The 115,920-nt window shown below is 32.9% G+C and overlaps 1 protein-coding gene across 1 annotated transcript; it reads right to left on the bottom strand.

Moving 5' to 3' along the window:
• Nucleotides 1-2,704: 2,704 nt before the first annotated feature.
• LOC143067200 (dynein axonemal heavy chain 2-like) lies at nt 2,705-103,733 on the bottom strand. Its single transcript, XM_076240295.1, has 80 exons — nt 103,622-103,733; nt 102,158-102,377; nt 96,389-96,486; nt 94,886-95,234; nt 93,895-94,059; nt 92,123-92,361; nt 91,164-91,355; nt 90,450-90,587; nt 86,024-86,131; nt 84,459-84,664; nt 83,954-84,083; nt 82,981-83,163; nt 82,211-82,345; nt 76,321-76,400; nt 75,822-75,968; nt 74,542-74,833; nt 73,999-74,103; nt 73,116-73,286; nt 72,538-72,666; nt 71,815-72,026; nt 68,682-68,882; nt 68,089-68,245; nt 67,433-67,522; nt 66,900-67,148; nt 65,913-66,074; nt 65,466-65,588; nt 65,173-65,310; nt 64,648-64,730; nt 62,488-62,668; nt 62,038-62,176; nt 61,089-61,309; nt 60,165-60,257; nt 59,321-59,551; nt 58,526-58,714; nt 55,228-55,524; nt 54,630-54,810; nt 53,625-53,905; nt 53,163-53,288; nt 52,278-52,496; nt 51,091-51,208; nt 49,695-49,975; nt 48,964-49,373; nt 48,569-48,767; nt 47,923-48,147; nt 46,406-46,510; nt 45,670-45,858; nt 45,121-45,206; nt 44,441-44,571; nt 43,536-43,685; nt 42,749-42,916; nt 42,125-42,285; nt 41,390-41,529; nt 40,432-40,564; nt 39,091-39,236; nt 38,060-38,270; nt 37,118-37,234; nt 35,024-35,165; nt 33,948-34,237; nt 32,093-32,257; nt 31,748-31,873; nt 31,235-31,450; nt 30,676-30,826; nt 24,097-24,246; nt 23,815-23,947; nt 23,404-23,548; nt 21,823-22,022; nt 18,563-18,689; nt 17,702-17,888; nt 16,958-17,163; nt 14,437-14,562; nt 14,039-14,236; nt 10,387-10,578; nt 9,954-10,138; nt 9,420-9,645; nt 7,896-8,012; nt 6,684-6,833; nt 6,206-6,382; nt 5,686-5,760; nt 4,772-4,922; nt 2,705-4,489 (listed from the first exon to the last, which is right to left on the bottom strand). Exons 2-80 carry the CDS (start codon nt 102,345-102,347, stop codon nt 4,335-4,337), a joined length of 13,590 nt encoding a protein of 4,529 aa, XP_076096410.1. The 5' UTR covers nt 102,348-102,377; nt 103,622-103,733; the 3' UTR covers nt 2,705-4,334.
• Nucleotides 103,734-115,920: the final 12,187 nt, after the last annotated feature.

Here is a 115,920-nt window from a genome sequence, read left to right as displayed (position 1 = left end):
TACAGCTACTAAAGCAGTGTAACAGCCATGCTTGAACATCTAGGTTGGCCTACCTTACAACAAAGAAGAAATCTGGCATCAGTCACCATGCTTTACAAAATCCAACACCAATTAGTATCCATCTCAAAGATATAATATTTAGTACCATCAAAAGAACATAAATTTGAATAGCCATTCTCTCCCACAAATTACCATTTATATTCATTATTTCCTGGAACAATAAGGTTGTGGAATTCTTTACCATCAAAAGGTAGCCTGTAACACTTACAAGCTTTTAAGTCTGATGCAAAACAACATAATATATTGCTTGATAATAATCATGTTTTATCTATATACAAAATTAAAAAAAACTAGAGGCTCTAAAGAGTCTGTGTCGCTCACCTTGGTCTATGTGAATATTAAACAAAGGAAGCAGATGGATTCATGACAAAATTGTGTTTTGGTGATGGTGATGTGTTTTTAACTCCTTAGGGGTCAATTGACCATTTCCGTCATGTTGACTTATTTGTAAATCTTACTTTGCTTAACATTATTGATGTTTACAGTTTATCTATAATAATATTCAAGATAATAACCAAAAACAGCAAAATTTCCTTAAAATTACCAATTCAGGGGCAGCAACCCAACAACAGGTTGTCAGATTCATCTGAATATTTCAGGGCAGATAGATCTTGACCTGATAAACAATTTTACCCAATGTCAGATTTGCTCTAAATGCTTTGGTTTTTGAGTAATAAGCCAAAAACTGCATTTTACCCCGATGTTCTATTTTTAGCCATGGCGGCCATCTTGGTTGGTTGGCCAGGTCACCGGACACAATTTTTAACTAGATACCCCAATGATGATTGTGGTCAAGTTTGGTTTAATTTGGCCCAGCAGTTTCAGAGAAGATTTTTGTAAAAGATGACTAAGATTTACGAAAAATGGTTAAAAATTGACTATAAAGGGCAATAACGCCTAAAGGGGTCAACAGACCATTTTGGTCCTGTTGACTTATTTGTAGATCTTACTTTACTGAACATTTTTGCTGTTTACAGTTTATCTCTATCTATGATAATATTCAAGATAATAACCAAAAACAGTAAAATTTCCTTAAAATTACCAATTCAGGGGCAGCAACCTATCAACTGGTTGTCCGATTCATCTCAAAATTTCAGGGCAGATAGATCTTGACCTGATTAACAATTTTACCCCATGTCAGATTTGCTCTAAATGCTTTGGTTTTTGAGTGATAAGCCAAAAACTGCATTTTACCCCAATGTTCTATTTTTAGCCATGGCGGCCATCTTGGTTGGTTGGCCAGGTCACCGTACACAATTTTTTAACTAGATACCCCAATGATGATTGTGGTCAAGTTTGGTTTAATTTGGCCCAGCAGTTTCAGAGAAGATTTTTGTAAAAGATGACTAAGATTTACGAAAAATGGTTAAAAATTGACTATAAAGGGCAATAACGCCTAAAGGGGTCAACAGACCATTTTGGTCCTGTTGACTTATTTGTAGATCTTACTTTACTGAACATTTTTGCTGTTTACAGTTTATCTCTATCTATGATAATATTCAAGATAATAACCAAAAACAGTAAAATTTCCTTAAAATTACCAATTCAGGGGCAGCAACCTATCAACTGGTTGTCCGATTCATCTCAAAATTTCAGGGCAGATAGATCTTGACCTGATTAACAATTTTACCCCATGTCAGATTTGCTCTAAATGCTTTGGTTTTTGAGTGATAAGCCAAAAACTGCATTTTACCCCAATGTTCTATTTTTAGCCATGGCGGCCATCTTGGTTGGTTGGCCAGGTCACCGTACACAATTTTTTAACTAGATACCCCAATGATGATTGTGGTCAAGTTTGGTTTAATTTGGCCCAGTAGTTTCAGAGGAGAAGATTTTTGTAAAAGATGACTAAGATTTACGAAAAATGGTTAAAAATTGACTATAAAGGGCAATAACTCCTAAAGGGGTCAACATTATTTGTAGATCTTACTTTACTGAACATTTTTTATGTTTACAGTTTATCTCTATCTATGATAATATTCAAGATAATAACCAAAAACAGCAAAATTTCCTTAAAATTACCAATTCAGGGGCGGCCATCTTGGTTGGTTGGCTGGGTCACCGGACACAATTTTTAAACTAGATACCCAAATAATGATTGTGGCCAAGTTTGGTAAAAATTGGCCCAGTAGTTTCAGAGGAGAAGATTTTTGTAAAAGCTAACGACGGACGCCAAGTGATGAGAAAAGCTCACTTGGCCCTTTGGGCCAGGTGAGCTAAAAACGTTTCAGAAATTATTGTAAATATGTTCAGATTTTAAATTTTGTCCCTAGTAAGTGCCTTCTGTAATCTTCAACATATTGAAGTTAAGAAGTATTATGTAGATGTAGATGTACTGCAAGATAGTTAATAACCCAAATTCAACTTATAAATAAACTATGTCTTTCCTCATAAGAATATCAATTAGAACACCTCCAGTAGATTTAGTATCAGATGTCATAAGGAGTCGCAGAGAAGCAAGACCTTTTGCAATGCCAAACTATGGTATTGACATGATATCAAACCAAAAGCATTCAAAATACATATAAAATGTTTACCGTGCTGTCACCAGATAAGTAATACATTTGTACTTAAGTCACACTGTAGTTTTCAAGATAAATTAGACAAAAAGGGACATCCATGAGGAACTTGAAAACATAAATAGTTATATTTAAACAATCTTTAATGTGTTTTAATAATTAGGAATGCAAACACATACATAATATTCTCTCACAGAGTACAATCAATAAACATTTGAAAAATACAAAAACAATTAAGTAAAATTCGAATAATATATATATCATCACATTATTTGCTATATAAATACTTTAAAAGGCTAACACAGAATTTTTGTAAGTATTTTGTTAATTACTTAACCTAATTCAACACTGGCTTAGATTTAATACACCTTATTGCTATTTGTCCGCCATTACTGGATATCACACAGGTTCCCGTAAAATTTTGACTTCACAATACAAAATATCTAACGCCACAATGGAAAAGTGATTGTTGTATGCGTCAAAAGTTCAAGCGGCAGGGTCAGCCGGGATTAACGATAAGGTGTATTAGCTCATTGCTGTTAACATTTGCAGGACTACTTGATATAGCCTTACACATAAAAATAGTGCATGCATATTTTTTTTATAAGAACATTATAATATAGTTTGGGGACTTACAATTTGATCTAAGAGAATCTAACCCGATTGTGTGTCCTCAATTTCAGGATTTTATTATTGCGAAGTAAATAAAACCTTTCCCCAGAATCAGTTGTTATTTTTTACCTGTTCATTTACATTTTGCCAATTTTTGATTATTGCAAAGGAAACAAAACCATTCCCCAAAGAATCACTTGTTGTTTACCTGGCACTTTTCGCAAAGTGAAATGTCCCATTAAATAATACAATAGCTTTTTTTATCTCTATGGAGTTCACTTAATGAAAAATCAATGTTCCCATTCACAGAGAACAAATTGTATTTATTCAATGCAACAGTTCACTTTGCAAAAGTTTAAATGACCAGGTAACCATCAACTTGGAAACTTTTTATTTCCTTTGCAATAATAATAAATTTTTTGAAAAAAAACCATCAATCTGGTAAATTTCTTGATTTACCCAAAAAAAGAAATTGGTTATCGTAATAATGATAAATTTTACAAAAATGACAACTTATATACAACATATTATTTTGGTAAAACACAAGTACTAGCTTTTTACAGAAGAAATATATAACTTATCTTTTATATCAAATTAATCATGCTTTTCTAGAGATTAATTCCTCTATTTTCAAGTTTAACAATTTTTTACATATCATCCTAAATACCTTGATTATTTAGTTTTACAGAAAATCTAAAATTAGTACTTAAATTTCAAACTGGATTGCAAATAAATTCTGATTCTTGTATATGAGGTAAACATTAATCAGATGCAACTGCAAACTATTATTTACAAGCTATAACCAATAATAAAAGAAATCCGACATTATGATATGATCTTTAATCATAGACAAGTGCCAATGAAATATGTCTATTTAGACCTAAATTACCAAGAATTGGACACTTTTAAAATGAAAACAATCCTTTTATTATCAGACCAATATGAAAGTGCAGAGAAAAACATACAATAAGTTCAGTCATTAAAAACAATATTTTGGTTAATTCCAATATATTATGTAACTATAAGTACTTTACATAGAAAGCAGTCAAGTTATATCAGTCGTTTGATTTTTGATTTTTTACATAGTCCACTGTAGATGGCTCTAATAAATTAGTTTATTATCAATTTCTATCTATGGTCTGTTTAATAGTCTAAACTCATTAATAAAGCTGTTCCTCTTTTTACCCAATGATCAGGTGATTTTTCTCCTGCTTTCATATCCACCCCTACAATGAAGGACGACCTCTCTCCACTCCCTGCTCTGTTGGGATAGTAATAACATGGACAAGTGTATATTCCTGTAATAGATAAAGTTCAAGATTTACTTTGACTCAGTGTTCATGACACTCCTCCTTTAATGATGATCTGTCTACAATCTTTGCATAATTATTAAATATAAGTTTACAAGTACTTTTAAATAAACTGATCTATGAAGGCATTATTTTTAGATTTCAAACTCATCCATTCATAATATGAATTTACCATGTAGCCCAACACTTACAACAAATAAAAACAACAGATACCATGTAACAAAATCTAACAACAATTTGAAGAATTATAACAGCTAGTTGTGTGAATACCTTTTGCTGACTTTTTCTTGTTTTCAACTGGTTTGAAATGAATGGTTGGTACAGGACATACTAGCTCCATTGGCTTGGCTTCTACCAAACAAGAATTCTTCATGTCCCAACCTGCTCCTTGTAGGAATAAACCCTTCACATAGACACCATCCTACAATACACACAAAACAGTAAACATAAAACAGACTTTTAGGTAAGGTAATTAAATGAGCTCAAATCATATGACTGTTTAAGAAACCACAGTGATTCTTTAGTCATATCTGTATGCTTTTTTGTCTTAAGTTGAGTCCATATAGCTTCATGTTATATCGTCATTTTTAATTTTGAGGTATGTTGCAGATCAACACCAGATTAAAATAAAATCTTAAAATAAAACATATGTAACCATAATATAACTCAACATAAAAAGGAATTACAACTTTAAAATTTTCTCTAACTGGTAAATTTCGAAAATTGCCAACTTAATTGGTTCAAAAGCGCTTATAAATATGCATTTGGGAAACATTAAATTATAAGTCAACAGCTCTATTTCTTTTCAAAACTTGATTGAACTCTTGTATTACATAACAAAACATATCAAATTTTGAACTCTTGTATTACATAACAAAACATATCAAATTTTGCAAAGTTAATCGAGCTCAATAACATTACCAAAGCATGAATATGACAGTTGTTTTCAATTAGTTGAATGTGTATGAGCTTTCTGATTTGTATTTTCCTTTGAGATCAGTATTTTTGTCATTTTACTTTTTACATGGATCTTGTGTTGTCAATTTTGTACTTTTTCTACACGAGTTAGTTTTTATTTTGCATTTTATAATAAAAATGTAAAAAGAATATGTTTCATCTTTATCATTTCTTAACTCACACAAACTATGATGATGTCTTCAATATTCTAATACATTATACCTTACCTTTGGTGGTCCTATAATGTTTTCATCACTGACAGTCATAATACTGAACTCCCAAGACAAAGTATCAATAGACACCTATATTATAGATAATAAACTAAAATAAAATCATGGACAGCTATACTTCTAAATTCTCACACCTAACAAAGGTGCAAATGATTAAAAATAATTAATTCAACTGCAATAATGATAAAACATTAAGACAAGAAACAGGGATTGAAAATCTCCTTCTTACAATTTTTTTTAATCTATCTTCAAAGTTCTTATACAAGGAGGGAAAGCAATAAAAGCACAAGAGAGCTATAAAGACAATTGCCATAGAGTCAATGTTTTTTTGTGACTTCAATGAATAATAAAATTGCTACACTGTATATAATATAAATATATTGGTGATTGGTGCAGCATATACTCTTACATTATTTTGTTTGGCTGATACTTGTACTACTGCAGTCAAGAAACCAGAAGGCAAAGTAAAGCCTGGTAACCAGTATATTATTGATTGTTGTAGCATAAATACACTTACATTGTTTTGTCTAGCTGATGTCTGTAGTACAGCAGTCAGGAAACCAGTAGGCAAAGTAAAGCCTGGTATCCAGTATATAAATGGGGGATTTGCTCTCTTGGACCATTTTGAAAGCTGTTCTACCCTGACCACAAGGTCTCTGGTCCATGAAGCTAATGGTTTAAGTGATGGGTAAGCCTATAAAAATAATCTCTAAATTTGAATATTCAATAATACATTTTACTTGCTTATAAATATAAATATAAGAAGATGGTGTATGATTGCCTATGAAACAACTCTCCAGCAGGCAAAATTTCACAAAAGTTAGCAACTATATATTAATGTACAGTCTTCAACAATGATACCTCATTAATCAACAAATAATAATATAATTATTAATATACAGTATCACAATCGTAATAAATAATTTATGTGAAATGATTTAGTTGCAAAATGTACGCTTTTGTTGATTTTTAAAGTAAAACAAAACCAAACAAACCTTTAGCCAAGTGGGTGGAACTCTACCATCAAATATACACTGGAATGTATTCTCTAATTCCATTGTCATCACAACTAAGCCTTTAATACCTTGCTCTAAATTTGTCAGAGCTGTTCTGATTATTCCCATTAAAGTATTGTATCTCTCAATCTGGAAAAAAATAAGTTGGGTGTGATCACTAACTTACTGTCACTAATTAAACATTTTTTTTACATCTACCGGTATCTTAAGCATCAGGAAGCATTTAAAAATAGAAAACCAGGTATTTAAGCTACAATTATCCCCATACAAAGATGTGTTTATATTCTTACTTTTGGCATACTTATTATTCTTTATACAGCATTCTTAACAGTAAACTTAACTCAATCATATCATGTTTTAAAATTCCAAAATCTCTCATGCTGACGACCCATGTTCTCTTGTTATCAGATATTAATAAAATATTTTTTCTAATTTTTGTGCTTTTTCACATTTCTTGAGTGGTGCAAGAAACATATTTCTCATCACTAAGGAAAAATCTGTTCTCAGCAAATAATTGGTCGAAATTTAATTATGACGTTAATTTTTTTTCTATTTCTCCTGAATTTCCTATTGCGACATCCTGAAAAAAGGTGACCATGTCTGATGACGTCATATATAAAGAACATAACTTTCTGCAAAGGGAAGGATAAAAGGGAAACAGATTACACCACTATCAATCGTAAACAGATTACACCACTATAAATCGTAAACAGATTACACCACTTTAAATCGTAAACAGATTACACCACTTTAAATCGTAAACAGATTACACCACTAAAAATCGAGTATTACAATATTTCTCCACTCTCAAAAGTTAAATTTTAATTAAATAAAAAGCTTGGAAGGCCTTGCACTTTAAATATTTAAATTTTATTGTCTCAAGTGAAGAAATATCGTAATACACTTGTTGCAGTGATAGAATCTAAATTTCTTAACTTTGATATAGTAATGATGTGGAAGAAAGTTAAATGTTCAAATTTAAAGAGGCAGGCTATATAACATAACATGACATTATCATTCAAATTACCGGGGATCATGCTTCATTACTATATAAAGTTTGACAGTAAAGGTGAAGAACTTCCAATAAATACCAGGATGAAGAACTTCCAATAAGTACCAGGATGAAGAACAGCAATAAAAGTCCCTTTGATGTACAGTAATATTAATAATACAGTCAGACGTTACTCTTACTTCCTGCAATAATACAATGTTGATTGGTCTGTGATCCATCTCAAGAATCTTAACTGTTCCTTCATAGTCCAAATCATCTGGGATCTGTTTATAGATATTGGCAGCTAGGTTCAACACCTAAAATGTAAAGAATATAGTCTATATCATCTGGGATCTGTTTATAGATATTGGCAGCTAGGTTCAACACCTAAAATGTAAAGAATATAGTCTATATCATCTGGGATCTGTTTATAGATATTGGCAGCTAGGTTCAACACCTAAAATGTAAAGAATATAGTCTATATCATACAGGATCTATTTATTTGGGTCCTACTAAAATGCGCCCGGGAGCGCCCGGGTGAAGAAAAAGCGCCCGGGGAAAAGAAAAAGCGCCCGGAGAAGAAAATATAGCGCCCGTGGAACAGAAAAAGCGCAAGAGGGTAAAAAGCAGAAGTTTGGTTTAAATTTAAGTCTAAGCATTAAAACCCTGATAACCATAGCCATTGAAACAGTTTTAGTTTTATAAAAAGATATAATAAATCTATCTCAGCATCTGTATAAAAAAGTGTTCACCATGCCGTTGCGAAAATATTAGACCTCAGGTACCGATTATTTTTAGTAACAAAATATACATTTTGATCGAGGACAATGTCTTTCATCATTCTTCTATATACTGTACTCTTATTTATATCTATTTACTTACTTTAATATACAATTTTGAAATCTAAAATGTAACTGAAGTACAACAACACTTTAGATGTAGCATCGTACATATCCCCATTTATATTAAGGACAAAACAAGCAATGATTAGTTATTTTTTAAGGAAAAAAATATTGTTATAAAATATTATTATTTTCTTCTCCCGGGCGCTAATTTTCTTCTCCGGGCGCTTTTTCTTTTCCCCGGGCGCTTTTTCTTTTCCCGGGCGCTCCCGGGCGCTTTTTAGTAGGACCGATTTATTTATATACAGACTAAATATATTTCCCAAATCAGAAGCCTGAAGTACAGAGATTGTTGTATGATGTCTGTCCTATTTGTTTTTCATAAATTGTTTTGTTATAAAAAACAAATCATTTGTATTGTATCACATTTTTCATGTCTTGCCTTTAATAGCCAACTTTACTTTTTTCTCATTGTTAAAGGCCATACAGTGGCCTATAATTGCTTAATATCACTTATTTTCAACTCTGATGGATAGTTGTCTAATTGGCATTTATATCATATCTCCTCATTTTATACATCATATACATATATGTGCTTATATCTACATCATTTGGTCTGTACTGGATAGTTGTACCACTGCCAATCATACAACATCTTTTTATTTTCATAAGTAATGTTCTTCTGTATTATTGTTTCCATCCTAACACCTATACAAACCTAATACCTTATTCCCCCCTGTTTTCTTCACCTCTTATGAGTTGGATTTATACTAAGTCATGTCACCTAAACAAACCCTGTTACTTATCCAACCAAACCCTGTTTTTCTCCACTTCATATGTGGACACAGTGGCTGAAAACCCAACTATGCCCTGATCATATACCTTGTCCTCTCTGCTTTCTCCACTCCCTACAAGGGACACCGTGGGCTGTAGACTCAGCAATGTATCAAACATCATCTTAGTTTCCTGTATCTGTGACTGTATGTCAGCATTAGAATGTTGTCCAAAGGCCTCAGGATGATCCACATTAGGTAACATACTGACATACTCTCTGTACACAGCTAACGGACCATCTTTAGGTATGTAATAAGTTGGCAAAGATGACAGTCTAAAATAAAATACATTTTATTATGTTTTATTCATGTAATATTAATGAGGTGAAGGACAACAACAAAATAGATTCCCTCTGAATTATTAAATAATAATGTTAATAACCAGTTCCATCCTTTCTAAATTATGCTTTATTTATCACCTATATGATCTATTCACTTTTTAGAAATATAAAGTTTGGTCAGGTAAGGATTTGAAATCCTTGATAGTTCTGCTATTGTTAGCTTCCTCTTGAAAATGGTAGTTGATATATGTGTCATAAGTGTCATTGTATAATTAACATTCATGGCCGTACAAAACACTTACTGGTAAAATATTGTACTAATGACTCCATCTTGAAAATAATCATTTATATATGTCATCAACAGGCGACGATCCCAATCATCAGTCACATGACCTCCATACACTATACCAGCCACTAAAAATTTCATTGCCTCCCAAGGTGTTTCCTCATAATGATCTAGATATATACACATTAAGTTTTCTGATACCTGAGGTAAATAAAAGAGAAATTACAATGGAGATAAAAAAAAAGTATAGACAAATCAAGTTCCTTGCTTCTTATGTGAAGTAAATCCACAGTTTACAATGTATGACAATTTGTCCAAAGTGATTGTCTAAATGTGAAAAAAAACCTTCTTTTTAGTTAACTGACGTGTTCTGGTATGACGTGTTCTGGTATTTTTGGTTCTGAACTGTGATTTTAAGTTTCATGTGTATAGATGCTTCATTTTCTTACCTCAAAATCAGAATCATTGAACTCGTAGAGAATATTCCATCCCAGTGTGAGGAACTTCTTTCTCTCTAACAGTAAGGAATGGAAGTAACAGAGAGAAAACAGTAACTTTTTATACTTGTCTTGTTTTGGACATCTCTGGAACTGGGAGTCAGAAATGTTAGTGTACAATCTCTTCAAATTGGCTTTCAGGCCCTAAAAATAGGATATAAAAAAAAGATATGAATGATAGGAAATAACACATCAATAATACTTGTTTACAATTTATTCATATAGTATTAGTTATACTAGAACACACCCGCGAAATCGCGGTGAAATAGAGCGTATGTAAACTGTAAAAAAAATATACTGACTGGAGAATTTCAGGAGAGATATCAAAAGTCAAAGGTACTTAGGGACTGGGCACATTTTTTGCCCTCCCCCTATTTTCCAAATACTGATTTTTATACCTTCTGTTTTTCTGTAATCTATGAACATGCATATATACTTTAATTACTATACAGAGAATTTCAGGAGAGGTATCAAAAGTCAAAGGTACTTAGGGACAGGGCATTTTTTTGCTATTGAAAAAATTTTGTTGATTATATGGGGAATCACTGAAGCATGAGAGGAACGCCCACCCCCTTTTTAGGTCAGTCAGTGCCCCCCTCCCTTATGAAAAGTTCTGGATCCGCCACTGTAAACTAATTGATAGTAAATAGCAAATATTATTCATTTTCGTTTTCCTCCCAAAATAACCTAAACTGAAACACGTTAAGCCAGGATGATACATGCTAGAACTCAAAAGGACAGCAGAAAGCAAATTTATATACTTTATTCATAGTCTTTGTATGTTCAAAGTACAGAAAAACACAAACCGGAAGTCTAATCTGACTTAAAGTTTTGTCCAATGACGGGAAAATATCCGGACGCATTCTTTTTTGTTTTTATCACAAAATAACCCCAACTGAATGATCATAAGAATGGATGACAAATGCGACTATACATGTTACCTATAGGACACAGAGGCATGATGATTAATTTATTGTGGAAGGAGGAGAAGCGACACCCAAAATGAGGTCTTCTCGTTTAATAGTATAGATGATTATTTTGTAGTATTTCTCACTTTTATTGGATTGTACTCTTTACACGGTAAACAGAGCTTATTCGCATAATAGATATCTCTAAATATATTTTTATTGCACGATTGATTACTCTTAAGAAACTTTCATTGCATAACTTATCATTCTGAAGAAATTTTTTTTGCATAATTAATCATTATGAAGAAACTTTCATTGCATAATTAATCATTCTGAAGAAACTTTTATTGCATAATTAATCATTATGAAGAAACTCTTATTGCATAACTAATCATTCTGAAGAAACTTTTATTGCATAATTAATCATTTTCAAGACACTTTCATTTGCATAATTAATCATTCTGAAGAAACTTTCATTGCATAATTAATCATTATGAAGAAATTTTCATTGCATAATCAATCATTTTCAAGACACTTTCATTGCATAATTAATCATTCTGAAGAAACTTTCATTGCATAATTAATCATTATGAAGAAACTTTTATTGCATAACTAATGATTCTGAAGAAATTTTTATTGCATAATTAATCATTTTCAAGACACTTTCATTGCATAATTAATCATTCTGAAGAAACTTTCATTGCATAATTAATCATTATGAACATACTTTCATTGCATAACTAATCATTCTGAAGAAACTTTTATTGCATAACTAATTATTCTGAAGAAACTTTTATTGCATAATTAATCATTTTCAAGACACTTTCATTGCATAATTAATCATTCTGAAGAAACTTTCATTGCATAACTAATCATTCTGAAGAAACTTTTATTGCATAACTAATCATTTTGAAGAAACTTGTATTGCATAACTAATCATTCTGAAGAAACTTTTATTGCATAATTAATCATTTTCAAGACACTTTCATTGCATAATTAATCATTCTGAAGAAACTTTCATTGCATAATTAATCATTATGAACATACTTTCATTGCATAACTAATCATTCTGAAGAAACTTTTATTGCATAACTAATTATTCTGAAGAAACTTTTATTGCATAATTAATCATTTTCAAGACACTTTCATTGCATAATTAATCATTCTGAAGAAACTTTCATTGCTTTATTGATTACTCTGGGGTTACTTTAATTGCATGATTGATTACTCTGGAGTTACTTTAATTGCATAATTGATTACACTGGAGTTGCTTTAATTGCCTAATTAATTACTCTGGAGTTACTTCGCTTGCATAATTGATTTCTTTGAAGTTACTATAAGTTCATAATTAATTGATTACTCTGGTGATGTTTTAATTGCATAATTGATTACTCTGGAGTTATTTTAATTGCATAATTGATTACCCTGGAGATACTTTAAATGCATAATTGATTACTCTGGAGTTACTTTAAATGCATAATTGATTACCCTGGAGATATTTTAAATGCATAATTGATTACTCTGGAGTTACTTTCATTGTTTTGGTTTAAAGTCGAAGGTTTCGTCATTGTATTTGAATGTTTTTACATATTTGAATTTATTTGATACTTACATTATAAGTATTTTATGTTATGGTTGTGAAATATGGGGCTTCCATAAAGCTCCAAATATTGAAAAAATACAACTTGATTTTTGCAAAAACATATTAGGTGTCAAACAGTGTACAACAAATGTTGTGGTTTATTTTGAATTGGGTAGATATCCTTTGATATATTTTAGAATGTACAAAATAGTGAAGTACTTGTTAAAATTGTTATCCACAAGCAACTGTATTCTTAAAAACTGTTACAGGGAACAACTGTATAATTTCTGTAATATTAGAAGCAGTTGGATTTATCAACTACAACAATTATTATTTAACTTAGGTTTAAATGAGATCTGGTATAACCAGGACAATTTGATTATTGATACAAATTTATTATTATTTGTAAAAACAAGGATATATGATCAAGCAAAACAGACTTTGAATGATTAAATGAATGTTTCATCTAAGTGTTATTTATATAAATATATTGTCAATAATGTATGTTTACAGAATTATCTAACTAATCATATGAATTTTAGAGTGTATTTAACTCGCCTTAGATTGTCTTCTCATAATTTGTTTGTTGAAGTAGGTATTTATCATGGAGTAAATAGGTTAGATAGAAAGTGTACTCTTTGTACTTTGAATATCACTGAAGATGAATTCCATCTTATTTGACAATGTGAATGCTATAGAGACTTAAGGAGACAGTTTATTAAACCTTATCATTATAGACGTCCATCGTCTTTAAAATTAGTGCAATTTCTCAGCACTGAAAATGTAAAAGATTTGCGTAATTTGTGTAAATTCTTGTTTAATGCACTTAATCATAGGACCGAACTGTTATTGGTCAATACTTGATATTTATTTGCTTCTCTGATGTATTATGTCATGTTGTGTTATAAAAATGTATTTGTATTTATTGCACTGATAAGCATAATGTGCTAAAAGTAATAAAGAATTGTAATGCATACTTGAAAACTCTGGAGTTATCTTAATTGCAAAATTGATTACTCTGGAAAACTTTTCTTGATTGATTTATTAGTGTGGAGAAACTTGATCATGATCACTTATTGCATGATCAGGATATGGACTACACCTAACTACTTACCTTAGGTGGTTCTGTTGTCATTTTAAGGCCCGTCTGTAGGATAGTTATAGGGAAATCTGGATGTGGACTACTACTTAGCCACAGTCTGAATTCTGGATGTGGCTCCGGTTTCTGGGTCTGGAATTGTTCTATAATCTTATGGAGATGTGGCATCCAGCTGAGTGAGAGGTGGCAGTTAGCTAAAAATACCCAGTTACCCTAAAAATAAAAAAAAAATGACAGATCTGTTACAAACTTTAAAATATTGCTGAAACCTGTATGTTCTGTTTGAGTGACAGCATCATTATAATTTCCCAAAAAAAAGCATTGTAGGAAAAAAATAGAAGTCCTGTAACTATTAAAACATCTACTGTATTCTTATTTCTAGGAGCATGAATGTTTTACACTATATTACATACCTCTCTTATTCCCTCCTTGATGAGTCTGGTTGCTATTGGAGCTTGACCTTGTCCTAAAGACAGAGCATTGAAGTTGTTGGCCAAACCTTTAGATTCAGCAAGCTGTAGAAGGTGATTTGTTGGGTCCTGTAATAAAGGAAGTAACTAATTTGATGTTTATCTTATAAACCATGAAATAAAAAGAGGCAAGATCTTTTTGTTTTACAATTTGGTAAATTAATTCTATAACAAAGGATACATGACAATAATTTTCTTTGTTCAGTCTTTTCTAATTCTATTTTTTTCAATTACTAAAGTAACATACATATAAAAAGAGTACAATGGCAGTGTAAAATGTTAGTATTAAAGTCGTTCTAACTCCTTAAATAATGTGAATTCATTTATTTTTGTTGATATCAATTTTGGTAAATTGTCAGAGATAAAATGATTTTTTTCATGGGTTTGCAGAGACCCTTATGCAAACAAGCCTATAAAAAAAATTGTACTCTGTTGAACACTTAAAAATTTCTGGTTTACCAATACTAAAAAAATCTAGGAAATCAATATCCCATGAGTCATACTAAATTATTATGAACTCACAGTACTATTTTTCCCAATACAGTCAAACCTGAGTAAACCGGACCCTGAATAAACCAGTTTACTGTCCATTCCGCCCAAAAATTAAAGTCCCATTTTTTTCCCTTCAAAGTCTTTGTTAAAATACCCTTTGTAAATCGGACCCTGTATATTCCGAATTCTGGTCTAATGATGCAGTCCCAATACCCTTAATTACATCAATTATTACCTGTCAAAACCAGTTTGTCTAATTAATTTAAAATGATAACAGTATTGATCGATATGCAATTAAACATATTTGTTTATACAAGCTGACTTTTTAAGGATAACCAATTATCCAGGTGTTAAACTGTGAACTTACACATGGTACAGAAGTGTCAGCTGTATTATTGAAACACTATAAAAGTGTTAACAAGTGAAACTGCGAGCTACTGCTCACTGATGATACCCCCGCCGCAAGTGGATAATATTAATAGTGTAAAAATATGCAAGTGTTCGGTAAACAGGAAGTTGTCGAGTGATGAATCTGAAAACACATCACACGGTATAGCTGACTTATAAAAATCCTGAAACCAAATTTCAGAAATCCTTGTATTGTAGTTCCTGAGAAAAATGTGACGAAAATTTTTAACTTGGTTATCATGTGTAAAATCATACAAGTGTTCGGTAAACAGGAAGTAGTCGAGTGATGAATCTGAAAACGCATCACACGGTATAGCTGACTTATATAAATCCTGAAACCAAATTTCAGAAATCCTTGTATTGTAGTTCCTGAGAAAAATGTGACGAAAATTTTCAACTTGGCTATCATGTGTAAAATCATACAAGTGTTCGGTAAACAGGAAGTTGTCGAGTGATGAATCTGAAAACGCATCAAACGGTATAGCTGACTTATATAAATCCTGAAACCAAATTTCAGAAATCCTTGTATTGTAGTTCCTGAGAAAAATGTGACGAAAATTTTCAACTTGGCTATCATGTGTAAAATCAGACAAGTGTTCGGTAAACAGGAAGTTGTCAAGTGATGAATCTGAAAACCCATCACACGGTATGGCTGACATATATAAATGTTGATACCAAATTACAGAAAGGGTGGATGTGTAGTTCCTGAGAAAAATGTGACGAAAGTTTCATGGGACGGACTGACTGACGGACGGACGGACTGACAGACAGAGGTAAAACAGTATACCCCCCCTTTTTTAAAGCGGGGGTATAATAATTAAACTGAAAGACACACCAACTATATTTCGTTTGATAATATTCTGGGTTTTTAATCGACTGTAGCAACGTCGGAAACGAACGATGGAAGAAAAAAGAAACTCTTGTGTCACAATTCAAACAACGCAAGGATTCTGATGCAAATGAATACAATGAGCACAAAGTGAAAGTGAAACTGACAAGTCGGAGACTGATGCTACCGAGGTCTATTTGACATACGATAATATGTAAAAAAAGGTTACAATATTATTTTTTCGAATCGAGGAACAACCAGTTCCTTAAATTTCTATAGCCAATGAATAAGAAGATTCAAAACAACGATCGTGCGAAGTTATTACAGTACGTTATTACGCTTTGTATTATCAGTTTATAATTTACATACATAATTTTACAATTAGACAGAACTTTTACCTGCAATATATCGGACGTCACAAGTCATTAACTTACGGTCCAATACGGAAACCTGAATAAAACGACCTACTGTCCAAACCAGCCCTTTTTCATAGTCCCGTAGCCGGCCGGTTTATACAGGTTTATTTACTGTACCAATCATTATAGAAATATAAAAAGATAATCATTTATCTCAAAGAACAAAATCATATTGAATCAGACTGACAATGATTGAACCAACGAGAATATAAAACCTTCTACCTTTTTAATTTTAAATGCATAAAAATAAGTGAAAATTTGTTCATCAATTGTACTTGAGAAAGTCAAGATATGTAGTAGGATACATGCTATAACTTACCGCCCCATTAGACAGAATAAATATCAGCGGTGTTTTACAATTACAATCATCGATAACTTGTGACATATCTAGGGCTGGTGGCTCTGTAAACTTTACACCCAGATGATTCAAAATAAAAGTTGTACAACAGAATGACACCCGGTCTGGTCTCAAGGATCGAACAAATAACATTTTCTGTAATTCATTACATGCATTCTCCCATTCTCCTGTAATATAGACATCATCAGTGAGTAAAACACAATTTGAGATTTAATCTTAAGGATCATACAAATAAATTCTCTTTTAATTCAATTCAGTTTTTGTATAAAACATATCTCAAATACCTTTTTTTCATTCTACCTTTTATCTAAGAGTGAAGAATGTATATCAATGAGACTTCAACACAATGACACTTATATCTATGTAAAGATTTCTCTAATTCTTTGGCAATTTAGTGCTTTCTGGATCAATTGTTTCCAAATTTTAATCAATGTGCAGCTGCTGATGATCTCAGTTGGTTAAGCAGAAAAGACATAGTCTTTGTCAGCTCTCAAGATGAATTGAAATGTGCTATCCAGTATTAAAGAAAATTACATCATTGCAGAATAGATTAATCTTTAGAAATTGTTTGTTCACTTTGTTTCTTACTAGGGTGCAAGATCGTTACGATCGTTTATATATGTATGGATGGATCTGTCATAGAGTTGTCACTTGTTTAGACGTACTTATATATATATATATATATATATATAAATATAAACTTACCAGGTAGGGGTGTTTTTTCTGGTTCAGCAGAAGAGTACCATGTGTGCCAATCTTTTGGATATTGTTCAAAGGATGTAATTATTCCGTGGAAGTTGGTTAGTTTGTCTAACTCTGTAATGTTATCCCAAGCTGTGTCTGATAACCAGTTAGAGCAAGGATTATCTATTTGACTGTCCCTATCCATAACCTGAAATATACAGAAGATAATGTCCTGAGACAGTCACAAACAATAATCTGAATTACACTACAAATAATGTCTTGAGACAGACCCTAGCAATTACGTGAAATATACAGCAAATAAAGTCTGGGGACATTCCCTAACAATAACCTGAAGTATACAGCAAATAATTTCCTAAGACAGTCCCTAACAGACCAGAATTATATATCAAATAATGTTCTAAGACAGTCCCTAACAGACCAGAATTATATATCAAATAATGTTCTAAGACAGTCCCTAACAGACCAGAATTATATATCAAATAATGTTCTAAGACAGTCCCTAACAGACCAGAATTATATATCAAATAATGTTCTAAGACAGTCCCTAACAGACCAGAATTATATATCAAATAATGTCAAGCTTAGCAAACTTAATACATACAATTCAACCATATAAGAATCTCCATACATAAACTACCCTCAATATAAGATAATTAATTGATATTTATACCCCCCCCTGGATCCGCCAATGTGATCCCTATGCTAAAGTCCACCAAGTAAGAAAATGGAATCCTATACATCTAATGCCAAAGTGAAAGACAATGAAATTGATTCACAAACTTACAATGCCACCATATTTGAAAATGAATCCCTATACTTCCAATGCCACTGTGCAAGATAATTATTGAACCCCATACTTACAATGCCACCATGAAGGAAGAAACTGTACTCATCCATGTTGATTTTATTAACTGCTTCTAAAATCTTCACACACATTTGAAATGACATTAGCAGTTTGTGTCTCTCAAACAAGCCTCTACAAGCATATCTGAAAATAAAACAATTAACTAAGAATAATGGGAGATGTACCTCCATGAGACAGCAACCCAAGGACAAAAATAACCATGAGATATTTAGACTATCAATTACAATCTAAGCAGTGTTTAGTTAAAGTGTGTAATCAGGTTTTGTTCTCTTTTTTTTTTTTATAAATATTATCTCAATTATCAACCTAGTGAAATAAAGGCAAATTAATAAATATTATTATATATATGGAGTTTATTGCATTGTTTTACTATTGTCCACAGAAGAGGATTAAGCATCTTCATTCTAATTAAGGTAAGAAACAAGAATGTGTCCATAGTACACGGATGCCCCACTCGCATTATCATTTTCTATGTTCAGTAGACCGTGAAATTGGGTTCAAAACTCTAATTTGGAATTAAAATTAGAAAGATCATATCATAGGGAACATGTGTACTAAGTTTCAAGTTGATTAGACTTCAACTTCTTCAAAAACTACCTTGACCAAAAACTTTAACCTGAAGCGCACGGACGCACAGACGCACAGACGCACAGACGCACAGACGCACAGACGGACGGAGGCACAGACCAGAAAACATAATGCCCCTCTACTATCGTAGGTGGGGCATAAAAAGTGGTTTCCTCTAAAAAAATTCAGTATAAAAGACTACAAATTCATAATCATCATACCTGTCAACTGACCCGTATTCTGCGGGTGTGACCCGAGATTTTTCACAATTCTGAGGGATCACCCGGAATACCCGCCGGGTCATTGAAATAACCTGGGAATTCCGAAAATGACCCGATTTCACCCTTATTTCTTAGCCTTGAGATTGATTTCATAAGTAATATTCCCTCGAGAATACTGTGGATTCACTTTTATTCGTGGTATACCAATTTTCGTGTGTTTCGAGGGTCACAGCGAACAACGAATTTAAGAATTCAACGAAGAATAATCCCGATAAAAATGTTTGGAGTCGGATGTTTATTTCCAGTTATGTTATGGTGTCAGACCACCAATTAAAAGTCCCTATATGTTCAACCAAATTTTGCAATTTTCATAGCTTTCTAAATTTTTTATCTTAAGTTTAACCTCTTACAAACCAGGTATGTCCTGAATCGTACAGATATCACCTTTCTTCATGCCAATTTTCAGCATACCTTTAAAGCCATATAAGAAAGAAGAGACCTTCCGAATGGATGTACCACTAAAAATAACCCCTGATTTTCTTGAAATCTTAAATTAGTATACTATGGAGCGCATTAATCCTCAATTTTTAATGTCAACTCATAGACAAGTAAATTTGGGCTCAAAATAGTCTTAATATATTTCTCTTTCACAAAAAGTTTCATTTCTGCAAATTTGTTGGGTAGTTTAAGTAAACAATGACATCAAATGCACTATTTTTTGTCCCAGTAGGCCTACTTTCACATACGTTCTAAATTTGAGGGAGTAATTGGTCGTGTGACACCTTATGCAGTTCTAGTATAGTGTTGACTAGCAATAAACATTGTAACATAACACATGTTTTTTATCAAAAGAAGATACAAGTATTTTGATTAAATCAATAATTAATATATCGAATATCAGTGATAATTTACTTTTTAAAATTGATTAAAACTGTTCATGGAAAATAACTGCAAGTTGGTAATTACTGTGTCATAGTTTGGTTTACTAGTGATTGACAATCAATAGGATTAAGTACAGGGATATTGCCCGTAGGTAATATTGTTCATGACAGGAACATTTATTTTCACACCTTTAACTTATATGACTGTTTATTGTATCGTGATTAGGAAAATGAGCTTTCAATCATAAAGTTTTGATTGCCTTATAGAATTCCGGCAAGCATTTATAAATTGTAAAACAACAAATAATTAGTTGTCTTTGTCCATTATTGTAATAGAAGTTTTGAATGAACACTTTAACCTAAAATGACCAAGCCAGGATTTTGACAATTCAAAACTTTTTCAATGAATTCCTTCTTTTTTTGTTTGTTTTATTATTGATCAAACCAAGGAGGTTAAATGATCTACTAAATCAAAAAGAAATCCACGAATTACGTATCTCAATTTTTTTTTGTAATCAGCGATCCACGAAAATTGATACCCACGAAAATAAATGAATTCACAGTACTCCTTTGAAATACCGGCAAATTCGTAATTCTTCCATGAACAGGAAGTTCATCTAGCTATGTAAACTGTCAAATTAAGTGACCCATTAAGTGAATGGCTTCACTTGACAGCTTTGGTGTCAAACACACTGTTAATTAACACCAATTACCTTAGCTTTAGGTCGTAAATAAATTGCACCATAATTGGTTTACAAACTGAACTAGAGTTACTTCCCCTTATTTGTCAAAATTATTCCTTATATTTACGTTTTATGGGTGAAAAAGATTAAATCATAAAAATATAAAATTCAAATACATATTGAAAAATAACTTTTCATTATTTTTATACCTTTATACAATTTTATAAAAAAAGTTGAAAATTATTTTTTACATTTATACTTCCTTTAACTGTATTACTATATTTTACCATAGTCTAATTTCCTTGATAATGAAGAATAGTATAGTTGAAGGCTACATAGTCAAAAGTCTCGAACATTTATAAAGATAAAAAAAAAAGTCTCGAACATTTAAGAATTACATTAAATTCTAGTGTTTTGAGATTGTAGTATTTTCTTTCTAAAAGTAAAGCACATAAGACTGAGTTACACAAAATTATAAAAATCTTTAAAAGTGCAATGAAATAATATTTAATAAGATTTAAAATGACTTAACAAAGTGAACATGCATTGATGTTTTGGTATCTTTGATATACATTATAAGAAAATGTACCATAAATACTGAAATTCAGCTCGAAAAAGTTTGTACTCGTTATGACCTGAGATTTGATTCTTCAATGAAGGTCATGACCTGCATTTTCATCGTCACAGGTTGACGAGTATGAATCATACAGTTTCGATACGACAATTAGTTACATTGCAAAATGTCAATTCCTGTAAACAAAGCTGCAAATTCAATCATCTTCTATCTAAAATAAGTATATAGACCAAATAGAGTTATCATATGTATATGAAATTATTCATTTTATGTATATTTAGACAAATTTTTCATATTTGAAGGTTTGTGACATATGCAACAAGAACTTACTTGTAAACAGCATAAGTGTGGTATTCATTTAAATTAACAATTCTTTCATCCAGCTTTTGACTTTTCTGACTTCTGTCTATTGACTGTAGAAATAATTCTATGTAGGAGTCCAGAGAAAACTGGTACATAGGATCAATCATTCCCATGTCATTCAAGACAAAGAACAAAATGGCAGCTCTCTGGGCACATGATCTGTAGCCCTACAAATATATAAAGAATGTATTGCATTGGTCCAAATCAAACTGGTACATTGGATCAATCGAGGCCATGTCTTTAAATAAAATCGCTGCTCTCTGGGCACACGATCTATAGCACTACAAATACGTAAAGAATTTATTGTATTAGTCCAAATAAAACTGGTACATTGGGTCAATTATTCCCTTGTCATTCAAGACAAAAAACAAAATGGCAGCTCTCTCGGCACATGATCTGTAGCCCTACAAATATATAAAGAATGTATTGCATTGGTCCAAATCAAACTGGTACATTGGATCAATCGAGGCCATGTCTTTAAATAAAATCGCTGCTCTCTGGGCACACGATCTATAGCACTACAAATACGTAAAGAATTTATTGTATTAGTCCAAATAAAACTGGTACATTGGGTCAATTATTCCCTTGTCATTCAAGACAAAAAACAAAATGGCAGCTCTCTCGGCACATGATCTATATCCCTACAAATATGTCAAGAATTAATTGTATTGTTACAGAGAAAACTGGTAAATGTCATTCAAGACAAAGAACAAAATAGCAGCTCTCTGGGCACATGATCTATAGCCCTACAAATATACAAAGAATTACATGTATTGGTCCAAATTAAACAGGTTAATTTGATCAATTGATTCCATACCGTTCAAGAAAAAAAAATAATGACAACTTTCTGGGCACATGATATGTAGCCCTACAAATATATAATGAATTTATTAAACTTTTGTAGGGAACATGAAAATAGGCAGTTGAACACATATTGAATAAAAAAAAATTGACTTCAAACAATATACCCAGATGACTTTTAAAATGTTTATATCATTGAAAAAGCTACAAATTATCTCCCTTTGGTGAAAAAATGCCATTTAAAAAAAAATGAAAATGAAATAACTTTTTTAACTCATTGGTGACCTATATTTTTTATTATTTTTTTCAAATGAATTGTACTTAAACTAAACTATTGTAAAATTTAAGCGATTTCTGTAATTTAGTTCTTTTTTTATTTTGATTTAACCTTTTTTTCTCCTATTAGTTCAACAGAAAAAAAATGCCTTAACAAAAATGCATGCTTCTTTCAAAGGCAAATTGTGAGCTTAAATGAACGGTGACCCCATATTTGTATTTAATTTTTCCATTAAGTATAGGATAAAGTTTATTTATAGAAAAAAATAGTGAAAACCTATATCTAAAAAAAAAAATATTTAGACCCGCGAGCCCCCTTAAAGTTTTTTCTATTTCAAGCCACTGGATTGATCATTAACTAATAGAAAAGATTTAAGTAGATATTGGTCTGTTAAAAGATAAATATTTGTGTTGATGTCCTAAGACACTTCCTATTAAGTTATTTTGCATCTCTTATAGACATATACTAACCTCTCGAGCAGCATCAATTTTATGTTCTGTTTGTTCAGATATCTGGAGTTTCTCTGACACTTCCTGTGAAGTCATTTTAGATGTCTGTAATGTGTTAACTAACTGTTCATCGTCTAATAAAGACCCCTTCGTCTCATTTAAAAGTCTGAAATATATTGTAAATATGAAGTAGTTAATTTAGACATCATTATATATCTATGTCTAAATAATGACAAATATCACACTAAAATCTGCACTATTGCAAGTGTTAGGCAAAACATTAATACAGAATCTCATTTCACAAAATTACTAATCTAAGGTTAAGGTCAATGTCATGTGTCATATCAACAAGTCCACCTTTAAGCTGGTAAATTTTCTGTAAATGATAAAGTAAAAACAGAAGAAACAAGTTGCATTAAGATGAAAACAAACCTGAGAATTTCATCTTCACATTCTTCTAACTTTTTCTTTCCACTGGCAATACTCTTCACCAGCTGGTCTTTAGTTTCCTCTAGTTCTGCTTTCTCTTTTTTAACCACAATACCGAGGAACTGAGCTTGTAGTCCTTTAATGAGAAATAATAAACGAAGTCTATAAAACAGAAATGAATCAATCATAAAGGACAACTGGCCTTATCTGGCATTTTATCATTCAAATTTTAAATCACTTCTAAAGTTTTACAGTGGAAGTACCAAGTTTTATTGTTATATTTACCTTGCTCTTTAACAGCAAAGTTGACAATGGTAGTTTTGGTAGATATATCTGGCATATAGTGGGGGTTACCAAGTTTTGTTGTGATGTAGAATCTGAAATCAGAGTTGTACTCTATCTCTTTATCACCAACTTTAATACAAGTGACACCACCTGAAACAAATTAAATACAAACCATTTTATTTTATCATAAAAATCTACACTGAATGACCAATAAATATATATCCTTTTATTAAATCTTTATTTTTTTATAATAAAGTAAATTACTTTTTTCAATTAATAGAACATAATTTGATATAGTTGAAACTCGGTTGGGTTGAAAACTAGGATGAATCGAAATAGTTTCTCAGTCCAGGTAAAATTCCTGTTTCATCATTACATAATTACCTCTGATGAGTCAAACTCGGCTGATTCGTAAAATTAAATTTTTAGAATTAAAATTTAGTTTTGTAAATTAAATACTCACCTTCATAAATTTAGATATCAGTCCACTCGCTGCATTATTCAACCGGAAACCAGCCAGAAAAAGAAACCATGACCCCGTGACAACCTCTCCCACCTGACACCTGTGTGTCCTAAACCTTCATCATTTATTCCTTAAAATGCTAGGCACTAAAAGGGGGATGAAGGGGAGGAGGGAGGGACCTCTGATTTATGAAGGTGAGTATTTAATTTACAAAACTAAATTTTAATTCTAAAAATTTAATTTTTATTACATTAAATACCTCACCTTCATAAATTTAGATAACAGAATTTAAGGTAGATCATAAGTAAATCTTTTTTGAGACAGAATTTTCTTATACTTAGCCAGAATGAAGATTTTAATATGCTCTTTTCAAAAATATGATAAAAAGTAGGGGTCACCGTGCTATTTTTCAAGCTATGAGTCGTTGAAAATTGCCTAAATTTGGTTAGATTGTTCATGGAAAAACACAATTGTGTGCATAAAAAATAATCTATGAGATAGAATTTTGAAATAAATTGTGAAAAGATAGGTTTTGTCATATGTTTTAAGAAAATAAAAAGAAAAAATGGTGTCACCGAACTTGTTTTCTTGCTACAAGTTAAAAGAAAAAAATTCCCTATCTGTCCAGTATAAATTTTTTACTAAAAGAGTTATCTTCCCTGAAATGGCTCATTTGAAAAAAATGATTCAAAAAGCAAAACAAAAAATGATATTTGGTTAATTATTTTGAATTATACAATAAATTGCCAAGTTTTCTTTATATTTATTAAACAGTCTTACCATCAAATTGCAAATCTGTCCAAATTTGCAGATTTAGGCAAATAACTAGACCGATTTTTTACTGTGATTGTTCAATCCAAGATGGCGGTATACCATGAATCTACCTTAACGAAGGGCTGAATCCCCATCACTAGGAGGAGGAAAAACAACCTGTTGAGCAGCAACCAAAGGCCCTAAAGAATAGAGGTTGTCACAATGAAGAGGCATGGACCGTAAATAATGGTTATAAAAGGCACTATCAGACCTCCAAAAACCAGCTGACATGATTTCCGACATAGAGGAGGAATTAAAAATGTTCCAAGAAGAGGCTAAGGCTCTTACTTCATGTGCTTTAACTTGATGTTTAACTAAAACTTCAGAAGAAGCAGATTTATAGGCCAAAATGACAGTATTGCAAATCCAAGTAGAAATGGTTTTGGCAGAAATGTCAGAAATTCCTTTTTTAATAGGAATAAACAACCTAGAAGAACCAGCAGATCTTAATTTCGCTGAAGAAGCTAGGTAAACAAGCAAGGCTCTCACTGGACACAAAACCTGATTATCCGATGTGGGAGGTAAAGCAGGAATAGTAATAATACCAGAACCTTTATCAGGTAACTGGTTCTTTGCTAAAAAAGATGGATCAGTGAGAAGAGTAACTGAAGACTTATCAGATGCAAAGCGGAGACAAGACTCAGAAATTGACAGAGCATGAATCTCGCTCCTTCTGCGACCAGTAGCCAAAGCTATCAGAAAACAACATTTATAAGATAAAAATTTGAAGGAGGCTGAATGTAAAGGTTCAAAAGGTGAAAACTGAAGAACCTTCAAAACTAAACCTAAGTCCCAAGAAGGAACCAAACGCCTTTGACGAGGTCTATTAAGGCAAAAGTTTTTTTTATCAATAATGACAAAAACTCATTATCCCCAAAATCAGAGCCTCCTGAAAGTGATATTGTTCTGGCTATGGCAGATCTATATCCCTTTATAGTAGAAGGAGAATAACCTTTCTCCTCAAAAAGGTAAAGGAAGAAATCCGCTAACTGTTGTACAGTGACAGAGAGTGGATTAATCTGCTTCGACAGACACCAAGTACAGAAGATAGACCATTTGGAGTCATAAACTGCTCCTGTAGATTGTCTGACTGATCCTGAGATACGCTTGGTTGCTCCCTCAGAAAAGCCTCCCTTTCTGAGGGAATCCCTGACAACAACCAAGCGTGCAGATGGAGATTCTCCAGACCTTGATGCAGTTTTCTTCCTTTGAATTGAGACAGTAGATCCTCTCTTAGAGGCAAACAAAGGGGCTTCGCACAACACAGAAGTAGTAGTTCTGGGAACCAAGACTGTCTTGACCAAGCCGGAGCAATAAGAATGGTCTTGCAAAGATCCCTCTGAATCTTGTGCAAGATCTTTGGAAGAAGACGAAAAGGAGGGAACATGTAACTGAACATTCCCTTCCAAGATAGGGTCATAGCATCTACTGCCCAAGCTTTCTCGTCTGGAATGGGAGAAACGTAAGTCTCCAATTTGTGATTCAGACTGGTGGCAAAAAGATCTATATGAGGACGATCCCAACGAAGAATGATCTCCTGAAACACTGATGGATGAATTTCCCATTCTGTGTTCACTGGAACACGGGAACGGGAGAGAGCATCCGCCAGAAGATTTTGACTGCCTGGAACATGTCTCACTGACAGAAAAATATTGAGACTGTGACACAGAAGAAGAATTTCCTTGCTCAGATGATACAGAGAAAAGGAATGGGTCCCTCCTTGATTCTGAAGATAAGCCACTACTGTGGAGTTGTCCGTGGCAACCAGTAGTGACTGACCCTGAATCACAGCCTGAAACTGACGGAGAGAAAGAAACACAGCTCTCATCTCTAGAAGATTGATGTGTTCCTCCAACTGAGCACCTGACCAAAGGCCTGATGCTGTCCTGCCCTCCAGATAAGCTCCCCAACCCATCAGACTCGCATCTGTGAACAAAGTTAGGCTGGGGTCTGGAGGATCCAACAAAACTCCCTTCCGAAGATGTTTTTCCTGAAGCCACCATTGAAGATGAGGTAACAACCGAGGAAGGATGGGAACAGGTGCCTCCCACAACTGAGAAATTGGATGCCAAAACTCCATCAGATACCACTGGATTGGACGAATGTGTAGACGTCCTAGTGGAATGACGTCCATGATCGAAATCAAGAAACCCACCAGCTGAAGCAATTGACGAGCTGGGACAGATGAAAACTGAGTCAGAGCATTGACTAACTGACATACCTTGACTACCTTCTCTTCTGGAGGAAGCACTAGACCCAAATCTGTCCGAAAATGTTCTCCCAGGAAATTGAAACTCTGACTGGGAATTATCTCTGATTTTTCCCATGAAATCAAAAAACCCAGTCTCAGGAGTAAAAGGATAGACAAATTGGTGTGTTCCTCCAAAAGAGAACGGCAATGATTCTTGATGAGAGAATCGTCTAGGTAGGAATGAATGAGAACTGCCCGAGTATGAAGATACGACACCACCGTCTGAAAAATCCTGGTAAAAACTAGGGGTGCAATAGCCAGGCCAAAAGGCATAGCCTTGAAACTGTAAACCTTGTCTGCCCACACCAGTCTCAGGAAATGACGAAACTTGTGAGAAATAGGGATGTGAAAATAGGCGTCCATCAAATCTAGAGAGGTTGTCCAAGTTCCTAAATGAATTGTCGACCTGATAGACCTGTTGGTCTCCATTTTGAAATGTGGGACCACCAGATACTGATTGAGAACAGAAAGATCTAGAACCGGTCTCATTTTCCCGTTCTTCTTGGGTACCAAGAACAGCCGGGAATAAAACCCTAGATGAAAAGGAGGATTTACCTCCTCCAAAACACCCTTCTGAATCAGAATGTTCACTTCGTTTTGTAACAACTGATTCTTTTGAGAATCCTTTGTCACTGACAGATTGATTGGAACAGGAGAAAGAGGAGGCTGTTCCAGAAACTGAAGTTCCAATCCCCTCCGTAAAATCGAAAGTACCCACTTGTCTGAAGTTATCAGAGCCCATTGATCTAGAAAGTGGGACAGCCTGCCCCCCACTGGAAGATGAGGAAGAGGAGAAGTATAATTTTCCTCTTCCAGTGGGGAACGATTCAACGGAGGGGACAACACATCACTTACCCTGCTTCTTTCCCTTAACCACTTTAGCTTTCTTCCCACTTGAATAGTTGGGACGAGAAAAAGCTGGCCTCTTCGTAGACTGTGAAGAAGAAGAAGAGGTAGAAGCCTTGGGTTGATGAGAAGACGAAGAAGAAGAAGGATTATTCATCTGAGTAGTTTTGACAAATCTTTTCCCATCAGTGACCTTCACATCCACCTTGACTACAGGAGGGGCCTTATTCACCTCCTCCTGTAACTGCTCTAAGGAAACAGAGAACAACTTGTCCTTAGACAAAGGAGAACTGACAAGTCTCTGCTGAAGAGCTTCAGAGACAGTTGATTTTTCAAGAATCTCCTGTCTCTTAGCAAGAGTAAAGTTGGCCACAGTACCAAGAAGAAGGAATTGAGACATTCCAAGACTCTTGTCTACCTGAAGCAGCATAGACCTCAAATCTGAAAATTCCTCCCCTTTGTCCTTTAACAGAGACCCAGCTGCTGACAAAAAGTGCTCAGCTGTCTCAAGAACAAAAGTCAAACACCTCAGATTATTCTCTGACTTGACATAAGAAGCTTGAGAAAGTCTGAGGCCATCCAAAGGTTTCGAACCAAGCAAACTAGAAAAAGCCCGGTCACAAGCAGGAGCCGACATACCCAAGGAAGATCCATGGATCTCAAAGTCCTTAGATCTACATCTCCCTGGGTAAGAGGCAGGTCCGAAACCAGAGAACTTACTACCACCAGTTTTGCTAGTGTTAGCAAGATTCTCAGCCAGAGAAGAGTTTACAAAAGACAAAGCAGTTGTAAAGTGCCCAGACTCTGGAAAAGAATAATACCCCTTAGACTCTGGCTTGACTATACCTGAGCAAGCCATGAAATCTGAAGGAGTAGAAGAAACCCTAGGTGGAGACGACATGGGCATATCCGACATATTCCTACAAATAGAATAGACCAGACTCCTAAGGCATTCTGGGTTGCCTGAAGCAGGATCCTTAGGAGCGAAAGCATCTCCCTCTGTGCTTACTACACTATCAACATCAGAAATACCATCTTGGTCCTCCAAAAAGTTACCTTCCTGACTTCTAGGGGCCAAAGAAACTGAGTCGTCTTCCAACAACTGTCTAGGAGGTCTGGGAGGATCCTGTGCAGGATCCTGAGACAGACCCCTAGACTCCATAAGATCAAGCCTGTTACCAAATTCCAAAAACTTAGCATTAACAGTAGCTTGTATCTTGTGAATGGAGGTGGTAAGACTCCTCATCTCATCCTTAAAGGAGGATGACTCTGAAGAGGATCTACCACCAAACCCCTGACCAGACCAAACTGATTGAGCCGAATAAGGATCAAAAGGCTGGGGATAAGGCGGCAAGTTGGGCATTCCCATAGGCATGGGAGGGTATGCAAAATTCATGGGCCACCTAGTCCGAGAAAAGGGGTCACTCCTGATGCCAGCTGGTAGTGTCTCCTGCCTGCTTGTCGTGCAAGCCACAGGAGACGTTGGTATCTCTGCAGGCCTAGTTACGGTATGTGATACCCTGCTAGGCCTAGATAACCTCAACTGACTAGCACCAGGAGTGAAAGGCAAAGTCCTGACAGGAACAGGTTCCGAGTCCTGTTCCAGACCGACACCAGAAACACCTGGAATAAACTCCAAACTTCTATCCCAAAATTCATCTGAATGGGTGGCTGAACGCCAAGGGGACAACAAATTACCATTGGATGTGTGAATTTGACTGTCACTTACCTCTTGGGTACCTGAAGCTGGAATTTTATCCATAATATTCAGATAAAATTAATATAAAATTATCCAAATATACTATAATTATAAACAAAAATATCAATATAAATTACTAAATATATAAATTATCAACTTGTTAAACTGTTTGTGAAAAAATAAACTTTTTCCTCCTCCACAAAAAAACGTGCAGCATGCGTTGTAGAACCGGAAAAAATGATAAAGGTTTAGGACACACAGGTGTCAGGTGGGAGAGGTTGTCACGGGGTCATGGTTTCTTTTTCTGGCTGGTTTCCGGTTGAATAATGCAGCGAGTGGACTGATATCTAAATTTATGAAGGTGAGGTATTTAATGTAATAAAACTCGGATAAGTCAAGTAAATTTCATAGTCCTGACCAAGTAAAATTACTTTAAAACAACCTGAGTTGGAATTTACGAATTTTCAAAAGATGCACCCCTGATGGCTCCCGTTTTTATTATTTCACCTTTTTTAATCAATGATTTGTTCAGTATAGGATCCAATGATGGCTCTAGTTTCTCCCTGACATTTTGTAGTAAAACTGGTGTTCCAAAGTGTATCCCACTCTCTAGATATTTCATGTAGTCTGCCTGCTGAAAATCTATCACTTTTAATCCCTAAAATATAAATCAATTATTTTTAATTACATTACTGTATTAGGAATGTTTAGAAATAACTTTTGTTTTCCATATCAGCCTAAGTATCAATTCAAGAATGTAGAGATGTCTAGGACCATACAAGTTTCTGATATTGAAAAAAGAAATTTAACAATCTATTATCAACTTCACTGTATCATTCATTTGACGTTTATTTTCATAAGATCAAACAAAAATAATATTCCTTTCGATCATAAAAATATATTTCCTTAGATCATAAAAATATTATTCCTTAGATCATAAAAATAATTTTTCTGACTACAATATTTTAACAATAATGTCACATTTGAGAATGCAATTTTAAACAAATAAATTGTTGATACAGAGATATGTCTTGCCTGTATGTGTTTGCGGTAATTATCCACTTACCATTTCTGCTTCTTTGTTCTTGATCCATTTGATTGCCTGTCCTTGAGGATCCACCATCAGTGGCCATCTACTACCAGTGGTTACTATAACACCATTTTCTGTAGAGAAACTGTCACTTGGTAGGCCTTGGATATTCCATTCTCTTACTTGTGTAGGACGTGCCATGAACTCACTAAACTCAAATGTTGGTGTACATGGAATTCCTAACTTGGCAATCTGTATCCAAAAATAATGCTACCTTAATACCTTACATTTCACTGTTTGGCAGTTTTGACAATTTTTGAAGTTCTACAGATTTTCAACTTGATTTTGCTTTGTTTGTTAATATGTTTATTGCTTTATTGATATGCAAAGAAAATATAAAAGATTAAAATGCATCTTTTTTACTGTTGCTTTATAAGGTTCAGTATAAAGAAATATTTAAAACAAACATATATATATATATGAAATTCAAAATTCAAAGCTGCTGTATTCAATCCTATGCATGTGTTCATATTTATTTTATGTTCAAACCTGAGGAATCCATAATTTCTTGACAATTTTCTCTCTGTAGTTGGATAAGAATGGCCCCATGTAAGACATGAAGGCAGCAGCTAGCATGCAATCTCCTGGTAGAGTACTTATCTTTTCTTTCAAATTCTGAAGAAGAAAATGTCATTCTAGTGATCATCTTTTAATCATATATTGTGAGTCTTTGTGATATCAAAATTTTGATACAAAAATGAATAAAAAATATTTTTTTCTTTTTATCAAAGTCATTTCAATTTTAACTTTTATCTAATTAAGTCACTTAAGCTGAACATCTACAGTATCCATTACCTCAGTCACCCAGTAAGTTTTTAATTGCTGTTTTTTTACCTGAACTGTTTCTTCCCATCTGACCCTTTCTTCAGCCAGTCCCTCTACAAGTTTAGCAGCTCTTTCTAACATCATTTCTGTATAATCTGCCTTTCTCTTTAAATCTTCTTTCTGTTCCAACTTCTCGTCATAGACTCTCTTCAATTCTTCCATTTTAGCTTTAACCTGCATTGGTCATTATAGATTTGAATTCAATATTTTCTGATTAAACATAAGAAGAAAACTCCAGTGAGATAATCATGTGTAAGAAGGTGCTGTTTAGTTTACTTTCTTCACCTGATTGGAAATGAAAATGAACAGTGCTTAAAATCATTGTAGTATACATATATTTTCAAAAGAACAAAATTTTGTAAAAGGAAGGAAAAAATGGACATTTGATAATATCTAATACTTTTGGCAAATTCTCTGAAATTGTACAACTCCACTGTAATTATAGCCCAAAATATATATTATATATAATCTTTATAACTCAATGTTGTAACAACTATATAAATCAAAGAGCAGATTGCTCTGAGGGATACGATTGCTGTTGTTTTTTTGACACATGTATACATGTAGCTGGATAATATTATTTTCAAAATGAATTCAACTGCACATGTAAAATAAATAGTTATAAAATAGCCAATCCCGGATAAAGGTGTATGAACAATGCAATTAGGCCTATTGTGTTTTATTTTTGTACTATCAATTCAAAGTTTACTTTCCACAGCAGTCATTGAGACTCAGAGTGAGAAGGTATTTCACTTCGTATCTTATCACCTATTTTCCTACATTAATTTTAGGAGAAACTCCATTCCTAACTCTTTAAATATTTAATTTCCTTTGGGTCAGTGATCATGACTCCTTTCCATACACATTTATCGGTTTAAATTGCGATCGTTTTTAATATAATACGACGTTTATTGACAGAACGAGCTAATACTGGACATGTTGCTTTGATTCAGAATTCACAGAAGTTACTTCCGGAAGGGAGACAACTCGAAACGATAATATGGAAGACTCCATTTCGCCTGAAGGGGTGTTCTACGATGTGGACTAAATTTATTTTAATTTAAATGATGCATATGATTTAAAATTATGCAACAACAATAACCCTCAATAGCAGACATACATAGAAAAGATCCCATGAGTTATAAATTAGTGAATTGAGTGGGGAATCCAGAGCAACAATTCAATCTAAAACCCCTTGAAGTCAAGAAAACTATACGCATGCGCATAATTCCCAAAACAAACCCTGGAGCAAGAACGTGTATTAAATGTTTATTAAACGACCTAGATGGTTCTCTATTTTTCTTTGGAAGTACAATCTCAAATATCAGTTTCATAACGGTAATATATAAGAAAAACTCCCCTTCAGTTCTTATATGACAGAAATAGATTTATCGGAATTCAGAGAACTCTCGCATTTTATCAAAACTGGGAATTCCCTCTGACGTGTTTCTAAATTTATAAAAACACTAAATATAAATATTGCTTAATTCTGATTTTCCGTGTTGTTAAAAACACGCATATAAGTCAAGGGAATTATCAAACATGAAGATTATGAAAAGAACATTATAGGAAAGTTGTTTAAGTTCAATCCCTTTGTTTGTTTTTACCTTTTAACGCAAGACAATCATAAGAATCTGAGATGTTCCTTAATGTTTAGAATAAAACAATTGACATGAGGGCAATGCTCTGAGCCACTGGTATAAGTCTACAGATTGCTTGAAAGCAATCATATCCCAATAAAAAAGTGTTTGCATATCTAACTTTTTCATTCGTAATGATCTAAAATGAACTCTCTCCTCAGTAAACTAAAAATAACCCTACTCATTTAGAATTAAAATCTGCTAATAAAAGATATAATATAAACCTCTGCTAATTTCTGTTGAGCCTCGGCAAGAGCATCTTGTTTTTCTTGCAACTGTTTCATGGCGACATTCAGCCTCTGTTGTTTAGGTTGGACTACCCTGTAAACACGACCATACAATTCCATGGCTCTGACCCATAGACAGAGAGACTTGGCTGCCAGGGATACACGACCTACGATCTCAGGACGAAAGTCACTCTGGTTGACATAATTACTGCTGATCTTCTTTAACATTTTGTCTGATATGTTGTCTTTGTCATAGGCCACTAATTTATTGATGAAATTGTTATCACCTGTAATGAAAATCTTTTAACTAAGTTGGATAGTACTAGAAACATTACTAAAAGAGACAAAAACCCAAGTGCTGACATACAGTAAGCAGTCTCATTGAACCCATGGTTACCTCAACAATCCAGTTCAAACAACAGAAATCAGGAAATTAATTCCAAAAGACAACAGAATAAGAGGCTGGTTGTCACATCCCTTACAGCCATGCTTATGTTTTATTAACACAGAATACACTAATAATTGATGTGTCATTTATTAGTCTTATACTAAGCAGTGAGAAACTATGTAGACAAAAATAACAGTCATCACTTAAAAAAAGAGGTAAGAAAGAAAATTCTTTCGATTATTGTGTTTCACTGGGAAACATTTATAGGTCGTCTTTGTTGTCTTGTATCTTTATTGCTACAACTTCAGTATTTTGCTGTTTATAATTCTTGCATTCTTGCAATTCAAAAGGTGTGACCACTTTCGTCTTCTTTTGGGAGCTAGAATGGTCATGATATCAAACATCTGGCTAGAACATACCTAGGGTTAAAAATTGGCATTTGCTGCTTTGCTTCCAAACATGCAACATGGGGATGCATCCTATTACAGACTGTCACCGTGTGAAATCGCATTTTTAAATTTAGTTTGTCAGCCTGCTAAATTACTAATCAAACAATTCTTAGCTGCCAAAGACCTCTTCCTAATTATTATCCTGAATTGCAATCTAAAAATGTTTTCATCTGCAGTGTATGTGCTATCAGCTATCAATGAATGTGAAAGTTACATCTAACAAATCCTATACATACCAAGCTGTTTCTTGGCTTCAGACCAGGTAGGCTCATTGCCTCTGAGGATCATGACAGCTTCCATTACCTTCTCCACTTGTGCTGGGGGTCTTCCATAAGATCTGATCTCAGTTATATCATTCTTGTTCAGTGAATCAAGTGCCTGTAACCAATAAATACATGATTTCATGCAAAATCAACAAAATCATATTTTTAAAACATGTATTGTATTGTCCCAAGTGTTAAACACTTGGTTAAATTATAATCCTTCAGAGCAGGCATAGCTTCATCCAGATCATGCTAAGCTATGTCAGCCATGTGTTTATATAAAACATTATTCCTTCTTACCTCTATAGCTTCCTTTAGAGCAGGCATAGCTTCATCTAGATCATGCTGAGCTATGTCAGCCATGTGTTTATATAAAACATTATTCCTTCTTACCTCTATAGCTTCCTTTAGAGCAGGCATAGCTTTATCCAGATCATGCTGAACTATGTCAGCCATGTGTTTATATAAAACATTATTCCTTCTTACCTCTATAGCTTCCTTAAGAGCAGGCATAGCTTCATCTAGATCATTCTGAGCTATGTCAGCCGTGTGTTTACATAAAACACTATTCCTTCTTACCTCTATAGCTTCCTTAAGAGCAGGCATAGCTTCATCAAGATCATTCTGAGCTATGTCAGCCGTGTGTTTACATAAAACATTATTCCTTCTTACCTCTATAGCTTCAATTAGAGCAGGCATAGCTTCATCCAGATCATGCTGAGCTATGTCAGCCATGTGTTTACATAAAACATTATTCCTTCTTACCTCTATAGCTTCCTTTAGAGCAGGCATAGCTTCATCCAGATCATGCTGAGCTATGTCAGCCATGTGTTTACATAAAACGTTATTCCTTCTTACCTCTATAGCTTCCTTTAGAGCAGGCATAGCTTCATCTAGATCATGCTGAGCTATGTCAGCCATGTGTTTATATAAAACATTATTCCTTCTTACCTCTATAGCTTCCTTTAGAGCAGGCATGGCTTCATCCAGATCATTTTGAGCTATGTCAGCCATGTGTTTATATAAAACATTATTCCTTCTTACCTCTATAGCTTCCTTAAGAGCAGGCATAGCTTCATTCAGATCATTCTGAGCTATGGCAGCTGTGTGTTTACATAAAACATTATTCCTTCTTACCTCTATAGCTTCAATTAGAGCAGGCATAGCTTCATCCAGATCATGCTGAGCTATGTCAGCCATGTGTTTACATAAAACATTATTCCTTCTCACCTCTATAGCTTCCTTTAGAGCAGGCATAGCTTCATCCAGATCATGCTGAGCTATGTCAGCCATGTGTTTACATAAAACGTTATTCCTTCTTACCTCTATAGCTTCCTTTAGAGCAAGCATAGCTTCATCCAGATCATGCTGAGCTATGTCAGCCATGTGTTTATATAAAACATTATTCCTTCTTACCTCTATAGCTTCAATTAGAGCAGGCATAGCTTCATCCAGATCATGCTGAGCTATGTCAGCCATGTGTTTACATAAAACATTATTCCTTCTCACCTCTATAGCTTCCTTTAGAGCAGGCATAGCTTCATCTAGATCATGCTGAGCTATGTCAGCCATGTGTTTATATAAAACATTATTCCTTCTTACCTCTATAGCTTCCTTTAGAGCAGGCATGGCTTCATCCAGATCATGCTGAGCTATGTCAGCCATGTGTTTATATAAAACATTATTCCTTCTTACCTCTATAGCTTCCTTTAGAGCAGGTATAGCTTCATCCAGATCATTCTGAGCTATGTCAGCCATGTGTTTACATTAAACATTATTCCTTCTTACCTCTATAGCTTCCTTTAGAGCAGGCATGGCTTCATCCAGATCATGCTAAGCTATGTCAGCCATGTGTTTATATAAAACATTATTCCTTCTTACCTCTATAGCTTCCTTAAGAGCAAGCATAGCTTCATCCAGATCATTCTGAGCTATGTCAGTTGTGTGTTTACATTAAACATTATTCCTTCTTACCTCTATAGCTTCCTTAAGAGCAGGCATAGCTTCATCAATATCATTCTGAGCTATGTCAGCCGTGTGTTTACATTAAACATTATTCCTTCTTACCTCTATAGCTTCCTTTAGAGCAGGCATAGCTTCATCCAGATCATGCTGAGCTATGTCAGCCATGTGTTTACATTTAGCTTCTTCTTCACCTATTCTTTCACTTTTAATAGTTACAGTCTAAAATAAAAATATGAAAGATACTCACATTACAAGAAGAACCAGGCTTCACAAATCCAAATAAAGATTAAGGAAGGGCATAACAGAGAAAGAAGAAAATAATCAACTTAATTTTCTAAAAAAAATTAAAGGAACTTAAACAATTTTCAGTCATTTTTAGTTATGTGATTGAATTAATTCTTGCCCTGTAAGTGATGATAAAGATACAAGATGTACCCCCACGATTTCTGTCGCATGGTGTTGGAAACAAATGGGCCATAGGTTTTCTGATATCCAAGTATAGCCTTTTGTAAAATAAAATACCACTTGGGGGTCTCTTTCTATGGGTCCTTTTTTTTTTTATGTAAAATACATTAATGGGTTGGTATTTCCCAGAGGTAAAATATCAATGGGTAGAAATTTCGAAGTCAAAGGTCATACATGTTCATCCTCTGATCTTTTTATCTCATAATATGTATCATGTATTCTATGTGGTTAACATCTCATGGAAATAAGTTGTGATGATAGCTGGGATACTGTTGCAATTTACTTATGAAATATATGAACGGGTAGGGATATTTGCATAAACCAATATATGAATGGGGGTAGTTTTCAAACCCCATCTAGACATCTCTACCCAAATTTTTAGGTTGAGACCCCCCCCCCCCCACCCCCATGTAAAAAAAAAAACCAAGGTACTCTTCAGAGGTTTTTAGATACTGTTACTGTATTTCTACTGCCTCTAATTTTATCCTGATTACATATATATCCCTACATTCTGTTGATCATCAAAATCCTCTTATCTTGTTTAATTTTATAAGTTACTGAAGACTTTATATATCATACCTTTTGTTGCTCATCAGCATCCCTTTTCTGTTGTACAATATTAATGAGGTACTCGTCACAAGTTTTCTGATACTGAATAACTTTAACTCTAGCATCTTCTAACTCCTCAGTCATATTTTTAACCTTTGCTCGTGTCTCATCTATCTTACTCAAACCATTCTTTAGTTTGTTGGCCTGGTCACCTAATTCTTTTCTCTTGGAATACAACAACCTGGAAATATAAAGTACAAAATACATCACTGCATCTCAAAATTGACTGGCTGGAGTTTATAATCCATGTGAAGTAACTATTTTTTCATGTGATATTTTACCTTTTGTCAAATCAATCTTTATAGAAGGATACTTAATTTATGTTTTTTTGCAACTAGGAGACAAAACATAAAATAATTCATGTAATGAAAGACAAGTGTATATAATAAAGTTGACAAAAACTCGAGGTAATTCCTTTTACATAAATAATCAACAATAACTGTGAGCTACAGCTCACTGATGATACCCCCGCCGCAAGTGGGAACAGGAAGTTGTCAAGTGATGAATCTGAAAACACATCAAACAGGTTAGCAGACTTATATAAATCCTGAAACCAAATTTCAGAAATCCTTGTATTGTAGTTCCTGAGAAAAATGCCACGAAAAATATTCATGGGACGGACGGACGGACGTACTGACGGACTGACGGACTGACGGACTGACGGATTGACGGACGGACTGAAGGACAGACAGAGGTAAAACAGTATACCCACCTTTTTTGAAAGTAGGGGTATAAAAACTGGTTCTTACAAAGGTAAACAAGTTCTCTGTTCATTTTGATAGCAAAGAATTATGAAATAATACTGTCTTTTAAATATAATTGAATGTATGATATAAATAGATTCTTCAATTCTCCCCAATTATAACATTATATAACAGAAAACTGTTTAAACAGAATGATCAATACACATTTTTGACATAAAGAATTCTATATTTCCTAATTTTTGGTCTTAACAAAGAGGCCAACATAGATTCAATATTGTATATCACTTTGAAACTCACTTTTTATATCCACTCACAAATTCCAGATAGTTAGTAGGTGTGACATAATTATGTCGTTTCATCTCTAACAGCATTTTACGAGAAAGTTCAGAGACAGATTTATGCATTGCTGAGAACATCTTTACCAAGTATGGCTTAATCTTGTCCTGAAAGTAAAAAAATAAACAGATTTTTCAATAAACCGTTGACACAGAGATATATCTTGCCTGTTCGCAGAAAATTCAGAAAAAGACCATCTGATGGACAGCAACATTACTAATTAATTCAAAGACGATGGACTATGAACTAGGGGCAGGGCCTCGAAATAGATGACAAACTGTGTTGACTAATAGTATGCAACTTTATAGAAAATATCACTGGACAATCAGAAGTAGTTCCTACCAAACTGACTACAGTAACAAACTTAACATTGAAAATTGCTAATTATTTAAAATTTACTGGACCATGACCTAGTTATATAGGAGGCAGGGCCTTGAAATAGTCTTCACAACATCAGATGGTTGTTTTTTGATAAAGGAGTAGGTCCGGTAGTGACCGATTTTGGCCTTAAATTTCAGGTTCATCTGACGAAAGATTTTGACCACTTTTTAAACACTTAAGTGTCTATTTTATTTGAATTAATTAGTTTATGTGAAAGATTTTAACAGATTTAGTCATTAAAAACGATGCGATTCAAGCTCAAACATGAAAAATCTACCTAATATGCCGGAAAATGTCACTTTTCAGATGGTTTTTGGTAAAAATGAAAGTGGCCGCATCCGTGTTCATCCTCAACCTTTATATATGTTATGTATTATAATAAAATATAACTTACATTTCAATATTAAGGATGAACACGAATGCGGCCACTTTCGTTTTACACGAAAACCGTCTAAAATTTAACTAAAATGCTAGAATTATGAGGATTTCAGTAATTTAGCATGATTTAATGGTGCTAGTACCGAAAATATGTACATTGTATTGTCAAAAACAGCCCATATTTATGAAGCAGAAGCATTCTATTGTCCAATAAATAACTAAAGGTTTACATTTAACAATTTTGTAAAACTGCTATATTTTGGGGCCAAAAAGGGGTCTTACTGAACCTACTCCTTTATTATACTTTCTGCTTTTTAACTACAAGGGGCTAGTAATTTCTCCTTATCAAACCTTCTCCTCTATAATTGGAATAAGAACACTGCTGTTATTTAACTGATGGAATGAATCTTGTTCATCGTTCAGTATGGTCTTCTATAATCAATATCACAGAAGATCTGATACCATGCACTTTTAGAAATGGAAAAGATCTGTCAAGATATAGGAGAGTAAATCAGTTAACTATGTTTTAAAAAATAATCCAACCTCTTTGTCCATGTCCAGAGTAACATCTTGTAAGTACTTGTCAGCCACTTCATTTAGGGCATCTATTGGCCATTCACTGAACCAGTCAATTGTAGTACAGTTCACAAAGGCTGGGAACTTTCTCACACGATTTCTGTAGAAATAAAATAAATGATAGACATTCATGACTGAATCAGTCAATTGTAGTACAGTTCACAAAGGCTGGAAACTTTCTCACATGATTTCTATAAGGAATAAAATAAATGATAAACATTTGTTAATAAGTATCCCTCATAAACCAGTCAATATAGTGATTGTTGTAGTTGCTGTTACCTATTGGTTTTTTTCTTTCATTTTTTTATACATTAATTAGTCCGTAAGTTTTTGTTAGTTTTCTGTAAAAGCTGACTATGCTGTATGGGCTGTGCTCATTGTTGAAGGCTGTACAGTGACCTATAGCTGTTAATTTCTGTGTCATTTGGTCTCTTTTGGAGAGTCGTCTCATTGGCAATCATACCACCTCATCTTTTTTATATATGTGTACCACTGATTATATATTGCTGAAAACATTACATTGTAAATTAAGAATTTTGTGTATGCATTTATAATTTTAATTATTGAGCCATATACGAAAATGAAAAAAATATTATTGTTATTTTAGAATGAGTATTAAAACACATATATAATCTACACTCTACAAACAAATAAAGTCATATTTCACATCATACATTTCTCTTTTACCAGTTATAAACCATTTAAATTAAATAACTCAAATTATTCATATGAAACTGTGAAAAGAAATCATTTACCCTTAATAGTGCAAACTGATAACATAGTCCATTAAACCAAACACAAGTGTAACCAAAATACCATACAACAAAATATTGTAATTCACAGTCTGCATACTTATACAACAAAAAGTAGATGTGTTTCCCAATACTGTGATCAACCTATAAATTTCAAGTAACACAGTTCTTGCCTAAAGGGTTCTCCAACTGGGCTCATACATAAAACTACATGTAAATTGGATCGCACACGTCCAATCAGGAATGAGAACACACTTTGTTGAGTATCCTCAATTCCCTCATTTTGTGCAACTTCTAACAATTCATTTCTGACCTAACAATGAATCAAAAATAAATGTTATGAATTTTCTGAAAGACAATATACCAATTAAGGGTTAAATTTATCAGTAAAGGCTAAATACTAGAGGTGATTCTTTAATTGTCCAAGGGCTATAACTCCATTATTATTTTTCTCTTTTTATAATTTTTCTTAATTTTAAGGCTAGAGATCAATCACATTTTTTCAATTTTCTGTCTAATTTCAATTTCCAAGGGGCATAATCCCTATAAAAAAGTTGATCTACACTATGTAATGATGTATGTAGGAATGAGAGTTTCTAAACATTTACATTTCAAAGGGACATAATTCCTGCACAAATAAATTAACAACACTCTTTTGAGATGAAGCTAAAATCACTGATGATATAAACCTTTGATATTAATTTTCTCTAAAGATTTTAAATGCAACTTTCCATAAAATATATAGTTCTAGGGGAAATAACTCCTTTAAAAATGGTTAAATTGCACTGATTTATTTTCGAACTCCTCCAAGACATTGCTTATAAACACCTTGACATAAATTTCATACAAATTTGGCAAAAATTGAAGATAAGATATCTGACATTATGTACTAAATGACAATACACTACCTCCTCAAACTCCTCCTCATTATATAAACTTGGTATTTCTCCACTACTTAAGATGTTATTTATATCCTCTAAGAATTCCTCCTCTACCACTTGACTGTCACTAAAAATAAACACTGTGGGCTTGTTTAGAACTCCAGTTTGCCAGTACAGTCTCTTTAAATCTGAAGAAAGTAAGAACAAATTGCTTGTTCAATACACTAGTAAAATAATTTCATGGTTTAACCTACATAAGTGCTCTAAATGATTTCTTGATGCTTTTCGCCATTTGGTGCCAAACAGTTTAGAAAGTGAAAATCACCAAGATTTATTATGTTTAGTACTACTGTTGATATCTTAAACTCCCTTCCAAATTCCTTGCAGGTTTTGAGCATGATTTTGTGTGTTTGCAAAGCAGTGCCATTTCAGTTAAGTTAAGCTTATAACATCATTGAAATGATAAAAATTGCAGCTATTGACTAAGGATTTTGTTTTGCAAGTTAATATTTTGTAGTTGAATACTCTATCTGAAGGGTTGTCAGATATCATTCCATCCAGAACACTTTAAAGAAGAACACAGTCACATGGATTGAAAATAGAATCCTGTTGTATACAGAATAATAGGTTGCTAATGATGTATTAACATACCATCTTTGAACTCATTTCTCCTGTACAGTTTACTAATCTCAATCTCAAAAGCAGACATGCCACACATGAATGAAGCCAGTCTAGTCAAACTTTTATGTCCACTGCCTCCAATCCCCACAAGTAGCATGTTACCACATGGTTGTCGTATCACTCGAACTATCTTTACCACTAGAAAATAACATAATTGTTTTATTGAAGAAAGTTTACTATAAATTATGTCAACTTGTCAATTAATCATTAAAAACATGTATCAATATTTATTAAAATCAATAGATTTTCAGTGATACTTTTATCTCCACATTTCCAAGGGGTTGTTGTTCCTCTTTCATGTAACCATTTCATTGTGTTCTATAGACTATTGAAGAATATAACCAGTTCCAATCACACAATCCCAATGTGATGTGGGACTCCAATCCAAAACTAATATCTTTCCCCATTCAATAACAGGGCATTAGAGAACTTAACAAGCTGCATACTGTAAGTCACTGGTGATTTTAATCTTGCTCCCATAAAATGAATATCTTAATATGTTCTATTGCATCACTGAACATAATAAACTGATGTGCTGTCACCCTTCCCTCACATCAAACAGATATCTTGCCATGTTCTATTGCATCACTGAACATAATAATGTATATATTAATGGTCCCTGGTATGTTTTCGTCCCTTCCCTCCTATTAAACAGATATCTTGCCATGTTCTATTGCATCCATAAACATAATAATGTATATATGTATGGTCCCTGGTATGTTTTCGCCCCTTCCCTCCTATTAAACAGATTTCTTACCATGTTCTATAGCATCCCTGAACATAACAAGGTCCATATTGATTGTCCCTGGCGTGTTGTTATATTTCTCTAGGACACCATTCAGATGATCCCTTATCCTTCCAATATCTGTTATGTCTTCATATCTCTTTTCTTCATTCAGAAAATCACCTATAAATATAACTTCTGTATTAAAATATTGGTTTTTATATATATATTCAAAACTGATACAAACAGAATATGAATAAACACCTCATTTAAGAACATAACTATCACTGGTATCATTGAAATATCACAAAGAAGATGTGGATTTTTTTTCACTGCATATAGTTTAGATATTATTTTAAAGAGTATCACTTATAAGAAACATGGATGCTTTTGTATTAACCAACTTACAAAATATTCACGCAAAATCAGAATCAACAGTAGAATATTTTGTTTTTTACTGATTATTTTTTTTCGGTATGCTCCATCAGGATTTCTAGTCTTATATTCCCAGAGTTAAATCCAATATATAGATAGATTGTAATTTTGTTCCCCTTAAATGAAGGAAGTTGAACACATTGGTTTGAATCTTGGGTTACTTTAAAAGTCAGTATCCTACATTTTAATCATTGTGAACTTTTCTTGCATGATGAACTTAATTTAGACATTTTTTTTTCTCTTAAAGATATATTCATAAAGTCATAAAGATCAGTTATAAAGGTTTATTTTACTTAAACTAATAGAAAAACTATCAAATAAAACCATAAATAGAGGCAAAAAACTGTATAAATAAAAATAATAAGACAATGTTTTATGATTGCAAATGATACTAAATGACAGAAGTTTACAACTGTAGGTCACCGAACGGCCTTCAACAATGACCAAAACCCATACTGCTAATACACACAATCTGATTTAAGTACACAACATAAAATACTTACCAAATACTGGAGGCTGTTTATTTGGACATAAGTTGTGGAAAGTTTGATCAAACAAGGATGCTAACTTCTCTGTTAAAATGGCAACAAAACTTTCATAGTCAAAGGTGTCCACCAATCTGTCTGAAAATACCCTGGAAAAGAATTGCTAACTTTCAAATATACAAAACATTATATTTAATGTATCTACTAGATCATGCAAGTACCAATAATGTAAAACAATAAATGAAGAATGTGTCTATGGGCACAGATGCCCCCCTTTGCAAATATGCATAAGTAAACATCCACCTACAGATGCAGGATTTATGTAGTTGAACTATTTTGTGATTAAAAGCATTGTGTATAAGTTTCAGCATTTGGTTGAGGCAAACTAAAGTTAGAGAACTAAAATTTTTATGTTCATAAAGGGGCATAACTAATGAACGAAACAAGACGCCACCCAATTTCGTACTTAATCTGTGTTTTGTAGTAATAAACCTTGAGTTGGAAGAACAGATGGATGGACATTGGTAACACTAATGCTCCCTCTGTATGGCGGGCCAATAAAAACAGATTTTGGTAATTTGGCATAACAAATAGAATCTCAATTTTGATTTTTTTTTAAAAGAAGTATTTTATATATTATGTAAAGAAATTTGTTTTGCAGATTGCAATGGACATTGCCATAGCATTCTCTGTATTACCTAAAACATTCATGTATCCACAATCTAATCATAGCATTCTTGGTATCATGTACATGTTTGTGTGCTCTTAACATGCCTTGGAACACCTGAAAATATAAAAATCAGAAAATTTTGTCATACAAACTAAAGGGAGTTAATTTAAAACATCTAATTACAAACAGGTCTCCCTAAAACTCTAAGCATAAATGAGTACAACACATTTTTTTTGCGGCTGTCCCAATCAAAGAGTCTTTAGTTGTTGTTGTAAGTCGGCTATAAATGTTATTGTTCATAGTTGTAATTTAAAATAGGTTTCTGATCTTTATTGAGGTCTTTTATCATGGATTACAATATGGTATGCGTTTTGTTCATTTTTGAAGTCTTTAGAGTGACCTACAGATTTACTGAATAGTTGAATCATAAGCATGCATGCCACATCTTCTCATTTTATATTAGCAATAATCAATGAGCAGTTAGGATCCACATATTACATAAAATCATCTGGTTTTCATAAACCTTCTAAAATCACCTTATTATTATCTGCAAGACTTTTAATGAAGTTGATTTTACCTTTGAAATATCTCTCAGATTAAACAAGTAATGCATTCTGGAAGGGGTTGGTTTGAATTTCTGCTGAACAGCAAGATACACTTCAATTGTTGCCTTGGTAATAATATCTCCTAATGGTTTTATATCTTCCTCAAACTCCTGTAATTTCTGGTTTAACATTCCTCCAAAGATCAAATGGATCTGGTTATCCTGTAATACAGAACTTTGGTCATATTCTATTTGTAAATTTTGAGCTTGCTGGAATAGTAGAGACTACTCATAACACTATTAAACAGAAAGTATATATATTAAATACTGATCAAAAAGGTAGTATGGGAGTATGGGAGTATTCCTCAAGCTTCATTTGGAATTAACTGTTAACGATCAGTCCCAAATGCTGATGCTGAAATTATTTGTGGGGACTTTAAATGAATGAATTCATGTATTTTCTCATATTTATTTCTTTCAGACAAAATAGATTTCAATTCAAATTCCAGGAAATCAGGAAAAATAAACATGATTATAAATTGCCATCTTGTTTTCTTGCTATTTCAGAAAAATTGTTTGAAATATGATTAATTTCTGGTAATCTCCCAAAATTTTAATTTGTGGAAAATTAAGGTCTTCAAAGCAAGATTACCTGTTTGTTAATGATAAATAAGTCATGAATAGATGTAATTCTTTTAAATATATCTTTATGTACAAGGTATAATGTTAGAACAAGTGTTTATCAAGTACTAAAATAAAATATACTAACCTGTGGGAAAGTCATGTTGATCAGATTAAATCTGCTCTGTAAACGTGGGCAGATAACTTGCCTTCCTCCACCAGGGGGACCCATTGCAGCTATCAAGAACATTTCCTGTTAATATAAGATAAATCTAACATGGTATGCAGATCCAAAACAAATGAAAAGTGTTCCCTTCGTCTTGCCTATGATTGCTGCTGTCAACTTAAAAGTGACCCTGTATGTCATTCAAACCTGCTAGAAATGACAAACAGGAACAAATATGGTTTAGGGGTTGTTCTCTCGACACAATATTCAAGCTTGATACTGTCTGAATTTGGATTGTGATAAAACTTTTGACATAATATAGGTTTCTGACACAAAATAAATGTGGTGAAAGATCTTAAAAATTTCAATTGGGTTGAAATATTTGTATTAATTTTCAATTGAAGATTTCTTCCTATTGCGCAATACTGTGCTATTGCACAGTAATATGGATATTGTGCAATATTGTGCTACAGCCCAATATTGTGCTATTGTGCAATACTGTGCAATTGAAGATTTCTTTCTACTGAGCAATATTATGCAATTGGATATTTCTTGCTATTGTGCAATACTATGCCATTGAAGATTTCTGAATATTGGGCAGTACTGTGCTTTTGGGCAATCACAGTCAAACAAGAATGTGTCCATAGTACATTGATGCTCCAACTCGCACTATCATTTTCTATGTTCAGTGGACCATGAAATTGGAAACATGTGTACAAGGTGATTGTTCTTTATCAAAAACTACCTTGAAAAAAAATACTAACCTAAAGCTGGACAGACAGACAAATGAACGGACGAATGGACAAAGGCAGGAACGGACGCACAGACCAGAAAACATAATGCCCCTCTACTATTGTAGTTTGGGCATTAATAAGCTAAAAACAAAACAGAATAATAATAATAATAAACAAGAATGTGTCCATAGTTCACGGATGCCCCAATCGCACTATCATATTCCATGTTCAGTGGACCGTGAAATTGGGGGCAAAACTTTAATTTGGAATTAAAATTAGAAGATCATATCAAAGGGAACATGTGTCCTAAGTTTCAAGTTGATGTGACTTCAACTTCATCAAAAACTACCTTGACCAAAAACTTTAACCAAAATTTTAACCTGAACTTTGCACTATCATTTTTTATGTTCAGTGGACTGTGAAATTAGGGTCAAAACTTTCAATTGGCATTAATTTAGAAAGATCATATCATGGGGCACATGTGTACTAAGTTTCAAGTTGATTGGACTTCAACTTCATCAAAAACTACCTTGACCAAAAAATTTAACCTGAAGCGGAACAGACGGACGTACGAACGAACGGATGGACGAATGGAGGCACAGACCAGAAAACATAATGCCCCTCTACTATTGTAGGTGGGGCATAAAAAGCGCTTAAATTGAAGACAACAGAATGTAAGATCCCAATGTCTTACTTCCCCAACAGTATTCTGCTTCAAAAAGATTTTTTCTTTAATTTGTTTCTCTCGTTCATACCAGAACCTACCCTGATTTCTTTCTGTGTTTGTTTCTCTCTGTCGTACCAGAATCCGTAATCTAACCACAACTTCATCAACTCTAAAGGAGGCTGGGATCCAAATGTATCCTTGGCGGGCATGTTAAAATCATCCATGAATGTAAGAAGTTTCTTACCACCAATTGGAACATAAACTCCTTTTGTCCTCTTCTCTACTCTACTCTCTATAATATCTTGTACTTGGTTGGATGTGGTCTGAAATAATCATTCAAACATTTTTCATCTACAAGGATTTGTGACGGTTGAAAAGCCTTATTATGCAAACAAAAATTATTTCTAGTGGAAAGATTCTGCTTTCATCTCACTAGCCAATTTCTGCTGAAGTTTTGTAATTGTTAAAAGATTTCCTTTTAGATTCAAAATGTGAATAACATATAATTTTCCTATGAAAATATCTGTAAATATAAAAAATTGAATGGTGTTGTTTTTTTGTTTTTTTTATATATATAATCTATTACGAATTAGATGCTTCTTTTTGTACATTCATTTGGGTAAAACTACACCATAAATCATACTGCTTCCTTTTTGGTTGATCAAGATTCTAATTCAGTGTAAATATATATTCATTTAAAAATGAGTGCACATAGATTAATTATAAATAAACTATTCAACTAACATGAGCAGACATGTTGATGGTCAAGACAGAGTTTGATTTCTGATCACTCTTCTGTAATGTTTTGTTTGCCACTGACGTCTTCCCTGTACCAACTGGTCCCACAAGTAACACAGGATTAAATGAGTCAATCAAGGTAGACACAAGGTACTGATACCTCACTGTATCTACTGTTGGTACAATAATCTTGTAGAATGGCATACTGAAATAGATGAACAAATGTACTTCAAAAATTTTATCATTCATGAAATTGACAAAAAACTTTTTTTTTAGTTTACACATCTCAAATTTGTATTGATTTTTAACAAGATAACAGAATATAAAGTACAAGGGAATGAATCTTAGAAAATATCTTGTCCCATCAGAATTACAACATAAAATCTTATTTAAAGTCAAACCTTGGATCATATTTCCATCCAGCCTTGAGTTGTTCATCCCAATGTATCCAAGATTTTCCTTTAGGCTCAACATAATACTCATAAATTGTATCTCTATTTGGGAAAGTTCCTTCAATTTCCCGAATAAAATTGTCCAATCTCTTCCTTCCATCTTCATCAACAGAGGCACCAATCGACCAAATCATACAAAACAAGAACCATAACTCTATTATCCTTGAAAGGCTTTCTTCTGATTGGTCAGTTTGATCTATGCCATTTTCCGGTGTTGCTAAGGCATCAAACAGTTTACAAAGGGACCTAACTCCATTCATGGGAGCAATAGAAATCAGATCCTGGCAGTAGTACTTCTTGAAGGTTAAAATCTTTACCAGGTATTTATCAAACATTTTCTTTAGTTCTTCAACCAATACCTGTTTAAAAATTAACTCTATATCATTTTATAACTAAGATACAGTATTTATCAAACATTTTCTTTAGCTCTTTTTACAGGGCATTTGTCAAACATTATCTTTCATTATTCAAACAGTATTTATTTATTGTTCTACATCAGTAGTACAACCTCTCTTTACAATAATTCATTTCTTATTATCAAGATCTAATTATGTTAATTGATGCTTCAATTTAAATAATTGATCTATTTCATTTTGGAAAGAGAAAACTCTGAGTTTGTTGATATCTATCAGAACTATGGTGTAAGGTGTTATCTATTGATCATTTTTAGAAAGTTTTACCTCATTTTCTTTTTTAGTCTGTAGCCAACTCTCAACATATGGCAGCCACTTTAGGTCTTCATAATCAGCATACACCATACCACATCTAGATACAGTGGCAGGGGAAGCAACTGATAAATCTCCTACTTCAAACAGCAAGGACACTTGTTCAGGAAGTGAGATTCTCTCTCCATTAATCAGAGTCAGAATCTTATTATCGTCCATGACAGAGTTCATACTCTCAATCCAGAGCGTATCTACTGGGCCATCAAATAAAATCCATCTCTCATCTGGTTTCTTATCTAAAATATAAAACAAAACATAAAAAAAGATACATTTATTTTTCATCAGATTTTATCTTTTAACCTATTTTAGCATTAGTCCAGTCAAACTAAGTTTGAACCTCAAACTAATTGCAACAGAAAATGTTTTAGTTCTAATCTATAGTAATAAGCCTCAAATATACACAGAAAAAGTCCCATAAAATCTAACTTGAGTAAACCTCAAATTTGCATTTTTAATTCCTTATGGATTTTAACATCGGAAAGGGTGATAACTCCGCAAAAATGAGTCTTTTTTTTTGTTGTTAGCAGTTTTTGGTTGTTTTTCTTAAAATTCATGTAAAATATGATACTTTGATGGGGTTATAAGCTTGTATTTGACTATATTATATAACCTTCTACTCATGTAATGTACAAAACCGAAGTGTTATGGGTTATTTTTTTTTTTTTGCATATTTTTCATTAAAGTATTGCAAATTTATGGCTTTGTGACCATTTTGAAAAAATAATGTGAATACTAGGCATTGTTTATATCTGTAAATTATATTTGTTCAGCATCTACCTTGTTTAAAGAAACTTTAAACCACAAAAAGAAGAATATATGCTTAATTCGTTTTATTGAATTTGAGGTTGACATGCTGAAAAATCTAATAAATGGTCAACTAATGAATTATGAAATCTAAGTTGTAGCTTGATAAAAGATATGAAAACACCTATAGAGATGTTTGATATACTCTAAAGATATGGCTAAAATATCAAGAATCAATACACTCTGTTGAATAAAAACTGTAAAGTTATAATTTTGTTTCAATTTTTATTGATATTTCTGCCTTTTTTGCAGAGTAATCTCCCATATCAATGCAAATCTCCATAGGAATTTTAAAATATAGATTTTTATGTTTTCCTCAAGTTAGATTTTATGGGACTCTTTTCTGCGTATATTTGGGGTATAATGCTAAAGTTTAAAACTTAAAAATCTTCTGTTGCAATTACTTCAAGGTTAGGGTCAAATTTATGCTAGATTGACTGGACTACATAGCTTTTAACATTTTAACAATGATGATTAATGTTGAGTGTAATAAGACATCATGTAGAATGAAGTCTGAGATACCTTGTTTTGGTTTAATGATACATACCAGTACAAGCATTTCTCATGATACTTGATAATATTCCATCAGTCCAATCATTAGTACTAAACTCAAATTCTCCATACAGTTCTCCCAGAGATAAAGCCTTGGCATTCAGGGGAAATACCTGCAAATATACAAAATCCATTAGATCAAGCTCTTATTTTGAGCTTTTGTACATTAAATCATTTTTTTGAGGAAAAAATCTTAGAAAAAAATTCTTGTATAGGCTTATAATTTAAATATTTGACAAAAAAATAATAACATTTTTAATTACTGTAAACTGCGAAATTTTCGCGCAGTCTTTATTTCGCTATTTACTAACACATTCCAAATTCGCCCTGTTTTGAATTCGCGATTTCACAGTGGCCTGTATAAATAATTTCGTAAAGGATTTCAAAAGTGACAAGCTTTGCATGCATCTTAAATCAAGTGATAAGATCAATCGGAAATCTTTTGCTTTCGGTTCATTAATGTAAAAGTAGATTAAAAGTTTGTCATGTTTCAATGCTTGTACAAACACATACACAATAATAGAAAAGTAGATCTAATCATTTTGTGCTAATTAAGAATGAATTAAAATAAAAGGTGTCTGGATTAATGCTGATTAATTGATCTTTTGATCTGACTAATCTGTGTAGTAGATTCAACGAGGTGATACTTTTATTACTGTTGTTATTAACATAATTGTATTTACAAGTCACAATTTGTAAAAGTAAATGTAATAAAAAGAATTTTCCTTGATATTTTCGCGGTCATTTTATTTTCGCGTTTCAATTCATACCGCGAAAATAGCGAAAATAAAACGACCGCGAAAATTTCCCTGTTTACAGTATACGTTCTGGAGCACCTGCATTCACCTAAGTTTTTTTAGTAGGATTGTTGCTTAAACTTTTGTTTTCTGTAAAGTGTTCCATGTTTCCACTGTTTTTTCTTTTTGGTCATGGTATTGCCTGTCTCCCATCAAGGTTTTGGATTGATTTATCCATCGGTATTTTCTGTATGTAACTTTTAGTTACAACTTTCAACCGAAAAAATAACTGACAATTAAAGTGTTTATCTTATTGTATCATTCATGTTAAATTCTAGCTTTGAGCATTATGACCTTTAACCTGTTAATTCAATTTCTTTTAAAGTATGGCTTTTTCAAATGTGATTATCATTATTGTGATAAACTGAATAAGTTTTAAAATTACCTTAACATTTTGGAAGTTTTCATCTCCCTTTTTAAAGAGTGCTATGAGCGCCCCCTGCAATGTCTTCCATGCAGTTGTCTTCCCTGATTGAGTTCCTCCAACTATCATGACGGAGTGTCTAGATGACTTTGTCTCATAAAGCTGCATTGCCTTTTTAATGGAGTGTGTATGAGCTTGTAAATGTGTACTCTTCAGTTCTGCTACAATGGCGTTCTTCATCTGTAAATTAGAAAATCAATTTGCATCATTGAAATATTGTAAACTTCATACCTCATAGACCTTTTACATTTAAAAAAAAAAGTAAATTATTGTTTTACACATCAACTTACAGCTAGTTTTCTTTAATTGACATCAAATTGTCATAATTGAGAAAAAGACAATATCAGTATATTTAAATCTGACAATTATTTCTATATCTTTGAGAACGTGTCTCTCTCTAGGTGAGCTGCAGACTTATCAATAATTTCATGATGGTGACTGACTGACTGTTAAACTTGTGTAGTGACACAATAAGACCAAGCTTATAAGGCTGCTGGAGAAGTTTTTATGTTAATTACTTTTGTTAAATTTGAACATGAATGTGCATAAAGTATCAATTGTAATATGAAAGCATCATATGATAAGGTACAGTTATCAGTAGTTTTGATCAGAAATACTTTCAGTTTTATGTTCAAAATAATAAACTTGAACTTTACACATGTCCCCTTTCTGACTCTATAAGTTTCTACATATATATTACTAAAACAAACATTTGTTGAACCTAAGTTCAACACAGTTAAACATCTTGGTTTATACAAACACAAAATTAAAACAAAATTTTAAAAAATAGACAAGCATTGGTTCATTTATACTTTGTACTATTTGTACAAACATTAAAATACTTACTATAGTATGTTCTACAGTTGGCATTTCTATTCCCGGGAAAAGATCTGATATAATTCCATTAAACAATGACAGGTCAGCTGATGTTAGCTTTGCTGCATTCATATCCTTCATGGACAAAATTAACACCTATAAATATATACATATATATATTTAAGTGTCTGTACTTAGGTAGGACTATAATGATTGTAAATGAGACGAAACTCCACTAGAGACCAATTGACATAGAAATTCACAACTGTAGGTAAGTGTACGGCATTCAGCGATGATAAAAACCCATATTAGATAGTCAGCTATAATAAGTTAGGTTTATTTTAACAGTAATTTGTTATACGTGTACAACATTTTTAATCAAAACACACCAACATATTTTTCTTTGATTCTATGTAGAAAAAATCATTTCATCAATTTCAAATTTTTGATTAAAAGTGTTAATTTCCATAGATCAAAAATAGCTATACCGACCTCTTCATCAGAAAGGTTAGGAGAGGTCCTTCTCTTTGGGCCAGCATATCGGAGTACAGACACCAAAGCTCTCAATCCAAAGTCATAATGATCCTGTTTAGAGAGTTGTTGTTCTGCTAGAGAGTACAGTGTGTAGGTTTTCCTGGCCAATCCTTTACAGTTGTTAAAACCCTCACCAAACAGAATGATTTCTGCTATCAGTGTGGAGTCTGGTGAAACCATAGCTATAGGTCGAAACATAGACTTCAGATTGTCTGGAAGCTCGGTCCTTCCAGCATACCCTGAAACAGAAATTAGGATATAGCATTTAAGTGTCAAAACTTAGACTTGAGATTGATGGAACTGAATCCTTCATGCATACCAGGTCACAGAAATAAAAATATAGCAAAGTGATAAATATAGAATTAGAATGTTTGGAAGCTCAATCCTTCCCCTAAATCCTGTACCTGAAACAGGACCATAGCAATAATATTAAAATCATTCATATAAATTAAAGATTCAAAGTATGGACAAAAAAGTGGGAATCCAATATATCAGAAAAGTACTTGCATGTTACAACTCATCATTGTCAAACTGCTGACCAAATATGAAGTCATTATATTACATAGTTTCTGAGAAAAGTGTAAAAAAATATTTGTTTGACAAACAAATTGATAAAGGACTATACCTAGATAACAATATAGCCCTACGAGTAAGGACATTAAATTTTCATTCTAAGCAAAACTCTTGCAAATAAATTTTATTTTCGATGTCAAAATTTGCAAATTTTTGTAAAAAGTTCTATGTGATTCAATCAATTCGAACACAGCTTTTAATGTCTTTACTTTCTTAAGAGGTGTGCAAAAATAGATTTTAAAGTTTTTTGTTATATGTGTATACTTTTCAATAAAATGTAAGAAAGAAAAACTCTTTGTTCAGTCTTACAATGTTTTACCTCCTTAAGTTTCCATTTAATGTTTTGCATGAACAATATAAACTGACTATAAAAAAAGAAAAAACTCTAACCTGGATTCATTGTGATAAATATTCCACAAGTTGGTATGAGGGTTATTTCCCTTCTTTCAAATGTAAATCTTTTGGCCCTTGATGACAGTGCACTCAGTATTGACAGTATTTGCTGAGCCACCACAGACAATACTTCTATATTGATACGGTTGAACTCATCAAAACATCCCCAGGCTCCAGTCTGTTAATACACAAATTAATTCTAGTCAAGAAAGATAAAAAAACAAGAAGATGATTTTATAGTGTGATTTTCTTGTTTTTTGCTTTATTGCTTTAGTATAAGTTTTTGCTGAAACATGCAATAGAATTATCATCATCATATCAATGAAGAGGACCTAACGTTTCAATACTTTTATCACAAAGTGTATGTAGCATTTCCTATAATGGAATTGAGTAATCTCTGTTGATCAACAATCACAATAATCAATCTAAGAAATGATTTAAATCTACAGCATAAACTGAACATATTTCAATGGCTGACTTAAACTCTCAATTTGAATCAATAAAAAAATTGTCAATCATGAAAATGTGTTGCCAGTTATTAATGAGTAAGATTATGTTCATGTGTAAAAGTATTTAACCAACAGTTAATACATACCTGGGCCAAACCAGAGAACATTCTTCCCATGGACCTGAAATCTAGACCTTCTGAACAGTTGACAACAATGACATACATTCCTAAGGCTTTTCCTAAATCCTTGACAGTCTCAGTTTTTCCAGTACCAGCTGGACCTTTAGGACTACCTCCTCTGTGGAGATGTAGTGCAGTGGTCAGTGTAATGTAGCAACGGTCAGTCAATGGTGTGATGACCAGCCTTCTAGAGTCGAGATATTCACAGCCATATCTAAAATCAGTATTGGTCTGTTTGATGACACAAACATCATCTGCCTGATCCTGAAATAAAACATTTATTACATTTATTACATTTATTACATTTATTACATTTATTACATTTATTACATTTATTACATTTATTACATTTATTACATGTATTACATTTATTACTTTTATTACAATTGTTACATTTATTAATTTTAACTATTTCATTGCTTTATTACATTTATTACATTTATTACATTTTAATTATTTCATTGGTTTCCAAACAATTCGTTTTAAGCATACTCAATGAAGGTTAATTCAAAGAACATTTGTTGCACACATGGAAATCATATCCTATGTTATTTACAAAAGTTCATGTTAGGAAAAGAACAAGAGGATATGAATAAGATATCAGAAATATATAGCTTTACACTCATCTTACAAAAAGTAAGGACTAGTTTAAATTTCCTATCTTAGCAATAGCAATAGTTATCCCCTTCAAAAACTGAACTGTAGTTCAAAGCATCTGAAACAAGTAAGTGTTTGACAGATTGGACACATTGCCACAATCAAGCTCCAGATAAGCCATGAAGAACAAAGTTATTCTAATGCTGATTTAAGGGGGTTCGCGGGTCTAAATCATTTATATAGGATTTCTCTATATTTTTCTATAAATGAACTTTATCTTATAGTTAATAGAAAAATAAAATAAAAAAGTGGGGTCACCGTTCATTTGCGCTCACAATTTGCCTTCGAAAGAAGCATACATTTTTGTAAAGGTGTTTTTTTTCTGTTGAAGTAATAGGAGAAATAAAGGTAATATCGGAATAAAAAAAGAAATTTATTACAGAAATCGCTAAAATTTTACAATAATTTAGTTTAAGTACAGCTTATATGGAAATTATATTAAAAAAGATAGGTCACCGATGAGTTGAAAAAGATATTTCAATTTTAAAGCCAAAAAATGGCATTTTTCCACCAAAGGGAGATAATTTGGAACTTTTTTAATGATTAAAATTGAGAAAGGAAATGGTGAATATGTCAAAGCGACAACCACCCGACCATAGAGCAAACAACAGCCGAAGGCAACCAATGGGTCTTCAATGTAGCGAGAATTCCCGCACCCGTAGGTGTCCTTCAGCTGGCCCCTAAAATATGCATAATAGTACAGTGATAATGGACGTCATACTAAACTCCGAATTATACACAAGAAACCAAAATTTAAAATCATACAAGACTAACAAAGGCCAGAGGCTCCTGACTTGGGACAGGCGCAAAATTGCGGCGGGGTTAAACATGTTTATGAGATCTCAACCCTATACATTTTAAAAGTCATCTGGGGCCAACACGAATTGATTTTTTTGAATTATTTTTGTACCATATGATAAAGTAACAACTACAAAAGGAAATAAATAAAATTTGTAATGAAAAACAAATGTTTGACTTTTTTCTGAAATTTTTATACCCTCGAGCCTCCTTAAGCTTATAATGTTAAAGCAAAAACAATTATGGCAATCAACTATCACTACAGGACTACAGGCTCCTTACTCAGGACAGGCTCAAAGTATAACTTACCCTTAAGAGATATAACTAACGTCTATGAGATAAAACTAGGGATGTCAAAAGATCTGAAATTTAATACTCAGATACTCGGTCATGATACTCGAGTACTCGCGAGTACTCGCGAGTACTCGTATGAATCTTAGTTTAAACCTATTTATTTATAGTGGATTGGGAAACAAGTTTTGAAACTTATATCAATCCCTTTCCACTTTGCGGGTGCGAGTGCTGCCTTATAGCGGCATTAGCCTGCTCTTTTTCGAAATCTACAAGGGTGTCTTTAACGTGCAAGAGATGTGGCTCTCTTTCAACACAGGTCAGCCATTTATCGTCCCCTTCCAACAGACTATCATCGTTTCCTCAAGACCATACTCCCAAATGGTGTCAAGGGGTGTAGGATGAATCTTAAACATCTAATGAAAAGTTTAAGTTTTAGGTGGGATGCAGTGTTTTTGTAACTAACTTTATAGAAACAAATTAACGAAAGACAAACGTACTACAAACACAGCATGGTCCTCTGTTTTTTTGTTTGTATTAATTAAACAATGAATTACTGACCAAACTTTCTACAAGTAACCTATCATAATAGCAATTATTGTTTGTGTATGTGTTCATGAACCAAATTCAAATAAAATCAAAAATATTTGCATATGAAGTCCAACAAAGTAGACAATATATGTATCATCTGTTCCTGAGGAGTTGGTACTTTTTATAATACAACTTGTCCTTTAATTTGTCAACAACAATATTTGACTTCAAATTACTTGTGCATTTCCGTAATGCTCAGTCTTACTTTTTCTGTGGTTTTTTTTGCACTGTCATATGTCTGATTTTCTTTCTTTTTAGCCATGACGTTAACAGTTTATTTTTCGACTTTTGGGTTTAAATGTTGCACTCTTACTTTCGCCTATCTTTAAATTGTAATTTAAACAATTATAGATTAAGGTTTCAAATACAGAGTAATTAAATTAATTTAAATGTACATCTCATACCAATCACGTTTACACGGAAGTCTGGATTAACAAACAAAGGTGAGTTTATACGGCTTGTGATGTGTCAATTATTAATTCATGAAAGTGTTGATCCGGTACAAACACAGTTAAAAATGTCTCTAATCAGTTATGTAGGATTCACCGCAGGTCACTTTGATTTTGTTCTTGTTTGGAAATATGATCTCGTCAATAATTTCAGACGAAAGACTATTTGACTTTTTATTTTTTGTTACAAGTTGTGCAATAGAAAACATTCCCTCGGATGAAAAAGACGTTGCTGCATGGTACTACTATAACAAATAGTATCCTCATGGTAATCATATTTATGTTGTTAATTGATTTTTTTAGTATTACTAAGGGGATATTTCAACGAAACTAATGTGAGTGGAAATTTGAAGAGAATTTCTCAAGATGTATAACACGCTAACGAGTATCTGAGTACTTAAACTGTACTCAAATACTCGGCCTTTTGAGCAAGTACCCGAGTACTCGAGTACTCGTTGCCATCCCTAGATAAAACTTACCTTCTCCATATAATATCTAAGATGACAAAGCCACTCAAATGCGTTTTCATCATTACATCCAGACTTTACTAACTTTTCCATTACATCCCTAGCATGAACTTCTATGGTAACAAGGGCAGTAACTTTTAGTCTCTGCATCTTTGTCAAGTTTGACCGTATTATTTCGGAGTATCTGTTCAATGAAGTCACCTGAAAAATAAATCAGTACAACTACTTTTATAGCACAAAATGCAGTAGCTCAAACACCTCCAAAACTTGTTCATCTTTTGACTTGTTTCCAACTAATTATTCAATGAATTCAGCGGAGGGAAAGAAAGAGAAGCATGAACTATGAGATACCATAAATAAATATAAATATACTGTAAATTTTGGAATAATTGCAAATAATGCCACTTGGTGAGTTTGGCAATAAGAATTTGCATTCTGAAATCCGACATATATTTTTGTAAGCAGCTTTTCTTGTAATCAAAATATTTTTTTTTATTTTGTCCTGTCTCTACAAAATAGTAATATTGAATGCAGACAAAAATTTCTGAATTTAGTTTTTTTATATGTAGAAAATCATGCGTTGAGTGGTAATCATTCACTATTATTAAGTACCTTTTTTCTTCCTTATCCTCAGGGTCTTTATAGGGGCCTAAAGGTCTGTCAATGTTAAGGACTTCTATCATTCCCAAATCATGAAATGACCCTAATTTTTTCACAGTCCTCGCGCATGGCATCTAGTTTCCTCTTATCCTGATAAGTTCAAGTTTCTTCCCTACATTTGTTTTTACATGTTTACCATCAAATTACCTGTTTTTTCTTCATTGTCCTGAGTGGCTTTTTGTCTCCTCTGACCCTGACATGTTTCAGGGCTTTCTCTGTATCGCTGGTCCACTGTATTTGACTAGCTACAATACAGAGTTGTCCAGGATGTTCTTTCAGCCATTTGTCTTTCTTAGATTTCTTCAATGCAGATTTTGTAGCGACCAATCTCTCCATCAGTGTATCAACCATACCTGCTTCCACATCTCCTAGCCAGTTCTATGGATCAGATATATTAGAAACTTCATATTACTATATAGATTAAAAAGGGTAACTATATTCTTTAAATCAAAAACTCATCTAAAAATTCATACATTTTTGGAGGACATTTTAAAGATCAATGACCTTTAACAGGAGGTTATATGTAAATTAGTGCCCATTCTTGTTTTTTTAATCTCTCACATAAAATTCTAAACTTTGGTTGATTTGCAGTTATCTTGTGGTTAATTATCTCCCTTGAATTAAAGTTGTGCATACATCATCTCCCTAGCCAAATCAAATATTCTATGAATCATAAACCTTTAAAACTAATTATCAATTCCTTATTGCAAATTAAAAAATAAATCATAAACTTAGAAGTCATACAAGATGGCTGCTATTTGATTCTCAGTTGAACATCAAAGTCAACAGTGTTTATCTACTTTAACTGGAATACTCTTTAAAAGAATCTTCAATGCTTAGGCTTGTTATTTTCAATTTATTTATATTCAAATAGAAGCAGCAAATCACAGGATAAAGTTACTTTCCAATGCATAAGTTCTTCTATCTAGGGTAAAATCTGAAATAAGGCAACTCAAGGTAGATTCTTTTAAATTATTCCCTGTATACCTACCTCCACTTGGCCATCTAGAAACACCCCAGAATTGATAAACTCTACTTTTTCACCATCTTCCGAGTTCATTGATATGGCCTTTATATGTTTTCCCTGAAATATTAATAAGATTTCTATATAACAGATCAATTAAAACTTCAAACAGTTTTGCTTTACTGTAAATTAATTTCTTTTCTTCCTGGGTACCAGTTTTTGTTGTTCTTCCTGGGTACCAGTTTTTGTTGATTGTGGAAAACCTGCAATTTGGTGGATATCAAATTTCATGGTTTTGCCAAAGGTTTTTGTAATCAACAAAATTGGTATCCAACAACTATTATGAATCCACAGTACCATATAAGATTCAAAGTTTAAAACAGAGATTTATTGAATACATCATACAATAAACATAGAAAACATATATAATGTACATAGACCTATAATGGTTTACTTTTACAAATTATGACTTGGATGGAGAGTTGTCTCATTGGCACTCATACCACATCTGCTTATATCTATAGAAAACATATGACCAGTAACAAATCAACACATTAATTCAGGGATGTGTATAACTCATTCATCAGTGAAGTGAAAATATTCAAATATACCACTGAAAATTATTCTCATAAAGGACAGCAATAAAATCCTTCTTCCATTACTTTGAGTTTTTCAAGTATTTGTAGTAATTTTGTTTCATGAATATTGATAAACCATATAGCTTTCTTTTTACGTTGTTCAAGTTTGGTTTTAATGTTGTCACTTTTGCTATGTGTTATAGATCTCATTCTGTTTTTGAAATAAAAGATAGCAATATAAGCAATGTTTCTTTTTTCTGGGCTTTGTTATGTATGTGATGGAAATTTGTGTCATGAATTTATACATCCATTCCTTTCTATCAATACAATAATAATGTTGTTTATTTTCATAAATAACAAATTGATATATTGCCTCTTTTTTCATGTCCAGGAAACTGATATTATCAAACAATTTCTTCAAGTGAGGCTGAACAGAGTTTGGTGTCTTAGACTGTCCAAGTATTTCCAGCAAGTCATCATTTGATATAAAGTAAAATCTTGGGAAAACTCCACGCTTTGTTTCCAGATAGGCCTCAAGGGATTTCTGAATACTTTCTAATTTCTTGTTCATTTCATTCAATTCGTCTAACAAGCCTGCAAAAACATATTAATACATTAAGATTTCATAGAGACTTGCAAATCTAACAAAAATTACTTGTTATACTGTTTCTGGCAGATTTAATGCAATTTGTTAGGACCTCCTCATCAGTATCTTCAAGCATATAAAATTTAATACTATTTGGTAAGACCCCCCCCCCTTTTGCACTGCCCCTCCTTTTTGTAAATCTCCATGTTTACAGTTACTCCATCAATAGAGTAAAATTCACAAGATACTGTTTCCTTACGTTTGTATTGAATATCTGTATATACAAACATTTTTTTAAAGCCTATTTTTAATTCCAAGTTTCAGAACATGTTCAATGCATAAACTAAAATATTGTATATATAATTTCAAATTTCTTAAACAATCTATGTCAAATACTTCTATACCAACTCTTGAAAACTTTTTTCGAAAAATATTTTTGTATGGCAAACCAATATTTTGTGAGTATACCTATAGCTGCCAACTTCTACACCATTTTTCTCTAGTTAAAATTTGTCTCATTGGCAATCATACCATATGTTCTTTCTTTATATTCATTTTCTCATTACATTTGTCACATTGATGACTTGACTGGTTTTTCTGAAGCACTTTGGTAAAATTTATGACCAGTTGAACAGTTGTATTTGATAAAACAGATTGTATTTTGTCCGGACTTTTGAATGAGCTGCTAATGATGGAAAGAAACACCTACCATCAAATCTAAAGACAACACATTTACCTTGATAATGTGTACAACGTAAGGCATTTTTATCAGCATGCATTCTGGTCATTATAGCTTTCCATTTCACATTCACTTCATCAAAGTTAGAAGATTCTCTGGGTAGCTGTTTCCGTATATCTTCTCCAAGGAAAATATTCTGAAATAACAGTTATGTTCATTACAAAAAGTCAAAATGTTAAAACAAAAAATGTTTTTCTATTGAATGAAATTTATCAATTTTGCAGAAAAAAAAACAAATATACCCTCATAAAAATTTTTTCTTCTTATTTGTTGTAACTTTGAAACTGTTGACCTCACACAGTCCTCCTTCCCACAAAAACTATGCCCTAATCTCTACATACCAGTAAAACTTATGAATCTGTTGACTGTCAGATAAAAGGTCATACCGTCTATCCTCACTTGCACACCACCAATCTTGCTACAATGAGAGTTATAGAATGTACCAACCTCTAAATACATCCATTCTTTCTGTACCAGTAGAAGAATTTCTATAACTTCCAAAATGTTTGATAAAATTTTCTCCCATCTGTCAACATCTGTTTCAAAAGCTTTGATGAATCTAGAGGCTTTCATTGATGATAGTCGTATCTGATTCTCATCTAAGCAAGAGAAAACGTTTTCAACACCCCTGTAAATAGTAAAACACAATTTGTGATTTCCCAATTTTGAAGAAATTTGGGAAAATTTTCAAAAGATTTCACAATAGATTTTTGATTGGTTGATTGATTTGATTTTCTGTGTTTTAACACCACTTTAAAGCACTGCTTTTGTGTTATTTCATGACGGTCAGTTTTTATTGCTGAAGGAAAAAACTGACAATCCTAGAAATTTTGATTGGTTAGCAATGGATAATGGTATACTGAATGGTACAGTATATATAACTGTACCTTAGAAATGAAACATAATGACTGGATGTTTTGCATACATTTAGTCACTGATTTCAACAGATTGGAGGGTATACATAAATCTGTGTTTATAGCACATTTATTAAAATTTCCCTGGAATAGCTATGAAATTCATCCTGTTCTATCCTTATGAAATACAAGCTTGATTATAGATTCAGACCGTACTCCACTGGTTACCAAAATTTTGAATACACCAAACCAAGATCTTTATATCTAAAAAACAGGCTATAAATGCCCTCAATTTTAGAATTCATTCATACATTTTTGTATTATTCAAAATTATCAGTAAATTGTGTGTTCTACAAGGATCACCAGTACTTCACCTTTCATCTGATATCTTAATTACTCAAATATATGCTACATATTTAAAGATTTACCTTCATGCATGGAAACTATTTTGTTTTAAATATGTACTACTTTCCAGTATGTTCTTTTCTGACCGGGCCTGACTAGGTGGTGTTACATCTAACAAAGTCTATCCAAATTATTTTTTCAAAGAATTCCGCTCGAGCCGGTGCTAGGGACTGTCTTAAACTTGCAGTGAGTAGAGAGGTTTTTTTTGTTGTGCATTAACTGATTTTGTGTCATGGATGGATATTACATATCATTTGTTCTTTTTATACTCACACTAGCTTCCCTATCTTTATACTCACACTAGCTTGTAGTGACCCTATCTTTATACTCACACTAGCTTGTAGTGACCCTATCTTTATACTCACACTAGCTTGTAGTGACCCTATCTTTATACTCACACTAGCTTGTAGTGACCCTATCTTTATACTCACACTAGCTTGTAGTGATCCCTATCTTTATACTCACACTAGCTTGTAGTGATCCCTATCTTTATACTCACACTAGCTTGTAGTGACCCTATCTTTATACTCACACTAGCTTGTAGTGACCCTATCTTTATACTCACACCAGCTTGTAGTGATCCCTATCTTTATACTCACACTAGCTTGTAGTGACCCTATCTTTATACTCACACTAGCTTGTAGTGATCCCTATCTTTATACTCACACTAGCTTGTAGTGACCCTATCTTTATACTCACACTAGCTTGTAGTGACCCCTATCTTTATACTCACACTAGCTTGTAGTGACCCCTATCTTTATACTCACACTAGCTTGTAGTTACCCCTATCTTTATACTCACACTAGCTTGTAGTGACCCCTATCTTTATACACACACTACACACACTAGCTTGTAGTGACCCTATCTTTATACTCACACTAGCTTGTAGTGACCCTATCTTTATACTCACACTAGCTTGTAGTGACCCCTATCTTTATACTCACACTAGCTTGTAGTGACCCCTATCTTTATACTCACACTAGCTTGTAGTGACCCCTATCTTTATACTCACACTAGCTTGTAGTGACCCTGTATTTATACTCACACTAGCTTGTAGTGACCCCTATCTTTATACTCACACTAGCTTGTAGTGACCCTATCTTTATACTCACACTAGCTTGTAGTGACCCCTATCTTTATACTCACACTAGCTTGTAGTGACCCCTATCTTTATACTCACACTAGCTTGTAGTGACCCCTAAATTTATACTCACACTAGCTTGTAGTGACCCTATCTTTATACTCACACTAGCTTGTAGTGACCCCTATCTTTATACTCACACTAGCTTGTAGTGACCCTATCTTTATACTCACACTAGCTTGTAGTGACCCCTATCTTTATACTCACACTAGCTTGTAGTGACCCCTATCTTTATATGGTATAATTTCAAGATCTGTTGTGTTCCATACTGCTTCTATTACTTCAAGTCCCTACAACAAATAAATTACACATGTAAAATATTTAATTAGAAACAAGATGAAAATTTAGAAACAAAGACAACTTAAAGCAATTTAAATGAATCTATTCAAACTTAATCAGAATTCAAACTTAATCAGAATTCCAACTTTTAACATAACTTTATTTTGTTTTGCTATTATAAAATAATACACATTTTATTACAAACTGGTTGCGTATTTCTGCTGTATATTTCTCTCACTACTTTATAACATTTACATATGACAATCACTGTCAAAAGTGACTGTAACTTTACACAGCTATAATTACCAGTTCAATGACTCATTACAGTACTCTTTACATACTAGTAATTAAACATCATTGAAATCTCTGAATGTATAATTACCTACACAAGGAATAATTACTCTATAAATACACATTCTCAGACACCAGAGCAAGCTCTGAATATATAATTACCTGCTCAATAACTAACTCCTTAGTAGCAGCCTCTGATATATCATGTATAAGTTCTGCATAATGATCAAATCCCATCTCTATAATCTTCTCCAGAGTAAAATCATTTGATTTATGATCAAAATCCTTCCCCATCTCGTTCTGTAATACAAAGTGAAACTTAATGTTATTACTGAAAGACAAATTGAAACTTAATGTCATTACTAAAAGAAAAAGTGAAAATTAATGTCATTACTAAAAGACAAAGTGAAAATTAATGTCATTACTAAAGAAAAAGTGAAACTGTATGTTTGTACCTGAATTTTGTCCCAATGTCTTTTTCTCATGGCTGTATTTTTCAGGTCATTAATCAGGGGCATGGTACGTTTGAACTGATCAACACGATTTTTACTTGTCTCAACAACTTCCCAGTTCCTATCCTAAAATGAAGAATTATCATAAATATACAACATGTTTGTATAAGCAATTGTTTGGGAAGAAAAATATGTAACATATCAATATTTTCATTTGCCTTTAAATAATCTTTTAATAACTGTGATTATATATCAACATACAAGTAGCTCTGTAAGGGATCATAACATACAAGTAGCTCTGTAAGGGATCATAACATACAAGTAGCTCTGTAAGGGATCATAACATACAAGTAGCTCTGTAAGGGATCATAGGATGACACTTTCCTTTTATTTTGTAAAACATATGAGAACACAATACAGCTTTATTAGAAAACTATTTTGACTACTTACTGCTAATAGTTTACTATACTTCAATAGTTTTTTATGATCAGCAATAGCTGTAGCTTCCATTGTCTCTGTCTGTAGATCTACAAACTTGTTAACTTTCCATTCAGCCCATGACGTCTCCCATTCTTTGTTCATCAACCAGATATCTTCTATATATTGTAAATCCTGTTATAAAACAACCAGATTATTGAACCAACCAGTTATATCTTATATATTGTCATTCCTCTGGTAAAAATTATAAATGTAAGTAAGCTCAGAAAGGATACAAACTGCCCTGCAAAACTATTAGTATATGGAAATTAAGTCAGCGAATACACAGGGTGATTCATTTATTGACAAAAAAACATGATGTATGATTCCCAATATGGTATGCACTCTCGTTTGTTGGCCTCAGTGAATATACCTTCTCAATTTCTTTTTTTTTTATATAGGAAGGTTGGTCAATGTTGGTTTGTCTAATAAAGTGGGGTTTTTTATAGGAAGGTTGGTCAATGTTGGTATGTATGATAAAGTGTTTCATCTGATCCAAGGATAACAAGGCCATTTGTTATATGTTTCATCTAATCCAAGGATAACAAGGCCATTTGTTATCTGTTTTATCTAATCCAAGGATAACAAGGCCATTTGTTATCTGTTTCATCTAATCCAAGGATAACAAGGCCATTTGTTATCTGTTTCATCTAATCCAAGGATAACAAGGCCATTTGTTATCTGTTTCATCTAATCCAAGGATAACAAGGCCATTTGTTATCTGTTTCATCTAATCCAAGGATAACAAGGCCATTTGTTATCTGTTTCATCTACTCACTTCTAAACTAAATATAATTAAAACCATTTCTATTTTCATTCTTCCTCCATAAAATTATTTCTTTATTCAGAGGCTAGTCTATGAGCATGAATATAATGAGACCATTTCTATTTTCAAACCCATAAAAACCATTTCTTTATTAGAGGCTGTTGAATATAGTGAGTTCATTTTTATTTTCCTACCTTCTCCATAAAAGCTATTTCTTTATTAGGTGGCTGATCTATTTTGAAGATATTGAGCCCATCTCTAATCTCTTGTTGAGCTTTCTTAAAGGCCATGAGCTGTTCCTGTACTACACTGATACTTTCTAAAGCTTCTCCTGTCCCTATAGTACTAGTAAACGGTCCATTCTTCTGAAAGTTGTCTAACAAGAAATGTACTTTTTTCTTGAACTCATCAGATTGAGCTAGTAATCCTGCTTTAAATATATCCTGAAAATACATATAATAATTCTTATAGGATTTGCATATACAGACAAACAAACAGATGGAGAGACAGAAAAAAGACAGAAAAAGGACATGCCGTCTATATAGTAGGTGTAGGATAAAAATGTGCACTGACCAGAGAAATAGCAATTTTTGCATGAATTTACCTGACAAATCCATTCCATTATGGGTATGCCCAATAAAGTAGGTATATCAAGCAATATATAGGTGAATCAAATATAATATAAATTTTCCAGCAATCAATGTATGTGTTCACTACAAAAATATACCTTATGTTTCTTTAGCATGCCTTCAGCCTCTTTCAAACTCTCTTGGAATATAAACCACTCATCTTTTAATTTTTCTTGTGTGGTCAAATACTGTAACAGAAAGTGTTCAATACAAATTTAATCATAGAAACAGAAATGGCAGATAATATTTTGCTTTCCTAATTCTAAAGTCCTATATACCAATGATTGGTAGAACCTTGCAGTATTAGGTGTTCTTAATAGCTCTTATACACAGGTCAGAATATACCTCATATACTGGTTAGAATATCCATAATACACACACATTAATGACTTTCATAATGCTCCTTAATAAAAGGATGTATATTAAAAGTTATACAATCATTGGACATTTCTCCTTTGGAAAATATAGAAATTTCAAATTCACACTGCATGAAAGAGATCTAAAGAACACTTAATGTCTAGTGGCAACTATTTGGTACATGATAAGTCATCTGATGAAATTTCCCCATTCAGACCTCACATGACTAGGAATTTATACATCCTGCACAACCAAACAGATGCCCAACTTTGAGAGGGTTTCACTTCCAGTCTGAAGAAAACCAAGGGATGATCATATTTCTATACCCAAGCCCCCCCCCCCCCCCACCCATGGGGTGAATCAGAAAACAAGGATTGTATTCTACTTTTATCTTTACCTTTTCTTCTACTGTAACTTGATATTTCTCCAGAATCTGAAATTGTTCTGCCAGTGGTGCAAACTTTTCCTCTGTTGCTTCCAGCTCATTATGTAATTTGTCCCATAGGTTTAAACTAATACCTAATTCAGATAATGTCTGGGGAAGCTGATTTATTCTGTAAAATTATACTAAAATTATTGGTTGATAGTAGGTGTTTAACTGTTCTGTTTAGGCCCTTTTGGTTTTATGTTATCATAAGTTTTCAATTGTAGTCTTTCAAAACTTTTGTTCATGAGCTGAACTGTTGAAGGTTAATCCATATGTTTATGCATGTAAACCACTTTATATAATGTTTTTTTTTAATCCTATACTAAAGGTATATGCTACTTATGTATTTAAAAGTTATGAAACATCATCAGTTCTTAAACATGTTTAAATATTATTAAGAATATAAAAATAGGAAGACATGGTATGTTTAATAGTAAATCTCTCCAATGTTATTAAAACTCATAAAACAACATTATGACCGGAAAAAACTACGAAAAGATAATAAACAGTCCATATTAAACTTCACAGGAAAGTAAAAAATTGAGTTACAAAAATGTTTTTACCTATCTCCATTTTCCACTAGATAATCCTGAAGATCCATCAGACTGGTGGTGGACATTTTCTTCAACAGTTGTGTGAACTTTGTTTGCCACTCCCGACAGTGGCTCATAATGGCCGTCTTCAGTGGAGAACAATCAATCATCATAAACTGTATGATTTCTATGGTCTCATGGGCCTCTACATTATTGGCAACTTCATCATATCTGTAATAAAAAGAGATTAAAGATAGCTGATTTATAATGGCAAAGTTAACAGGTTAACAGTCAATCATCGCAAAGTAAAATATTCAACCATTGGTCTTAAAAGATTTGAAAGTACAAAGCCTGGGCAGACAGACAGAACTATCACTAATAACAACTACTTTACTAAGCAGGGTGTATAATGTCATTTAATGGGTTGCAGGTTTCTGTTCTAGTATCTTGTGATGTATATAAAGGTAGCTAGATTAAAAAGTAAAAAGTCAATCATAAATATATAGAAAATACTTTAAATTCAGAAATTTTTGTGAGGTTTTTATTATTGTAAATAATGTGACTGCATAGCGCATAACTTTCGCAATAATAAATCGGGTATCTGATCAATATATCTGCATGCAGATTTCCCTGAAATCACAATAATAAATGGCATTCTGGTATCTGATCAATATATCTGTATACAGATTTCCCTGAAATCAAAATAATAAATGGCATTCTGGTATCTGATCAATGTATCTGTATACAGTTTTCCCTAGAATCACAATAATAAATGGCATTCTGGTATCTGATCAATATATCTGTCTGCATATTTCCCTAAAATCACAATAATAAATGGCATTCTGGTATCTGATCAATATATCTGTATACAGATTTCCCTGAAATCAAAATAATAAATGGCATTCTGGTATCTGATCAATATATCTGTCTGCATATTTCCCTGAAATCACAATAATAAATGGCATTCTGGTATCTGATCAATATATCTGTATACAGATTTCCCTGAAATCAAAATAATAAATGGCATTCTGGTATCTGATCAATATATCTGTCTGCATATTTCCCTGAAATCACAATAATAAATGGCATTCTGGTATCTGATCAATATATCTGTATACAGATTTCCCTGAAATCAAAATAATAAATGGCATTCTGGTATCTGATCAATGTATCTGTATACAGTTTTCCCTAGAATCACAATAATAAATGGCATTCTGGTATCTGATCAATATATCTGTCTGCATATTTCCCTGAAATCACAATAATAAATGGCATTCTGGTATCTGATCAATATATCTGTCTGCATATTTCCCTGAAATCACAATAATAAATGGCATTCTGGTATCTGATCAATATATCTGTATACAGATTTCCCTGAAATCAAAATAATAAATGGCATTCTGGTATCTGATCAATATATCTGTCTGCATATTTCCCTGAAATCACAATAATAAATGGCATTCTGGTATCTGATCAATATATCTGTATACAGATTTCCCTGAAATCAAAATAATAAATGGCATTCTGGTATCTGATCAATATATCTGTATACAGATTTCCCTGAAATCAAAATAATAAATGGCATTCTGGTATCTGATCAATGTATCTGTATACAGTTTTCCCTAGAATCACAATAATAAATGGCATTCTGGTATCTAATCAATATATCTGCATGCAGATTTCCCTGAAATCACAATAAAAATGGCATTCTGGTATCTGATCAATATATCTGTATACAGTTTTCCCTAGAATCACAATAATAAATGGCATTCTGGTATCTGATCAATATATCTGTATACAGATTTCCCTGAAATCACAATAATAAATGGTATTCTGGTATCTGATCAATATATCTGTATACAGATTTCCCTGAAATCACAATAATAAATGGTATTCTGGTATCTGATCAATATATCTGTATGCAGATTTCCCTAAAATCACAATAATTAATCTCCAATGTGTGTCCTTTCTTCAACAAGAGTGCACACCATGAAATGTCTCAGTTTATTTTCTAATCATTGATATTATGTTGATAGTCCTAAAGATAAAGTTTTTTACAACTGTCACATAATCTTAACAGAGAAAACTAAACATTGACCAATGAACAATGAAAATGAGATCAAGGTCAGATGAACCATGCCAGGCAGGCATGTACAGCTAACTATTCTTCCATACAACAAATATAGTTGACCTATTGCTTATAGTTCAAGAAAAACAGACTAAAACACAAAAACTTAACACTGAGCAATGGACCGTGAAAATGAGGTCAAGATCAAATAAAACCTGCACGACTGACAAATAGATCATAAAATATTTCCATACACCAAATATAGCTGACCTATTGCAATGAGTATTAGAAAAAAAGACCAAAACTCAAAAACTTAACTTTGACCACTGAACCATAAAAATGAGGTCAAGGTCAGATGACACCTACCAGCTAGACATGTACACCTTTCAATCATTCCATACTCCAAATATAGCAGACCTATTGCATACAGTATAAGAAAAACAGACCAAAACACAAAAACGTAACTATAACCACTGAACCATGAAAATGAGGTCAAGGTAAGATGACACCTGCCAGTTGGTAATTTACACCTTACAGTCCTTCTATACACCAAATATAGACTTATTGCTTATAGTATCTGAGATATGGACTTGACCACCAAAACTTAACCTTGTTCACTGATCCATGAAATGAGGTCGAGGTCAAGTGAAAACTGTCTGACAGGCATGAGGACCTTGCAAGATAACCACATACCAAAAATAGTTATCCCATTACTTATAATAAGAGAGAATTTAACGTTAAAAAAAATCTTTATTTTTTTTTCAAGTAGTCACTGAAAATGAGGTCAAGGACATTGGACATGTGACTGACGGAAACTTCGTAACATGAGGCATCCATATACAAAGTATGAAGCATCCACCTTCTTAAATATAAAGCTTTTAAGAAGTAAGCTAACATCGCTGCCGCAGCTGCTGGATCACTATCCCTATGTCAAGCTTTCTGTAAAAAAAGTTGCATGCTCGACAAAAATTGTAATAATAAATTTAATGCTAGCAATATTTTCTGAATTTGCAGTATAATATGGATTTTTCAATATAACATCCTAACAAACCAACGACTCAATATTTTACAGCTAAACAGACTACGGTATCTAACCTGGCAATGTCAGAGTCAAAAGATGAAACAACTGGACCAAGGTTCTGATAGCGTTGGATAAACATTCCTTTATCAATCTCCCAGATCTCACGATAGTTGTCCCAGGTCTTTATATAGTTAAGCATGTGAGTGGCATTAGTCTGCATCCCTGTATTTATAACACTGTGAATCTTCCTGGCCTCTTCACTTCTCGCTATCATTTCATAGATTGGCTACAAGATAGAAAATAATGCTCTTCTTTCCCGTTGTTATCAAACCCAAATTGTAATTTGAGAATTCCATACAAATTATATTGCACACCATAAAACCTAGTTCAATATACTTGTACCAAGTCAGGCAGTCATAATCATGGACATTAATGTTTTTGGAATACATATTAATACATTGTTTAGTCCCTCTTGTAAAAAGATTGACCAGGAAACAGCTTTAAATAAAATAAAATAAAATGAAGTCTATCCCTTTTATTTTCATTCAGTATTTTGATAATCTGAAAAAATATCTGTCTTATAAATTCTTGAATTTGAAGAAGAAACTAACTTCAGTTTTAAACAAAACAGTGATAATGAAGTGTAAATGTAAGGTAATTTATTATGCAGTTGTTGTATTTTAAATTATTAAAAATATTTAGCAAATACTTCGAAAGTTGTATTTTTCTTGATTAGCATAAGATGTTCAGATATTCAATTCAATTCTGAAATATTGTATGAATAATCTAAATATGACCTCTTTAACACTTTCTTTTGGTGTCAACAGACTAGGTAGTCTCTGTATCTGTGATAAAGCACTGGTAATGTAGCCATATTCACTGCTGACAGCATAGGCTAGCTCTGATAGGGATGGCTCCAACTCAACCTGAAATGTAGCAAGGTCTGTAACTGTAACTTTACCCTAGTTCTGATAGGGATGGCTAACATTTTTGTTTGGCTAGAATTTACCATAATTAGTTTCCAAAGTATGCAATATTCACTAAATGTATTAAGTTGGGACAGAAGAGCTTCAAATGATTCAGCAAACAGAACTAAACCATCTGCATATAAAAAAGCAAAATGTTTAATACAAATATTCATCTCATCTCAATTTCTTCAGATATATAGTTTAATCCCAAAACATCATGCATTTGTAAAAACAATTCCAAATCATTCAGATATAGGGAGAAAAAGAAAGGAGAGAGATTTTCTCCTGGTCTTATCCATTTTTACAAGGAAAATAATCAGATGATTGACTATAAAAGTAAAAAAAGACTGACACTTGACACTAGTTCTGATAGGGAAGGTTATCCCATATTCTCTCTTATTATTTACCTTTTTATCCTTCAGCAAGACTTTAACTTTAAACATAGGATTTGGTGGATTTTTGCCATCTCCATTTATGGATTTAGACAATTCCTGTAGAGACCATTTCACATTTAGTCTGAAAGCTTCCTCCACCATTTTATCCATTTTCTCTGTATATTTATGCCAGTGCACCTGCACCTAAAGTAGATCATATGGTTAGAATTATATGCAAAGGATAAACACTTATTTAAACTAGTATGCCAATTTGTATGCCATTACTTAAAATCACTTAAGTTCTGGCCAAATTTTGCATCCCAATAAAACCAATTTTATTTCAAAACTAGGAATTGTTAAATGACATCAGAAGGTTATTCAGAGCAAGATCTGGGGTCATTCAGGGCAAAGGTCATAGGGCCATCTTTAACTTGCCATGAGATGTAAACTGTGGCTTTGAGAAAAAGAAATCAAAATATGTTCTGTCCTTTTGCTTTGTGTTTGTCTAGCCTATGATTTTTGACATAAACAAATAATCTTTATTCTTTCTTTCCCATTATTTTGAACATGCCTTTATAATGGTTTTGATTGACACAATTAGAGTAAGAGTTACAACCTTTTGCCACCATGTAATAGGTCTATATGCACAACTTCCTTCATAAACTAGCCAAATTGAACTTGTACTGACTGTTAGACTTTAGAGAAAGTTGTTTTCTAAACAGTTTTAAATTCTATCAGCCTTGATTAAATCATTGCTATGAATTAGAGACATGTTAAAATATATTCTGAAGAAATAGATATATAAAAATAGATTATGACAATCTAGGGATATGTGAAAATAGACTTGGGAGGATCTAGAGGATTTCGATAAATGTGAGATTTGATTATGAGGGTTTAGAGTAATGTCACAATATACCTCACTGCCATCCAGTCTGAATATTTCATGGGTTTTCTTCATAGTTCTGACAATATTCTCATGTATTTGTGTCAATCTTTTTGTGACTATCTCTCTATGTTTGGTCTGAAATAGAAAAACAAGGAAAATTATAAAAAAAAATGAAATATTTTGGTACTTACTTCATTATTTTTATTATTTAAAAGGAAGTAAGACCTTGTCAACTTTTAATCTGAAATTAAAGAACCTAAGTGAACATGTTTAGACCCTCTACCGAATCAACTTCTTTTAAGCCAGAAACAGCTTAGTGTTATAATGACAAAGTAGTTCTCCCCCAAAAAAGGATAATTATAATCAACTTGTTCATTACTTCAATGGATAATAGGCTATCATAGCTATATATATGTTAGTGTACAATACTGTCCATATTGTTCAAAATTTCAATCAATTTCTAGTAGCTATCGTTTTGAATTTGGATGTTTTAGCCAATAGCTCCGGTAATAGTGGGGGCATTAAAACTCTTTGCAACTGTTATATATTAAATATTCTTAGTTTAAAACTTACTTGATATGAATCAAAATCCATTTTCTCATAAACTTTCCTCGGAATAATCTTAATCAATAATAGTTCACTGATTTTCACACACTGATCGGCGATCTCTGTGTTAGCCCCTTTATAATCATCAACAATAACTTGTACTTTGCTGGCATTATTTCGACAATCAGTGACAAAGTATTCAGATATACCATGTGACACCCATGTCAGTTTGGACAAACCAGGGTGGATCTTTTTATCAAGGAATCTTATTCTCTCTCTAAACAGGGCTCTTTCTTCATATGACAATGCTGCTATGATCCTGAAACAGAGATTATAATTTGTATAACAGCATCATCCCCTGTATACTAGAGGGGCACTAGCTACGAGATGTAGATAAAAAACTTGAAATTTTTTTTCAATCATTAATGAAAGTGAAATATTCATTTGCTTTTGGCAGCCAGAATGGTTCAATTTTGTCAAAATAAGATAAGAAACATTGATGATGATTATTCTTGCAAGTGAATAATTCAACATCATGGAATCAGTATTCATGTGAACTTCAATTTAAAACCTTAGCTAGAGGAGAATAGCACATGAACTGTCTGTGTTCAGTTATTTAAAGGAAAAGAATATCAACAATGAAAGTGAAACAAAGGTAAATCATTTGATTGATTGGTTTGATCCACACAAAAAATCATTCTTATACTAGTAAAACGATGATTAACACATATTTTGAATCGTTAATGTGAAATTAAACAAACATAGAAAAATACTAATGCACGAGTGCAATATCTATTTATGTTTATATGGATTGTATGACCATTGGAGGTCTTTGGAGGTCAACTCGATAGTTATTTAGATGGTGTATAGACTAAAATATACATATGAAACGAAGCTACATATTATGGAGCCCATACCCTGTAAATTGTTTATCTTAAACTTTTTATAATTTGGATAAATGTTTAACATTGTTATAAATCAAATATGAAAATTTGAGTCAAATCTGTGAACATGAACTTGACAACTTGTGCCCCTTTAATAAATATTCAAAATAACTTGACAAAAATCAAATAATTTTTTATGACAGTAACTTCAGAAATTTGTGTATGCATTTATTATTACTATTTTTGACAATGTGGGGAAATGTGAGTTACAATTCAGGCATTATTGTAGACCTTGTAGAACATTAAAATATATCAACTTGATTATGTGAGCTCTGAAATTATTACTTAATACTGAATCTGGATCATACCTGTTATAATCTCTGAAAACTGAGAATATCTTTTTAATATTGTACTTTATCATACCTGTTATAATCTCTGACAACCAATAGAACATGCTCTTTTAAATTTCTGAGATCTTCCCTTCTGTTGTAAGCTATGCGTACATAGTGGGGAATATCAAAATTCAATCTTTCCCAATAATGTACCTCCTGGAAAATCTTCTCTAGTCTCCTGAAATTAAATACAAAACAATATAGAATTGATTACTTTTTGTGAAGAAAAAACATGAACTTTAAATAAAGGAACAATTAAAATAGTGATATCCAAACATTGCTTGTCTCTTATATGTCACAACTGATTTACCCTTTGTGTGTCTCTTATCGTTAAGTGACATCTAAATTAAGATTTCCTCCAGCACCAAAATTGTATCCAAAATTACCCTTAGTACCAATACTGAACCAACCTTAGAAGATCTCTTAACTGTCAAATGTGTTATCTAAAATAAGGTATTTCTTTCTCTTACAACAGAAATCCAACTTTTGAGTGTCTTTTGGTTCTTAAATTTACATATGAAATAACTTACTTGTCAAAATTGATATCTAACATTGGAGGTCTCTCAGTACTTCTACACATCAGCGGAATGTCAAGTAACTTCATTGGGTCCTAAAACATTATATTCTTCATTAATATACATATATATTACACAGACTGTTAGATGGCAATACACAAACCATACAATATAATATATAGAGCTCTGAATTTGGTCTAAATCATAAGTTGGCAAACCATATATAAATCTGTAAATTTGGTCTATGTGATGAGTGGCTAACCATATACAAAGCTTTGAACTTGTCAAAGATGATAAGTGACATTACCATAAGTAAAGTGTCAAACTTGATCCAGATTATATCATATATGAAGCTCTGAACTAGGTCTAGATGACAAGAGGCCTTACCATATATAAAGCTATAAACTTGGTCTAGATGATAAGATGCCATACCATATACCATAAATAAAACTTTGAGCTTCACCCATATGATCAAGTCAAAATATCGAAAATAAAGCAATATAATAAATGTTTCAACATACACTAACCAGCTTAACATACAGACAATGTTTCATAATGTATCAGCATATAAAAGACGATTAATTATACACTAGACAGCTTAGCAGCATCTACAAAATGTTTCATTATGCACTGAACAGCTTAACAGAATTTCAACAATATTCATTACGTACAAACCAGAGAAGCATACAAACAATGTTTTATTATGAACTAACCAGTTTAGCAGCCAATAAACAATGTTTCATTATTTACTAACCAGCTAAGTAGCCAATAAACAATGTTTCATTATTTACTAACCAGCTAAGCAGCCAATAAACAAAATTTCATTATGCATGAACCAGCTAAGCAGCCAATAAACAAAATTTCATTATGCATGAACCATCTTAGCAGCCAATAAACAATGTTTCATAATGCATGAACCAGCTCAGCAGGCAATAAACAATGTTTCATTATGCATGAACCAGCTTAGCAGCCAATAAACAAGGTTTCATTATGCATGAACCAGATCAGCAGCCAACAAACAATGTTTCATTATGCATGAACCAGCTCAGCAGCCAATAAACAATGTTTGATTATGCATGAACCAGCTCAGCAGTAAATAAACAATGTTTGATTATGCATGAACCAGCTTAGCAGCCAATAAACCATGTTTCATTATGCATGAACCAGCTCAGCAGCCAATACACAATGTTTCATTATGCATGAAACAGCTTAGAAGCCAATAAACAAGGTTTCATTATGCATGAACAAGATCAGCAGCCAACAAACAATGTTTGATTATGCATGAACCAGCTAAGCTGCAAATAAACATGTTTCATTATGTACTTTCCAGCTTAGCAGTATATAAACAATGTTTTATCATGCATGAACCAGCTTAGCATCATATAAACATTTTTTTCTGATATGATTTTTAACTTTTGTCCTCTATGACTTTATTACTGTGCTGTAGCCCTTTTCACAAAAAATCTTAAGATAAAACTTAAGATTTAATCTTATGAGTATCGTAAGAGAAATCTTAAGTCATTTTCACGAAGGCGGTCGTAAGATTATTTTTTATCTTAAGAGTATTCTTAAGTTTTTATCTTAAGTAAAAACTTACGACTAATCGTAAGATAAACAATTGCATAGCAACCTTGTTTCACTTTCGTTTCACATGCGCAATGACGACTTCCGATTATCACTTATAGTCACCCCTTTGCCAATTTTCTCAAATTACAGTGTTGTCAAAACCTACGAAAAAGAAAACAATACGTATAATATGTATTACACGCTGCATCAATATGTAGTACACCACCGGCAAATTCCGGTGCACGATTATATATGTAATGAGTGTCAGTGAGTAAATCGGAAAACAATATTATAAATGTGTTAGCTTGTCACTCGCAAGTAAAACAGTAAAAGGTGTATCGGAAAATGTTCGTTGTTCGTGAACAAACAAACCGTGCAAATGCAAGAAAGCTATGGTACCTTGTGGAAGTAAATGTCATTTTAAGCATACATGCAAGAATAAATACTAAGATCAACATCTATATTTAATGTTTCTGTAGCCTGTGAATTGTAAAATTAATACATTTTTTATACGTACCCATCATTTTTTTAAAAATACAGTTTATTGTATTATTGAACTTTTTTATTGCATATTTGAAAAAAAATAATACCTATATGGTCGAAATACTCATATGGTCCGGCCATTTAATAACCAAACGAGTATAATACTCATATGGTCTGACCATACACGTATGGTCCAAATACTCATATGGTCCGGAACATATACAATAAAGAAGTGACAGTGGATAATTATGAGAGAAATATATAAAAATAAAAGAGAAGCATATACATTATTACAGAACTCAAGTATATTATAAAGAAGGGAATTTGTTGTTCAATAGATTATTATTTAATTTTTTGATGAGGTTATCTCTCATATAGTTATAGGATGAACATTTTAAAAGAAAGTGTAGTTCATCTTCAATGTCTCCATTGTTGCAGCAAAGACATACCCTACTCTGCTTTGGTATTTTTAGATATCGACCTCTTTCAATAGATAAAGTATGAGCACTTAACCGTAATCTACATAATGTCGATCTATCACATTTGGATTTGCATTGATCAACATACGAGGGTCTTCTACCAGGTTTATATAGTATATTAAAAAAGTTTAATTTGTTTAGTTTGATTAGTGTCAGTCTCTTGCTTCTGGGCGGCTATATCGTTGATTCTCTCTTGAATGGTTTTAAATACATTTTAATATCAATAGGATTTAGAGTTATTTTTTTCTGTTGCTTTATATATTTTTAGGGCAAGTGAATTATGAGTTTTAGTCTGCAAAAGTGATGCAGACGCAAAAGAAACAAGTTTTGTGTTTAGTTCATGTCTGCAGCGGTAGCACCTTTCTGGTGCTAGACTCAAAAGAAAATCACAAAAAAGCAAGGCACTGGTTTTGTAACGCTCGTCAAGCAGTTTGAAGTTGTTGGGTGTTACTATAATAGTCTTCCTATCAAAGAAAAAAGTACTACATGTAGTATCAATTTTAATGTTTATGCTAAATTCTTTTTAGATATTTAAAAAATACACATTTTTAGAGACTACTTATTCTAAAAGTAAAGAATAGCAATTTAGATAATTTTTAGACATTTTGGTATAGAGATTCCCTGTATGTTTCTATTTTTTTTCATTCTTAATGTCTATACTTCTATTAAAATCTTAATTAAGACCGGCAAAATATCAAAACTCTATGTAAATCACTATTTTGCTGGAGCCGGCAAAATAGCGCCAAACAGGCTGTTTTGCTGGAGCCGGCAAAATAGCCACTGCCTATTCAGAACATAACTGTCGCAGAAATAAAGCACTGCAACTTGCAAGATTTTTCAAAGATTTTGTCAACTTGGGATATATATGCTTGGACGGATTAAACATCTGTATGACTGTATGTGATTAACAATTTGTACACGGGATATTGCAAGTAGTGTACTCATCACTGGGAATTGCGAGAGCTAAAGTGAATGGAAACATTGATTTAAACGAATGAATCATATATATATATATATATGCGCCGTTAATAATCATGTATCATGATGGGACACTGGACAAAATCCATATATTTAAAAAAAAAATTGTGTTGATTTAGCGTGAATTTTGATAAAACAACCATACATACTAAAAAATTAAATTGAGAATGGAAATAGGGAATGTGTGAAAGAGACAACAACTCGACCATAGAACAGACAACAGCAGAAGGTCACCAATAGGTCTTCAATGCATGCAGTATAATGAAAGCCATCATTGCTTAAAAACGAGCACCTGAGATCACCCTAGTTTTTATTTGGGGGGGGAGAGGGGTGTTGCTGATTAGTTTTTAAGTTTTTTTTATGTTGGGGTAAGTGGAGACCTGTGTGGGTTTTTTTATTACTCGTCATAGTATAATATTATTGTTTTGTTTTCAACCTATGAGCTTAATTGACCTGTTTGTATCTTTTGCCTTTTTCTTTAATCTGTTCCTATTATGAATAGTATTATATATATATTTCGTTCTATAATAATATTTATTGAAAAGAAGACACTTTAGTCAGTGGAGGCTTTGTTAAATTTTAGATGAAAACATTCCAAGATTTATTAGTTAATGGTTATAGGTTTTCTATCTGTTTTTTTTTTTAATGTTGTCGATTATTATTGTGATTTTCACTCGTTATCAATATGTCTGACCCTATTTTTGAGAAGTTATTCTGCAGCTCTTAGCAAGGATATGGGACGTACATATATAATGTACCTTGTATAAGTTGAATATGGAAATTAATGTCAGATATGCAGAATACCAAGTGTTTTCATGAAACCCATCATGTCTTTTAATTGTAAACAAACATTTAAGAAGCAATGTATTACCTTTTTAAACATGACTGAAACAGTAACATTGAATTAAATTTGTAATAATAAATTATATGCCCAGCTTTGAAAGCAACTACTACATTTCTAAATTGGATAAGCATGCACTGTTGTTGTTCTAATTAATAAAACCCGAATATGAAATCATTTGTACGCAGATGTGCAGTTGAAATGGATTGAATAAAGGTAGTTTGAAAAACAGGTCATCGGACAATTCCCCCTTTTTCTGAGTACCCTCATATCTCATCCCAAATGTGACCATTTCTGAAACTGTGTGTACAATAATCAGACTGACAAATTTAAGGCTTTGGAAAATAGGTTTATTGATCTTAAACGTTCTTAATATATGTACAACCTTTAGTCTTGCTTGTGTGTAAGTGTTCGGGATTGGCGTAACATAATTTGCAATGTTTCACTCCATAGCGGACGTGATAGAGAACACCAAATTTGCACATTTAACTACTAGACGGAAGATAAGTTTGATTTGTGTTGTTAGTCTTGTTATACATCTTGAATATGGGAAAGGATTGCATTTGATTTGTTGGGAGTTCTTTTAATGGCATCTCTAAAAGAGGGAAGAAAGATACCAAAGGGACAGTCAAACTCATAAATCTAAAACAAACTGACAACGCCATGGCTAAAAATGAAAAAGACAAACAGAAAAACAATAGTACACATGACACAACATAGAAAACTAAAGAATAAACAACACGAACCCCATCAAAAACTAGGGGTGATCTCAGGTGCTCCGGAAGGGTAAGCAGATCCTGCTCCACATGTGGCACCCGTCGTGTTGCTTATGTGATTACAAAGTCGGTAAATAGTCTTAATTCGGTAGATCACATTCATGAAAGGGAAGGGGATTGTAGTTACGACGTAAGGAACATATCCGATATCATTTGTGAAACGGTTATTCCATAACGGTCAACCAACTCGTGATGGCATCCGTAAAATTTACGAAGGGATGATTTCAACTTCACCATTTGGAACTCTTGGTTTAATAGCTTCCTTGTGAGCAGTAACCCTCTATCAAGAAAATCATGATAGGAAACGCAAGCACGGGAATAGCGTATCAATTGGGAGATATATACCCCGTATGCAGGTGCTGCTGGAATGTTGCTACTTAGCCTCTAAATCATCCAAATAGACTGCCTCGGAAAATGATAACGTGCAATTGAATGGCCATTATTTAACAAATCAAGGTCGTCAGTCCCGTCCCGAAAAACGTGATCTCTTCTTAAAGCTCTTCGATCTGTTTATAATATTAAAAAGAAATATATAGCAGCCATTTTAAATTCTTATATTTCTCTTAAGATTTTTCTTAAGTGTAAAATATATACTTAAGAGTGGGTAATAGCACTCTTAAAGTTACGATAGTTTTTACTCTTAAGATTTACTTAAGATTTTTTGTGAAAAACCTAAAAATCTTAAGATTACTCTTAAGAGTAAAATATATCTTAAGATTTTTTGTGAAAAGGGCTACTGATTTTTATCTTACCTTAAAAAAAAATCAAACAAAAGTACTTACTTTAACAACACATAAGGTCCATTCATGAAATGTTTTCCTCATGTACTCATCTAGAGCCTGATTCAACTGTATAAAGGCACCTCTAACCTCTTCTCCAGTCCCAGTAAAGGGCAGGAAATGGGACTTTGATAGTAACTGTTTATAAATAAAAGATGTATAAAATGAACTTAGCCTCAATAAATGTTGGCAGATGAAAGAAAACCTATGTCTAATTTTCTTTTATCAAAATATGAAATCAAGAAAATATTTGTAAATTTGTAATTGGTAAACAACCAGTAGTTTTTTGACAATGGGAGTCATTTTGGAATAGAAAAAAAATATACCAACAAATGTATTTTCCTTGAAATCCTTGCTAAAAAAGGTTATCAAAATTTTAACATCAATAACTAGTCTGTATCTCAATTTTTGTTGAAATCCTTACATGAAAAGAAAATATTTAGTTTTGTGATTTGGTGAAAAAAAAATCACAATAGCTAACTTTTTCTCATATTTGACATTAAAAATCAATTTGAAATAGCATATTATATACCTTTATAAATCAAATTTGCATATTTTACCTCTATATAAAAATATATATATCAATTTTAACAAAAACTTAGTATTTTCGCAGCTAATTTCACTACTTATTCAAAAACAATTATAAATATCTATTCTTATCTCCATATCAATTTCTAACTTCACTTTTTACTGACATGATTAAATGTGAATATGTTAAACAAGAAAACCCGTGTATCACATTTATATATATCAATACAGACTGTAAACCTTACATTCATGTTTCTTTGGATTCTATTCTTGAGATGTCTGGCCCACAGAGCTAGTCCAGCATACTTTGGATGGTCAGACATTTGTAGTTCTGGTTTAGAGGATAGTTCCACCTTGACACAATTTAGTTCTGCATTAAACATTATAAACACATCCTTGGTCTTCTTATCAATCATCCTCTTAATGGCCTGAAATACAAAAAATGTCAAAATTTACATCACTTTGCAATTTATTCTTTGACAACAATTCAAGTATTTACAGTATAAATTATAGCTACAGGGGTTAAAAAATCCACTAACCCGACACCCATACTAGAGCATTTTTGCCTCAGGCAATCAAAACTTGTAAACCAATACGCCCGACGGACTAGTAGTAGTAACAAAAATTCTTGGCGTTTCCAAAATAGATAGTGGAAAATCCCTTCATCCCTATTCTATCTTAGCCAATCAGATTCAATCATCCGGGATTCCAAGCATTTGAACTGGTTTGTACAGGTCCTGTTAAACAGTTACATGTTTTAAAAATAGAACAAATAACTCAGGGTGGCCCGGTATCATGCATTGATCACAATATGAACATGTTTTCTGTGCCAGAAAATATTTAACGACCCATAGTACTACACTGAATAAAAATGAACTAGTTGATACAGTGTGTAATGTCCCTTTCAAAACATGAAACCCACCCTGTATTATGCAGAAAAATCTGATTTGTAAGGCATACTTGAGCAGGTTAGTTTGGATGGGCTAGCAGTTCTTCGAACAGGGCTAGTAAAATCTTGCAGCCAATAAGTCCTGGGCTAGTTAGCTGTAACTAAATTTGTTAACCCCTGAGCTACTGTCACACAGTCGGTCATAACTTCCCTCCCTTTAAAACAAATGAGGGAAAATATATCCCATACTTCTACTGTCACAGTAAAAATAGTAAAAGTTCTTCATCACCTTCTTCCCTTGTCACAATGCAAAGAAAATCCTTACTTACCTCCCTTGGTGACAGATGACAGAAAATATCCAATAATTCCACACCTCCTTCGACTGTCTTCACAGTTTCAAATGCAGAGTCCATCATATTCTGCATCATGATCTCTAGATCCTTCATATTGTCTCGAAATCTAAAGTACATGAAAATGATTTCTGTTCATTTTATACTGACATTTCCAGTTTACATGCAGATAATTCACAATTTATATGATTCTTCGTCCTTATATTCAAATTAAAATTTCAACTGTAGTTTCTCCAATTCTAAGATAAGTTTTTGGGGTAAGTGACTCACCTTAAAAGTCTCAAAAAATAACATTGTTACAATTCAACATTGTTATCTTAATTAATATTTGTACAAAGTCTTGCCCAAAATATTCAAGTATATTCTGTATACAAATCGTTATAGAAAAGATATATTAAAGATATTAAAAAAAATTTGGATGAACATTTTGTTGGTAATTGATGTAAGTTTACAAAGTTAAATATTTCAACTTATTAATAACAACCTGTTAAAATCATCATGCCATGAAGTGACTTTAACATCTAATATCTTGTTTTTGACCAGTCCAAGGTTCCTGAGCATCCTATTGAATGTTTTCTCTATTTCAAGTAGTCCTTTAGCCACCTCTGGACCTTTCTGTCCAGCAAACTGTGGCATCTCACTCTTGTTACCATCCTCCATTCTGGCAAAGTGGACCTGGGCATTACACACCTGTATAAATTTCAATACAGATATACACATCTTTCTAATGGAGGTGTTTAACTTCCTACACAGAACTTAATAATACAAAAATAAACATATTTTTTATTCTTATTTATAGGTCTAACATTTATTCACCTTCTCCTTTCACTGAAAGTTGATTACAAGTGTAATTACAAAAAGTGTACAGTCAATTTTAAGGACATTATTATATTTTTTTGGAAAATTGCCTTTATGTCCTAAACGTTAAGAATTAAGCTTTGATATATACAGCATGGTATAATTGATGCCTTACTGTGAGCAGATCTTAATCTTAGAACTACTTTAGGATTTTTAAAAGAAATATATATGAAATTCAACATATTTTATTTTAAGGAAACAGAATAATCGTTTCATCCTGCGATTTTCCGTAATCTTAACAACATTTGTTGTCTCCAAAGATATGGAATTTGTTTCTGGAAATAATCTAATATAGCTACACATAGTAAACATACTATGGCCTCTGGCCTTTGTTAGTCTTGTATTATTTTAACTTTTAGTTTCTTGTGTACAATTTGGAGTTTAGTATGGTGTTCATCATCACTGAACAAGTATATATTTGTTTAGGGGCCAGCAGAAGGACGCCTCTGGGTCCGAGAATTTCTCACTGCATTAAAGACCTTCTGCTGTTGTCTGCTGTTGTCTGCTCTATGCTTGGGTTTGTTGTCTCTTTGGCACATTCCCCATTTCCATTCTCAATTTTGTAAATGTAGAAATTATTCTGAAGTTTTTATTAATGCCAAAAATCATCTGAAAGAATATGGCAATACATGTACTAAGAATTCACCTTTCAACATCTTATACATATATGTATGCATTTTTTCATCATCTTATACATACATATGTATGCAGCTTTTCAAAGAAAAAGCAATAATTAATAATTACATTAGATGTATGTTTCATTACAATGCGTTATTCTGATTGGCTAATTCAGCAGTTGTATCACTCAATAAAACTTCTCATTCATGATGACACGAGGTCCCACAATAAAGTGCACAGGTAAATGAAATAAAAACTTGATAAAAGGCGTGTTTTCATGATCCTATAGGTAAAAATGTAATTATAAGTATTGAATGCTTTTTTTTGTAATTTTATAGGGTTGTAAAAGCGTTGACCGTGCGCACATTTTAAGTATGAAGCGCTTCCGCGCTTCATACAAAATGTACTTCGGTCAACGCTTTTACACCCCAATAAATTTACAAAAAAGAGCATTCAATTCTTAAATAAATCTTGCATTTTCGTCCATGGTCCAAAAATTGGAAAAAATAAATACATGCAATAATTTCTGAATTTATTATATTCTGTATTATGCCTTTAAAATAAAATACCAACCTCAGTCAAATCTTTACATCTCTGAACAAAGGCATCTGTCTGAGCAAAAATGTTACTTATATCAAGAACCCATGGTACAGGAGAAAGCTTGTGTTGCATTTTGGAGGTCTGAAAATAAAAATAAAATATATGATTGAAAATTTTGTAAGTACATGTATAACTAGAGGCTCTCAAGAGCCTGTATCGCTCACCTGATTCTACTTGGGTTTTTGAAATCATATGAAACAAGAATGTGTCCTCAGTACACGAATGCCCCACTCGCACTATCATTTTCTATGTTCAGTGGACCGTGAAATTGGGGTAAAATCTCTAATTTGGTATTAAAATTAGAACGATCATATCATAGGGAACTTCATCAAAAACTACCTCGACCTAAAACTTTAACCTGAAGCGGGACAGACGGACGAACGAACGAACGGACGAACGAACGAACGGACGGACGAACGAACGAACGGACGCACAGACCAGAAAACATAATGCCCCTCTACTATCGTAGGTGGGGCATAAAAATATAAAATTTGGCTAAAAGTGACAACACAACCTCATTGATAAGGAAAGGAACATGTTTAATTTCATTCAAAAGTCCCCCACTGGCGGCCATATTGGATGGCGGATCGGCTACGAAGTAACAACACTTGGTCAGCACCTCATAAGGAACATTCATGCCATGTTTGGTTTTATTCCATTCAGTGGTTCTCTAAAAGAAGTCATTTGTATGCATTTCCCATAGGGTCCTATGTTAAACTAAGTCCCCTGCTGGCGGCCATCTTGGATGATGGATCTGCTACAAAGTAACAACACTTGGTCAGCACCTCATAAGGAACATTCATGCAATGTTTAGTTTTATTCCATTCAGTGGTTCTCTAAAAGAAGGCATTTGTATGCATTTCCAATAGGGTCCTATGTTAAACTAAGTCCCTGCTGGCGGCCATCTTGGATAATGGATCAGCTACAAAGTAACAACACTTGGTCAGCACCACATTAGGAACATTCATGCCATGTTTGATTTCATTCCATTCAGTGGTTCTCTAAAAGAAGTCATTTGTATGCATTTCCCATAGGGTCCTATGTTAAACTAAGTCCCATGCTGGCGGCCATCTTGGATGATGGATGGGCTACAAAGAAACAACACATGGTCAGCACGGCATAAGGAACATTCATGCAATGTTTGGTTTCATTCCATTCAGTTGTTCTCTAAAAGAAGTCATTTGTATGCATTTCCCATAGGGTCCTATGTTAAACTAAGTCCCCCGCTGGCGTCCATCTTGGATAATGGATCGGCTACAAAGTAACAACACTTGGTCAGCACCACATTCGGAACATTCATGCCATGTTTGATTTCATTCCATTCAGTGGTTCTCTAAAAGAAGTCATTTGTATGCATTTCCCATAGGGTCCTATGTTAAACTAAGTCCCCTGCTGGCGGCCATCTTGGATGATGGATTGGCTACAAAGTAACAACACTTGGTCAGCACTCCATAAGGAACATTCATGCTATGTTTGGTTTCATTCCATTTAGTGGTTCTCTAGAAGAAGTCATTTGTATGCATTTCCCTTAGGGTCCTATGTTAAACTAAGTCCCCCGCTGGCGGCCATCTTGGATGATGGATCGGCTACAAAGTAACAACACTTGGTCAGCACTCCATAAGGAACATTCATGCTATGTTTGGTTTCATTCCATTTAGTGGTTCTCTAAAAGAAGTCATTTGTATGCATTTCCCATAGGGTCCCATGTTAAACTAAGTCCCCCGCTGGCGGCCATCTTGGATGATGGATCGGCTACAAAGTAACAACACTTGGTCAGCACCCCATAAGGAACATTCATGCTATGTTTGGTTTTATTCCATTCAGTGGTTCTCTAAAAGAAGTCATTTGTATGCATTTCCCATAGGGTCCTATGTTAAACTAAGTTCCCGGCTGGCGGCCATCTTGGATGATGGATCGGCAACAAAGTAACAACACTTGGTCAGCACCTCATAAGGAACATTCATGCCATGTTTGGTTTCATTCCATTCAGTGGTTCTCTAGAGGAAGTCATTTGTATGCATTTCCCATAGGGTCCTATGTTAAACTAAGTCCCCCGCTGGCGGCCATCTTGGATGATGGATCGGCAATAAAGTAACAACACTTGGTCAGCACCTCATAAGGAACATTCATGCCATGTTTGGTTTCATTCAATTCAGTGGTTCTCTAAAAGAAGTCATTTGTATGCATTTCCCATAGGGTCCTATGTTAAACTAAGTCCCCTGCTGGCGGCCATCTTGGATGATGGATCGGCTACAAAGTAACAACACTTGGTCAGCACCCCATAAGGAACATTCATGCTATGTTTGGTTTTATTCCATTCAGTGGTTCTCTAAAAGAAGTCATTTGTATGCATTTCCCATAGGGTCCTATGTTAAACTAAGTTCCCGGCTGGCGGCCATCTTGGATGATGGATCGGCAACAAAGTCACAACACTTGGTCAGCACCTCATAAGGAACATTCATGCCATGTTTGGTTTCATTCCATTCAGTGGTTCTCTAGAGGAAGTCATTTGTATGCATTTCCCATGGGGTCCTATGTTAAACTAAGTTCCCGGCTGGCGGCCATCTTGGATGATGGATGGGCTACAAAGAAACAACACATGGTCAGCACGGCATAAGGAACATTCATGCAATGTTTGGTTTCATTCCATTCAGTTGTTCTCTAAAAGAAGTCATTTGTATGCATTTCCCATAGGGTCCTATGTTAAACTAAGTCCCCCGCTGGCGGCCATCTTGGATGATGGATCGGCAATAAAGTAACAACACTTGGTTAGCACCTCATAAGGAACATTCATGCCATGTTTGGTTTCATTCAATTCAGTGGTTCTCTAAAAGAAGTCATTTGTATGCATTTCCCATAGGGTCCTATGTTAAACTAAGTCCCCTGCTGGCGGCCATCTTGGATGATGGATCGGCTACAAAGTAACAACACTTGGTCAGCACCCCATAAGGAACATTCATGCTATGTTTGGTTTTATTCCATTCAGTGGTTCTCTAAAAGAAGTCATTTGTATGCATTTCCCATAGGGTCCTATGTTAAACTAAGTCCCTGGCTAGCAGCCATCTTGGATGATGGATCGGCTACAAAGTAACAACACTTGGTCAGCACCTCATAAGGAACATTCATGCCATGTTTGGTTCCATTCCATTCAGTGGTTCTCTAGAAGAAGTTCAAAATGTAAATTGTTAACGACGACGACGATGACGGACGACGACGGACGACGACGACGGACGACGGACGCCAAGTGGTGAGAAAAGCTCACTTGGCCCTTCGGGCCAGGTGAGCTAAAAACATTTGTAATATATAAATTTCTGCAAATCACAACATTCTTAAGACACATTTGACATAATTGGTTTCATTGACACACATTATAGAAACGAAAATGCTTGCAACCTATTTTTAAAAGTGTTGTTTTTTATGTGCAGCCTATAAACAAACAGAGGAAACAAAAATTGTGGAAGAATCCTCTATTTTGGATATTGTCTACAACACTGTCTTTTTTTTTTTACAGCTTCCTTGTTAATTCAAAAGAAAGTCTTACAATCTTTATTTAATAACTTACATAAAAATGGTTGCAAGAATGAAAGGAATTTGATCTAGGTGGTTTTGATAGAGATCCTGTATCCAAGATGATAGGAAAATGCACAAAGGAAATATGCCATCTCTTATATATCACAGAGGCAGATTAAGAGGGTTTTTCAGGGGGCCCTGCAGCCCCCCCCCCCTTTGTGGGAAAAATTTGGTTGATTATATAGGGAATCACTGAAGCATGACTGGGGTGGGCCTCTTCTTAGGCAGTCTGTGAGCTTGCACACCCTTACAAAAATTTCTGGATCCGTTTCAATCAACAATTAGGTCAAGTTTTATACATCACTGATTTGGAACTAGCAAACACTTACATATGACTTTGGCACAGCTAATCACATTATGTATGTTGAACAATGCAAATAAAGAAGATCTTATTCCAACCCTTATGTTTTCAAAGAAAAATTTAGTGAATGCAAAAACAGAATATTCTCAATTTCAAATTATTTATGGACAGAAAGAATTGTTTCCCTTATTGTGTGTAACAAATTCCCTGGGTCCTCCACCATGTAATTTACCTAATTTTATTTTAAGGGACCAAAAGTAAGGTAATAAAGATATCAAAAACGAAGAACTGCAAATTATTACATCCTTTACGCTTGGTTGCTTTTCTAAGAGTGACTGATAATTAAATGTATGAAAAATTGCCTAAAAAAAGTCCATAACTCTGAAAGAAAGATTCCTTTAACTGATTCCAACAAAATCTAATCAATAAAAACATCAAACAAGAATATACTATAAGTATCATCAGTAGCTGATAGTCCATTTGTACTTTAAAGTTCAATGCACCTTTTTATTTTCTATTTTCACTGACCTTTTCGTAAAGATCTTTCCATCCTTCACAGCTGTCAATACACTGCTTTAGTGTCAGTAACCCAGACTGTACATAGCCATCAAATAGCCGGTCTAAATCAAGAGCTGCTCGGCATCTGCTAATTATCTCATTACTGACCTAAAAAATGTAAAATACAAGATTCTCAGTAACCCAGACTGTACGTAGCCATCAAATAGCCTGTCTTTATTAAGAGCTGCTCTACATCTGCTAATTACCTCATTACTGACCTAAACAAAATTTAGGAAAATCATTTACATTTCTGATTTGTTGAATACAAATGCCAAATTTTTTAAATTTCATTTTGTCTAGAATGCATAGCAAACTTTTCCAGAAATATTTTTTTTGCGTTCACCTCGACAGAAAGCAAAAGTGAGTCGGAATAATAATATTGCTAAATAAACAAATAAATTCTAAACATGTCTACATCTAAGGGTATTTAATTTATTCAACTTGCTCATAAAGTTCCTAGGTAATTTTTTTGGGGAAAATTGTTGATTTGAAATAGGACATTTTTTGATCTGGAACTTCCTTTTGTCCACTACCTGTATTTCAATTCATCATTTATGTAACCTAATCCTGAATGTGCATGTAACATTTGTTGCCCAATTTCAATCAACCATAAATCAATCTATTAATCAATCTGGATTGAGAAATCTTCATAAATACTTATTTCATGACTTTAAGGGATGTTACCTTCTTAAACAATGATGTGAGCCTCTCTCTGGAAGTATAGTAAGGGGCATTAACCCATATAATCCTGATATAGTTGAGTATTTTAGGTAATAACTTCGGAATGTCTGCTGGTTTGGATTGAGATAACTCAAAGCATGGATCTTTCAGCATCATTAAAAACTTCAAATTACTTTCTGCTTGCTTTGATCCTTCCTGAAATGGAAATAATATTCTTCAAATTGTTTTTGTAAATTAAATGACATATAAAATGTGGTATATTTTTTTTTTTTATTAAATATGCACCTGATGTTAAAATCTCTAAGTGCAATGGCAAAAATTGCTACGAAGACACATGGTCCATAAGTCACTACATGTATTCCACATCAAGTAAAAGAGATAATGGGCAAATTGTAGAGATCATAGGGTATAAAAAGACAATACCTATCACTAAAGCTTTGAACAGTACCAATTTCATTCTAAAATCACAAGCTGAAACTCTGGTAGGAAAGGAACAAACTATCACCTTTTGTCACATAGTTATTTGTAAGTTTGAATTCTCTGTTATAAGTTTTAATGGGTTATTAAACCAATCTGCAGAAGAAATTTCCTTACAAATTCAATTACTAATTTGTTTAGAGACAATGAGAAATGACTGTATTTATCTTGATTTGTTTAGAGACTATGAGAAATGACTGTATTTATCTTGATTTGTTTAGAGACTATGAGAAATGACTGTACTTATCTTGATTTGCTTAGACTATGAGAAATGACTGTATTTACCTTGATTTGCTTAGAGACTATGAGAAATGACTGTATTTACCTTGATTTGCTTAGAGACTATGAGAAATAACTGTATTTACCTTGATTTTATTAGAGACTATGAGAAATGACTGTATTTACCTTGATTTTATTAGAGACTATGAGAAATGACTGTATTTACCTTGATTTTATTAGAGACTATGAGAAATGACTGTATTTACCTTGATCTGTTCAGAGACTTTGAGAAATGGCTCTATGTATGATGATTTTGCAAATGTTAAAATTTCTGTAACCTTCTTTACACCAGACTTGTCCAGTTGTTTGCTGATACCAGTTAAGTTGGTACATCTTCTGTTCCAGAACTCTATCTCATGCAGGGGACCAGTGTTCTCCACAATTTCATAGGCATTCTGGGTAGCAAGCACTTCTTTAATTTGTCTGATCCAGTGAATCATAGCAGCTGAAATTATAGAATGATACTGATGTGGTAAGATGTAATCAATTAAAATTTGACCCCTTTTTATGATTTTTAGAGAGGATTTTCAACTATGTAACTCAGGCTTTTGAGCTATATACAGATTTCAAATGAGTGTCTAGTTTTGAGATTGGATTGTGACAACATAGAGATTTTGGTATGTATTCCGCAAAATTCTGTGGTATATACATTTATTTCCACCATTGGAACCTCAGTCAAGACATCATAACTTCATGAAGTAGTCTTCATCTATACAGAATAGTTGAGGAATCCCAGAGGCTTACAAAGCCTTGAAAGGGTACATAATGATGACTATTTGTCAACTACACTTTTTAAACTAAAAAATCTAGCGACTTACACATTACATACTAAATTAATGGCTATGAGTGTAAGATGTGTTTTTTTTAAATTGCCTTCTAACATCTGTTTATATCCTGTCTCAATTCTTTACCTTGGTATATGAAGGACAGTTTTATCTGTTACATGTATATTTTTTAAAATACCTTTCAACTTCTGTGTATATATTCTTTTTATAATGTTTCTCAATTCCCTCCCTTTCAAATAAATATAAAACCATTTCCTAAATACCTTCAAACCTGTGTATAGATTCTTTCTATAATGTTTCTCAATTCCCTCCCTTTTAAATAAATATCAAACCTTTTCCTAAATACCTTCCAATCTCTGTATATATTCTGTCTTTCTAGCTGCCTCCTCCACAGATGTTTTAAGGCCCTCAGTTTATAAATACCTTTCAATCTCTGTATATATTCTGTCTTTCTAGCTGCCTCCTCCACAGATGTTTTAAGGCCCTCAGTTTATAAATACCTTTCAATCTCTGTATATATTCTGTCTTTCTAGCTGCCTCCTCCACAGATGTTTTAAGGCCCTCAGTTTATAAATACCTTTCAATCTCTGTATATATTCTGTCTTTCTAGCTGCCTCCTCCACAGATGTTTTAAGGCCCTCAGTTTATAAATACCTTTCAATCTCTGTATATATTCTGTCTTTCTAGCTGCCTCCTCCACAGATGTTTTAAGGCCCTCAGTTTATAAATACCTTCCAATCTCTGTATATATTCCTTCTTTCTAGCTGCCTCCTCCACAGATGTTTTAAGGCCCTCAGTTTATAAATACCTTTCAATCTCTGTATATATTCTGTCTTTCTAGCTGCCTCCTCCACAGATGTTTTAAGGCCCTCAGTTTATAAATACCTTCCAATCTCTGTATATATTCCTTCTTTCTAGCTGCCTCCTCCGCAGATGTTTTAAGGCCCTCAGTTTATAAATACCTTCCAATCTCTGTATATATTCCTTCTTTCTAGCTGCCTCCTCTGCAGATGTTTTAAGGCCCTCAGTTTATAAATACCTTCCAATCTCTGTATATATTCCTTCTTTCTAGCTGCCTCCTCCACAGATGTTTTAAGGCCCTCAGTTTATAAATACCTTTCAATCTCTGTATATATTCCTTCTTTCTAGCTGCCTCCTCTGGAGATGTTTTAAGGCCCTCAGTTTATAAATACCTTCCAATCTCTGTATATATTCCTTCTTTCTAGCTGCCTCCTCCGCAGATGTTTTAAGGCCCTCCATTGGTACATACAGAACAGTTTTATCAGCTAATCTCCATCTTGTATCTGTTAACTTGGCTAGGAACCTATGTAAGTGTGAGGCAAATTCATTCTGTATACCTTAACATGGTTAAAGAATATATACAAAATATCAATTGTAATAAAGGATGTCATTTCATGACACCTTATTAGGACATACATGTGTTGTTTTTTTTTAAATAACAGGGGCTTTCATATGTTTCCTGAAAAAAAATTCTGGCCTACATATGTTTCCTGTAAAATTAAAGGGGCTTTCATTTCATTTTAGTCCTGGAAATTTAAAAGGGCTTCCAGTTATCTGCAACTTATTGGGGCTTGTATATGTTCCTAAAAACTCACTGAAGCTTACAAATATGTTTCCTGAAAACTTACAGGGGCTTAAATTTGTTTCCTGAAAACTTATAGGGCTTACATATGCTTCCTGAAATTTATTGGGGCTTACATATTTTACATGAAACTTGTTTGAGCTCACATAGGTTTCCTGAAAATTAATAGGGGATTTTATATATTTCCTTGAAACTTATAAAGGCTTACATGTAATTCCTGAAAACTTAAAGAAGCTAACACATGTTTTCTGAAATCTTATCTGGGTTTACATAAGTTTTCTGACAAATGTTTGGGGATCATAGATATTACCTGAATACTTATTGGGGCTTACATGTTTCCTGAAAAACTTTTTTAATTTACAGATTCTATGAGATTCCACTGAGTGAAAACAAATTTCTAAGTAATATAAATTCAGAAATTATTGCGATGTTTTTATTATTGCCAAGAATGCGACAGGGTAATAATCACAATAATTTAACTTGCATTGTAATTGCTTTTATATGAATTAAACAGAATTTCTCACGATATCACAATAATTTCTGAATTTACAGTAATAAAAATAATGTATTTTAAAGGATACTATCTGGCCATGAAGTATTCTCAAAGAAAGCCGGTGCAAAGAATCCATCCATCAGTCTTAACAAACTCTGTAAGTGTTGTCCTTGAAGGGACCCATACCGAAATATCTTGTGGAAATTATCTGCCGTTAACTTTGTAGTAAATTGACATTTAATAAAGTATGTCATTTGTTCTATTGGATATCCTGGTATGGTAAATTCTATAACAAATCCTCTGTACTGGTCCATATAAGCTATCATCAGCTGTAATCCAGGGTCATCTAGAAACTTCTCCAATGCGTAATTGTGGGATTCTTCCCACATAGAGGTCTTTAAGTTTGTAACCATAATTCTCTCCTTTAACATGTGTACCTATATAAATAAACAATTACTTAGATAACAAAAAAAAACATCGCTTTAAAGTAGGGATGTCAACAAGTACTTGAGTATTCAAGTATCGCTCGGTAGCATCGAGTATCGATTACCAAAATGATACTCGACTAATAGGTTTCCTGTTAGAATGTTGTTGCTTTCTTAAGTTAAACTAACAATATTGTTATTGAGAGCACCTCCCAGGACATTATATATTATTCAAAATTTAAAAAAAAGAATACTATTTAAATGTTTGCGTTTTCTGCTATTTAGAATTCCTCAAAAAGGTATATGTACACAATGTAGGATATATGAACAAGAGCATTTTCCCAAGCTGACACTTTTAGCTAATCTAAGTCACTCCCTCACCTCTGTACCATCAGATCATATCTTTTCATCAGCAGGACTATTAGTTACCTAACAAATTTGAGAAATCAGTACGTTCGAAGTTGCACCCTGTATCGACCATAAAAAAATGATTAATGGCATTAGTAAGTTATAATTATCACCTCTTTGTTGATCATTAAATGTGTTGTTTTACGGTTTCCAAATGCTGCTTGAGTAATAATTTTTCAATAGATCTTAACTGATAACTTGACCAGTTTACATAATTAGTACACATAGTAAATGATCTAAAATTATTCAATTATGGTAAAAAAATCATTTGACTTTTATCTAGTCCTAGGTATTAATGTTGAGGGTTTTACAATTATAGGACAACGACCTACAACACATTAAATAGTATAATTTCGTGTTTCCATTTTGTATAGTCTCACCGAGCGAGTACTCAAGTATCGCTCGGTAAATCGAACGAGTAATTGATTACTAAATCTTCACCGAGTTGAGATCCCTACTTTAAAGACATAGTTCCCCTGTTGAAATAAACTGTGGAGTAAACTAGACATTTTAATACTACAATTTTATTTTTAGGCTATTGTAGATGAAGAATATGTGGGGTCCTTTTTATTTTTTGATAACTTTAATTGATGGATTACTAATTTGTTGATGTTTCAACAAGTCTATTTTTATTCCTATCTAAAATGACAATGCTCTAAAAAAAAACAACATTGTTTTCCATTTGTATCTTTGAATATATATATTTTAAATTTTGCTATTCTCCATTTGTTTCCATTTTATACCTCACATTATCTTACCACTGATGGCTTCTGTGGTGTTTGTACTTTTTTGGCCACAATAGGTGGCTGTATCTCTGGAATTCCCCCATCTGCCCCCTCTGGAGTGCTGATTTCCTCTATAAAATATCATAAAAATGTCAGATCTGAAAACATGTAATACCAATAATAGCTACACCACAGGGCACTGTTATCATGGTAATTAGGGTAATAAGTTGGCTATTTTAACTGTAACGGCTATAGCTATTCCATCTATTAAGCAAAAATTAAATTGGCAGTTTATCTATAACCACCAATATATATGTTCCTGTCTGGTTTTAATAAGACACATGTATGCAGAACAATGGATGGCAATGACTATGGAAGACCTCACTTTGTAAGGCTTATAAAATGAGTGTGGTTTTTCATCTATTAAAAAAAATCAATTTTATTGTTAGAACTATATAAACAAAGAGTAAATGCTTAGTCTGCTTAAAAAATCAGGATTGATTTTATTTTAAAAGTTATTTAGATAAAAGACTTACTACGTGTAACACATAAACACTAAAACAGGGATCCATAAGATAATGATTTCTATTGGTTGCAGTGGTTGAATCCAATAAAAAGCGGATGAGCATGTGTAAATTTGAAAAGGAAAATAGTTATTGTATACATGTAAGTCTATAATGTACTGTGAGTGAGTGAATATGAATTCTGATATTTGATTTAAAATTAGTGTTTCCACCTCTCACCAATCTCACATTGTCATTGGATGAAGTAATGACATTTTTTTTTATTTTCTTTTCCAAGAAAGCAAAAAGGATCCTTATCAAATTAAGCAATCAAATATAACTCAATAGTTGAAGAAGAACCAATTTCGAAATGAAAAGAAAACAACAAGTGTCTGCTAGAATTTCTTCTTACCATAGTATATATCTGAGATTACTTTAGGTGTCAGACCACCAATTACCCCCTCTAATTTAGAACATATGTGAAAGTAGGTCTACTCGGACAAAAAATAGTGCATTTGATGTCATTGTTTCCTTGAACTAACCAACAAATTTGCAGAAATGAAACTTTTGGTGAAAGGAAGATATATTTAGACCATTTTGAGTCAAAATTCACTTGTCTTTTGAGTTTGCATTAAAAATTCAGGATTAATGCGCTACATACATTGTAGTACACTAATTTAAGATTTCCAGAAAACCAGGAGTTATTTTGGTAGTACCTGTGTTTTCAAGATCAGAAATTTCTTACAAGACTTTAAACATTGGTTGAAAATTAGCATGTAGGAAGGTGATACATGTACAATTCAGGATATATCTGGTTTCCTTGAAGTTAAACTTGAGGTAAAATATTTAGAAAGCTGTGAAAATTGCAAAATTTGGTTGAACAGATAGGGATTTTTAATTGGTGGTCTGACACCTATAGCACTGTACTATATTATTAATATCAGGGTGTATATGGCATATTCAAAGGTTTTTAATAAATCCACTTTAATAGTCCAATTAATCATGACTGTTTCCAAGGTTTAAACATCACCCATATATTTTATATTTTGAGGATGAGCCAATCAGGCAAGTTTTTGTGTTTGTATGTTTTATTGCATTGTATTAATCAATGTTTAAGGGCAGGATAACTTTCTGGTAGTAGGCAATTACAACCAGAATTCGTAACAAGTTCACTATATTGTGTTGATTGTCCTTCATAAGCAATACAATGAAGATATCAACTGGTCTGGGTACACAGTTATCGTCCCTTGATTTTTGTTGTCCCCAAATATAGTGTGGAAAGTGCGTTACTTTAATTTTTTTAATACCTCTTCCAGATGTTTTTCTTCATGTTTTATGTCTTAAATAGCAAATAGGGGATGAATTTACACTTAAAAAAATTTGGGTGATGAATTTTAAAGTATTAAAGTAATGATTTGGTCCAGCTGAAAAAGGTTAAAAATTAGCACATAATATAGAAGCTGTCAAAAGATTTAAGGACCCCCTTAACATAAAATTGTCCGTCTTTTGAGTTAGAGGCGATGAAGATTTCTTTAATTTTGATATAATTGTCCCAAAAGTAGTACAGCACACTGTAAAAATTTAATTGAGAAAGCATTTTTTTATTTTCATTTATTGTCTTAGTCTAATTTAAAGAAAGAAATGCAGTTACTAAATAACTGTTCTCAGACCAACTTTAGGTGGGTTGAAGGGTGTAGCTGAGTGGACAATATCAAATGCAATTCAGTTGTTTGTTTACTTTAACACCTACATCATTCTTCTACAGAAACAGGGGGAAAATGCCCATCAAATTGAAAATCCAAAAAAGACTATCTTTCTAAAACACAAAAAAAGTATTTAACTTTTAAATATCTAGTGGATGCCAGGCGTTACATTTTTTCCAACTGCACAGGTTAGTCTGTACTCAGAGTAGTTTTTTTTTTATGTGTGAATACATCTATTTTTGTCCATTTGTTATGATGCTCGATGTCGGCCTTAAAACTTTTTCAACTGCACTCAGCACCTCAGAGCAGTTTTTAAGATGAGTATTAAAGTTTTTGAGATGTAAATACAACTATTGTTGTCCATTAATTTGTTATGATGAACCTTGATTAACCAACTACATCTGTCAGATCATACTGTACATTTAACATACATTTGTAAGGATGACAACTTTTTTACTTTTTTACGAGCTCCAACATAATTTAGGACCGTGAACGAAACGGAACAGATTTTCCGGATGTTTTATTTTAAGGGGACTCATTTAGATATATGAAGTCATATATAATTAGGATTTCTGGTATAAGATACGTGATAACGAATTAAATAAATATTTTATTACATGCAACAGATTCGTTATTACTTATTCAATCGAAAAAAAAATAATTTTAGGATTATACAAGTGAGGACACAGATCAGTGTGGATGAGTGCGTTGTCACGTTCTTTTCTGACAAAAAGAGCTCCCCCTTTTACCCTATGTTGAACTGTAATGCACAGTCACAGTGACGACCAACATATAGCAAGTACAACAAAATTAGCAGTGTTCTTATGTAATATTTCGTTTTAATGTTTAAGACTATAATGGAATAAACACTGATTAGATATAGGAAGATGTGGTATGAGTGCCAATGAGACACTCTTCATCCAAATAACAATTTATAAAAGTAAACCATTATAGGTCAAGGTACGACCTTCAACACAGAGCCTTGGCTCACACCGAACAACAAGCTATAAAGGGCCCCAAAATTACTAGTGTAAAACATTCTCCCATATGAAAAACAGACGACAAAATATCAATTGGAAGGCTTAACTCAATAAAAAAAAAAGCTTAAATTAACACACTATGAACGAATAAATTTGATCTGCGATACCTGAATGAAAACACATATCTTATAAAATTATTAGGAATAATATCTAAGGTCAAAAGTAAATAAACAAGTTAAAACAAAGCTAGTTGGTAAGATACCACTGTGAAATATTTAACAATATTTAGAAAATCATGGATTACCAAATGATTCTGATTAAATATGTTCCACAACTTTAATTTTGGATAGCAACAAAAACACTTAAATTAGGAGAAGAACACATAAGGTGCATTTCTGCATCGGTGTGATTTTGATATGCGGGGTGGTATCTGTGAACCTGCATGGTGTGCGGATTTTGATATGCGGGTGGTATCTTTGAACCTCCATGCATGTACTGATTTGTATGGTTTTTCTTCTGTTCCTTGGTGGTGGTCGTTATTTACATGGGTCGCTACAAAAACTATAAATTTGATAAAGATCTTCCAAGTAAGAAAATTTTTCGTTTAAATGTGGACATTGTTCCTTAAAACATTAGTCCTATAACATATGACTTCGGGGCATTATTTACTCTTTCTATTTACTATTCTGATAAAAAAAAAAAAAAAAATATCAATCACGGTGCAACCCGCATTAGACAAAAAATAAAAAAAATGAAAATATCAGCATGAAAACGTTGAATAGTGAATATATAATGCGAAGGCATATATTATAGGACTACTTAAAACATATGAGGCCCCTCAAGGGGGGGTCCTAGTAATCACATAATCACCATTTTTTTGCCAATATAATCACATAATCATTAAATATTTGCTTATCTTTAGTAATCAAATAATCATAAACTAAAAATACAGTCCTAGGTAATCAAATAATCATGAAATATTTGGCTTAATAATCAAATAATCATTAAAAAAACGGCCAAGTAATCACATAATCAAAAAACCCCATGAGGGCCCTCACATATCCTTTCAGGTTTTTAGTAACAACAATATACCAGATATGGCAGATACCAATATAGATACTCATAACTCCTGCAAAAGCCAACTGATAAAAATCTTGTGAATATGAATATTTACATTTTATGTTCTAATTATCTTTAAAAATTCCTAACATTCTGTTCTATGGTTTGATGAGTTGCCATGAAAAGAACAGGACTGATGATCAAACGGCTGGAGGATCGAAACATATAAATACGGTTTAATTTGTTGTACGGGGTCAGTTTAAATCCCGTGAATTTATTCATGATTCGTAATTTCTAGAAACAAATTATGACAAATAGTGCAGACTTGAGGAAAAACGAACCGTATAGTATTTGAAATGCAAAAGTTATTGCGAAATTATATGAATTATAATATTTGCGATAACAATTTAAATCTGAGAGCACGATTTAAAAATAATAAAAATTTCACGATGACGAATTGAATTTGGTTTTTTTAAGGATTGGAAGCAATCTAGGATCATTATTTTAATCCATGATCTAGAGTTACAAAAATCTGATCATCCGGTTCCGATAACGATGATCAACCGTGATAACATTTTTTCGAATTCGTGATTTCGAAATAAAATAATATATAAGCCAGCCTCTACTGTATGATCTGATTAACTAGTATGGCCTTTTGGTGTCTAAGTTCTGAGACTGACTTTCCGGGCAGAAAGAAAAGGTTTTGTGTAGTAAATTCTATATAAATTGTACAAATTTGACCAGCTTTTCATCTTGTTTTAATTTGTACAATTTATTTGAAAACTGTAGGGGAAAAAATAAGGTTTAATTACTAGTATTAGATTGAGCTACTAATAAAACAGACCATTGACTTCTCTATAGTTTGTCAAAGCCAATGTTATTAAGAAATATGTGCAAACTTGTTAAAAAAACCTATATTGAATAAATAGAAAAGTAACTTGAGATATAAAAAGGGGCGGAGGAGAGCCCTCATCAGAAATAAAATAAACAGAATTGTATTTAAAACATGCAAATGATGCCTTTTATTAAAGGGTCAAATAAAAATTTCTACTCGCCTACTGTGGTATCTTATCTTCGTATGAAAGTCGTTCGGTCAGATTTGGGTACGTTAAATCCAATGTCTCGTATAAAGTGAGTGCCCCTCTCTTTACAAGTTAAGAACCTTTACAAAAACTCTTTAAGGGACACGAAGATGGCCGGTTTAATTTCTGTCCCTATTCAATATACCCTAATTTTTCCGTGGCAGTCCAGAATTCCCAAACATTCATTACAAACGGCCTCTATTACAGGACCTACCTATTGCATTTATTAATTTGTTCTCCTCTCCTCCTGAATATGCATGAAGTATTTGCCACTGGACGTTAAGCAAACAACAATCAATCCGCCAATCATTTTAAAGAGGAAAATGCCGAATCTTAAAAGACTCCGTATCTATAAGAGCATGCTCGTACTTTAAAGGTATTCTAATGTTAGAATTATATGGCTTCAAATATTAGAGGTGATACATGACGAAGTACAATCTTAATCAAACCTTCATTTGTCAAAGCTTTTATTTACCTGGAGTATCCGGCTCATTTACAACACCTTTGGACGACTTGGTTTTAGGTGATATAGTTCTTTTCTTTGTTTTTGGTGAACTTCTTTTTGAGCTAGAAAGTCCAGCTTTAGAACTTCTCCGTGACCCTGATCTAGATGAAGCCTTACTCGTCACTCCTTTTTCTTTTGTTTCTGCACTTTCTTCTTCCATACCTTTTTCTTTCCTTGACCAGGATAAATTCTGCGAATGAAAGAGATAGGACCAGTGTCCCGTCCCCTTAATATATTCACTGCATGTGACCAATTTTCAAAAAATCTTTTAATCTTTACTATAGAATAAACAATTAAACAGCATCATGTGTGTGTTCACTTTGATTATAACAACATATTGAATATTTTTTTTCAACATACAATCCAAAATAGAAATCTCTAAAGCTCAGCACTGTATTTTGATAATTTTGAGCGAATTTAATGTATTTATCAAGGTAATGTAAGAGAAGGACGTTTTTACCAAAAACAAATTTCTATCCTATGTATTGCCTTTCAGATAAAAATCAATTCATTTGGGTAGAGGACCACTACACAGCCAATTTTGCAAAGGTACTATTTTTGTACTTAAAATCTGCAGTACTGAAAATTTACTTTTGATATTAAGTACTATTTCTTTACTTTAAAATTATTGTACTGTTTACGTACCTGTATTTTACAGTACTTGATTTGTACTTCAAATTTTGGTACAGAAATAATACCAAAAGCGATCACAATATTCCATGTTTGAAAATCATAATTTTAAGAGATTTGAAATAGACATACTATTAAAATGCTGAAAATGTAACGTTGTAACCAAAAATATGTAGTACTTAAATTTTCAAGTACAAATCAAATACTGTAAAATACAGGTACCTAAATATTACAATAATTTTAGAGTAACAAAATAGTACTGAATATTAGAAGTAGATTTCCATTACTACAGATTTTTGGTACAGACATAGTACCTATGCAAAAGTAGCTGTGTAGCTACGAGCTACATCTAAAATTTGAATTATGATTTTTTTTCAAATCATTAATGAAAGTGAAAACCCTGTACGTGAAACAAATACCTCTCTCTTTCAAGGCTATATGTGTGATATGTGTCAATAAGCAAACAGCATAGAATCCTACACCCGACCTATCGCGCATGTTATATGTAAATAATTTAATCTTAATATAATTACATTTACAAAATTGCAAGGGTTGATGTTGTCTTAGGCTGGTTCATGGTCAACAACTAGAAGTGAACATTACAAACATGTCTGTTAACATCAGACAGGAACTAGGAATGGCCATATTTATTTGAGTGCCTAACGACCGAAGTTTGTATACAAAAAAAACATTCTTTGACATAAGTTGAAACTTATTCGATTAACACTACAACTGTATATTTATTTTTACGAAAGTTTAATCATTTGGGGAATTAAATTTTTATATAAATTAGCAATATTTTACCTTAGATTATCCAGTGTTGTCGTGACTTGAATGTGAAAGTGAAAAACAAAAATCGAATGATTGTGTTTCCTTTGTTTTAACGAATCACTGACTCTTATTCAAAAGTATACTGCATGAAATCAAGTTTAAATTCCTTATTGTCAATTTTATTAACTGTTGAATAACGGTAGGAAAGTACACGTGGTCATGTGCAATTGTCTTTTTTTATTTGATTATGATTTGATTGATTTTAACAACCAATAAAAAAATATTATTTGCTGAATCTAACTCGACATGTATTGAGTCTTTTTTTATATTTGGTCAAGTTTTTCAACTAAGTCAAAATCGGGTCCAAAATTGAACTTAATCTTTACTACAAGATTGATATTTGAGGTTCTTAGATATGGTGAATCTTACCGTGTATTCAGGTTTTGGGTTTTGGGACCCGTTTTAACAATCTTTTTGTTTGATTTCATTATATTAAGATTGAATTCTTTGGGTTCTGGATATGCAGAAATTAACCATGAATTTAGAATTTAGATATTGGAGCTATAATATCAAGACGAATGCTGTTTACATACTTGGCTTACTGTTCAAGGTTCGACCTCTGTGATCACCAGATCGCACCGGCCAAAATGCGCCCTGTGCGACATTTTACTACAGCAACATTACTATTATCAAGATTTGTGTTCTGTCGCCGATCGTGCAAGACCATCATGGGTCACCAATGTCGTTACAAAAAAGGTCGTCATAAAAATTAACCCGGTAAACTGCTTTTTCCATTTTTTATTACAAGACACAATGTCTTTACACATATTAACCTGAAGTATATTCTTCCAAACAACCAATTTCTGTTAGGTCATTTGGTGTTTTTGTTTTCAGTCGGGAAATTACTTGTTTTGAAAAAAAAACGTATACTATGGATTAATCTATTTTCGTGGGTATCAATTTTCGTGGATTGCTGAAAACTTGCATATTCGTGGATATTTGATTTCGTGGTTTTTCAAATCTCTGTATACAAAGCCTATTGAAAATATGTTATTCGTTGAACATTTGAATTCGTGGTTCACCTGTACCCACGAAAATTAGTTTCCAATCGGAATAATAATGAATTCACAGATATATTATTTGCTCGATCATACCTTAGTTATCACAAAATATATAGCTTAAAGATAATTTTGTCAACGATAATGACTATTATCAACTCCAAAACACAACATTTTGGTAGAAAATTGAACCCTATGATAAAAAAAAAACTCTATATCCCAAATTATGACCTTTAATGAATTTCAAGGATTCCAAATCCTTGGGACAAATAAAAAAAATAAGCACATCCAAACAGTTTACCCGAGCACATGCAACTGAATACGAAAAAGGAAGAAGATAACATACTTTAATTGATTTTTTATCTTCTTGATTCAGTATAGAGTTGAACAAAGCAAAATATGAGACTATAATGTAGCTGCCTAAATACACGCAGTCTCAGGGTTTGATTGACATATTTATTGCGGCTAATCCAGACTAAATCCCATAAAATGTGAAAATATTGGATAAATAGTCTTTCCAGTTGAGGAATGATAAACTCTATGAACTCGAACGTACATCTTGTCTCCTGCATTTAGTTGTAATAGTGTTGAAGTTGTTCCGCTTCCATAATGAGTATAGCCATAGCTTCCACCATATGCTAAACCATGACCGTCTTTTAAAAGTTCAAATTCTAATTTCTGTCCTGGATAAACTAATATTGTACAGAAAAATGCATACAATCCACTTTTAGGGGATGTGAAAACAGCGCTGTCGCCATGAAATGCACCGTGTGAGTCAAATTGAACTGATCTGAATGGTATAGTCTGATCGTCTCCAAGATTAGAAATAGTTTCACTCACATACGCCCGAAAGGCAATTTTATCTGACACCGAAAGTCTTTTGCTTTGGTTTGATACACTCACTGTTTGGTTTGAATGTTTGCTTTCAATCCGATCTAAATTTAACATTTCGTCGTTTTTATTGGAGGTTTGAGCTAAATTTTCCGTTTGACAACCACATTTCTGAAGAACTGCATTAGTTTTTTCTAGTTCATCCATCATTCGGACCAGAATTTTGTAGGAACTTCTAATTTCCAGCAACTCTCCTCTCAACAATTTCATTTCATCGTCTACAGCTGCCGCAAGAAGCCCAGCACACAAAAATATAAGTGACGATATAGTTATATAGAATTGAAGTTCCAACATTCTGAAATCAGGTTTGACCTTGTGCAAATAGATTACACCTCTTACACGTAATTTATGTCAGAAGGATTAGTTTTTCTGCAATCACTGACAGATATAAATCCTAGATAAAGGCAACAGTAGTATACCGATGTTCAAAGGTCATAAATCGATTAAGAGAAAACAAATCCGGGTTACAAACTAAGACAGAGGGAAACTCATCAACTATAAGAGGAAAACAAGGGAACAACAGGAACACTAAAGTGCAACAAAAACAAACGCCAACATACATATATAAACGAACTATTTGATAACAACTGCTTTATTCCTGACTTGTTACAGGACATTTTATGAAAAAAATGGCGAAATGAACCTTGCTAGCCAAACTTCCCCTACTCACTGCTCCAACAAAGCTACGAAGAAGAACGATTAAAAATGACACACCTTAAATTTTATGAACACCATCATAAATTGGTTGATCCATTCGATGTGTCTCTCTCTGAACCTACTAAGGACAATTTTCCACGTCTTAAATTGTTGCTTGTCATTTACGTCGTCTGGTCTTTTAATTACCAAACATGACCCATTCCCGAATGTGACTGTTTTGATGAGTATGATTTTGCATTACTATAAGACGTGTCAGGGTACTTGTTATCCAACATTTATGTGTTTAGTTATGATGTTGTATTTGTAATTTTGATCGGATATTGTTAAATGTCTTATCGTTTGTACTTGTAATTCTATTTTTTTAATTTTCTATTCATATGTAAAAGTAAAGATAATTAATCTCCCAGTTCATCTATAATATCTTAGTTTGGGACAACTATACGTTCATGTTTTATTTGTTTCACAGTTTGATTTAGAAGAAATACCGGCATAGCTATATAATTCTCTTAATTATCTAATTACTAACACAATTCTATATTAATAAAATTGTAATTGTTATATTATACATCAAATACCAAAATTACAAACCTGATTTTGAACTATATCAACATTTTAGAAATTTACATGTGACGTCACTTTTGTAGCGTGATCATCGTGTGACAATGCATGTTTTTATACGACCGCAAAAATAAAAATAAAAATTGATCGTATATTAATTATTGGTATCACGTCGTCGTCGTCAGCGTCGTCCGAAGACAGATGGTCAATAGAAATCGATAAAATTTTAACACAAGGTTTATAACCACTAAAGGAAGGTTGGGATTTATATTGGGGGTTATGGTCTGAACAGTTTTGGAATTGTGGGCCAAAAAGAGGCCCAAAAAGGCATTTTTCTAGTTTCAAGACAATAACTTGTGTTTAAGTGTATGGATCTCTCTGAAATTAGACCACAAGTTTGGTGGGGTTCGTGTTGTTTATTCTTTAGTTTTCTATGTTGTGTCATGTGTACTATTGTTTTTATACGACCGCAAAATTTGAAAAAATTTTCGTCGTATATTGCTATCACGTTGGCGTCGTCGTCGTCGTCGTCCTCGTCGTCGTCGTCGTCGTCGTCCCGAATACTTTTAGTTTTCGCACTCTAACTTTAGTAAAAGTGAATAGAAATCTATGAAATTTTAACATAAGGTTTATGACCACAAAAGGAAGGTTTGGATTGATTTTGGGAGTTTTGGTCCCAACATTTTAGGAATAAGGGGCCAAAAAGGGCCCAAATAAGCATTTTCTTGGTGTTCGCACTATAACTTTAGTTAATAGAAATCTATGAAATTTTGACACAAGGTTTATGACCACAAAAGAAAGGTTGGGATTGATTTTGGGAGTTTTGGTTCCAACAGTTTAGGAATTAGGGGCAAAAAAAGGGCCCAAATAAGCATTATTCTTGGTTTTCGCACAATAACTTTAGTTTAAGTAAATAGAAATCTATGAAATTTAAACACAAGGTTTATGACCATAAAAGGAAGGTTGGTATTGATTTTGGGAGTTTTGGTCCCAACAGTTTAGGAATAAAGGGCCCAAAGGGTCCAAATTAAACTTTGTTTGATTTCATCAAAAATTGAATAATTGGGGTTCTTTGGTATGCCGAATCTAACTGTGTATGCAGATTCTTAATTTTTGGTCCCGTTTTCAAATTGGTCTACATTAAGGTCCAAAGGGTCCAAAATTAAACTTAGTTTGATTTTAACAAAAATTGAATCCTGGGGGTTGTTTGATATGCTGAATTTAGAAATGTACTTAGATTTTTAATTATTGGCCTAGTTTTCAAGTTGGTCCAAATGGGGGTCCAAAATTAAACTTTGTTCATCAAAAATTGAATAAATGGGTTCTTTGATATGCCAAATCTAACTGTGTATGTAGATTCTTAATTTTTGGTCCAGTTTTCAAATGGTCTACATTAAGGTCCAAAGGGTCCAAAATTAAACTAAGTTTGATTTTAACAAAAATTAAATTCTTGGGCTTATTTGATATGCTTTATCTAAATATGTACTTTGATTTTTGATTATGGGCCCAGTTTTCAAGTTGGTCCAAATCAGGATTCCATATCAAGTATTGTGCAATAGCAAGAAATTTTCAATTGCACAGTATTGCACAATAGCAAGAAATATCTAATTGCACAATATTGTGCAATAGCAATTAATTTTCAATTGGAGTTATCTTTCTTTGTATAGAAAAGAAGTTGATAATATATGTTGGAAAATTATTTGCCAGACATGACTATGATGTCACTTTCTATTTTTATTTGCCAATAACTTTATGTAAATAACTTCATTGGAAATTTGCCAATATAAAATGTTGCTGATGAAGCTTTTTTTCCTTATCTTATCTAAAATGTTTTTAGATAATGTATGTTGGACATTTGCCAGACATGACTATGATGTCATTTTCTATTTTTATTTGCCAATAACTTTATGTAAATAACTTCATTGGAAATTTGCCAATATAAAATGTTGCTGATGAAGTTTTTTTTTATTGTTTTATACAATAAACAATGTATATTCACTTTTACTACCAACCAATCTTTACCATTCAGTGATAACAAGCACTTTATTTTACATTTTAATATTTTATGATGTATTTAAAAGAGTAGTTATTGTTGCAAACTCCATTAGAAATTTGAATTGATATCAGTTTTGGAAAAAGGGAAACGGGGATGTGAAAAAAAGGGGGGGGGGGGTTAAATTTTTCTCATTTCAGATTTCATAAATAAAAAGAAAATTTCTTCAAACATTTTTTTGAGAGGATTAATATTCAACAGCATAGTGAATTGCTCAAAGGCAAAAAAAAATATTTTAAGTTCATTAGACCACATTCATTCTGTGTCAGAAACCTATGCTGTGTCAACTATTTAATTTTAGATTTAAAAAGTTTGAAGAAGAAATCTTTAATTGATTTGTAAAATCTTGACATTTGTTTTGTGTAAAAAAAACCATGTAATGTCAAAAATTTGATCACAATCCAAATTCAGAGCTGTATCACGCTTGAATGTTTTGTCCATACTTGCCCCAACTGTTCAGGGTTCGACCTCTGCGGTCGTATAAAGCTGCGCCCTGCGGAGCACCTGGTTCTGTTGTCTTTTTCATTTTTAGCCATGGCGTTGTCAGTTTGTTTTAGATTTATGAGTTTGACTGTCCCTTTGGTATCTTTCGTCCCTCTTTTTCCATACCACAAAGGGATGGTTAGGAATGGCTTGGGATTTATGGCTCAAACCGTTTAGGAATTAGGGGAAAAAAGGGGGGAAACACGAGGGTTTCTTGGTTAATGGACTATTAAGTCAATTTTAAAGCAGTGTAAGGGAGGTAATCCAAAAGTTATCCAAACATAATATGTTGGATTACCTCCCTTACACTGCGTTAAAATTATGTATAAAGAAATATTGTATTTTCTTGAGGTGGTTAGCTGTCAATTTACTTTAAGAATTTACTATTAAATTTATGCTGATGTATTAATTTTCTATTATTAGTGTTATCGTTTAAATGTTATATTTAACATTGCCATAAAAGCGCGAGGTTCGGCTAGCCGCAAAACCAGTTTTAAAAAAGGAAAATGGCAGTTGTTATCTTATAGTTAGTGTCTGTGTGTGTTGCATAATCGTTTTGTTTTTTGTTGCACTTCTGTGTTTCTGATGTTTCGTTGTTTTCGATCTTAAAGTTGATGTGTTTACCTCAGTTTTAGTTTGTCATCCGGATTTGTTTTCTCTCAATCGATTTATGACTTTCGAACAGCGGTATTCTACTGTTGCCTTTATTTATAGTTTTAGTTAGTTTAGAATGAACCAATTACAGCGTTCATTTAACATCGACATAATGTTTATGGATCATTGATCAGTATTAAGTTATTTTGCAATGACTGTAGTCAGATCATTACCATGATATCAGTTGGAACATTTCAACGTGTTTTGACTTAATTTTTTCACGGCTTCGGTTTGTTTTCGTTTGGGTTATATCGTAATATCATATTTGAACATGATACAGATCAAACTACGTTTGCTTGGTGGACATTTCAATAATTTTATATGTTGTATTAGGTGGTTATGAACTATGGTTGAAATTAGATTAAAAACAGTGGAATGAGAAGGAGGATATAGTAACCTACTTTAAATGAAAAGCATCTTATCAATATAAATGGGTCAACAATAAAAATGCGACCACAATGCTTATATGAAGGTTGGATTCGAATGCTTTATTGAATGTAGCTTGCTTAGAATATATTGGCAAATAGATAAGAAACCTTATTTTGTGTAACCCAAAGTCTTGAAAATTTTGAAAACAAACATTGGTGTTGAACACAACTTAAAAAAACCAATCAACTATCAGCAATAATTAATAGAACAGATATTGAACCTCAAAACGAGATAATATCAAATATTTAATATTTCCAGAATGTTCGCAATATCAACGAAGCCGTACTTTATCTGTTCATTAATTCTAAAGCTCTTAATTCAGAATAAATCCCATAAAGTATGAAAACCCCTGAAAAATTATCTGTCCAGATGAGGGATGAATGTTGCCATGAACTCGAACGTAAACCTTTTCTCCTGCATTAAGCTGTACTATTGTTGAAGTTGTCCCGCTTCCATAATCTTTATGCTCTGCTTGATTGCCATAGCTTCCACCATATGCTAAAATATTACCGTCTCTTACAATTTCAAATTCTAATCTCTGTTCATAATAAACTAATATTGTGCAGAAAAAAGCATAAAGTCCATTTTTAGGAGAAGTGAAGACACCGCTGTCGCCATGAAATGCGCTGTGCGTGTCAAATGGAACAGAGCTAAATGGTATGATCTGGTTGTCTCCAAGATTGGAAATGGGTCCAGTCACATAAGCTCGAAAAGCAACTTTAACTGACACAGAACGTCTTTTGATTGGATTTGATATCACTGTTTTACATTCTTTGACACTATGGAGACGTTGGCTATCACTTTCTCTTTTTGTGTTATTACTCTGATGTAGATTTTTGGTTTTGCCTATGTGGTCTCCTCGACAATCACATTTCTGAAGAATCTTGTTTTCTTTTTCAAGTTCGTCAATCCTGTGGACCAAAACTTTGACAGAATCTCTAATATCCCGCAACTCTTCTCTCAACACGTTCGTTTCGTCAACTACAGATACTGCATGAAGCCCTTCTCCGAACAATAGAATTAATAATATCCTTCTATGGACATGTAGTTTTGACATGTTCATAGCAATTACTACTACGAATAGGTTACATATCTGACAATACAATCTTATCAGCAGAGATAAGTTTTATTAAGATAAATTAAAGGTAACTTAGCATATATTAACTTCATGTTCACTTGTCAAAAAACGTCACAAGAGGATCAAAGATGCCAGATCATTTAATTGCACATTCAGATATATTGATGATGTTCTTTCCATTTATATTTGAAACTTCCTCCATCTAATCTTTAGTACCAGAATCTAAGATGAACGATACGGTTTTACGTTAAAAATTACCAACGTTCCCCACCTTTGTAGCAATAAACAAACTTTATCAGCATATGGAGTTTAAATTGCCCAACACATTCGGCATTCAAGAGCTTGCAGCTGCTACCCAGTGTCTGAGTAGAAAGTTGATGAACCATGATTGTGCAAAAGAACGTCTCATTCTTTTTCTAAAAAAAGTTCAACCTTGTTGATAAAAAATCCGTATCAACTTCATAAATGATCACCTGGTGGTCTTGAAGTATAGATTCAAGGTTCTGCCGTTGTTTATCATCTCAATGACGTGTTAAAGTGTACTTTTTATTTGTCTTTGTTAATTATCAACCTTTACTGTAATATCCCTTTGGTGTGGCTGGGTACGTATGCATCCAGCTAATGCGTTGCTGTGCTGTGGTCACTTTTTTGTAATCTTGTCCTTCATTTTTGCTTTTGTCTATATGTCATTAAAATTATACACAATGTTGACTGCTGTTCCCCTATTTTTGACATTTTTACCTTTTAGGTCTGTTTTTTTTCAAACATTGTTGTCAATATAGTGGAATTTATCATACAAGTGAGAGGTCCAGCTTGCTATAAAACCACATTTTTTACATAAGGAAATGCCTGTACCAAGTCAGGAATATGACAGTTGTGTTCCATTCGTTTGAAATGTTTGAGATTTTGATATGAATTTTTCTTGGAATTCGTATTTTTGTTATTTCACTGTTTCCCGCTATATAGATGCATGGTGTCTACTTATTTAATAATTTGAATTTGGTGACTTTGTTTTAATGTGTTTAAACACAATTGAAATAAAAGACACTATAGACACAGTTAAGTCTGCCTCCTGAGTTTACTTACATATGGAATTTGACGAGTTTGAAAACAAAAATGTACGACACAAGCAATGTATGCTGGCTCCCAAATTTTAACTTTCCATTCCTATGTATCAACATTCCAACAGCACCTGCATATGGAGTATCTAATATCTTTTAGTTGATACGATATTTCAAATCTTGCTATTCTCATGAGTCTTGGAACGTTTTTTTTTATTTTCTGGAAATGTATTGCTTATAAACGGTTGAGAGTTAGGTCAAACAATAATGTTATTTTAACCCAGGCAAACTTTGGTCTAATGGTGTCTGGTCCAACAAATTATCAGCCTATTATCATCGGATTATTTATCACAGTTTCCCAAATATATGTTCCAGTTGTTGTTACCAAACTTCATTCTCTTTTCTTTAATTATATGACATCACCCAATTTTGCACTAAACACTAGTAAGACGAGAGATGCCACTAGCGAAGCATGATTTGCTTACCTTTCCATAAAACCCGACATCCTCCCAATTTTTGGTGGATGTTTCACAGTTTTTAAGTTTTCCATTTAGTGATTTGTTAAGGTATTTAACTTTTCGTCGTTTTTGCCATGATACCAGTTTTCTTAGGCTTATATAGCTTAACTGTTGAATCCCCCCTTGGTTTTTCACACCTCTTTTGTATTCCTTTTCAACCTTATCATTTGTAGTTCATTTTGCCAAAACATTGTAAATGTTTAATGACAATATTTTTTTAATTTTAATTATGAATAGACCTTTGGCATCTTTCGCCTCTCTAAATGATGTATTTATCTTTAATAAAAAGTTTATTTAAATAAACTCATAGATACAAGGATTGAGATTTTATATATACGCCAGACGCGCGTTTCGTCTACAAAAACCTCATCAGTGACGCTCGAATAACAAAATGTTAAATAGGCCAATAAAGTACGAAGTTAAAGAGCATTGAGGACCAAAAATTCCTAAAAGTTTTGCCAAATACAGCTAATATTATCTATTCCCGAGGTAGAAAAGCCTTAGTATTACAAAAATTCAAAGTGTTGTTAACAGTTAATTTATAATTATGAACATATCAATGATAACTCAAGTCAACACAGATGTGCTGACTACTAGGCTGGTGATACCCTCAGGGAATTTAAACTCCACCAGCATTGGCATCGACCCAGTGGTTGTAAAATTTATAAGCTCATCATAGATACCAGGATTGAAATTTTATATATACGCCAGACACGCTTTTCGTCTACACATACAAATATGTATCAAGAAATAGGAAAAACTCATGCATTCATTCAACAAAGGTAGCAGAAATACCTTTATTTATTAATGATGTTTTCCGTGATTTGTTGTTGATCGGTAAACTTGTGGAAGAATTTCGTGAAGAAAGAGGGTGCACAGATTTACCACAAACGCTGTAGAACATAGTTGTGTCATGCTTTGGTTCAACAAATCATTATCATCAAATACATCAAATACATTTAAATAAAACGAAACAGGGGACCTACTGTATGATACGTTTGTTGCATCAATTGTCTTTAACAAGCCTTCATTATTCTCAGTACAAAGATCATAAATACATGTTTGACAATCAGTGGGATTATGTACAACGTGTTGTAAAGGTTCCAAAAATCTATGTACAAAGGCTGCAAACACCGGCATTAAAGTCATATGAAACTTTCAAATTAACAAGAATGTGTCCAAAGTACACGGATGCCCCACTCGCACTATCATTTTTCATGTTCAATGAAACGTGAAATTGGGTAAAAAATCTAATTTGGCATTAAAATTATAAAGATCATATCATATGGAACATGTGTACTAAGTTTCAAGTTGATTGAACTTCAACTTCATTAAAAACTACCTTGACCAAAAACTTTAACCTGAAACTCACACTTTCATTTATTATGTTCAGTGGACTGTGAAATTGGGGTCAAAAGACTAATTTGGCTTTAAAATTAAAAAGATCATATCATAAGCAACAAGTGTACTAAGTTTCAAGTTGATTGGACTTCAGCTTCATCAAAAACTACCTTGACCAAAAACTTTAACCTGAAACTCCCACTTTCATTTTCTATGTTCAGTTGACCGTGAAATTGGGGTCAAAAGTCTAATTTGGCTTTAAAATTAGAAAGATCATATCATAAGCAACAGGTGTACTAAGTTTCAAGTTGATTGCACTTCAGCTTCATCAAAAACTACCTTGACCAAAAACTTTAACCTGAAACTCACACTTTCATTTATTATGTTCAGTGGACTGTGAAATTGGGGTCAAAAGACTAATTTGGCTTTAAAATTAAAAAGATCATATCATAAGCAACAAGTGTACTAAGTTTCAAGTTGATTGGACTTCAGCTTCATCAAAAACTACCTTGACCAAAAACTTTAACCTGAAACTCCCACTTTCATTTTCTATGTTCAGTTGACCGTGAAATTGGGGTCAAAAGTCTAATTTGGCTTTAAAATTAGAAAGATCATATCATAAGCAACAAGTGTACTAAGTTTCAAGTTGATTGCACTTCAGCTTCATCAAAAACTACCTTGACCAAAAACTTTAACCTGAACGGACGGACGGATGCACAGACGAACGGAGGCACAGACCAGAAAACATAATGCCCCTCTACTATCGTAGGTGGGGCATAAAAATAAATGATGCATACATGTATATTTTCTACAACTAAATTGCTAGTTTTCATTATAAAACTTATGTTACATATACTTTTTTCTGAAGAAAATTCTTTAACTTGTCCATATCTAGAAGATTTTTTTTCCTGAATTTTAGTGCTTTCCTTTAAAGTTGGCAAATACTGGACCTTTTTATTTCTTAATTTGAAGGGTACTAATTTTCTATCCACATTCTAATAGACTATTTTCATATTACCAATTTTTGACTCTGTTGTAGGACATTCTGGTGCTCGGTCAAGCAAAAGCAACTAAATAAAGAAATTATTTTGTTGTGCATAGAAAACATAAAAGCAGTCAATTGCTCCCCAAAATATACGATGGTAGGTTTCACTTGATCAGACACAGTGTATGATTTATTTTACTTGAAAGATAATCAGAATGTCCTACCACAGTAGACAACTTTTTGAAAATTTATATTCGCTGTAATCAAGTCTTTATTATGAAAAAAGTTTATTGATTGAAATGATCACCTCCTGTTCTTCATATATCATTTTGGGGTTTACCCCGTATCTAATTATTAAGGTTAACGGATATTATATTGTGAGCAATGCTTACCGCAACTCTACTCAGTTCCCATAGTTATATTATATTATCACTAACTGTTTGGTTCTGTGTATTGCCATGTATGTAATAGTGATTTTAATTTAGATTATAAAGGAACTATTGAAGGTTTAAACTCCATCAGGCAAAGTTGGCTTTAGATGGATTTGTCTTTTTATTTATGTCTCT

Source organism: Mytilus galloprovincialis, chromosome 3, assembly GCF_965363235.1.
Source record: "Mytilus galloprovincialis chromosome 3, xbMytGall1.hap1.1, whole genome shotgun sequence".
Lineage (NCBI taxonomy): Eukaryota > Metazoa > Mollusca > Bivalvia > Mytilida > Mytilidae > Mytilus > Mytilus galloprovincialis.
Note: the sequence above shows the minus strand (reverse complement) of the source record. Positions and strands in the feature narration are given on the sequence as shown.

What these genes read in the sequence shown, in the direction of transcription:
- LOC143067200 (XM_076240295.1), bottom strand. Translation starts at nt 102,347, where the DNA reads ATGGAAGAAGAAAGTGCAGAAACAAAAGAAAAAGGAGTGACGAGTAAG. An exon ending in CAACTGTAGAACATACTATA is followed by an intron (nt 52,497 to 53,162) that starts GTAAGTATTTTA and finishes TCTAATTTACAG; the next exon opens with ATGAAGAACGCCATTGTAGC. An exon ending in TGACAACAGAACCACCTAAG is followed by an intron (nt 10,579 to 14,038) that starts GTAAGTAGTTAG and finishes TCCTATTTTTAG; the next exon opens with GGCCTGAAAGCCAATTTGAA.